Here is a 138,404-nt window from a genome sequence, read left to right as displayed (position 1 = left end):
GTTGAGCTCCGCGTTTTAGCCGAAGAAGCTGACCGGTTCTTGATGTTACTGTTTTACCTTTACCAAACTATTAGACTCACTGTCTTCGCTTTCATTCATTTCTATTTGTTGCCAGTCTACCTCAAACACGCAACCAGACACATTCACTAAGTTGCAGCCACACCTAGCATAATGCTAATGGTTGCATTAACAGTTTATACACCTGCTAGGGGAATACTGCATCTTGATTGCCAAAGGGACGACCCAGCTTAAACTGTGACTTTAGCCTTTAATTCAATATGTGTTTTTAAAATTAAAATTAAAAAAATATATATATATTTCAAAATGATTATTTATAATAACGTGACATTTTTCAGGGGCGGACTGGCCACCTGTCGAATTTTCCCGCAGCGAGCTTCCCCCCGTTGAATTTCCACTAGCACAAGAGTTGTTATTCAGGCTTTATTTAATCCTGCCTATTTTCCATTTTGTATTGTTTCATAACTTTTATTTACAAATTGATTTGACAATGTTAAACAGATAATATTATTGCATATACATGAGGTATTAACAAACAATCAAGGTTGTGCATGTTCAGATAGATCAATACGACCATGAATTGTTCTGCAGACAGATAATCTCATGTTACAATGATTAGTTTGTTTACTGCGATACTCACCTGTAGGCCTCAGGTGAACTTTTAGGATCACCTCATATTACGTCTCTGACCTGTTTTTGTAATGACTGAAGACAGTTGTGTGTCACAGAATTCTGAACATGTGAACGATGTTGTCAGTTACCTTCATTACGCAGTACCTCCTCCTCACAGTTGAGAATAGTAGTTACTTTGAAAAACGATATATTACATGTAAAGCATAATATTAGTGTTTAAAATAAGATGCATTATTAGAGGAGAACTTCCCAATAGTATAAAACATTAAAATGTTACATACATAACAATGCATCAGTAATAATAATCCAACTATACACCCGAATGGCTCTGTGCACTTAATTTATTTGGATCGTTCACAACATTTAGCTGCTCATACAAGGATTTAAGGATAATTTATTATTATTGTGGATCACAGGTTTGCAAAATGAAATGAGGTTGTAGTTTGTTCATGACTCGAGAACAACATAAACAGTAATGCATTCCTGTTGTGCATTCTTTTAATTTACATTAGGAGGAATGTAAACCGCACAAATAGAAAAAAACTGTGAATTATCAGTAAAGAATCCGCATCTTAACATTGTGACAACAGGGAAATATTGTCCATCAACTATGATGTTTGAATGTTTAAGCACCAAGCATCAGTGATTGCTTTTATTAATAGAATGTATCCCTAAACTTCCACCACTGCTACTCAGCAAGGTATATAATGTAAAATGTTTTGTTGAGAGTTAGTCTTCATTTATGCTGCCACTGTACATCCTGCAAGGGTGCAGAACCTGTTTGAGGCGTGATTTGGTTTGCAGATACAAGACAAGGGATCCATTGTGACACACATTTTAAAACAACACAGACAGCAGGCAAATCTTTAAGAAGTCCCCTGAGCTCCATCATTAAATACATTTAAAAAACGGCTATACAAACATGAACATCCGGCCTGAAATGTTGACTTAGTTTCATCCCTGCTCCGACTCTCAGAGGGAGAAACACTGTCAGGTGATTTCCAGGCTGAGCCCAAACCTCACCTGTGATGGAATGATCCAACTGTCACATTTAACAACATGTGACCTGCGTGCAGCACTGACACACCCACAATCTTTATTTCATACGAAGCCTTATAAATGCCATCTGAACACACACATTACGCACAAATATTTTTTATTTCCACACCAGGTATGCATGGGAATAGCAGCATTGTTGCTTATTTGTAATAACTGCTGGGAAGCTTTATAATTTTCCAAATGTTTTGTTTCCCCAGGAAAAAACTTTCTGCTCCATTGCATTTACTGCAAAGACAAAATGTGTGATCGTAAGTCTCTTTAAGTAATTGGTAAATTTTTTATTCATTTGTAAGAATGCTTTGGAGTTGTTTTGTAATTAATAACATGTTTTTAACAAAAACATTTATTTGTTTTTTGTCTTTCCATCACAGGCGACAACAAGGTGAGTTTATTTTTCTTACAGTGCAATAGGCCTGTTACTAACGGCATGAAAACATTTGTACTTATGAAGTGTTTCCCTCATCTAGACCGAGAAGGAAGAGGGAAAAGAGGAAGGATGCAAAGGAGGTGAAAAGGTAAGACATTTTAGACTTAATGTGTGCTTTAAACTGGGCTGCCCCTCTTGCTGATTCAGTCATTTTAAAGTGCTTGTATCGACTTCCCATTAACCAGGGAGAAAAGGGACATGGAAGAGGAGGAGAACATGGAAGAGGAGGAGAACATGGAAGAGGAGGAGAACATGGAAAAGGAGGAGAACATGGAAGAGGAGGAGAAGAAAAAGGGAAAGGATGTTGTGGAAAAGGAGAAGAACAGAGAAAATGATGTGGAAAAAGCTATGAACATGGAAAAGGACATAAGAAATAAGAGCAGAATTCCTAAAACTTCCATTCTGCAATAATGCTTGTAAAGAATGAAATACATATTCAATAAATCAATTCAGAAAAAATATTTTTGCTGTTATTTACATAAGTGAAATGTTGGGGGAAGACTTCAATACTTTATATTCATGAGAAACATATGAAATTATCTCTGTCATTTGATAGTGGTAAACACACACATGGACAGGGTGGAGTTTCCCTGAGGAATATTATGATGTGGGTTTGTATTGGATGTTTGAGCTATGACAACATTATGAGAACCTCTGCGTAGAATAAGCACATTGAGAAGGCATTAAAATAATACAAGTCAGGATGACTACATAGAAACCAATCCATTTTAATACCGATATTAAATTGAAACATTATGATATGTACATAGACACAACAGAAAACACACTGTTATGTTTAAGTTAAATTAACCCTAATACTCATAGACAGAAATATAAGTTACTCTAGTAATAATTTTAAATCATTATGATGTCAGGTTGAAGCAAAAAGGCAGACAAATCCGTTTTACTGTTGGCGCCCTGGATTTGGTGAAAATTAATTTATGTTTAATTATATTATAACATGTCATTATACCTTTTTGGGAAATGTGAGTGTGCTCAGTAAATGTCCTTACGAAATGCCTTATTAGATTTTGTAAACATTTCAGAGTCTAAGTAAATACAGGTAATTTTGTATATAATATCAAAGGCCATGATAAAGAACAATTTCAACAAACACTGTAAGGGCATAAAGGATGTTTCTGCTTTATTTTCAAATGGTGAGCTCTTTTCTAAAGAGGGGACTTATGTAAGTTATAAGGGTAATTAATAATAAAACATCGTCAGTGCACATAGGTCTACAATGGGATCTGGAGTGCCTGCCAACCCACATAACATAACTTAATCGGTTTTTTGTGGGCTGCCTTGGTCAGAAAGCATGGAGTTAGACAACGGCTCCCCTTCCTCCTGTATGTCACATGCAGACTTTATACGATAGCCATACTGGTGTCCATTCATTTATCTCCAACCACGGCATCAGAACTATATGCACAATTATTTTCCTAAAACTACTCAGAGCAGACTGGGTCCAAAGAAACAGGCACTCTAACAGGGCGTTTCAGACAGTGTTAATACAGGTATATCCTGACAGACAGTACCACAGGAACGAGGGGTTTTGAACATTAAAGCATTTCAAGTATAAATATGAATAAAACTATGAACCTACATTATATATCCTCTTTAATGGAATAGTTTGCTATTTTGGGACATTTGCTTATCAGTTTATTGTAAAGAGTTATATAACCTACCATTCTCATATGTAGACTGTTTGCTAAAAATAAAGCTGCTACCAGCAGCCAGTTAACCTAGCCTAGCATTAGGACAGCTTGGTTTGTTAACAGGTAAAAAAATCAATCATTGTCATTACAACTTACTATTAATCATTAATGAGAACGTTTTATCTTGTGTGTTTTATTCCATACGAAATAGTTGGAAGTTATGCTATTTGAAAGTTGTAGCTTCAAATTTGCCCTAGAGAGTTATCAATATTCTTATCTTAATCATGGCAAAAACAAAAAATACCCCTTTTGTCAATGTTGTGCATATTCCAGAATGACTGTTTTCAATGAAATGATGCACTGAGGCACAGTTGCAAGCTATTCCAGCACAGAAAACATAAGAGGAAATGGAGAGAAAATAGGAAAAAGTGGGAGGAAATGAGAATGTCTCCAGATGATTTTGATTGGGCAAGCTTCAGCACTCTGTTCACTCCCCTGCTCTCAGGTGTACGTGCAGATCCTTCATTGAATGTTTTAAAGGGTGGATCTTTCAGTCACTCTCAGAAAGAAAAACACCGTTGTTTTCCAGGGTGAACCCAATTCTGTATATCATGCAGTTACATTTTAGAACATGAGACCTGCTGCTGTCCCAACACACCCACATTCATCTCATACAACATCTTGTAAATACAGACTGAACACACCCATCAGATGTAGATACATATTATGTCTGCTCCAGGTATGTAGTAAAATAGCAATATTGTTTTTATTTGTACTGACGGATGGGAAACTTGAAAATGTTCCTCTCTTTTTATTCTTCCCAAGGAATAGACTTTCTTCTGCACTTAAAAAGAACACAATGAATACATGTAAGTCTCTTTGATTAAATGTTATATATGTGTTGCTCTGAAATAGTTTTCGGTGCAGGAAAAATGTTTTTGACATTTTGGTTCATGTGTCATTTCTCTTTTAACTGCAACTTTTTCCCCTGTTTTTTTGTTTTGTTTTCCCCATCACAGCCAAAAAGGTGAGTTTGTTTCCTGACAGTGCTGATGGCCTGTGACTAATAGCATAAAACAATGTGTACTTATGAAACAATTCATCTGGTCGAGAAAGTGGAAATTGGGCAGGAGGAGCAATGCCCAGCCTATGACTTTGACGGAGTAAGAATTTGTTCAGCCTCACGATGTGTCCTATGCCCCACTGGCTGATTTAGTGAGTTTGTAGCTCCCATATTCATTTTCCATATTTTTTTTACAGGAAGGACAAAGGAAATGTGAAAAGGTATGAGTTTTTACACCCTTTTTGAGTTAAAACTAAGCAGCCATTCACCTCTCTCTGTTTAAAGAAAATGCATCGTTGGTTTGTTTTGAATGAATGTGGACAAGGAAAAGGATGTGGACAAGGGTTTGGAAAAGAAAAGAAACAAGGTGGTGGCCGTGCTGTTGGTCAGGTTGGTCCTGGTGACTGTGGTGCTCCCGATCCTCCTCCTGGTTGTAATAATACTTGAACGATCATTCTTTGAAAATGCTTGTAAAGAATGAAATACATATCTCATAAACATATCCAGAAAAGGCTTGACTGTATTCACATAAATGTTGTAGTAAATGTATCATTAAGTCTCATTTAAGTATATAAACTTCCTTCTCTGGCTTTATTTTACGGCAGTTTGAATGTATCAGTCCTAATGTCAACTAGGGCTCATTCCCAGGCTTTATCATACCTTTAATACAAAACACTGGCAGCCTTCTGTTCTCTTACACTCGACAGACAGGAGGGTGCCACTGGACCATTGTCAGGCAAATGATCATACGGATGTTACCTGTCTAATATCCCTTTTGTTATCTGCTCTCATCTGTATAAATGACATTGCTTTTCTGTGTGACGGGCTCAGATCCTGCTATCTACTAGTGCCGGACCTCTGGCCTTTCCAGCTGGAAATAAGATTGATTCTGTTAAATGCTATAACTCTTTATTAAATAAAAGTTATTTGGTTAAAGCTTGTATATTTGTTCTTTTCTTACCAGAAGGTGATTAAGTGTGGAATTTCCACCACAACAAATAAACACATATAACCATGTCTCTTCTGCAATTTGATGCCAGTAAACACACACACAGTTGGCTGATGCAGGGCAGAGTTTTGCAAAGCAGTATGATGATGTGGGTTTGTTATGAATATTTCAGTCATGACAACAAATGGAAAACACTTACTACACCTAAATTATGTTGAAACAATATAATACAAAAATCAGGATTAAATCACTGGTATATGGCTGTAAAAGCAAATGTCTAACCTTAACTCAGTATGACCACCCAAGGGCTTGAAGTTTCACTTGGTATGAATGCAAGTTCGCACACACATTTCTTACACATTGATCCTCCAGTGGGCGACAGCTCACACCAAAGCCTTTCCTCTACTGCCATCTTCGTGAAGAACTGTTCACTTTTTTTATCATCAACATACTAATCCATAATAATCTGCCCAGCCGTAGGGATCCAGGTGGGCAGAGGAACCTAACGTAACAGTTCATATATAATCTGTTTTTGTTCAAGTTAAAATCTTCCGGCAACATCACCATTTTCTGCAGCAGCATTATGGTGAATTATGAGTCACTGTTGAATGCAATTTAGAGTCTGATCTTGTCCCTCACCTCAGGATGCTCTGACGCATTTTCTATTGAGATGACATGGGGTGCTTTGTTGCTTGTGTAAATTGTCTATTGCTTACATGTGAAAGTGTTTTCAACTCTTCCCTGTACTCATTATTAGCCTTGCTAACACCATAGCTGTCACATATACACCCACAGTCAGCACAGTGGTGTTTTACCTATGTGCTTTCATCTGCATGTTCATTAGCCAGGACTATTATCTCATCTGCCATATACGCCTCAGTTTCTCCAAAATGCTGGAAGAAAGGAGAAGTCTTTCTGGGTTTCTGCCTCCAAAAGGCTTTGAGCCCTAGAGACTTTGAATGGCGTTTGGAATAAAAAACGTGTTGATGAAGGAGTTGCTTGGCTTCGCTATCTTCCACAGATGACTTATGTTCTGCATTGCTGAATTTATCTATTTCTGAGGCTGATAATCCACCAGCAGTGTTTAGGTCCACAGAGTCTCTGGTGTGCCTATTGAGGATTGTAACGGTGTGATGTGCATCATGGCTGCTTCCCTCACCAGGTTTTATGGTAGAGTTGAAGCAGTTGAGTGATGTCGAAAAAAGTTTCTTTAATGCATTCAGCTTCCGTGTAAACTGATTTTGGTCCAATCGTGGAGCTTCAGCACGAGAGTGCCTCTGGTGCTCTGTAAGAGATGCCGTTTCAAGTTTTTCACAGATTTTCTCTTCACAGCTCTGCACAAACATGTTCATCATGAAACATGTGCAGTATGAGTCATTGCACTCATCACACCTCCTGCTTCCAGAATCTATCCTTGTTGATCCCGGGGAAAGATATTTAGAAGAAGTGCGTTTTCTCCTGAGCATTATTAATGGACTATGCCGAGTACCCGTAGTCCCTGACGTAGTTATATTTCAGACTATCCATCGTCCTCCTGCTGGTGGAAAATAATGTGTTTAATAATAGTTCAAACATACTTTTTACTTCTTCTTGCAGTTTGCCATCCTGGTACAGCATCTGTTATCATTTCACAGCAGATCACTGCAACACTGAATCATTTTTCCATGGTCAAAATGCTGATTAGAGCTTTCTGAACTTTGCAGTCTGATTCATCCATTGATACATGTATGGTAGTACATACAATATGTTACCATCAGTACCGTATGTTTTTTATATTTTTAAACAAACTGTCCTTTATAGCCTAAAAACGTTTCTACCAATCAACATATTTCAGCTGAAAATAATATATTGCAAAAATAAGTGCTCCTTACCTATGAATAATATCTGTTGATTCCTCTTGTTCCACTCCAGTGCACTTTATGTGTCACACCTTTGAATGCGCCTGAGACGCTTAACAGAGCACCTAGACATATTGGTTTCCATGGCGATGCTACACTGACATGGTACACGACACAACAAATTGCCACCAACTCTTTGTCAGCAATCAGCCAGTGTAAGAAATTAGGATAGTGGACCAAATGGAAGCATATGATACTTGGGAAGTGCACTTATATGCATTTGTTCTGGGAAGTCTCAATGCCTTATTTGACATCAGTGCTGTGTGAGAGAATGCGTTCTCAGCATGTGATCATACCACATCCTCATTATTTCTATCAAATGGGAACATAAGCCACTGTCTTCGAACATGGCGGACCATTACCAATCAATATGCACTCTGAACAGTTTGTAATCCAGACAGTCTGAAAAAATAATCAAACAATGATTGATTGTCGAGAAAAACACGAGGTGAAATAGAAAACATTGTTTTATGAACAGTGTTGATAAATAAGGTAAAACCCTTTACATGTGGGCTTTTTTCAACCAAGGACACTTTATTAGAGTGAAAAGTGCAAACCACAAATTTCCCAAATTATGATTCATACAGCAGTGTTAGAAATATTCAATTAGAATACGAGACAAAATAGGACATTTCACAAGCAAGAGTAACAAGATTGTTCAAAAAGAAAACAATTAAAAATGTATCCCAAAGGCACTCACAATTGTAAAATACATAATTAATTCATATAAGGCTCCAATTTAGACACTCAAGAGTCTACGCCGATTATTGTCAGTGTTTTGAGATTACAAATACAAAAAAGGGACTTGTTTTTGTTCAGCATCCATGTAACTGAAAGAATTGTCAATAGGACTGTTATAATGACGTTTCTTGATTTCTGCAGCCTTGTGGGCAAGACAAATTAGATTATTTACACATTTAATGGTTTGAGTGAAAAATATCAACAAACAAACAGCTCCAGCAGACAAGCTGAAGGCGCTTCCAGTTAGTAGTCCATCCCATTTCATCAATGCTCACTGGATCTCTACAGAAGGGGGATAAAGCAGAAACAAACAAGGCAATATTTAAAACCATGTGCCTGTCAACTGTAGCATGAGATAGGTATCTGTAGATCTTAACCAGCTTCTTACCATCTGCCTCAGAAGAGCCCGTTGACCTGCTCAGTCTCAGGGTCAAGATCAATGTCGTAGAAACAAGGCCTGGTGGGCAGACCGGGGATCGTGGGCATCTAGGAGGAGCAGTGAGAGAAAGACGTTTTTAGTAAAACAGTCAATAAATCCATCAATCAAATCAATAAATTAAAAAGTACACATGATCAAAGAGACATTTGAAACAAGTTAAACAAAGGCTGAATGTATTCAAGGTGCTGACAGTGAATATATTTGAAAATGCATGGATGTATTGGAAAGTTTGTGGTTTTTCCTTGATAATATACTGTGATTCACTTTAAAACTAAATTATTTGTGTTACAAAACTATTTTCTTATGTATTATAGATGACATAGTTTAATTGGTTGATTAATTGTAGCAAAGTATTTGTTAGTAGTCCCCGGGTTAAGATGTCTGGCTTTCTTATTCACAGAGATTAACCTTTAGCAAACAGTTGGTGACACCGTTTGTTTTACATTTCCAGGGTGTCTGCAGTCATGAATGGATTCAGCTATTCACTTTTTACTTGAAGGCCCTTTGTGCAAACTGTTTGCACAGCCTGATCACAGCAGTGTTTGTCAACACGTCTGTTATTACAATGACAAGACAGTTAACTGCTACATTAATAATATGCTAATTATAAGACTGACAGATGCCTGGAGCAAACACAATGTGATGTTATTTGATGGAGCGTCACACCCTAATACCTGAACATAAATCTGCTGCTAAACTGTGGGAAGGAAAATGCATTGTTTGTAAGCTCACCGTGCCGACGAGTGGAAACAGAAAGCCGGAGCCCACACTGGCTCGGATGTCTCTGATTGGCAGGATGAAGCCTGAGGGCACGCCCTTCTTGTCCGCCTCGTGAGAGAGCGACAGGTGAGTCTTCGCCATGCAGATTGGCAGATTACTGAAACCCTGAGGGTAGAGGAGTGAACAAAAACATGCATTAGGTTGTTAACAAAAGGACTCATTCAGCATTGTAAATCCAGATTTAATAACAGCAGCTGCCAACATGCAGGCCTGACAGAGGAGGAAAACCAACATGTTTCTGACCTGCTTGGTGTAGAGCTCCACCTTGTGTTGAGCCTCTGGGAGAAGCTCAATATCGTCCGCTCCGTAGATCTTCTGGGCGATTATTCGAATCTTATCAGCAATAGGGAGCTAAAGAGGAATTGTAGTATTCAAATTAGAAACAATTCCAATGTTGACTAACTCGCGCTAAACATTGTTTTGTTTACTAAACCAAAAGTATGAATGTGTCCACAGTTTTTAAGTACAGGTAAGAGGGAATTTCTTCGTTGTTGAGAGCTACACATTTGCATTCCCCTTTACAGACAAAACGAATATAATAACATGCACATTTCCTGGCAATTTCAAACACTTGCCCTTAACCATCTTGGAAAAAATAGAAAATGTGATGGCCCATACCTCCAAATCATAGAGGAACTTGAACTTGCTGGGGGCCTCGGAGGCCCTCTGGACAGCCTTCCCCAGGGCCACAGCACCGGCTCCACCTTCGGCCCAGTGGGAGCAGCGCACGGCGTCGAAGGCTCCGGCTGCTTTGGCCATGCTGCAGACCAGATCCAGCTCCAGCTCAGTGTCTGCCCTGCAGGATCAAACCATCACAGATACATGCGGGACATAAAGAGGCTTTAAATAATGCACCTCTCAACTACATGTTAAATTACACGTCTATGTATCACCTAACTCGCTCTGCTGATTAAATACCTATCCACCTCAAGTGAAGGCCATATATTTTCCTTTGAAGTACTGAGGCATTTTTCTTTGCCAGTCAACAAAAATGTGAGAAGAAAAATTGAACCGAAAACAGATGTATAATCTATTGACCCATCTTTAATCTGATTTAATCAATTTTATTTGGCAACAATAAGCTGCACACAAAACATTGATGGATGCAAGTCTTATATTCACTTTCAGTTAAGTTTTTGGTCCCTGCAAGCTCCTCACATTAATATCTAGCTCTCCAGCCGCTAGATGGTGCTCTATCTTCCCCAGCTACTTTGTCTCTGTTGTTTTTGGCTGGGCAGGTACATACAGAAGGTCTATCAGTTATTTTGGTCTGTTGACTGCGATGGGACACAGGGTTGATAAGAGTGGTGAGATTGAAGAAAAATCAGTAACGTAGCTTGCTGTCAAATGTAAAATAATGTGCTGAAAGTTGCCAAGAGGCTGCAGAGGATCATTCTCTGTAGGAAGCCTTTAACATTACTTGCAGTCATTGGGTATATTTGTATATGAACATATGGATGGTTGAAGCAGCTTTAGGTGTTACTGATAATCTGAGTCCATTCCTACCGTGGTCATCCACCACTTACTTGAAAGCATTGACGGCCACCACCACCGGCACGCCGAAGTGCTGTGCATTCTCGATCTGCTTCCTCATGTTGCTGCAGCCCTTCTCCAGCAGCTCCAGGTTCTACATGAGGGTACAGACATGCACACATTTTAAAATAAGATTATTAAAAGTTATTTAAGAGCAGCAACTGTATTGACAGTATTGCTTTAGGCTCTCCATACAAAACATTTAAATACAAAATGTTGATTAATCTCGTGTTATTCATTACCTCCTCAATGTATTCCTTAGGCAGTGGCATCCCAGCAGTGACCTGATAAAATCAGACAAATGTTTAATCAATGAAAGTAATCCAACAATGAAATCACCAAATCCTATACAGCTGAGGCTATTACAATTGTTTGCGTTATTCTAAAATTGTTTGGATTAAATGAGAGTATGAGTTATTGCTCATCAGGAAATGTAATTACACTCCCAGCAGCGAGTTGTCCTTTCCAAAGGGAAGGGAAACCTTGTTTTGTACAGAGGAAATATTCATTGTGTAGATGCTGATGTGGCGTTCAGTACTCAGTGGAGAATGGCAAACATCATGTCGAATTACAAAGACTCTATGAGAGATTGTTGGAGGGAAAGTGCCTCACCAAGTGAAGATGTGTGTACCAGTTATATATCTATTTATCTTTATACTATATTTATTTAAGAACCGTAGTGCTACTCACCGTTGGTCCTCCCCCGTGCATTTTCAGGGCTCTGACGGTTGCCACCAGCACCACCACGTGGGGTCTCAGACCCGAGTAGCGACACTTGATGTTGAAGAACTTCTCCATGCCGATGTCAGCTCCAAAGCCAGCCTCCGTCACTGTTTGCACAATTGACAAGGATTGTGAGACAGAGGAGAATAGTAACAGAATCCCAACTGTGAGTTACAACCTTCAATTATATGACATCGGACACTAAATCATTTGTACTTTCAACACAGCAAACAATCTACTGTAGCACTGCAGAACAAAGAAGACAAAGCTAATATTAAAAATAACATTTTCTCAGATCCACTTACCCACAAAGCCCTCGGGTCCAACCAGCTTCAAAGCTATTTTATCAGCTAGGATGGAAGAGTTGCCGTGGGCGATGTTGGCAAACGGGCCGGCATGGACAAACACAGGCGTTCCCTGTGGATTCAGACGAATCACATATGATACAAAGCCCATAACTTGAGGCAACTTCTTTGGCTTGAAAAAACTATTTGAATGGAAGTGCAAAGGTCAGGATGTGTGTCGTACTCACCTCCAGGGTCTGCATCAGGTTGGGCTTGATGGCATCTTTCATTAGCACAGTCAGCGCGCCGCTCACACCCTGTAGAGAAATACAGCAGGGTATTATGTCTGCACAATACTTAATTAGAAGGTCCCGTCAGGAGGGAGCGTGTGGCACTGACCAGGTCCTCTGTGGTGACGGGCGCTCCTCCACGGCTGGTGGCCACGACCATCTTGGCCAGACGCTGACGCATGTCCTTCATACTGCTGGTGAGGGCGAGCACCGCCATGATCTCACTGGCCACTGTGATGTCAAACTGAGCCTGGAAAACAGAGCGGACATTAATATTCTCTCATCATCAACGTAATGTGGTAAAATAAGACGTTACACTCAGTATACAAGAAGAAAAGATGAAAGCACACACATTTATTGTTCTATAATATACATTGCTGTGTATTACACACAGTTTAAACATGGCTGTTGTTCATATTGTCATATATATATATATATATATATATATATATATACACACAGTATATCTCTTTACCTCCCTTGTGAATCCCTTTTCAGTCGGTGACTGGCCGATCGTGATCTTCCTCAGGAACCGATCATTGGTATCCAACACTAAAATGACACGCAATTATTAATACAGTCACAATATATTGTTCGAAAACCACATCATTTGCGGGGTTCGAAAAAAATATTCTAAATATGTTGAGTGCATAACTCAGCATATAAAACATTTTAAAACCGCTATTATCTTGTATCCATCATATATTGGATATATCACTCTAATGATTCCAAGCCCTGACTTACATACAGTGGATTTAATGAGACAGATAATGTTGTGTCATGAGGGTCAAGAGACTTCATACCTCTATGCCAGGTGATAGAGCTCGGTTCTATGTCCAGGCGGGCGAAGCGGGTGATCTCTTCTTCAGTCAGAGTGGAGGGATCAGTCTTTTCTATGCCCAGTTTCTAAACAAATACAGAAACACTTAAATGTAAGCCGTATGCCACACTCTGGGGTGTGAGTCAAAACCTACAAATCTTTGATCTATAACTAACTCTCAGTCTGTTGATCTGGATCGGGCAGAACTTCCTCTGTCCTCCAATGAGCGGGACCAGGCGGTTATACAGAGCCTGAGGATGAACAGGAAGAGACATATTATAGTCCGAGTACACACATTACAAAGAGTGTGTTTCACAGTCCGAACGGAGTACCCACCTTGTCAGTCTGCGTAGACTCGTGGAACATGCGAGCATCAATGGCAGCAGATACCAGGTTGTTGGAAGCCGTGATAGCGTGAATGTCCCCGGTGAGATGGAGGTTAAACTAAAAATGAACAGACCTAATTGTTAATTTGACTTTTTAAACAAGCAGTTCAATACTAACTTCAAAGAGCAGTGTAGTACCTCTTCCATTGGAATGACTTGAGAATATCCACCTCCGGCAGCACCACCTGCAGAAAGAAGACAGAGTTAAACAAACCATGACTCCAACTTTCAATTTGAACAGCTTGCAAACCTGTGCCACTCTCGCTGAGCGCACGTTATTCCACAGCTCACCTTTGATGCCGAACGTGGGCCCCTGAGAAGGCTGTCGGACACAAGCAAACACATTGAGCTTCATTTCGGCTCCCAGGGCCTGGACCAGACCGATGGTGGTGGTGCTCTTCCCTTCGCCAAGGGGGGTGGGTGTAATGCTGTAGACAGAAAAATATAATGGAACATTAAAACTAACAAGTAATAATTTAAATGAAGCTGGGTTATAAAAAAAAAAAAAAGGAATCGGATCTTGCTTTAGTTTGAAACATTAAAACAAATCTACAGCCTGCAGGCCAGGGAAAAACAAACAGTTCAGTTGAGTCAGCAGATAAAGGTGCAGACAGCTTACCCAGTGACCACCACATATTTGCCATCTGGCTGAGCCTGCAGGCGCTTGATGATACTCAGCTGGACCTTGGCCTTAGTCTTGCCGTAGAGCTCCACCTCGTCAGAGAGCAGGCCCACCTCTCTCGCCAGACCGTCGATAGGCTTGGGCACGCAGGAGCGAGAAATCACAATGTCGCTGTTTGGAGTTATTAAAACAAGACACACAATCACTTTTTGATCTCAACATAAAGAGGAAACAGCAAGGATTGACAGACAAAAAAAGCACTCAAGCAAACAAGTGGTTTACCAAATGTAATCGATCCTTCTGTGACAAGTTAACAGAGCATGTGAATGACAGAATGAGGAAGATTATGGAACAAACCTTGGCACAGGCTTCTGAAGGTTGAGTTTGGTGTAAGTAATGTTCCACTTCCCTGGTTGGTGGCTGTCCAAGAAGCGCTTCGCACTCAACACGGTGTTCTAGAAACAAAGAAACAGTCATTCTTTTAAAATCCAGGTTACATGTGACTACAGAACTAAATAAATAATACATTGAAATGTCCTTTACTTGCTTTGTTGAAACTAAATAAGTCATGATAGAAATGATCACAACAAAATGTCCTTTAATGCCACCATGAGATGGAGCTTACCGCCATCAGCATGGCCACAGTCATGGGTCCCACCCCCCCCGGCACAGGGGTGATGAAGCCGGCCTGCTCCTTGGCTGAGGCGTAGTGGACATCACCCACCACCCGCTTACCGCTGGCTTTAGTCTCATCTGAAAACACAGAGGGAAACGTTATAAGTAAATGCAATCACTTGATTCAGGGATTAAACTCCAGAGTCCAATGCTTTAAAGCAGAATGAAACTTGGAGTGGAACCTGGGACATGGTTGATGCCACAGTCGATGACCACTGCTCCCTTCTTGATCCACTCTCCTTTCACCATCTCTGCTTTCCCGATGCCCACAACCAAGATGTCTGCTCTGCCCACCTGGACAAAGAAAACAGAGATTTACATAAGAGAGTCTTCAATAAATAAAAGAGTGGCATTGATACAGATCAAACTAAGCCTGGTGGGAATTACATTTATGAGAGTTTATAGAAATAAAACAATTGAAGACTAGCAAAACATGCAGTATTGTTTTACACCACACGATGGCTGCATAGGTTGGTTACTCCCAGCATGTCATGACGAATGTATTGTTTATGAAGTTTCAACAACAACAATGATCAGTTGCATTATATGCTCTATTGCTAATGACTTTATTCCTGTGTTGGATGGAGGCGTGTCTACCTCTCCAGGGAGATCAGTGGTTTTAGAATGGCAGGTGGTGACGGTGGCGTGGTTCCACAGCAGCAGGTCGTGCATCGGTGCGCCCACAATCTTGCTGCGACCAACCACTACGGCTTTCTTCCCTGCCACAGACACACCTGTAGAGAGGAGATGGATAAATTACTTCAGGATTTATTCGATTATTCGTCGTATATTTTCACGGCCAGCATTATTTGTATTGTTTAAAAAGGGGTGCATAAAGTTGTGTTTACCGGTTTGTCTGATCAACTCCATGCAGCCGTTTGGTGTGCAGGGGATGAAGCAGTCGCCCAAGTCCCCGCGTGAAAGCTTCCCCGCATTGATGCTGGTCAGCCTGAGAATGGATCCGAAGACATTGAACATTGCAAATTAAAGCTCTCTGATTTTCATTCTTTCAACTAAAATCAATGGAAGCAAATAAGCACCAATAAGCAAACCCTAAAATAAAAGCCTGATCTTTAGTTAAGTATGTGCCTACCCGTCTACGTCCTTCTCTGGGGCCACGGCGTTGGTGACCTTCTCCGTGTCCATCTTGTGGATTGAGTCTAAGGGCAGCTGCACGATGAGGCCGTGGATCGACGAGTTCTCGTTCACCTCTGTGATGCTGTGAAGAACCTACAGACAGACAGACAGACAGCCTTTACAATCCCATGTCCTTCTCCTGTCATTTAACAATTAACCTTACTATCCATATTTTGTTATGGCACCAAAAGCCTCCTTAAATGTTAAACTTTGCACCAATGTCACTGCACTGAAAATCATGTCTACTATCTCATGTTTTACATCCTTGAATACAGTCAAGTGTCTTACTGTGAGTGTGACCGTGTTTGGAAGTCAACTTTTGAACTGTAAAACGTAGTTACCCTTTTAAAACATGTATATATTTTGGTATTACCCAGTTACCATAGCCGATTACAATTACATTGATTTTGTTATTTCATAATGTGACTCCAACACAGTTACTAGTTGCATATTAACACTGTGTATACAGTCAAATCAAAACCTGGGATACAATAATACTTCAAATCCACTCTCACCTCCTCCTCCGTTGCAGTCTTGGGCAGTCTCATGTGTGTAGCGTTTATTCCAATCTGTGTTCACAGAAGCAGAGATTAGACCCGAAGTTGGGACTGATTGCAAACAGTTTGTAGAAAATGTGTGGTGTAGATAAATGTTGTACCTCTGCTGCAGCCTTTAACTTCATGCTGATGTACAAATTTGAATCATCGCGGTCTCCAACCTGCAAACGAAACCCATATAACTTGCAAAACGTACAAAAGTAGTATATAAAATAATACAGGTTCCTGTTTCAAATGTACACTTACCTGTAAAACCACCAGACCGGGTTTGAAGTTTGGGTCCTGAAGCTTCATCTGCTCCACATCCTTTTTCAGACCTTCCCTCACCTTCCTGAGAAAGAAAGACAACAAAATAAAAGCTTGTTAATCTCTTATTTAGTGACATCATTGTTCAATATGCCTTCAATCTCCACTGCACATGCAAAGCCAGGTCATCAGTTGAGGAGAATGAGAATCTTATCTTTGGTATTTGTCTTTATTTTGTCCACTCAACTTGTACAGTAGATGAACTCAAGTCAACTAAAACAATCAAAGACAGCAGTGACACAAAGATACTGGTCTTTAACTTTACATTACAATCCATTATAAGATCTAGCGTGTCAGTATAAAGCTTAAAACTGACAGCATTTTTTGTTCATATGCTAATCAAAAAACAAATTAGCTTTATTGACTTCATCCACGGTGTTGCTCAAGAGGCTCCGGAGATAGACAGACGATCACATTTTAAACTCTTACCAAAGAAACAGACTCAGATTAAACAGTGTCTTTGTGCATCACATGAACTTCATTGGCAGTCATGGTAAAATACACCATGTGATTACCATTGATGAAGGATGCATGACAAAGTGGAGTGACACCACTTTGAACTACATTTGAAGTTACCTTTGACTGTTTTTGCCCCTATGACCGTACAAAGTGTGTGGTTTGTGATTGTAATCTTCATCCAAAGGGCCCAAATAACCTGATGATTTTAATGTCTTCCAGCCCAATTCAAAACATCAGGCACTTTAAAGCAGATGGCACTTTGGACAAAATACACATTTTAAATCGACATGTGCAAGCCATACAGTATATATCAAATACCTACTTTTGAAAGTTTGTTCTTTAAGGACAATATTTCACATATAACCTTCATTTATTCACAAAAAGGAGGTTGGCGTAATTAAGGACTAAACATTTAAATGTCTAATTCTAGGACTTCACATATAGCAATAGTATAAATGATTGCATCACAACAACAGTCCTTATCTTAGCTACAACAGTAGATATCTTTATCACAGGTCACTGTTCAACTAGGGCCATATTCCTGTAACACTCATACAATACACAGTACTGTTGGGCTTTGATTGTGGCCCGTGCCAACCAATTGTACTTCCTTAAAGACCTCACGAAAGCATAGTAGAGAATTACATTTCCTGAAAGGCAGAGACACTTGTGAATCAAACCAAAGTCCATAAAGGTCTAGAGAACAATCAATGGTCAGCTTTTGTAAAGCTTCAAAAATAATGAATGTAAAGCCTCCAACTGAACGCATGTCAGATCTGTGAATTTAATTAAACTAATGAGTACTGTGAGGGGATTTTAACAGGGTGCAGGCTGTTACGTCTTGTGACAAGCACATGCAACTCAATTAAATGTTTATTCCTCTTTGCCAAAAACCCTATCCTAAACTGTGCATGGTAAGCAATAATTGGATTCATTCAAACTGAAAACTAATAATAATATAAGAAAATATTCTGAAAATTACACTTAAATAATAAAACAGGTTTTCATGAAGGGTGTTTGTCATCACCTGAGGTCACTGTACCTACAGGGCAAAGATCATATCACACAGCTTCTTACATAATGCTGCAGGATTTGCAACCATTGAAGTTTTCAATTATCTGACTTTATTTAATACCACCAAATTACACAAGTGACAGTCACATGTCAGTACATTTAGTATTAACACAATGAGACTTATCTAACTTTCAGTAAATAAATATAGCATTCAACTTGAGAAAGAGTCCACTGTGTTTTAGAAGCTGGATGACTTAACTGTATAGTAACTGTTGGGGCACACTTCATTCACGTGGACAGCATAATGTGCAACCAATACAACTAAGTTAAGAAAGAATGATGTGCTGCAAACACTGACAAGAAAATACAATATACATATAAAACATATGTATGTTAAACATGGATAAGGCTCCTACAGAGTCGTTTTTTTATGACTGAAGTGACTTTAACTTTACCTTTTAACACCGTTAACTTAACTAGTTAGCAGCCTAGTTAGCCAGCACACACACACGTTTCGTCACGCTGTTTACATCTATTTGGCTCTATATGCAGCAATAAAGGAGCAGGATAAAGTCTGTTACTTACGCTGAAACCTCTTTCCCGCTTATGATTTGAGCTGACATCTTTTTGGTCCAGAATATCCTTGTTGTAATATGCTGGTGTCTCGTGCACGCACTCGCAGGCTGACCAGAAGAGAGGAGCACGGGGAGGACTCCCACAAATTTAAGTTTACTCAAAAAGTGTTGTGAGTCAAAGGGGATGGCGTAGGCCCCATGCACAACTCAAGCACTACAAATGAAAACCATCGTATTCTTCTCTTCTTCTTCTTCTCTTTTTTTTAATGGCGGGTCGCAAACAGCTTTTGGTTGCATACCGCCACCTACTGTACACGAGTGTGTATCATCATGTCAGTCCTCTAATAAACCAGCATATCAAAAATAAAACCATAAAATAAAATAAAATAAAATAAATAAAACAAAACAAAAAAAAAAACAAATCATCCATGGTCTACTGTTAAATTCTTTTCCCTATCCCAGTTTCCCTCAAAAAGGTGAACAGTGCTTTTCTGATAGCTCTTACTCCTTCTCCTTCTGTTCCCAGAATACCCGCTACATTCCACTCCCTCTTTGCCTCTAAAACTGTATCCCTTAATTTCCCTCTTTCAACTCTATAGGTGACACAATGTAATAAAATATGTTCCACATTTTCCCTAACTCCACAGTTCCCACACTTGTCACTGTCACTTTTCCCCATGACATACAGCGTACCATTTAATGCAGTGTGATTTAGTCTGAGCCTAGCTATCATTACTTCCTCCCTTCTGTTTCTTTCTTTATAAATATTAATTGTAATTGTCTTTTGCACTTGATGGTATTCTTTGCCTTTCTGGTCTTTCTCCCACCTTTTCTGCCAGATCTCCATCCCTTTCTTCTTAATAACTGCTTTTCCTTCTCCTTTTCCAAGTTGAACTGGTAATGTGATTTCCTTTTGTAGTGCACTTTTTGCTAATCTATCAGCACACTCGTTCCCTTTCACCCCCTCATGCGCAGGCACCCAGCAGAACTGCAGATCTATGCCGCTTCTGTGAAGTCTTAACAGGCTGTGATTGATTTCTATGAGTATGTCTTCTCTGGCAGTTGTTGTTGACTGTATGCTTTGTAAACTGGATAATGAATCTGTGCATATCACCACCCTGTCTGGTCTGACCTCTTCCACCCACTGTAATCCTATTACTACTGCCAGCATTTCTGCTGTATACACTGAAAGATGGTCTGATGCTCTTTTTGATATTGACACTTTAAATTCTGGGATATATATACCAATTCCAACACACTCTTCTTTGTTTTTAGAACCATCTGTATATATTTTGAGGTAATTGTGATAATTATTCCTGAGGTACAAACTTGTTTTGAGTCCTACTTCATTTATTTGCCACTCTCTTTTCTTTTCTACTATACTCACATCTATATTTACTATTGGAAAGAGCCATGGGGGTACACTACTGAATGGATTTGATGGTGAAAACTCTAACTCATGCATGCCGTATGTCCTTATTTTTTCTTTATTTGTCCATCCAAACCCACGCCCCTGAAATTTAGAATATTCCCAGCACTCCTGTAGTATTTTGTTTGTGATATTTCCTTCCCCACTTCCTTTTAACCTGACCCAATAAGCAAGAGCAATTTTCTCTCTTCTTAGCTCCAATGGAGTCTCTCCTGCTTCAACTAATATTGCATTAGTAGGGGTTGACTTAATTGCACCTATACACAACCGTAACGCTTTATATTGTAATCTATCAATTTTTAGTAATGACGTTTTTGCTGCTGCTGCATATATTAAACACCCATAATCCAGTGTTGTCCTCATAATTGCCCGATAGATGTCGATTAATGCCTGTTTGTCTGCCCCCCAGTCACATCCAGCCACTGCTCTTAATAGGTTCAACACTTTTTTGGATTTTGTTTCCAAATGTTTAATATGAGTTTTCCATGTATATTTACTATCTAACCATAGCCCCAGATATTTAAATTCATTGACCTCACTCATCGGCTTTCCATATAATGTAAGCTTCTCAGTCTCCATCTTGCGTTTATTCGTAAATTTCATAAAGCAAGATTTGCTTGCTGACAGCTTGAAACCCCAGTTGTATGACCACTTCTCCACTTTCTTTATAGCTTTCCCTATTTTTTCAAACACATATGGAACATTTCTTCCCCGTATCCATATGGCCCCGTCATCTGCATATAGTGCAGATTTTATGCATCCATCCAAATTACTAAAAATGTCATTTATCATAACATTAAATAATATCGGGCTGATTGAACTCCCTTGAGGAATACCATTTTCTATACTGCACTCTTTTGAAACCTCTGCCCCTACTTTAACTCTGAATGTTCTGTCTGATAAAAAAGCCATGATCCAGTTATACATTCTCCCTCCAACACCCATTCTACTCAATTTGATGAGCAACCCATCCCTCCACATAGAATCATAAGCCTTTTCAATATCAAAATATACAATTGCCATAACCTCTTTCATTTTCACTGTCTTTTCCACCTCATTGCTTACTCTAATCAAAGCATCTATTGTGGATCTTCCTTTACGAAAACCACTCTGAAAATGACTTATTAACCCTCTCTGTTCTAAGACGTGTGATAGTCTATGCACTATCATCTTCTCCATCCATTTACATAAGTGTGATGTTAATGCTATGGGTCTGTAATTATTGGGATTAGCAGGATCCTTCCCTGGCTTATTAAATGGCAATATAACTGCCGTTTTCCAACTCATTGGTAAGACTCCGTTTCTCCAGATTTGATTAAATAGTCTCAGGACTAATTTGAATGTTTCCTCTGGTAGCTGCCGGAACATGGCATAGCATAGCTGGTCTTGTCCTGGTGCTGAGTATCCTGTACCTTGCAAAGCTATTTTAAGTTCTGCTATTGAGAAGTCTACATCAAGAGCTGAATTATCATCCCGTCTCTTTTCCCTCACATTTTCATTTTCTCTTAATACACACTCTTTTTGCTGTCTATGTTTGTCATCAAGGTGTTCCCCACTATGCACCGCAGCAAATGCCCTACCTAAACATTCTGCCTTCTCTTCATTTGACACTGCCACTTTCTCCCCATCAATCAAAGCGGGAATTTTAACCGACTTCCTTTTCCCATTCATCCGTTTAAACATCGACCATACATCCCCTAACTTTACTCCTCTTCCAATGGTGGAACAATACTCTCTCCATGACGTCTTTTTTGTATATTTTACTGTTTTACGGGCTACTGCCCTTTTCCTTTGATAATCTGAAATATTGTCTTGTGACAAGTTTTTCTTTAAAGACCTAAATGCCTTGTTTCGTTCTTTAATAGCTCTGCTACATTCCTCATTCCACCACGGAACCACTTTCTTCCTACCCTCTGTTGTTCTTTTAGGTATAGTTTTATTTGCTGCTTCTTTAATGTGCATTGTGACTTGATTTGAGCACTCCTCTATACTTCCTTCTAATGTTAACAATTGCGCTGACTCCTTACAGTAAAGCCTAAATGTTTCCCAGTCAGCTTTACCAAAGCACCACCTGGTAAATACACTCCCTTCCTGTCTACATACCTTTGTATTGATGATTGTGAAAACTGGGTAATGATCACTTCCTATGGTAGAATCACTTTTAACATACCATTCACATGATTTAACTAACCTATCCGTCACCAGTGTGAGGTCCAAACATGATTGTGTCCCCCTATTCACGTCTATTCTTGTTTTTTGTCCATCATTAAGGCAAAACAGTGATCTTTCCTCTAGCATTTCTTCTACGACATCCCCATTACTGTCTGTTTGACTGCTTCCCCAAAGGCTGTTGTGAGCATTAAAGTCACCACACCATACTTCCCTTCTATGAGCCGTCCCTGCTATTGTCTGTAAGGTTTCAATGTCCAGATTTTTACACGGGTTATAGAAATTGATAAGCTTTATGTTCCCTTCTTTCCTTGGGCTGCATATTTCTATTATGACACATTCCTTGTCGTCAGGGGATGGGACTACCCTATAGGCCAGCCCATCCTTTATGAAAGTAACACACCCTCCACCATTTTGATTGCTAACTCTATCATATCTGATAGAGCTGAACCCTGGAATCATAAAGTCTAGATGAGGTTTTAACCAAGACTCTTGCACACAAATTACATCTGGCAATGTTTGTAACTCATAGACATATTTTTTAAACTCCTGTCCATTAGCTATGAGGCTTCTAGCATTCCACTGGAGTATGTGAATTACCATTAACAACGTGCTAACCCTCATCCTGGTTGTCCGTTTCTCCCACATCTTTTGTTGCTAGTAATTCATGTATCTGGTCTGCTTTTATATCTCTAATGTTAAGGAATTTCTCCGCTGCCTGCACGATGGTTTTGATTCTGTCACTTTTCTTCTTCATCTGTGCTGCAACATTAATGGTATGACAGATGAATGTCATAAAGTTGACTTTCTTTACCACGAGAATGCTATCATCTTCTTTAATTTCCACAGGTACTTGGCTTTGATTTGTAACCTGCCTTTCTGAAATGTTGCTACCACTCTGTACTAAGTTTCTTTGAACCCTTCCACTAGAAGCCTGATTGTTTGCTTCCGTTTCCCTAACCTTCTTTAGGGCTTCTGCATATGAGACTTTACTGAGTACTTTGACCCTCTGAGCTTCTCTGGCTTCTCTCTGCACTACACATCCACCAAACGCCGCACTGTGCTCTCCTCCACAATTACAGCATTTCATCTTTGCCTCTTTTTCACATTTCCCATACTCATGTTGGCCTCCACATCTCGCACACCTTAGTTTTCCTTTACACTGCATTGCTGTGTGTCCCATTCTTTGGCATGCATAGCATCTAAGTGGTTTTGGGATGAATTCCCTCACACTGTAGTTCATGTATCCTATTTGCACAGATTTCGGTATATTTTTCTCAAACTGAATAACTACTGAAAGTGTTTCCTTCAATGTGCCATCTCTTTTGCTCATAAGTCTGTTTGCCTCAATAACTTTTCCTCCTTTAATCTCCTTTTTAACATCATCCATAGTCATATTAAGTGGAACTCCAGATATGACTCCTCTCAACATTGCCATTGCTCCTGGGATATGAGCCTTTATTTTTTCCCCACTGAGTGTCGTCATTTTAAGTATTTTTCCCTGCTGTTGCTTGCTGGTTGCTTGTATCAAAACTCGTTTGTTGTTCATAAACTTGGCAAATTTGATTTTACCCATTTCTTTCTCAATTGATTTTGTCAGTTGAATCGGGTGGTAATGCCCACCATCCCGGTTGAATTCTATTATAACTTTCCACTCCTGCTCTAGTTCTGTATTCGAAATAGCTTTTTTTCCATTTTGACTGCCTTTTGGTTTTTTGTTTAAGCCTGCTCCACTCGACCAATCCGACCAACTTTGTGTTCTTGGTCTGCTAACTTTTTCCCTCAAAGCCCTTTTCTTCCTCACAGCTTTGGTTTCCTCCCATTCCATATCAGGTCTTTGGGTCCCATCTGAGCTGGTTGACATGATGATACAGTCAATGTACAGTTTATGCTAACCAGTCCAATGCTACCGTTTCTGTATGTTTCGATGATTTCCGACTCTCTCTGAACTTTCTGCAGCGTGTCTCCAACTTCACTTTCTTCTTCCGGCTTCCTCCGTCCGTTTCCGCTCGCTCCGAACTCTCCACTCAATCCTCAAAAACCATCGTATTAACTTTCAGGAATAGCGTTAAGGCTGCAGAGAAGGGCGCGGCCATTGACAATCTGTCAACTCTCACAGCCAATTGCATGCAGAACCTAACAACCAATGGGATTTCCAGTTTTTAAGAGCGTGTGGTGATGGGCGGGACTACACAGAATTTGATAACGCTGAGAGAACCAGCAGAGGGCAGCACTGTATTAACACATCGCTCTGATATCCGTTAAAAACACAGCAGTGTTTGTATTTGCCCAACTTGACGTTTCATCGGGATTGTTTTGATCCTTGCCAGGGCGTCGTCACTCGGATAACCACCAGAAAGTGCTAGAACAAACTATACTCAGATAGCTTGCTTCAGTCCGATTTAAGACATGAAGAAATACCGAGAGCTATGGAGAGTAGATACTGTGTTTTGAGCGATACCGAAGACTTCCAAACGCTAATAACAAACACTGAGAACAATCTCCACTTCGAAAGGTAAATAGATAGCAGCTGCTAATGTTTTAAGCTAGCATGCTTTTGGGGTTCTGTCTATTACTTGACATTGCGTTGCTTGTTTTGTCAATTCCAGCTGACTTACGTATGTTTACATAGAGTTACTTGGTAGTATTGCCGTCGTATTTTAACATTATCCAATCCAAACCCATATGTGCAACAAACTAAACACCTATAATCCTCTGCTATGCATTTGTCTCTTTAGGTCTAAGACACTGTTTGAGGAAATCCGTGCCTCCATCAACAACAATGAGGAAGAGGATCGCTCCTTCTGGAGGCCTGTGCTGCCTTGGGGGGGCGTCTTTACTATTAAAGCAGGGCGAAAGGCTATATCCTGCACCCCTCTGTACGTCAAAATCAACCTCAAAAACACCTGCACCATCGATGGCTTCCTCGTGATCCTGTATGTGATCCTGCGGGACAACGAGGGCTTTCCCAGGGAGCTGGCTGTGTTCCTGGGCAAGCAGTTTGTGGAGTACTTCCTCAACCTGATGGACTCCTGTGACTACACCACAGTGAAGGTGCTGTGGATCTTAGACAGGATGTCTAAAAGACAGTACCGCTCTCAGGTGCACCAGGCAGCACTGGAGATTGACCTTTTTGGGAATGAGCACGAAAACTTCACAGAGAACCTGGAGAACCTCATGTCCACCATGCAGGAGAGCCTGTGCACCAACTGGAGCTGCCCCAGCCGCTTCCAGGAGTTCATCAAGGTGACCATCAACACCAGGTACACTGCACACAGGGGTCATATTATCTGGAGGTTACACAGGGAACTGGATGCTACTTCTTAGAGAATCATGGATCAGAAATGTAATGTAGTTCAGTAAAATCCAAGCAACTTTTACTTTACTGGAGTGTTTGCATTTTCCGCCCTATAAACTCCACTACATGTAAGTGACACATATTGTACGTTTCACTCAAAGGCATGTGAAATGTTCCATCCCCTTCCTGTGCAGTGAAAACAGTGTATCTCCAGATGTGTGGATGTTCACTCTTCTGATAAACTGAAGGATAAAGTTTTGCTTAATGTGTTGAGAAATGATCTTACTTGATAAGATACTACTTGATCTTAATAAACTATTTTAATAGGATCAGCTGCGAAATGCATTGTTAGAAAGCATAATTGTTTTCCTCAATAACTCATGAAAACATGTGTTTTTACTTTTTAGACATGTATGGCTCTTGACAGGAGGACAGTGATGCTACAAACATTTGATGATCTTATAGAATACAATGCATTAATGTAGATTAAAATACACAACAGTACGAAAAGGAGTTAAAATGAACAAAACCATAAACAGAAAAGTCAATCAAATGCAACACTTTTATGCAGCAGTACTATTAATTCAGATATCCAACATTTTAAAACAGCTGTCTTTATCTAGTCATACTCTAGCAAATGCTTAACATGTCAAATGTCTCTGGACTTTGTCCCTGTAGAGATCCTTGTCAACACTTCAAATAGTACTAATAGCTTAGGTCAACTGCAGCAGAGATTCATACTTAAATAGATGAATGTTCACCCCCTGACATACTAAACTAAATTCCACCTGTTTAATTGTATGTTAATCCATATATTCATGCAATTAATCTGAATTGTCTTGGTATGAGAGTATTTTAAGTTGGTCAATGGTGTGTTATTGACAGGAACTCTATTTGTGATATGTTTCCTCCAGCCCTCCTCATGAGCTTCCTCACAGAGACCCCATCCAGTCGGCCGTGGACGAGTTCTTCTGCCCCAAACTCCTGCTCTGCTCAGAACTGGGGTGAGACACGGAGGGTTTTTATCATCTTCTAATTCACTCAACTATTACCTCCCTTCCTTAACAAATGTCTCCTTTTTTATTTAGGTGTGATGGACTGAGGGAGTTCTCTCAGAGGGTTTTCTGCCATGGACCCCCACCCTTTGTCATTCTCAACATGCAGCAGTGGAAGTCAGAGGAGCTGTCCTATGTTCCATACCATCTAGCTCTCTGCCAGCACAGGTAAGGAGCTGCATGGGATGGGTACTAAAGAAGAAGGATTATTACAACAAATATTTCCGAATTGTCAGAATAAAAAGACTGGCAAATTTAAAGCTCAACCGATAATTAGCAAGTTTAAAAAATGTTTTAATTGACTTGGTATACAGTGCTGTACCAAAGCATTCTCCACATTGGATCATGAGATGATAGCACATTTATTAAAGGTCACCTATAATGCAAAATCCACTCTTTCATGTAGTCATTCACTTTTTCATCCTCTGTGTAAAGAGATTCTGGAAGTTTCAGGAAAAAAGATTTGCACACTTTTTGTCCTGATCCATTTCTATAAAACCTGTCTGAAAATGAGCTGATCAGATTTTGGCCACTTTATGATGTCACAACATTGTTTTGGCCTGTGTAACAATTAGCCAATCACCAACCATGGTAGCCCCCCCCCCCCCCCCACCTTATCACCTGAATCTCCTCTAGAGCAGGGGTTCCCAAACTTTGCCATGCCAAGGACCCCCATATAGCATTATCCTCTGGCGGGGACCCCCCTGTTGCAATTTTTTTTTTAAATGATGTGTACAAGTGCCTCCCGATGGAACATGCAGTGCGTTGCCACTACATTTGGGGCCTTCTGCCTGATCAAAGCTGTCACTCCGCTTTCTTTGCCTGTCATAGCCCCACTACCCCATCTGCACACACACCCACACAACGAGACCAGTCAAGTCCGTTTGAGATGATGTACTCATCTAAATGTCTCTTCATGTGGTCATACCTTCCAGCGCTTTGTAAAATAATATTTCCTCAACAAAGTTGTCTTCTGAAATAAATCTGATTTATGCAAGCAATTCTGCGACATTTGCTACATCCGTGCTCTCATCCAGCTGCAGAGCGAAACATTCACTAGCTCTCACTTGCTCCAAAAGCTGAGCAGATTTTCACTCGCAGTAGCGGCAGCTCGATTTTGATTGGCTTGAAGGGCGGTCGTGTGATTCAAAAACAAAAAATATGAAAAGACTGGCATCAAAGGACACATAAATTGATAGATATGCAGTTATTAATAACATTAACTCAAACTTTGAGTGAACCCCCCTGGCGGCCCCCCGGGGGGTCGGGGCCCCCACTTTGAAAAACACTGCTCTAGAGCACCATTGTGTTCTTTTTAACCAAATATCTCTCAGAGGGGCGTGGGGAGGGGCTCCTTATTTTCATCTAAAGTAACAGACAGAGAATCAGCACTTTTGAAACAGGGCTGAAACAGAGGGGATTATGGGATGCTACAATGATCTGTTTGGTGTTTCCAGCCAAACACTTCAGAGACATGTTTTGTATCTGAGACCTATAATATATTGATGAAAAACAGTATAATAGGGGAACTTTAAGAAATAATTCTGAATTTAAAGACACAAGATTTGTTTTGCAAAATAAAGTATCTAGTTCTTCTTCTACAACTTTTTTTCCTCCAGTATATTTTCCTCAGAAATAGTATGCTCTTTCTTTGCCTATCCTGAACATCATAAAGACATTTTTTTAAATTGAAGAACAATTTTTTTTCTCCACAGGTACTTACTAGAGGGCGCCACACTCTTCAACAAGGAGGAGCATCACTACTCCGCAGCCTTCCAGATAGACGGCTGCTGGATGCACTACGACGGTCTGAGGAGCGACAACCTCATCCTGCTGCACCGGCCCCCTGAGCTCCTGCTGCTCTCCTCTCTGGTCTACATCCGCTCCTCCGACAAGTGAACTTATCACACAAACTTCCTACAAATATGTTTTATACGATTATTTTCTACTTATCATATCATTAGTTCTTTTTTGAGTCATTCCTGTCAGCTTCCTCTGCTGAATGACGGATGCTTCCTTTGAGCTGACTGCTTGCAGAAATCTTAATTTGCTAAATTTCTTTTGGGCATGCTTGGTATCCAAGAATATAATGGACTATAATAGTTCTGGGTTAATACGCCTAAATAACAGTAGCAGTGAGTAATGCGTATTCAGATACCCGACAAACGAAGGAGATTGATGTGTTAAAAACGCCATGGTTAATGGATTACACTCTGAGGGTGCAGTTGCTATTGTATAGCAATAGGGGAAGACAATGACTGTATATCTCATTTCTTTCAAAATTGCAAGTTTACAATTTTGCTGGTGTCTTTTTCTATTTACACCATGGTCTGAGGATAAAAACCAACCAAATAAGGCTGTTGTCCCTGTCAAGGTTTACTCTTTTTGTGTGAAGATGTCTTAAATTGGAGGCAGGCATTCCATGCAATGAGTGAGTGTTAAAATACAAATATCTTCATTTATGTATGAAGCATGAGGGCAGTCTGAAGTATCTTTTTTCTGTCACTACAACAAAGGAAACATGCATATTTACACATTTAACCTTAAAGGAGCCCTATTATCCTCATTTTCAGCTTATTAAATAATATTGTATTTGTATTTTGTGCCTCTATTGTGGCATCTGTACATTCTTTAATGTACAAAAAGGTCTTTTATTGTTCTCATACTGCAGCACCTCTTTTCAGCCTCTGTTTGAAACCAGAGCCCAGCCTGCTCTGATTTGTCAGATGGCCGGCTCTGTTGTGATTGGTCCACTGCTTAGAGATGTACTGCCTCTAGCCTATTATGTACAATGTGTTGTAGTGCGAGCCTATAGAAGCGGAAGTGTTACATAGTGATGTCATTATCTTACAAGGTAAACAAAGGATAACACACTACATGAAAGAAGCATAATAGGGCCTCTTTAAGGAATACTTGGCATTACACAGTGCCTCTGCCAAAGAAAGTTCTGGAAGTGATGCATCAGTCATTGAGCAGCCAATTTTCTTTCTATGCAGAATAAAAATATTTTGGAGTACACTTGTATTGGATTATTTTTGTTGGATGTGTAATGTGTATAACAAGAAGAGCCACATAAAAGCAGACGGTACCTTTTAAGGCAGGCATTTATTTTTAAACTGGGTACAACTGCACCACACAAACTGACTAAAATGTTTGTAAAATGTCTTCAATCAAAACATGATCAAATGTGAAAAGCTACGGTTTCTACGCCTAAGGTTATCTTGTACTTCCAGTATTAATCCACAGGATATAAAATTCAAGATCATCACCTTACTCCAGACACACAATGGGGGGGGTGGAAATGTAAAAGAAGCAGAGTGGTCTTTTGGCTAACATTGACATCAGTTTCAAAGGGTTTTTCTTTCAGACACAAACAGAGTGGCAGTCCATTGCAGACCAGAGGTGTTAGTCATCCATCTGCTTTCTTTGAACAAGCACTTTGGTGAGAGTGGTGGCAAAAACATGACATTGGTTAGGCCGTAATGAAAATGCAAACTCAATTTCAACATCCCTTCTTTTTGCAGATTCACGTTTGCAGATATTTTCATCATCGTCCCTCCGAAATAAGTAGTTAATATACACCTCAAATCATGACACTGTACATAACATTGGTGCTGGATGAGTCATGGCTGCAGCACATAATTACGCCTGCGTGATTTGTGCTTTGGCTGTTAAGCAACTAACAAAATCTCGCACAATACACAGAATTAGAAAACAAAAATCAGATTACAGAACATACAAAAATTATAATAAATACAAAAGAAGTCATTCACATCTTTCTTAATTAACATTTTGCAGAATATCCTTAGGTTGCTTATTCATTACTCTTTCAAAATAAAGCAGAAATCGTGAAGACAGTACTCTACACTCAACAAGATGACAATATTGCAAGACACATGTCATTAGAAGATCTTATCTGTAGTAATGCTTTCCCTAGTCATTTCACAAACATCAACTTTAGAGTACAAATAGAAGAGCACATGTCCCTTCTAACATTTACAAGACGTTTGTGATGAGAACAGCTGATTTAAAAAAGAAAAATACAATTTAAATTAGGCCATTCATTACAATTAATGACACAATCAATCTGAATCTGCCTCGATAAACATATGCCTTGTACAAATGATCCAGCATGCACTACAAAATGACAAAACAGGGTGTGTGGTGGGATGAGGCAAAGGTACCGTTTGAAGTTCCATCAGACGTCCACAGTGAATCAACAGACATGCCATGTGGGGTTCTGTTACAGCAATATGAGATGCCTTGGCTTTTTAAAGAGACACAAACAAAAACGCTATTCATCCACAGAGAGAACAGAAGTCTTATTGCATTATCTAAATGCCGTTATCCTAAATTAAACATATATACACAAATTACAATATGTATCAAATAGTTTGGTAAGTGCAATGCAGAGCTCCATTACAGTTTCACCTGTGTGCAGACATCAGCGCACACACAGAGACTCAAACTACACGTCTTGAACATTAAGTGACTCAACATAACACACACCTCACCTAGCATTTTCTAGCCTAGCGCTCCCTCTATTGCTGTGCGTTGCTTGACCTCTCTGTTTAGCCTAGCCACCCCCTCAAAGGCTGCACAATAGTGACACCCTCAGCCAGTCTGGAAGTCCCACACCCAGGGGAGCACTCCCAACACCCAGGACTGGGGACAGAGGGAAAATGGCCTGAGTTGGCTGGCACAGCCCTTGGTGCATTACTAATACATTAGCAATAAGGACGAGAATAGAATGTTCCAAATTGTGGCACACGAAGGAAGCCGTTTCTAGCACTGGGGGTGGGAAAGAGCAAAAAAAAAGTAATTTTTTGGCACTTCACATGAAGCTGTGAATGGATTATCTCAAACCTGAGCAAGATGGGGATCACATTTCACGCAGTTTGTAAGTGAAAAGAGCAAGTGTTGGAGCCAATCAGGGGATCGAGACAATGGCAAAGCATGCTCATATCCAGAAACAGGGAGGATGTGGGGAAGGGATAAATAAAATAACAGAATCCATCCAAAAAAAGTGCTAGATTTCCAACCTTTTAGATATTTATGAGGACAGAAGTTTGCAGTTTTCCAACCGCAGGCTTCCTTCCAGTAGGGCTTTATTTTTATTGCATGGTTGAGGGCCATTCAATTATTAAATGCAAACAAATCAAATGAGTAACATCTTCTAGTAATGTAGCAGAGGCTGAACAGAGGTTGACCTAATTGTGTGAGGCAACACAGACAAACAGCTGAATCCTGAATCCTAAATATAGCACCAGTTGGTATTGTGTACAGACCAAAGGGTGAAAGGAGGGCTAAGGTCGATTTCAACAATTGTGAAGAGGAGCAAGTGCATGACCTGACCTTAGGAAGATGTAACAGAAGATAGAACATGGGGGATTCAAATGGCTCCGAGGATGAAGCAGAAACTGGCGACAAACTCTCTCAGGAGAATCTGTCACTCACCTCTACACTGACCCTGGGAATCAAACTACACACACATCCGCACATACACACACACTAGTGACCCAGTGCAGAAAAACATTTACAGGCAATGCACTAAAGGATATATTCATATATTTTATTTAGACTATTTACAAGAGAGTAAGGCAGCCCTTTTTGAAAATATAAAGATTCCAACTTTTCTCTTTTTTGTGAAGCACTGATTTTGATGCAGAACTCCTGGGTTGCTGAGCCCGAGCCACACACACACACACACACACACACACACACACACACACACACACACACACACACACACACACACACACACACACACACACACACACACACACACACACACACACACACACACACACACAAAACTGCAGTGTTCTACAAAATCTGAACCCGTGGTTCCAGTTGCAGCGGGTATTAAACACAATTGATGGCATGAAGGAGAACAAATAAATGTCTGCTAACATAACAGAAAACAACTAAAAGTGACAAGTTTTCTCCCACAATCCCCTGGGAAATGGCTCGGAGTCCTCATTGTGGTCCAGCAGCAGTAGAGCGGTCGTCTCCTTGTGCCCGTGACAACAGGCGTCCAATCATCTTCCTCTCTGTTCCGCAGCTCTTCTCCATCTCTGCAGCCACGTCTGTGGTCTCCATCTAGCCAGCCAGCTAGCCCCGGCACATCCATCCACCCACCCAGCAGGATCTCTCTCTCTCTCTCTCTCTCTCTCTCTCTCCTCCGGTGTTCTTGGTGGTGTGCAGCGCTCCTCTGCACCTGGAGGATGAATGTGGGGGAGGAGGAGGAGACAACAAAAAAGAAACGTCTTTGTGTCTAAGTTCTCTTATGGGGTCCTAGCTGGCTGGCTGGGCCATGGGTCAAAGGGCAGTCAGACCAAAGTTGCAGCGGCAATACATCATGCCGCTCGAGTCCAACCAGCTGTCCGAGATGGGGTCGTAGCGCTGGACAGTATTCAGGTAAGAAGACCCGGAGTGACCGCCCACCACATAGAGGTAGTTGTCCACAATGGCGGAGCCCACACCTGCAAGACAATGTCAGCCATATGAAGTTAATTACAGGAATGTCCCACCATTTTCTGGATGCAGTTATCTTGGTTAAAATTATAGTCTGCATGTACTGATGAGATCCAATTTACTATAAATAAAAAAAGTAAGAGTTCATCCAAATATCAGCCATCTCTCCAAAATAATGGAAGTGGATGACACCCCAAAAAATTATTTGAAAAACTCTACGGCAATGTCTTTTTCCAAAAGTCATCACCTCAATGTTATTTAAGATAATCCACATAACTAGTTGTGAGCATTTTCATGTAGGAACTTGTTTTTTCTACCAAATAATACGGGAATATCCTATCAATGTAAAGACGGAAGCTTGCACGAGTGAATTATCATAAGCGCCAGGTCATGATATCTACAAAAAGACAACGCTGTAAAGTTATTGTTTTTAAAAACACATTTAATAGCAATTTGGGGCTACACCACAGACTGACAATTCTAGTATCTCCAACAGCTGCCAACTCACACCAAAAAAAGTTGCACTAGAGGTTAGAGGAAAAGGAAATATTTAAAATGTTAGCGTAAACATTCCCTTTATGTCTTTGCAAGCAGTCTCTTAAGATATTGCCAATAGGAGTCAACAAAACCAAATTGGCAAAATCACACAAACGGGGGGGGTTCAGTTATACCATTATAATGTAAACTCACCAGTGCGTGGTTCATTCATTGGCCGACAGGCTGTCCACTGGTTCTGATGCGGATCAAACCTCTCAATGCTAGACAGGTGTGACACTCCGTTGTGTCCGCCCACCACAAATATGAAGCCCAGCATGACGCCCACTCCGAAGTTGATCCTCTTGTCTGCCATGGGGGCTACCATTTCCCAGGCATCCTTGCTGGTGTCGTACCGCTCCACGCTGTGTGAACAAGAGGCAGCAGAGTCACTCAATGGTTTGAAAAGTCCAAACTGATGTCATCTTCCATCAATATGCAATCCCCGACAGAGCCCCAGACATTTTTGACATCATAAAAAAGACACAAGTGGAACAATAGTTAATAAATAAAATGAGGAGTTATTTGGAAAATTGGCAATACTTAGTTATTGTTAAGTATATGATATAGTATATAGTTCATTTGTCTATACAATTGTAAAATGAATTGGACCAATAGGTAGTCATATTTGATTGTTAATTGCACATTTATAAGAGAACAGTATAAGTCTGATCTGTGATCCCACACATGATGCGACTATCAAGAGGGCAACTAATGGTAGTGGTAAGTCATCAACTTGGACAAAAAAATTCCCTGACAGTACCTGGAACGCTAGCAATCAGGGATTGTTTTGCAGTATGTAAAGACATTAGCCATTGTGGAAAGAAAAAAGAATTGTCTCCAAAGATTTTCCATCCAAACACATTCTCCTGAGGGGTTTCAGGAGTCAAGGAAACGAGCAACAGAGGCGCTGCTCTCGAGAGATCCACGGCAACAACAGAGGTCTAACCAGCAGCACACAGTCGGCACCATCTCCATGAAACTTCAGCAACCACTTCTGTTCACTCATTAACAAGATCCTGGACATTTTCTCAGCAACACTTGACATCCTTCACTTGATTACCAGTTCTATGTAATAACTAACAAGACTTTGAGGGAGAGAGCTGGTCGGGAGGTCTGAAAAGGGCTACAAGGTTTTCACTGAGATTAAAGACTATTTAAAAAGATAGATAGGATGTGGTAGAGCACCACAAACTTAGATTGATAATCACAAATGTCGTCTGTAGGAGCAAAGCAAGATTCGGTGCATATTTTGACCCTTTGTGGCTTTCTGCAGTGTTTTTATCATACAGAAACTTCAATGAAAGAAGTTACATTTGAAAGGGGTGAGAAACAGATGTGCTAAATATCATATAAATGACTGAGCGATGGCATTAATTAGGCCTTTTCTACATTAGGTCATCTAAAGATAATTATTCATCTTAATAAACATGCCCATTTAACCCGCTGGTGTCCAATTACAGGGATCAAATATTTCGCTTTTCACAATTAACACCGACTTAAATCAAGTAGTTCTCATACAAGTTCACAGGTCAGCTAGAGTAATTAGGTTACAAACTATTCCTTGTGTTTGACATCTCATAACATAGAGTACACATCCACAGGTACATAGAGCTCTATCAATTCTCAGTGGTTTTACCTATTCATATGGGCCGGGCCATAGCCTCCGATAGCGTACACCATGCCATCCAGCACTGCTGTGGCAAAGCAGCTTCGGGACTTGGTCATGGGTGCCACAGGCTGCCACTCCTTCAACTTGGGGACGTATTTCTCCACCGACTGGAGGTAGTACTGGCCGTCGTAGCCTCCGAGGGCATACAGCTCGCCCGCCAGCACCACCACCCCCAGTGTGCTGCGGCACTCAGCCATGCGCTCCACCGAGGACCAGGTGTTGCTCTCGGGGTCCCAGCTCTCCACTGTGCTCTCGTGCCTCCGATAGCTAATGCCCTGTCTCATGTGTGTGGCGATTCCTCCCACCACGTACACCTTGTGGTCCAGCACTGCCACTCCAAATTCATATCGGGGTCCACTGAGAGGGGCCAGTCCTATCCAGGAATCTGTCCGAGGGAAATACATTTCTATGCTGCAAGAGATAGATTCATGTTGTCTGGTTAGTTTATTTTTAAATACACAAAACAAAAAAGCAAGAAATCATTCAGAATTTGGAAAGTTGTCAATAGATCATAACATGATTATTATTACCTTTCTAATGTTGCAAACAATCCCGCCTTGCCTCCTACAGCAAGCAGAACCTTGGGGGCACACCGGGGCCGCGCCGACAACACAGTCTGATAGGAAAGCCGGTGTTCGGGCATAAAATGATATTTAAGGGCCTCGTTGAGCAGGTGCTTGCATGCGTGGTCATCTCGTATAAGGTGGTTGGCTTCATATAGGCGAGTGAGAAATTTGACGCTGAGGAGTGGAAGGCGAACACAGTGCAGGAGCTGGGATAGATGCTGCTGTCTCTCAGTTACATCATATTTGATCCACGACTCCAGGGCGTAAAACACAGTCTCCTCTGTGACCACCTTAAGGCAGTCATTGGACACGATTTCATCTAACTCGGCCCTCGTCAGTTCGAAAAACTCCTCTGTCAAACAAACTTCCTCAAAGTTCTCACAGATGAACTTAGTTGCAGCCAGGCACAGGTCATGACAGCCATACGTCTCTGCAAAGCGGGAGATGCCTATACAGTTTCCAGCATCCAGCTGGCTCTCTAAGAAGGAGCAGCACTCCTTAAGTACTAGCTTAACCTGGAGTAAGTCGGCAGCCGGTAGCAGAGATTCCACCGTTTCCTGGGAGATAAACACGGTGCCAGTGTAGGCATACTCGACAATGGCCTAGAAAATAAAGAGTAAAGGTGTCACATAAAAAATAAAAGCAGTACAGCAGTGAATCAGTGCAGTTTATATGGTGTGTGTGTGCTGTGTCCAAGCATACCTGCAAGGCAGTCTCATCGATGCACTGAAAATCCACCTCAGAGGTCTCCTTTTCTGACAGGTTACCTGTGAACATGGCCTTGAAGTATGGGCTGATGCTGGCCAGCACTACTTTGTGGGCATGGATCTTGGCATCACCCACACGCAGGACAATGTCACATAGTTCGTGATCCTGCCGCAAGAGCTGGAGGCCTTGCAGCAGCTGCTCGGAGTGAGGCCGTTTCAGACTGGCAAACATATAGGACTGGTCCTGCTGGTCCATCTGAGAGCAGGAATCCACATATCAGTGCATTGTTGACATTGTGTGAAGGCTAGTGATGCAGTGGAATATTCTGATTAACTGACATGTGACCACCAGCCAATGGACATACTGTAAATTATCATGTAAATTAACCATTATCTTGTCCCTGCAACTACAAGCCTGAAAAGTCCTGTTCAACATGACGTAATTACAGCAAGCGTTGAGGAAAAGCAGAATGATGCATTTGTTTTACTTATACAGTATGTATAACAACATGCACGCATAGCATTGCACTGTGAGGCAAGCTAAAGAAGCATGATCTTCTTAATCCAGTGCTAACGCTACTTAAAGTGAACTGACCGTACTGGTTAATAAGCAATAAGCATATCGTTTGTGGTTAACCTCAAGCCAACCGCATTAATGCTGCTGTGCATTTAAGCTTTATGTTGTTCAGACACTGTAACAGTACTGTTATGTTTTGTTGACTGGGGCCTTGGCTTGATTTCTGAACGGAGGACATAAAAACTCGCTAGCTAACGTTACCTCTTAGCTTTACAATAGAAGACAGCTAGTGCGCTAGCTTACACTCTGTAAAAAAAATAACCAAAAGAAACAAAAATAAATTCACCCGCATATTTTCCCTACATTAACATAAACCTCCATGTCACCATCGTATCGTCAACAATGTTCGCCTCCAGCAAAAACACAGCGCCTATATATGTGCCATTGCACTGCAGTCGGCGCAGGTTAGCTGCTAAAAATAAACACGGTTACTGTGGTTAGCTGAATCATTTGATAGATATACAGTAACATGGCTGACAGATACAGAACGTGACGTTATAGCCAGGTAGCTGTCAGATTAAATGTGTATAATGTCAAAGCAAGCAAAACAAACCTGTAACCTATAGTCCGTCTGTGTGCCGCTGTAATGACCGATTTTGCAGTGGCGGAGTTCAGCAGCGACGAGTGGGAAGCCCAGGCGGCTATAAAGAAAACAACCTACTGCCAACCTAGCTACCGAGCTACAGATGAGCTCTTATAATAACGAGCTGTCGGAGCAGCACTCCCACTTCCGGTGTTTTCAAAATAAAACGAAAGTTATTTCTAAGGAAAAGCTACAAGCCAATGTGTTATAACTATGGTTATAACGATAGTAAAGTTTATAACTTTTTATAAAGAAATATTAACATTATTCTAGACCGTTATTTTAACGAAAAAACACACGTACACACATGAAATTCATGAATGTTCTTATACCACCATACAGTATTGCTAAAGCTCTGTGGTAATATCTATACACAAATACATATTTGAAACAAACTGCTACATGTCAGTCAGCTCAGACAAAAATAATAATAAAGCATTTTTGCTTTCCCAATATACATGAGTAGCAAAAAAAAAAGTATTTTAGTTTGAGTGAGTATACATGGGTACAGTTAAGAACTAAACAGAAGCAGCATTTACATAGACACATTTACAAATACAACCATATATACACACAATTCATGTACAACAATGTTTCATAAAACAGCACACTAACAAGAGTGGCGGGTAATATTAATATAATAGTTATATAGATATATGTGGAGTTCAAAACTAGTTAAAATGACATAGTTTGTCCTGTTACATCTGAGTGTTTCCACTCTGTTTGCCTGTGGAGCCCACGCCGCTGCTCTGTGCAGATGAACCGCCTGGAGGAGCTTGGAACTCGCGTCACCATGGAAGCGCTCAGTTTGCGACATGTATTCGCCATTTTGCCTCCTCGGTGTGTGTGTTGTGTGTGTTGTGTGTGTGTGTGGGCTCCTCTCTGTGTGAATACCTCCGTAGCTTTCAAACATTCAACACTCCAGACATACCATCTGAAACATCCACGGAAAATGTCTGCACTAAGGAGAACCGTAGCCGCCGCAGCCTGACATGGACATTTGGACGACGTAACATTAGATAGACTCGTCGAGCGTCACGGAAGAGGATCAGGAGAAATGCGAGGTCTGTTTTCCTGCTGTTTTCATAACTTTGCTAGCTCAGTCAGTCAGCACTAACCACCCACCACACTAGCGTAGTTAGCTTAGCACCGTTTGAGTGTTGCAGTTATCGTTAGCCAAGGTTCTTGGTAACGTTAGCTAACTCATGTAGGCTGCTTAACGGTAACGGTGTAATTTAGTCAGGGATTGATTATAAGACCATTGGACGCATTAGTATTGTATAACTGGCTTAGACCCCCATTGACACGCATTTTATTAACTCATGTTGGAATAACAGGGAGTAATGTAGCAGTTAATGTTATCTAACCATTCTGCTGATGACTACCGTGCATGAGAGCCACAAGTGGTTGTTGTGTCCATTCTCTCTATTCTAACGTAACGGTAGTCCATGATCATAATGTAGAGGAAACACTGTCAATTAAAATCTGTACATTTATGTTGTTGTGTAACATGTTCAATAACATTAATAGCCATGTTTTCCCTCATAACACTCTTGAGTAAATGGAAATTGAATCGATCATGCGTTTTTGTATGTTTTACATTCACAGCTTGTTAACCAGGAGGGTGGTTTCCATCACCAAAGACACCTCAGGATGAAATCCCGAATTAAAGAGGAGGGATATTATTGTCCTCTCGGGCTTGTGTTTGCTTCTTTGGATTCTCAATTGTGACAGAAACCATAAGACCATCAATAATGATACCTGGATTGATCTCCCAGGAGTTACATGAGCTGCTTCTGGACCTGAAGAATTACCAAAATCGCACAAATGGGGTGGAAGAGCTTAAACAGATCCTGTCCGAAGTGGACATAAAATCAGTCCCATCCGGCAGTATTTTGGAGTTCATTAATTTCCTCCCTCGGCTTCTGGATGACAGTAATTTTAAAGTGTTGTATGGCACATTACAAGTTTTAAACTTACTTATTCAGAAGCTGGATACAGGTGTAGACAGATATTTCAAGCAGATAGTCTTAGTGGCTCTGAACACGCTAGGGGACACTCGCACCATCACAAGAAGTGAATACATGAATGTTTTCCGACAGCTGATTAGAACTGTTGCACCACAACAAGTATTAGATCTTGTGATTTGCAACTTGAAACAAAATAATTCAAGGGTACGGGAAGATGTCCTTAACATCATCATGGCAGCTATGCTCACTCATCCTAGAAAAGATTTCAACATCCCCAAGCTTTGTTTTGAGGTTGCACCATACCTGGCAGACAACAAGAGGAAGGTCCGCCACGCCGCCCTTGAGCTGTTTGCCATTTTTGACTATTGCCTTGACACAGGGAAAAAACAGCCTCTAATGAAAGCTGTGGACATGGTGGAACTCAATGAGGATGCAGAGGGTCTTATGACAGCTGTACAGGCAAGACGAGCAAGGCACGTCCTTCCTAAACTCTCCTCAGAGGGGATAGTTGAATATGGCTTGGTGGTCCCCAAACCAGGACACCGGTGCACCCTGCAGCATGGTTCTGGGGCCGATCTGGACTGGGTGATGAACGGAAGGCGGATAAGCAGTGCCAGGAGCCACAGAACTGAACCAGACTGTGAGCGATTGTATGGCTATGGTAGCTTAGGATCCCTTACTGATGACCTTCCTCTTCAAAGAAGGATTGTCAGCGCGGGAAAAGGGAAAAACAAATTACCCTGGGAGATGTCGGGCTTCTCATCAAGTCAGACGGGCCAGCATTTAAATGGAAAGTGCTCTGAAAAGGTGGGTTCCATCGTTACTGTGTAGACAATATTCTCACTTATTATCTCTTGTGATAATCAAACCACCTGGAAACAGTACCAGATTTAGCATATGATTGCACTGACTCTGATTTCTGTTAAATGAAAACCGTTTTAATTGATATTCTGATATATTGAAGGTTAATTTACCCAGAAAACCGATCGAAATGGTGTTCTTTTGGTTACCATTGATTGACATTAATGAAGCACCTATTGACATAACAAGCTGAGTTCAGCCTCTCATTCCACTCTTTGAAATCCAAAGCAAGTAGGGCTTAATCAGTCATTTGGTAACTACCAAAGTACCAAAGTGCTTTTCACATTAACTTTGAAAATACAGAGAATTTCAGCGACCAGGCAGTTATGTTTGTTTTATCCCAATCAGTCAACAAGTACAGCCATCACAAAGAGCATGGGAGGAGTGGATATTTTGTGTGCATGCTTTTTGTTTTTTGCTCAGTTTACAGAGGAACGATGAAGCTAATCCACGGTAAAAATAAATCTCCAGAAGACGGGGCTTTTGAGCCATTGTTTACTGTCAGAATTGCACACTTGTTTTTTGAACAAGCTGCGTCACATCCATAAACCACAATCCAAAAATAAACCTTAGAGGTGCCAATCTTCTCACAGACAGTTTGGGGAAAAAAACCTGAATTTAGTTAATACCCTCATGATGCAGTATGGATTGGGTGCAGCAGACATATATCTATATATTTCTACAATGAGCTCTGCAGCTTTCACTCCAATCAACCTCTGCTTGTTTCCATGATTGCATATTCTCTTACGGCTTATTATTCTCGATCAGAGGTTTTTCGGTTTTAAATGATTATTAATAAGTCTGTATCTGTTGGCAGTGTAACAATAGGTTATATGGTATTTTTTAATATATGGCTCTCAAATCATTATGAACCGAGGGAGGTACAATCTCACTGAGACTATTCTTGGAAGTGATACAATGGGTGACTCATTTTCCTGCAATGTGACACTGCTGCTGCCAAGAGGATGATCGAACATCTTGAGAAAAAGTCGAGGTTATTCTACCACTTTAATGTTAAATATGTATTATTTGTATTGGCTAACAAACTAGAATGATTTTTGAAACACACTCCATTATTCTAATACCGTCTATTGGTTTAGTTGAGTGGCTTTGTTGCATTAATTGACCATATTTTGTTCTGGAAACGATTATCCAGCTCAGAGCCTCTATCTGAAAAACCTTATGTTTACAGGAGTGTCTGTTTCCCAGCAACCCCATCACCACACAACACACTTACTGAAGGGGGTTTGAAACATAATCGGTAATATCACAGGGTTATGCTTGTAGAACATGGCTTGTTTGCTGCTCTAGTGTTGATTGCAATCACACTAAGTGCTGCACAATGCTGATCAGGTTTTAGGCAGTGGGAATAACCACACTCTGTGTCTGAGGCTGATGTAAAATCTGTCATCCTTCTATCTCTACTTGATTTGTTCATCTCTGACTGATTTCAAGGGTCGGCAGATAGAGTTTCACGAGAGGCTTCATGTATATTTAGTTAAGTCTGTTTACAGTAGCCTGGGCTCCAACTAAATGCCAGTGTCTCTTGTCTGAGCTGGACAGTATATGCTGCATCCCTTTGTTCAGGCAAGTGGATGGAATTACGCTTAGACTCCTGTTTGTTTAAGAATAGCTTTCCTTTAGTTATTTGAACTTCATCCTCTATTGTTGGATAATGCTGTTCTGTCTACTGTCTAGGTGGCCAGTGAGGATTTCCTTCCCCTGTCTAGAAAGCTGAGTCCAGAGACCTACGTTCCCAGTTTCAGTAAGTACAAATACACCTACCATTACTCACATGCATTCCTCATGAGTTGAAAAGTCATGGTCAACTGCAGCTGAACTTTAAATCGGTCTTTAAATTGGATTAGAGTGCTGAGTCAGGGAGTCACTGGGCCACTTGTTACCACATGCCTTGAGATGAGCACGGTTGCTAGGCCAGAAAAGTCCAATATATTCACCAAGTGTATAGTCTTTTTAGCCTGATACACAAGGTATCCTAACTGGAAAAAAAATGATAATTTTCCTGTAAAATGTTCACGGTCAGATGCACTGAATGCTCTCAATGTAATAACAGTTTTAGACCGTGTTGCAGTATTGCTTAAGTAAGAATCACCCACTAAATATCACTCATGTTGTAAAAGTAGGCCTACTCTGTGGGATTTATACTCTGGGTGAATTTCAGAGCCAAGAAGCTTTTGCAATTAGCCGATTGCAATAGAAAGTCCAGCCTAGAAAATCTGTGGTGTTACAGCTGCGCTCACTATAGAAAGGTTGTAGATTTATAGCAGGCTGTTCTTGACGTCAAGTTCAAAATGACCTGGCGGCAGCTGCTGAAGCACCAAAAAAAAATGCACCAAAATATTTACTAATATCTGCACTTGAGAACTTTTGAAGAAAAGTTCTGGAACATATTTTTTACTTATTCGATTTAAAAATGTGTTCAGTTATAGTCACGCAGGGCCATTAAATCATTAAATTGTGTCTCAAATAAGATGCGGAAATGTGAAATTCTTCCCCATGGTACCACCAGAATATGAATTCCTCTACTCATTGCAAAGTAAATTACTGAGGCAAAAATGAAACTATTGGAGTATAATAACACTTTGCCTTATAGTATAACCTTATGTAGTCAAGTGATTTCCCAAAACATATATAATTTACTTTAATGTATCATACAACTTTGAAGCAGACTATACATGAGCAGTGTAACCTTTAGAAGTGAAGTTAGTGTTGTTAACAGTATTTGCGTATGTGCGACCCTGTCAGGTTTTTAGCATGAAAGACAAAATCTACTTTCCATTTAGGTCCTGCACAGCCTCCAAAGCCGCAATCCCCCAGGAGGAAAGAGTCCCCTGCACGCCTCAGAAGAAGTGGAAGCCTCAACTTGGATACTGACATCTATAAAAACAGCAACTTCTCTGACCAGGATGTTGGTAAGGACTCGTTACCTTAGACTGATCTGCTTGGGTTAAAAGATGTCCAACCCTTTAAAATTCCCTTTTAATGCATTGTGTTAAACATCCCACCAGTATTGAATCATTTTGTACCTTGTATCTGTTCCTGATGTGTGAATCCTCCTCTGTCTCACAGTGGCACCAAAGGGGCGCATGCTCTCGAGGAACCCCAGTGTTGAGCGCACGTTCTCCCTCCCCGCGAACCCCACCACATCTGGATCCTTTCTCCTGCCCTCCTACCCGCTGGCGACACTCCCCGGAGGCATGCTTACTCCGTCACTATCCCGCCGCCACGCAGACTCCTCCCTCTCTATGTCCAACACATGGCCCAATAAGAGAGAGAACTCCCCTCAGCAGCGAGACGGCAGCCCCTGGAGAGACACAGCCAGCACAGCGAAGGGTAATTAATCCTTATTTTTTTTAACTAAGTTGACGTGAGATGTGTCAGCTGAATGTTAAAATGTTGTTACCTCTTTGTATCATCTGTTTTTTCTCCTCCCTGCCCCTCTAGGAGAACCTCTCTCTAGCAGATGCTCTCCCCGGCCTCTGCGTGCCTCCCTCATGAGTTCTTCTTCCACTTCGTCGTTTCGCCGGGCTCTAAGCAGCACCAGGGCAACCCTTTCTATCTCTCCTGTTGTACCAACAGCAGAGCAGGTACACTCCAATAATGGCCAGAGGCACAATGCTACAGGAAGCCCTCAGAATCAGCAGCTAGAAAAGTACCTTCATGTTGACCCTGATGCTCAAGAGGATGACCCTCTGGACATGCAGGAGGTCGGTGAACACACAATACACACTTAAAGAGACACACAGTGTTCTAGTGCAGGAGTTAATGAAATTCCTCAGTGCTCATATCTGCCAATTTGTGTGTTTTGATCACAGATGCTGAACTCCCTGCGCTCTTTGCGCAACAGCGCAGCAAAGAAGAGGGCCAAAGTGAGCCTGAGCAGTTCAGATCCAGACAGCCCTGACTCCGCTGTGAGGCTGGACCTGGGCCTGGACTCGCCATCACACACATCTCCAATGCTAACCAGCTCAACCAGTGAGAGTGGACTTTCCAGTCTGAGCTCAGTCGCCAACTCCAGCTTCAATGGCAGCAAAGCCAGGTAAAGAAATAGCGCAGAAATATTAGCAGGCATTTCTCAGAAACAGTTACACGTTATAATGTAGCAGTGATAACCTGATACCCATTTGGGGTTGTTTATCAATCAAATCAAAGTTTATTTATAAAGCAAATTTAAAAGCGATTTTTGGTCGGGGCAAAGTGCTGTACATGTAATAAATACTACAATCACATAAAAACACATTACTACAATCACAATAAAAGACAATAAATTACAACAGATATATAAAAAACACAGGGAAAAGTCAGGAGTCGTGCTCCGCTCTGACTAAAAGGCCAGGGAGAAGAAGTGTAGATTTAAAAACCCCTAGAATTTGGGCCAACCTCACATGGAGGGGCAGAGTGTTCCAGAGCCTAGGGCCAGCTGCTGCGAAGGCTCGGTGCCCTCAGGTTTTGAGCCTGGTCTTGGGCACTATCAGCAGCAGCTGGTCAGCCGGCCTTAAAGCTCTGGCTGGGGTGTAGCGATGGAGGAGTTCAGCTATATAAGCCGGAGCCAGCCCATTTAGTGCTTTAAAAACAAAGAAAAGGAGTTTAAAATCAATTGGAACCGAATTGGAAGCCAGTGCAGTGAGGCCAGAATTGGGGTGATGTGGTCACGCTTTTTGTGGCCAGTGAAAAGACGCGCAGCTGCGTTCTGCACTAGCTGCAGGTGTTTAATTGACGCCTGTTCCTTACCCACGTACAGAGCGTTGCAGTAGTCCAACCTCGAGGTAACAAAGGCGTTAATAACCCTTTCCAGGTCTTAAATGTATTGCACATTGCTAAGGAGCTTTCGAGCATAATTTCTCCCTTGTCATATCTGTCAACAGTTCAGGAAACTCTGCCTCTTCAGGAATGAAGCCTCGCATTGCAAGAGTGCCTTCTGCGAAACTGAGGTCTTCTGTTTCCATGGACTTCAGCAGCCTTGAAGGTATACATGGAAAAACATGGCTTTGCTCAATAACATTTTTTGTTTCGTTAACCTTTTTTAAGTCTCTGTATCTTTTTGTTTTGTTCTTATGAAGGATTATCTCAGACAAACGAACTGTCCTCCGAGGTGGGTGTTGTTGGGCAGAGAGTCTCTTACTCCAACGGATCAATCAAAACTGAGGAAGACTCAACAGGACCCGCCCCTCCTTTGGTCAAACAGGACTCCCGGCAATCAGTCAGAGCTCTGAAGCCTGCCAAAGGTCAGACAGCTGTGATATCAAAAAGAACAGAGGGTTGTTTTTGCAAGATTCACCTGGTAAATATGTTATATGTGCCTTATAATAAAAACATCAATGAGTATTCCTCTTCTTTGAATCTTAGGATCTCAGAGCAACATCAGCAGGAACTCACTAGCTACGGATCTGCCTGAAGGAGTCATTGGAAGAGGTCAGTCTGTGAGGATCCTGATTTGTGCCCATATGTCATCAATCCGTTTTCCAATATTATGTTGCTGAAAGGTTTCTAGCTGAGTTTTAACATATTGAGATTTAAGTAATTTGTTCCCCAAAGCCATGCCTCAGTTATGTAGGAGCATAACCAACGTATTTTAAGTGGGCATTGGGCTTCATTCATTGGCAGTACAATAACCTGTAGATAGGACTCAACAGGCACACGCTTTCAATTTACGAGGAGAATTAGATTCTCATTATTAAGTATTACATGGATCAGACTTTTCTTCTGGCCTTTCTCAAAACCAATTTAAGAAAAGACAAAAAAACTATTGGTGAATGGGCCCCTTTGTTTTCCCTTAATCAGACCACTTTTGCACAAATTCTGATTACATCTTATTACGGGTTCTTCAAGCAGTTGAGAAGGTCTCAATAACACATTTAAGTTCCCTGCAAACATCTTCATCATTCTTTGTCTCAGGCGTGTTCGGCACTGCAGTGTCCTCGGGCCGTCCAGGAGTCCCCTCGTCACTGGAGCAGGGTGATTTTGTAGCAAAACCCCCCCCTGACCTCTCAGCTGGCCTCTACAGCCAGGCTCTTTCTGGCAGCCGCCTGGACTGTGTTGACAGCCCCCGTCCAGATGAGGCTAAGGTTAGTCACACCTTTTCCAGTGCTAAAATAGTAGTACATCCTACCAAGTTTCCAGTTACCACCTGCTTTGTTTTGTTTCCAAGCAGAGGGTGAAGAACGCGAGGTTCCACCGGGATAAGATGCGGCGGCAGGGTCTGGATCAGCAGGAGGGGCAGTGCAGTCAAGCGGACGTCTCTCGAGACACCATCCGCCACCGAGTCAGGCAGATGCTGTCGGACTCGCCCACAGAGGAGAATAGAGAGTTAATCATCAAAGGCAAGAGAAGAAATATTTGGAAACCTTAACCAAGTGCTTTTATCTTTGCTTTAATTTAGCCTCTTTATAATTCGAATTTTAGTCAGAATTTAGAATCTCACTTGGAGCAATTATAAATATTTAACACAGCCCATTATAAGGTATACCTTTTTTGTTGGATAAGGTTTACGCAGATGCTGAAAACCTTGAGAATACTTGTATTATAATGTAGGGATTTAAAGGTTTTAGAGAAAGTGCTTAAACATTTTAATTGTATATTGAGAGGGTCAGTACAACACCACAACTAAATATAACCTCAATGGTAGACATATAATAGAATTAGCACTTAGATTATAGTGTCAAAACACAGGTGTCATTATTATAAAAGCTAACTTTGTGTAAAAACATTTGTATTGGAATTAATATATATCTAAATGCTTCTTTTAAAATACTGGAGAAGTGAGTGAATCTTTGGAAAGGAGGTAGGAACCCGGCATATTGAGCTTCCTAAGTAGATCTTGCTTTAATGTATTTGTATTGTATCCTCATGTACTTAAGATCAATCATCCACCTATGAAGCTCATTAGGTTTTTGTTTTTGTTGTAGATCTGCATCTGAACGGCAGCACACTGGCATCCACCAAAGCTGAGCATCTCTCCGATGAGTCCCCTATCAGCCCCACCAGCCCACTGGGACCCCAAAGCCCCAGCAAGTGCTTGACTCCTCCGCACCAGCCAAGCCCCCCCACAGTGCCCCCCAACTCCAAAAATCAGTCCCGTCTAAGGAGGGCCCCTAGCCTCAGCAGAACCCGACCATCACTTTCCCACAGCTCCGGTAAGTGCTTCTCTGTTTTTTAAATAACAAAAAATGTCACTGCACCTTTTTATCATGTTGCGATCCCTCACTCGGTCTGAAACTGGCCTGCTTTCAGCATCATTCCACCCCATTACAAATAGATGAACCAGTGCTTCAAAAGGCCTTTGTTTATGGAAATTATATGCTAGCACATTAATTAGACTGTCAGAGTGCTGGTGAATAAGATGTTTGCTTTGGGTAATGTTCCACAATGCTCTGTTTTGACAACCTACTGTTAATGCACCGCCACCCACACACGCGCTGCTTGTTTTCACACTGATAGAGATGTAACATGAGAATAAATCTATGTGTTGTGTGCTGCCTGACGGTTCATTTAGACGAGCTCTCCCCTGGTACTCCGGGACACAAGAAAACCCTCTCTGAGCTTCCTGAGCTGTGTCCTTTCTCCAAGCCTGACCTGGCACTGACGCAGAGCTTTAACCTGCTGAGCTCCGAGGACTGGTGAGAAACACTCACATGCTACAGAGTCTCAGCTGCACTGCTCTGGGAATAGAAGTTACAATCCTTTATGCTGATAACTCTAATCCAGGATAAAGGTTTATAAGATATAGAATAGGATGAGCCTTTGATTTTGCATGTATTGATTAGATAAATAATTGATTTAATAGAAAAATATGAAATGTCATGTCAGTAAAATAACTTTTTAATTAAAGAGAGACCGCTAGTCAACATATATTTTACGGGAACGACATTTAAAAACTTTTCTCCCAAAAAAATGGTCTTCTAAATGATCCTTTTTCTTTTTCTTCAGGGAGAAGAAGATCGAGGGTCTGACGTTCCTGCGCAGTCTGGCTCACTACCACTCAGACACACTCCAGGGCAGGCTTCATGACGTCTGCCTGGTTCTCATTCAAGAGGTAGATTAACTTGTTGTATAGCGCTCCCACATCAATTTTTCATTTTGCCTTCTGAACTTGAAATGCCTCACCCCTGATTCATATCGATATCCCATTTTGATATCTGTGTCTTAGTAGTGTCTTGATATCCTGGCTGACTGCCTGGAATGACTCAGTTTCCTGTTAGGTATTTATAATGACAATCTCATTTAGGTAAAGAACCTGCGGTCAAGCGTCTCCAAGGTCGCAGTGTGTACGCTGTGCGACATGTACAGCCACCTGCAGAAGGCCATGGACCAGGAGCTGGATGGCACAGTCAAGGCTTTGCTGCTGAAGGCCGGGGAGAGTAACGCCTTCATCAGGCAGGATGTGGATGCAGCACTGGACTGCATGGTTCAGCACTGCACACCAACTCGAGGAATTAATGCTTTGCTCTCTGGGGGTCTCAGGTCAGTAGTTATCTCTACATAAATAGAGTTGAGAAAGTCTGTGGTACCGTTGCACTATTTTTAACACCCAATAAAACATTTCTATCTTTGATTGCTGAATGGTTTTCTCCTCTTCTGACAGTAATCTCAACCCAGTGGTGAGAAAATGCACGGCCCAGCACCTGGCTAATCTGATGGAGAAGGTCGGTGCCGCCCGCCTCCTGTCCGGAGGTAAAGATCTCACTGATAGAATCTTACCTGCCGTCACCAAACTCGCACAAGACTCCTCACAGGAACCCAGGTACGCCAATTTGTTGCTTTAGAGTTAGGTTTTTGCAAATGGGACTACTGGGCCTCATTCATGTACATATGACAGAGACTTTTGATATTCAATGATATTGGTTTAACAAACAGGTATTTTGGGCGTCGAATGCTGCTGTCACTGTCTTCCCACCCTGACTTTGACAAGATCCTGGAGAAATATATCCCCACCAAAGACCTGCCGGCAGTCCGAGAGACCGTCTTCACTCTCAAGACAAAGGTACTACTTTTTGTTGTGTTTTTATTAACCTTTATTGCTAAGGTAGGGGTAGGTAATTCACTTCAGAAACACTTTTTGTTATATTCCATGGAATGCTCTTAACATCCCGATAGCAATGAATACATGAAATGCTTTGACAATAAATACATAAAAAAATTTCATCTGTGGAAGCTGTGGTGCTGTAAAAAGCACGACCAATCATCAACTTATCTCGTGCCCTCATTGGTCATAGCACGTTCGTGTGTGTTGGAGGATGGGCTCTGTAAGGAAGTCTGAAGGAAGGGGCAGATTTTTTCGGCTGCGTACTTTCAAATTCTAGCGCACTCGAGCTGGTTTCTCCATTCTTACCTACCCTACCTTTTTAAGGTTACACCGCAATCTTACCTGGAGATTGTTTTTGTTTTTCTTAGGGTCTTGGTGAGATTCCTCAAGACTCCCAGTCAGCGAGGGGTAGACGCTCCCTCCCAGGCAGCGGGACAGTCAGGGCCTCGTCTCTCACCAGAGAGCCGCTCCAGCAGACCAACAGGTGGGTGGAAAATCAAACAGGACAACAGCACTGTACAGCCCAAATTCAGCAGAAGTTTAGACTTTACAACGCATATAGGAAGTACTTTATTCAAGCTTAACTCGTAGGTTTATTCAAGTGATCCATTTGATGTATTTTGAATTATCCACAGGGAGGCGAACACCCATAACAGCTGCAGATCTCAGACTCAGAGTATTGCAGACAAGACAGAATACATCAAGCAGATCTCAGGTCTGCTCGGTTCAAAGGACTTCAGAGAGAGGATCAAGGGAATCGACCAGTTAGCGGCTGACTGCCAGCACAACCCCAACATGGTCATCAAAAGTATATACCCGGTCAGTGCTTTTCCAAATCCTATAAATATTTCCTCATCATGGTTCTCAGTTACCATCAGGCTGTTTTTATATTGAAAAATCCCTAAAAAATTCTCTTCTTAACTTCTTCTTTCAGTTGTTTGATGCTTTCAAGGCCCGGCTGCAGGAGTCCAACAGCAAGGTCAACCTGTACGCCCTGGAGTCCCTACAGAAAATCTCCCACTTGATGAAGGACAACCTGTCCCAAGTGGTCAACATCCTGGTCCCAGCAATCGTGGACAATCACCTCAACTCCAAGAACAACGCCATTTACTCTGCTGCTATTGGAGCTATCAATGCACTTATCCTAAATCTCGGTACTCATTTTGAGCATTCAAATATTTCTGGTAGAAGTCAAATCAGAGGCTCAGTCTTTTTGGAGAACATGTCTTTATTTGACTTTCTTTTGTTTCCATGACAGATAAAAGTCTTCTTCTTCAGCCCTTTTGCACAAAAGCCCAGTTTCTAAACGGCAAAGCGAAGGTGGATATGATTGAAAAAGTTGCAGGTAGGTTTGATGGGAAAAGTCTGAACACTGTTATTAGTTTCACCTTTGGCTTCTAAATCGGTTTGTTTTTCTCACCACCTATTGTTCCTTCTCACTTTTTATTTCCAGAACTTGTGACGGAGCTCTATCCTCGCAAGCCCCAGATGGTGGAGCAGAAGGTGGTCCCTCTGCTGTGGCACCTCCTGGGCACCTCCACCCACAGTGGCACCATTCATGGCCGGGGCGGCAGCGTGAGGGGTGCGACCGCAAACCTGTGCCAAGCCCTTCACGCCCACATGGGGTCCAGCCTGACGGAGTGTGCTGCCTCCCAGCCTGCCAATGTCCATAAAGGTTTGAACGAGATCCTGAGGAACGTATCCTAAAGGTAAAACAGAACCCAAGCACGCCCTAATGTTGGAAGAGAAGAACATTAACACTGACCTTACTTGAAGACAGAGATGTTCTACATTTCTTAATAGTGCCTGCACTTTTATATCAATAAAGAGAAAGTCCTTTTAAAAGAAGGAGCTCTTAATGTTGTCTCAGTGAGATTTCCTCTGGTACGGAAGCATGGTAACATACAGACTTCAGGTCTTACACATACTCAACCTGCTCTCTTTGCACTTTGAAAAGGTAGCTCATTATCATGATGGACTTCATGAGTTTTACATTTAAATTATATGATTGTCATTGCTTTTTTCTTTTCATAATCTAAACATGTACTGTAGACAAATCAGAGACACTATTACAGAATTTAAGATTGAAATGCACAAAGACAGGGACCTGAAAGATGTATATATTTTGCTGTTTCCTCAAATGTCATATTTTGAAAATGTCTTATGTAGTGGTTGTATTGTTTGTGAATTGAGATTAACAAGAATAGTACAAAATACTTTTGTACAGTTCAAATGTGTATTTGCACAGTATTAGCTTAATCTGTAATCGTATGCTGTTTAATGGTACAGTTTATCATTTATCTATAGTGTAATGGTTTCAAAAGTCTTGTTAATGATGCTCTGAGTTGGTACCGTCTGTCCTTTTTTTTTGCATGACCAAAATGTACTGGCAAGATCAAAATGTTTTATTTTTGTTAAGGAAATATACATATATCATGTATGTATGTATATATGAACACTGATGCCTAGATCGAAATGGAACCAATTCTCCTGGACGGGGTGAGAGGAAGAGGAGCTGAGTTTTGCTCCTGCGTTTGCCTGAGAAACAGTGAAGGCTCAGATCTGATTCTGTCTCAGTATAGTGCCAGTCTTCAAGTAGCCTTTTAACTCTTCAAATTGTTAAATTATATTGAACTTGTTTGTGAACAAGAGCAAAGACAGATTGATATATAAATAAAGTGTTTTATTTCTGTAAAACCAACTTCCAGGTGTCTCATTCGTGTCTTAATGTGATCGGGAAATGGGTTCTTTGACCACATCTGTAAAGCAATAACATTTTGCATTACATTTCATCCAAGAAACCAGAGTGTTTTTTAAGTTAAATGCCTTTTTATTAATGGGAAGTTATTGAATACAAAGGAGATTCTTCAGAAGTCTTGTTGTTTTGCCAAATTCACATGTAGAGCTAATAGTGATGCGTCCCTCTTGATGTAAAGAAATGTAGTCTGTAGAGGTCATCCACGCATTAGAACAAATGAGGGCCTAGAAAGCAGTATAGGCACTTTTTCTATAACCAAATCACCACTGCTTTGAGATGCTCTGTGGTTTAAGATTGATCACTTTAATTAGCTTGTCAGGGTTTAAATATTATGGACCAAGTACATCGCTGCCAAATGTTTGAATTAAATAAGCTGCAAATCTAAACCGTGAACTATAAAAGTAGCTGCCATTTAATTGGACTGTACAGAGATGTATGCCCTTCAGTAGCAGTCGACTAGCTCATTCAGAAAAACAAAGCCAGAAGGCAACCCTGATAAATCCTCCAGCTCACTTCTTCTTACCAATCAGTGTCAACATGTACAGTAGCTAGTCATTATGCAAAACATATCAACCATTTCACATGAAAGTTTATCAAACATACATTTTGTATCCTCTCACAAAGTCCCTTTTTAAAATGTGATGTATCAAAGTCACACCTCCAATTGGTCCAGTATTAAAAGCAAAGCCCTACAAATGAGGGAGTATATTCAGAATAACAGCAAACTCCCTTTTTAAAGTTCTAAGCTAACCACAGTGGTGTTGTCGACATGTGACTAAATATGTGTGCTACTCAAGTATGGCTTCGCTAACAGAGATGCATACTTATACAATTATGCGAAAAACAAGGCATACGATGACATCAGCACAACTTCCTAAACTATCATGAAGTGTGCTTTTTATGAACTTTTCTTTGATTTGTTCCCAAATGATGTACCTGGAGCCAAGTTAGCTGATGCCAAGAACACGCTGAAAACATTTGTTATCTAACACAACTGTTCAGTAAAAACATTCGGCCATTTATTGTGCCATGAATGAGGGTTTATGGTTTTGGTTGAGTGTTTGAATAATGCTCTGCTGCTTTGAGTCCTTATATCATTCCCTCTGCTTCACCGACCAAATACAAAATAATATCGCCTCCTCCTCTTGTTGATCTTTCCGTTCCGTTACTAAGGCAGCTGGATCAATGCCATGGCAACATGGGCTAGCTAGATGTTGGGAGAAGATGAGTGTGTGTGGTCGCCATCCTCCACACCTCACTTTGTCAGGGACCAGATGTCTTGGGCAGATCCTGGTTCTCAGCCAGGTGGAGCTTTTGTCTGAACGCGGTCACATTAAGGATTCACACATTTGATTTACAAACACATTTAAATCTAGTGTCTAGAGCCATGGGTAATTCCTTAAAATAATATCAGATTATGAAAGGATACATTGAGGTGCTGAGCTCCTCCAGCTGCAGGAACAGATAAACAAATGGGTAGAAAAAAGTAGAACATGATGTTATACACTAATCAATAACTGTGTGTGAGTCAGGTCAATATTTGATTCAAGCTCCCAGCATCCGACTACAATGTTTACAAAAGCAACTAGTCAACATCCCTTGGTGTCCACACAAATGGAAAGCTGCTTCACAGCCCATCTGCTCTGAGACACAATCATCCCCCTGGCAGCAGTGTCTGTAATGAGCTGAAGGTTCTCTCTCATCTCCCTCACACATATCACTGCAGTTCCCCTCAGAGAGCCCCAGGCGCCTGTAACTAGGAGCCACACAACAAGCTAACAATAGAAACTCTCAAAGTATTCTTGGGCTACACATCCCTGTTTGTGCTGGGTAGTATTCAACATTTAAAACGTGCTAGAAACTCAGCGGAGCGAACAACAATCCTAACACTGCTGTATGACTCGTCTCAGACAGCACATCTGTTTTATTGGAAGGTTCACAGCTAAAAGGAAAATAGGTTATGTGCATACAGTATACTCTTATCTCACATGCTTGACATATTAACACTGCAGATGTAAGTGCTGTACTATTCTGACCCTTGAGGCTTTTAAAGGGGCCTTATTATGCTCATGTTCAGGTTCATATTTGTATTGTGTACCTCTACTGTGACATTCACATTAGGGGTTTCACCGACTAGTCGACTACCTTTACCACTAGTCGGCGCTGTAGGCCCTAGTCAACTAGTCGTTAAAAGAATTGAGGTAAACGAGGTGCTGCAAAATGCTCCAAAACACGTCCGACATTCTTATGTATGGCAGTACTTCAACGAAGATGTAACCAACTCTACAGTGAAGTGTCAGTTGTGTACAGCTGTACTGAAGTACAATACAAATGCATCTGCTATGCGCAACCATCTGAAGATGAGACACCCGCTGCCGACAGCTAGCACTAGCAGTAATGCTAGCACCAGTGAGCAACGGACCGGCGTCAGCACTGAACAGAGGCAAACGAACAGCAAGAAAACACGGGTCAACAGTGATGCGGATGATGAGCTACGGGATTACTGCCAGAGGACACCGCATATCCCCACAATGGATAATCCACTGGAGTGGTGGGCAGAAAACGTGCAACGCTTCCCCCGCTTTCGAGGAGCTACCTGGCTATTCCAGCCACAAGCACCCCGAGTGAGAGGGTTTTTTCCCTGGCAGGCAACACTGTCACCCGAAAGCGGCCAAGCCTCCTTCCCTCACATGTCGATGCATTGGTGTTCAAACCAAACCAACAATATGGAAAGGTGGACGTTATCGTGGACAGCGAATAAAGTGTTGCGCACTGGATTTACGTGGCATTTATGTAAACAAGAGTTTTTTGCTGTCGATTTTGGTGAGTCCAGTTACTGTTTGTTATTTACTCAGCCATGTAACACAAATTAAAATGCAGTGTTTAATGTTACTGTATGAGTTCCAATATAAAATACAGTTGTACACCTCTCTTTGTGTGTCTTTATTATGAGGTAACGACTAGTCGACTACTATTTTGAAAAACGTGTCGACTAGTAAATATTGGTAGTTGTGAAACCCCTAATTCACATGGTTCAATGTTCAAAAAGGTCTTTATTTATGTCATTCACCCTCTGTCTGAAACCAGAGTCCAGTCTGCTCTGATTGGTTAGCTGGCCTGCCCTGTTGTGATTGATCAACCTCTTACAGATGTCCCGCCCCTTAGCCTATTATATACAATGCGTTGGAGCTTTAGCCAATAGAAGCGCGACCACCATGTGTTACTCAGTGATGTCACTATATCTTATAACTTTGGGATTTTAGCCCTTGCTGACCATTTACATGCACTAAAACCTATAAAACACACTACAGGACAGGGAACACACCACAAAGCATAATAGGGCCCCTTAGAAATAGAAATAAGACCTTTGGTAGAACTATAATGGAGGTTTACGGAATAGCATAGTTACTAAATCAACCTAATGGAGGGTTTTATTCTCATTATAAGTGTCTCACAGGTGAAATAATTGTTGTTGCGTTATGTGAAGGTATTTACCTCCAGAGCCTCAGGCTTAAAAAGAAGAGTGAAACCAACTAAACTAGACTTTCAGTGGAGAGGTAAAGAGCCATTTGACTGTTTCATCGGCTGACCACAATAGCAGAAACAATAATACAATGAAAAGGTATTTCTTGCAATTTAATAGGCAGTTTTTGCACAAAAGAACAATTTTAAGAGAAAGAATACTCTAAAATTCATATAGGGTTTAGGACCAGGTGAAAGTGAGATTATGTGTCTCCTTATCATGACCTTTGTGCTGCTGTGGGTTGTGCTTACGTTACACAGCAGGTGCTCCAGGTTTTGGTCGGAGGCACACTTCCTCTGGTCCTCTGAAAGCTCCTCCACGTGGCTGTCCAGGCTGAAGTGAAGGCGGGCCAGCTTCTCCTGCATCTCACGCACATGCTCCAGCTGCTCAAAAGAGCACACCTTGCCTAGCAAACCAAACAAGTACAACTTGTAAAACAAAGCCACTTTTCAACTGGTTTTATTTCAGCCTGTAACCGGATATTCCCATGGTGGCCTCTACTATCGAGGTTATCTTACCGAAAGCCTGTAGTTTGCCTGAGTGGAAGTCATTGAGGAGATTGAGGAGGCCTCCCTCCATCTCTCTCACATCTGAGACATCTGTGAGAAAGGAGTGCTGCAGGGGGGAGGACTGGACTACTTTACTGGGCCCTGCAGGCTGGGGTGCCCTTGGCTTCTCCTTGTGGGGCCTGAAGAAAACAAATGTGTTGTTACAAAATAGTATTCAAAATACAATCCAGCCTTCAATCGTCTAATCGTGCACATACAGTACGAAGTATAAGTACTCATATTTCCTTTTATATACACTTTTATTATTATGCTCAGATGTAGCTGTGGTGAAAATCGTGCACACTGTATGTGATCTGACATTATCTAACTAACCAGTTATCTGTTTTAAAATTAAAGAGTTGGTCGGACGTAAAAGTAAAGGAACATTAACAGCAATTGTTTATAAATCATAGTGTTTTCTGTAGAATTGTTCTGATATTCTAAGAGACAAACCTGGTGATCTTTGGTGGGGCTACGACGATAGTGAACACCTCCTTGGGCTGTCCTGACGCTCCTATGGATCTCTTGTACTTGCCTCTGTTCTTGGGGGAGGGGGGCTGCGGCAGGCCGAGGGAGAAGGTTGCACTTTTGCTTGCAGGCAGGACGGGGAGTTTGCGAGGGTTGATGGGGGGAGGAGGCGGCTGGGGAAGAGACACCTTTGGGCTCCGCTTCTTGCGCTTGTCTTCCATTATTGTTTATCTTTTAAGTTTCCTGCTGCAGTATGAGGAGGGGGGTGCACTGCCTGGCTGCTGTGCAGGACGTGCTAAAGCAACAAAGGTAGGAAGTTCAAAACCCAGCAGCCTTCCCTCCCTGCCTCTGGAAGATTCTGCCTGTGCCAAAATTAGTGCTGTAGTTCAGGATTCTCCACTCTGCAAAGAAAAGGCGTTTAGTGATGCTTTAACAGCGCAGCATCCCTAGTTTATCACAACTATATATCTGCCAGAAACACATTAAATCCTCAGAGGAACCGTATTAATCCTCCTGCCTTAATGGGATTGCTTTTATATGAAAGTTTTAAAGGAAAGCATTTCTTGCTCTCTATAATGTTTCCCTAGAGTAAAAGAGAGAGAAACAGTAACCTAATAAGATATGTTTAGAGCACCCTCAAAGTGAAAAGACATTAGAGAATGTGTGAACTCAAGGACACACTCTGCGTTGCTGTTTTGAGGACATTTCCGAACCAAATGAACCAATTATGTGACAACCAAAATGATCACAAATCCAAACCCTGCAGAAGCCTTCTTCCTCACTATAGAGAGAATAAAGCACAGACAGGTAACATGATTCCTGAGGGGAGTGTACTATACAAATGGAAATAATGCCTCAGCTTTTAGACAAATGGCTGAAGGAGAAAATCAATATACTGGATTGTTATTGAGACCCCATTTACACGCAAACCCATACGAAACGCAAATGAACCGAATACGATATCAAAAAAGTCTTCCGTTCACACGAGACCGCTCGGGAGCGCTGGAGACGCTGTAGTACATATGCCGGGCCTGTAAGTGGCGCTTTACTTTCGCCACAAAATACACCAAAAGCAGCTAAGAAGACCCCCGAGCATGGTTGCCCTTCTGTGTATGCCCCGCGGTGGATTTAGCAACATGTAGTTCATGTAATTCTCCATGTCCACTTGTTGCTGATGGTTGTGGTAGAGGAGCTCTAGATTTTGCACTAACATCTGTAGCATGGTCAGTAGCATGGTCAGTAGCTACTGACCATGCTACTGACCATGCTACAGCAGTGAGCAGCAGAGGTGGGGAGAGGTGGGGCTATGGCTTCATCGTTATCAGGAAATGATCGTATAGGGCGTACACGCAGAGCCGTTTGGCCCCCCAGAGCGTTCCGTTTGCAGATCTATCCACCTTGGGACCCGTTATCGTTTGCGGGGTCCGTTTCCGCGTTTCCGTTACGGCCTTGTGTGAACGAACGGGCTATACGAAAAAGAAAAGTAGCGGATACAACCGTTTGCGTTCTCGTGTAAAAAGCACCTCAGGTGAGACTTTTCTATGGAAGGATAGTGGAGTTTAAAAAGTATGGCTCATATCCATTTCCACTTACTGAATGACCATTAAAAAAACATATTGCAATGCAATCCATAGAGTAGTAGAGATATGTTAATATAACAAAGAAAATGCCATGAGAGCACACTTACTCCTGTCTCATTCTCACACACAATCACTCACACACATACAAGGTATAAGGAGGTTTAATATGTATGAGTGTGTATGAGTTTGGGAATGAGGGAGTGAGAGAAAGAAAGATATGAGGCGAAAACTGCGACTTGCTGTAAACTAAATCTACTGTATATTGTTGCCTCTCTACACACACACTGTACATCCAGACACACACACACACACACACACACACACACACACACACACACACACACACACACACACACACACACACACACACACACACAAACACACACATTTCTCAGCTGATACCACTCTTCCACATCCATACCAACACACCTACATCATATGAGTTGCATACGTGTATTCCAATGGCTGGCAGGGCCCCATTATACAACAGGCAAAGAAACCAAGAAATTACAAGCATGTAATTCAATGGTAAAATGTCACATCTGTTGATATACAGTAAAAAGGACAAATTGAACTATTTTCCTCCAAAATAAAACCCTGACATTACAAAATGCATGATTATATACCGGTATCGCAGAGATATCAAAATATGTGGTTATAATGGGAGTGAATGGGACATTTTTGTCCGCGAGTGGCTAATGTTGAGTTTTTTGTTTAATCTGATTCTGTGCAAAAACTAATAATCCACCAAAAATAAATGTTGTTGCTAATCTTTGACATATCCAAGACTGTGGTAAAAAATAAATAAAAGCCGACTCCCCCCCCCCCCCAACATTTATTATATGTAAAATGACTGCCTTTTTGTGCATGTTTTTCATAGCAAACGCGAATTCATGTTTTCAAACTGGCAGTTAAAGTGTTAAAATCCTGAAAATAATTGGATATGTTTGATTAAGGACTGTTGATGGAAAGATTTAACCCCAAAAAGTTTTTTAAAATATTAATCTGTTATTATCATTTTATAGCAGTTTTTTGAAGTGGACATTTCTGTTGCTAATCTTTGACATATCCAAGACTGTTATAAAAAGAAAAGAGCCAGTCCCCAGATATGTATTATATGGAAAATAACTAATTTTCTCTGTTTTTAATCATGAAAAACAACAGCAATTTCATGTATTCAAAATGGCATTTAAAGGGTTAAAATCCTGAAAATGATTAAATATTTAGTATTTTTGATTAGGGCGGAAGTTGCTTTAAAGATTGAACCCCAAAAAGTTGTGAAAAAAACCCTTTTAATATAATGTAAGTATTTTGCAGTGGACATTTTTGTCCCGTTTGACTAATTTGCGTAGTCCAATCGAATGATACCAGAGGGTTAAACAACATTTCCTGCCTTTACATTTGCATTGATTCCTTATTAATAGCTTTTATCTCCTCACACTACGTCAGCCTCTGTTCAAAGTAGAATCCAAAGATGGCCACTACAGTAATACACAAAGGCAACTTTATATAATGAAATAATTCGTTACTTGGGTTGTGTCAACCCCGAGGAAAAGCTGCTTGAATAAAAACTTGAAAACAGCTGATTTTTGTACAATTTGGTTGAATTCAGTGTGAGGGAAGACGGGTAAACAGATGTATCGTCTACGAAAATGACACACATACGACTTACCGAATCAATTACGCACCAGAGAGCAGACCTACCGAGCACGGAGTCACAGTTCTCGTCCCGCCATTTAAAGCTGTTTAAATATATTACATATGAATTAACATTTATCAAGCACAGTGTTGTTGAGCTTCTCCAGCAGGCAGCTCCGGTGTGTGTCAGGCTAGATGTGAACGCGGCATCGATGCTGTCGTCTCGTGCAGGGTTGTTGTCTCTTTATCCGTCTTAAAGGGCCAGTGCCCCGCAGCCTGCAGCTTAGTGTGTTTACTACACAGGTGCAGCGAACAGCATGATGGGTACTGCTCCTCAGTTTTTGATGAAAACCTGCTTCTATTATATCCTGGATGGTTTGCAATTGCATTTGAATTGCAGGCACCTGAGAATACTACAAACAGGCCACATGGTGACGCAATTGTTCCACTACATATATATATATATAGTATATATTTTTTCTACTTTACTACTTCTTGTTATGGATATATTTTTACTACATTCTTGTTTACATTCAGTTGATCAATTTGCAAGACTGTCTTCTACACATGTACAGTATATGAATGTATAATATTGTTATAACTGTATATATTAGCCCTTTATCTTGAACTTATATATTTAAATGTTATGTCTTAGATTTAAATTCCTGGGTGGAGCTAAAAACTATTTCATACATTGCTTGGTAGATTAATTCATAATAATGTGTATTCTTTGGTTGAGATCAATGTAGCTTAGTGAGGCTGTATATTGTATTGAGTACTCAATTTATTCATTATATTGTGTATTATTTAGATAATCTAGGGATATGTATTTTTTATTTGGGAGGGATGAAACCCTCTTTAATGGTCACACATGCAGAGCACACAGCACACACACAGTGAAATGTGTTCTCTGCTTTTAACCCATCCTAGTACCGGAACAATTTTGTCATTTTCCACCAATTATATGGGCTCAGAACAGTCTCATAATACACACATGCACACAGAAGGATTCACACTTGTATTTCATGATCCACAAAAGGATTCACACTTGTATTTCCGGATCCACACTTGTGTTTTTCAATGCACACACAAATGAAGAGGGAAGATATGTAATTGTCTCAGGTTTGCTACAGAATGAAATGGTGACATTAGTGAATGTGTATGCTCCAAATAGTTTACAATCTAAATTCTTTACCTCGCTATGCCCAAAGGTATTGCAGTCCATAGAGGGTCCTCTTATTATAGGTGGCGATTTCAACTCTGTCTGTGACCCTATAGTGGATCGATCCAGCCACCCTCTCCCTTCAGATAAAAACATTTCCGCCGCCTTGAGGGACTTCCAATCCGAGCTCGGTATTACAGATGTGTGGCGCCTAGTGCACCCAGATGCCCGAGAGTACTCTTTCTATTCCGGTGCGCATAACTCCTACTCAAGGATAGATTACATAATGATGTCTTCAAATTTGATCCAGAATGTTATTGAGATCAAAATGCATAGTATATTATTAAGTGATCATGCTGCGGTATCTGTCACATTTTTCCCTCCAACCAACCCTTGCAAATCCAAACAGTGGCGACTTAATACATCTCTACTCAAAAATGAAAAATGCACACTGCTCATTAAAAAACAAATTTTAGATTTCTTTGAGATCAATCTAAATTCTGTACCAAGCGTCACTACTGTCTGGGAGGCTTTTAAAGCAACATGCAGGGGCTAGTTAATTAGTTTCTCCTCGGCAGAGAATAAAAAGCGCAGAGAGGTGAAATCCCAATTAAACTTTAAACTCAAGACTCTAGAAGAGTAGCATATGCTAGACCCATCCAATTTAGATCTAAGGAACTCACTTCTCACCGCTAGGACTAATTTGCAGAAACTTGTACATGAGGAGACAGCTTTTGCCCTTTTTCGTTTACGAATAACATACTTTGAATCCGGAGACAAAGCAGGGAAAATGTTAGCTCATAGATTGAAACTAATAGAAAACAGACAGATTATTCCAGCGATCAGAGATGAGCATGAAAGCTACAGTGTGATGCAGCCAAAATCAATGAATCTTTCAAGAATTATTATTCTAAATTATATAGCACAAAAAATAACTTGAATGAAGAAGCCTTAGATAGCTTTTTCGGAGATTTTAACCTCCCGAGCGTCAGCTTGGCTGACAGATCTGCTATGGAGGCACCTGTTTCCCAAAATGAAATAGAAAACGCAATCATGAAGATGGCATCAGGGAAAACTCCAGGGGACGACGGTTTTGGAACAGAGTTCTATAAATGTTTTAAAGAACAGCTTTCACCATATTTACTGTTGTTATTCAATGAAATATTATAATCGGAAGCCATGCCTCCCTCCATGAGCAGGGCCATTATCTCAGTTGCCTAAACCGGGCAAAGATCCTTCTCTGATGGGTAACCACCGCCCTTTAAGCCTTCTAAACTGTGACTACAAGATTCTAGCCAAGATACTGGCACTCCGTTTGGAGAAGGTGGTTCCATCTATAGTGCATCTAGACCAAGTAGGTTTCATTCCAGGCCGCCAGTCCTCAAATAACATGAGGAGGGTTTTTCAGATTATCCTAGAAGCAAGCTCCAGCAATTTGCCAATGATTGCAGCATCACTAGATGCTGAGAAAGCTTTTGACCAAATAGAATGGAAATATCTGTTTTACACGCTCAAAAAATTTGGCTTTGGGCCCAAGTTGATTAGCTGGGTAAAGGCTTTGTATAGCGCTCCCTTCTCTTCTGTTAGAACTAATAGGTTAATCTCAAAACCTTTCCCCTTACACCGTGGTGTGAGGCAAGGGTGTCCTGTTAGTCCCCTACTTTTTATTATGGCTCTAGAACCATTAGCCTGTGCAATTCGCGCTAATGGTGACATATATGGTGTGAACATTCATGGACACGATTTCAAATTAAATATGTACGCTGACGATATACTTCTTACTTTGAGCAAGCCAGCACTCTCTATACCCGCAGTTCTTGATATGATACATTTATTTGGCAGCTTCTCTGGATATAAGATAAATTGGAACAAGAGTGAAGCAATCCCACTTAACTCATATACATATAAACACAACCTAATGAGCACTCCCTTTATTTGGAAAACAAATGGAATGAGGTATTTGGGAATTAACATCGTCTCTCCTATCTCTAAAATATTTAGCCTTAACGGCCCTGCTATTTTCCAGTCCATTAAGGAGGACATCAACAGGTGGATGGCCATACCACTCTCTCTATGGGGCAGAGCAGAAACCTTGAAAATGAATGTTCTCCCAAGGCTTTTTCATATTATCTCCTCTATCCCTCTTGAATTCCCACTAAAATGGTTTAAAGATATCAAATCCCTATTCACACAGTTCCTTTGGAATAATAAGAAACCCAGAATCGCACATAATAAGTTGATCATTCCAAGATCAATGGGAGGTTTGGGAGTCCCAGATGTATTCCAGTATTATCTGTCCTTCAATGCAAAGTATCCATTATCGTGGGCGTACAAAAGTGCCTCTTCGGTAGGCAGTTGGCAATGGCTGGAGTAATCCATCATGTCTGTAAACCAAAACATATCTCTGGCATCAATGTGGTACTGCCCAAAACCACCACCCTCAATGGATAATACCATCATTCGCTTTTCATGCTCTATTGTAAAGCAACTGCACAGGAGACTCAACATAGAGGGGCTCTCTTTACCATCTTGCCCCATTTGGAGTAATCCCTGTATTTCTGCAGGAGGAGGCACTTTAAGTAATAATATCTGGCAGAAGGCTGGTATTACTACAATTGGACAGATATATATTGTCATACTGATATTCTGTACAAACTGTGAAGTCCACTGAGACAAATGTAACATTTGTGATATTGGGCTATATAAATAAACATTGATTGATTGATTGATTGATATATAGAGACCAAACCCTTCCATTTCAACAACTCAAAAATCAGTATGGTCTCTCAGGCTCATCTTTTCTATCATATGCACAACTAGCATCTTTATTAGTACAAAATGTAAGGAGGGAGCCATGCCTGCTTCATGTATGGAAGAAAACCAGCGCCTCAAGAAAGCAATCATATCATCAGGTGTGGTCTCTAACATTTATAAATTATTATCTAGGGCTGCCCCAAATACCTATTCTCCTGTCCAACTGTCCTGGGAGCATACCTTGAATATCTCTCTGTCTGCTTTGCAATGGAACTCCATTTGGCAGTCAGCTATGTTCTCTTCTAAATGTGTAAGATTCAGGATCATAAAGTTCAAAATTCTAAATAGAGCTTACATCACCCCTGTTACAAAATCCAAGATGGACAATAAACACAGAGATTTATGCTGGCATGAATGTGGCAAGTGAGGTACATTGTTGCACCTACTCTGGGAATGCCCAGCGGTAAAAAAAACTTTGGTCAGAAGTAATATCCTTATTGTCTGAATCTTTAAAAGTTAATTTCCCTACATGTCCCATTGCATGTCTACTGGGTCTCAAGCCAGATGGCAATCCTGCAAGGACTACCGATCGGCTCTGGACATTGGGCTGTTTAGCCACAAAAAGACTCATCCTATTAAACTGGAAGGAACGCAAACCAGCCTGCTTTACTAGGGACTCATGGCTGAGGGAGTATCTGGACCTACTGAACATGGAGCGTGCAGCTTCTCTGCTGGGGGATTTTGAGGGGAGACAGGAGGATTGCGGTTCACTGTCCGCAGCTCTCCTATCTAACCCTGTCAATATGGTATCTCCTGTGTAATGTATAATGTATTGTGTATGTAATGTCCTGTGTATGTCACAATCAGCTGTCTTAGGAAGTCATCCTTGCATCCACCCCCCCCCCCCCCCCCCCCCCTCCCCCGTTACGTTTTGTTTAGTTGTTTGTTGTTACATGTTTTGATGTACGGTTTGTTATCTGGAGCAATGTCTGTTAAAAAAAAGTGTTTCAATGCACACACAAATGTGTTCCGTTTCATAAACATGTATATAAAATCCAAACACAGAAAAAAGTTTAACATATGTATTTTTGATCCACACATATTTGTTTTCCGTTTAAAACCTCTGAACCTGCAAACACAAACCGCTTTCTATGCAAGGATCGCTGTGCATTCGTGTGGGTTTTTTGCGACTCCCCTGACGGTCAGCCGATTCGTACTTGTAATTTTTTCTATCTAGCCAATCAGATGTCTCCTCAATTCTAAGCCAATCACATGAGCGCGCCCCCACGAGGGTAGATTTCTAGTGGATCGCCGGAGCTGTTAGACTAACATTAACATGCTTATTGTAGTTGTAAGTGCCTTGCGGCCTGTAGCACCATCCTTGATGGAGCATATGTGTGGGCTCGAAAGGAGCAGGAGTGAGCAGAGTGTAGAGTAGTTGTCGATTCTGTTTTCTGTGACTATCTGCCTCACCCTCTCAGACTTTCAGTTGCGCGCGCTACTACAGAGACGTGTTACCATGGAAACCAAACAATGGTGAAGCTGTATTAAGGTCCGAGTGGAAACAGTCCTGAGTAAATCTGATTTTGTCAGAAATCGGGAGAAATGCGGGAGAAATATGACCCTGGGAGGAAACCGGGAGAGGGCAATCAAATCGGGAGGGTTGACAAGTATGGTCCTCCACGGTCCTCCACGGCTCCTTCGTGGATGCATTTCCGGGAACAGAGATGTTTCAAGTCGTGACGCACGGCCGGACTTATCTCAGCCAATGACAGCTCTGCATGCATCCCCTGGATATTATTTTATTCTGCTTTCATCGCGACGCGATGTTTACAGTGAGAACAGCTGTGAGGTCTGTGCAGAAAGCAGAGCAGTGTGTATAATATATATCACTCAGTATAACAGGCCTACTCCCTGTATTTGCTTTAGTTTAGCAGATATCTACAAACAAAGAGTCGATATTTTTCTAAAACCATTTAGTGCTTCACATAATAAAAATACACAACGGCTGTAGCCTGTTTTAGGACCTGTAGGTGCGTGTTTGTGGTGTAGGTGTGTGTGGTACAGTGTGTGCGTATGCAGCGGACAGACAGGTCTCAGTTGGTTTGGTGTCCTCTGCTTACTTTTAATAGCCTACTTGTAAATACAACTTTTGGCCCGTAATTTATTTTCCTCATTGTAGCGACCAGAGAGGGGAGAGGGGGGGGGGGGATATATCCAGTCTCTGATAGTGTTACGTTATTATGAGAGTGCTCTATTTGATTCTGAAATTGTATATATTTATATAAATATATACGTGTGTGTGTGTGTGTGTGTCCGCATCTGTAGCCTGTTATTGTTTCATTATACCGCACTGTGAATGAATTAGTACATATATACGTCGTCATGAACACATCTGTCCATCAGACAGAGGGCTGCTGTGCCTCCTGTCATCATTAATGGACGTCTCTATAAAATGACCGCTCAGAGGAGAGGAGTTCTCATTTCTCTAACCGCCTGCTGCTTCCCCTCCTCTCTCCTCGGTTCCCCTCCTCGGCTCCTCCGCTCGCATCTCGTGTGGGCGGGACTAAGTGTCGAGGAGGGGGGTCGAGGAGGGGAGTTAGAGAAATGAGAAAGGGCCTCAGTCTGTATGAAGTTGTTGTGAGTGTGGACTGGAGGGAGTAGCTACAGGTTAGCGTAGCCTAATCGATCAGTGCATTACGAAGCTAGTGCTAGACAGTGAGCGAACTGTCAACGGGGGGGAGCCCCGCCGGTCATTATCGGCCGATATTCAATCTAAATAGTTTGATCGGTGCTCTCTATAAAGGCTGATCAGGAGAGCTGGATCTGATCGATATGGACATAAACGCGAGTGAAGTATAACCGGACGCGAGAGAGAGATCAGATCAGCTGCTGGGTCTGACGGAGACACGCAGCTCTGCATGATCACCTGATGCTCCGCCCTCTGTTTAGCGAGCTGACCGGACAGCGCAAAATGCGTATATGAAGTGTCATGAACGCAATAAATCATACACTCGTGGGGGCGCACTCATGTGATTGGCTATAGATGAGAGAAATTACAAGTACGAATCGGGTGACCGTCAGGGGAGTCTCAAAAAACCCTCTCACGAATGCACAGCGATCCGTGCACAGAAAGCGGTTTGTGTTTGTAGGTTCAGCGGTTTTAAACGGAAAACAAATATGTGTGGATCAAAAATACATAAGTACAACTTTTTTCTGTGTTCGGTGGATTTTATTTACATGTATATGAAACGGAACACATTTGTGTGTGCATTGAAAAACACAAGTGTGGATCCGGAAATACAAGTGTGAATCCTTTTGCGGATCATGAAATACAAGTGTTAATCCTTCTGTGTGCATGTGTGTATTATGAGACTGTTCTGAGTCCATACAATTACCCTACATTAAGAATTCGCCTCAAAGAGTGTTGCAATCTGAACAGTATAGCCTCTATCCATACAGTCTTTGCTCAGATAAGGGTAATACAAGTGAGATCCCTACTGAATACTCAAGGCATTTAAAACATCTCACTGTATTCATATTGTGAAGAAAAAGCTATTTGAACATTTCAGAGGTTGATTTACATGTTTGTACTTTCAAATAATGACTAATTTTGTCCTTTTATTTACATTTCGACATGAAGTATCAGTGGTGACTAATTTGGATTGAGTGATAACATTTTCTTCCATATTATACATTATTGTCAAAGTGACCAGGTTCTCAGCAATGAACTCAATAAGTGCACATTAACTGAAATGCACACTTGTTCTTTGAGGAATTGTTCAAATTGTGTGTTTCATTCTTGAATCCGAGAGGCCTCTTGTGGACAGAGTGGACATTTTAGAAGCAAATGAATACCAAAGCAAACCTTTTAAGTAATACAAAAATATTTATTTTTATTATGGCAGATCAGAACAAAAAAGTGACACAAAATGCAGTTTGTAGAAAAAATACAGAGCTCTTAGGCATGTTTGTGTTGTTCCAAAGTGAATGTGGTGATTAATAACTCAGAGCCTAACTGACTTTCTGGTCTGACGGGCTGTTTGAGAACGAGTATGCCTTTCCTAGGACTATTCTGTCTCTGAGAAGCTTAAAGAAGGCGTAATAGTTGCTGAAGAGAATCAGAGCCAGTGATATCGTCTGATGCCACTTTTCTGAACATATCAGCGAGTAGAGCTGGTAGAATATCATGGCACCTTCCAAGATGATGAGTATGTTCAATATTCGTAAAGGCTTGTTGAAGAAGAACTATGGGAGGGAAAGGGAGATGCAGTCAGTCATCAGATTAGAAAATAATAATTTGACATGTTCATTTTAGGAATACTCACATAAAAGCGATAATGAGACACGTCTGATGGAACTGCAACATTGTAGTGACCCATGGCCTTATAGACATTCTTATTATGTTTTACCAGGACTCCCTGTGGCCACATGTACTCTTCTGTCCATCTGTGCAAAAAGAGACAACAAAATGACAATTAGGGTTTTCAATCAAATGAGTCCAAAGCCCAGTAATAAACCACGAGCGGTACATACATGTGCTGAAGGACATTGGAGCAGAGCGAGGGGTCTACTTTCTGCCAGCAGCCCAGGTGCGCTGCAGCTTTGTGAAGCAGGTCACAGTATCGAGGTGGCAACAAGTGCCTCATGAGGATTACTGACGTGCTGACTGACACCAGGATGAACAGTTCGCAGGACCAGCGCTTATCCACATACTGTGTACTCTGAGGGGAAATACACAGGCGTTATTAAAGCGGATTGAATTTATGACATTAACGTTTAAAATCAAATGTACCTAACCTAGCTTTAAAAGGTATACTTAACTAACAAAATTATAATTTCTATATTAATTAATGAACCAGTTATCTTACATTTGTGAAGAAAATTAATTTAAAACTATATTATCGCATGCGTCCATGATAAGAAGAGAATCCAAAAATGGAGAAAATGATTGATGAAGTAATTGAGTAGAAATACACTTAAACCTAATTTTACATTCAGATTCATTTAAATATTTGCTAACTTCTTTCCAACAGTTTATCTATATTTTCTTCTGTTTTTGGATTCTTTGTTCACTCTGGCGACATGCGAGAATAATTTTGTTCATGAATACAAGGAAAGAAGTGAATTATTGATACAGAAATTATCGTTTGGATGGTATTCCTTTAAGACAGTTTCTTACCTTGACAAACCAGACGGGTACAAAGGCTACGTAGTAGGCACTGAGCATCGAGCTGACCAGCACCTCCTTCATCCTCCAGTTGAAGTCCATCTTCAGGTACTCCACCTCCTTGCGGATGAGATCCGGGGAGAGGCAGCAGGCGTGAGTGGGCATAGCCTGGACGCCGTACAGCTGGCTGGTGTGCTGCTTCCACGTCTCCTTCAGCACGGTCAAATAGTCCCTGCCCCGGCCTACGCTGCCCACCTCCTTGGAACCGATGCTGGCGATGGGGGAGAGCGGACCCGGGCGTCGGAAGTCACAGCTCAGCCGGAAGAAGGGAATATACATCCCAAATCTGCAGAAAACAACAGCTATTGTTTACTTTTTACAATACTTAAAGCACTGGGTGAACACTGCGAGTATTCTCACACGGAAGGGCTCTGATATTAAAAACCATAGTTAATATGGTTCCAAGTATGTTTGTTCCATCAGTTAAAAAAAGTCTATAATTGAATAAGGGGCTGCTCATGATAGTTCTTTTTGCAAAAACAGACACTATGGATATCAGGATCCAGCCATTGTGTAATTAACAGTCAATGAACCAAATAACCTCCACTACGCAGTATTTTAATGAAAGCTTTTGAATAATTGCTCAAGAGACAACAACACCAGATCAAGTTCATCATTCATATCTCCGATCAGACTACTTTAAGGTTGTAGTGGCCAAAATGATAGAGAAGTAAAACAGAAAATGAACTCAAAAGTAAAACTGCCGCTGATGCACCAAATAGCGAATCGTACGCATCCAAGTCCAGACAAGATCGTCGTTCCTGTGCATTTATTCCATGATCCAATATCACCAGAATAAATGTAACCATCTTTCTATATCTTTCCCTTTGCCTTTCCTTGTGCTTTCCCTGGTAAAAAACAAAAACAAATGCCATCCTGGTGCGCTAATCCAACCACCACCTGTCTCCCATTATATATAATTATACCAGGTGCCCAAATCACCCAGTGCCCAAAGATGCCTTCTAAATAAAAGCATCAAAATTACTTATTAATAATAACTTACTTATAATAATAATAATACATGTACTATAAACAAAAAACAGCAATAAAATACAAGCTAACTATGTATAAAGCTTGTCAAACACATTTGATATTAATCTGTATTAAATCTAACTCGTGTTAGATGGAGAACACAAACGAACCAGCGGAACCAACTTAAGCTGGGGAACCAAACAATGAAATAAAAGCATTGGAAATGTAATTACCTGGCATCATTATGTTAGTGGACTCTCACTTGACTGAGTCTACTGAATTCCAGCTATTACATTCTTCCTGTAGATACTCACGGGTAGCAGAGGAAGAGCAGGCTGAGCACAGAGTAGCTTCTGAAGAGATAAATGAGCGAGCGACACAGGCTCCAGCCGGTCAGCGTGAGCACAGCAAACCGAGCCATCACCAGAAAAATTGAATGAGGGAAGGATAGTTTCCCACTCTGTGAGGCCTGGGGGGGGGGGACAGAGGACACAATGGTCAAATGCTTTCATACAACAACAGCAGTAGAGTAGCTTATACACACTGTGCAGGAAGCAGTGTCTGAAGTGCAACATCTGAAGTAGAATACATTCTTTATGTCTGGTTTTTCAACAGCTTATTGCCACACTAAGTGAAATGTAAGACCAAGTTTACAAGAACTAAAGAAACATGGATATGGATTATTCAGGATTAGGGAGACGTTTTCCCAAATGTTAATTTTAATTTAAAACAATATCAATGTTTTCACAATCTAGCAGATAGCCTCTGTATACAAAATATGAGTGTTGTCGGTTCCACTAGCCTAAACTGTGGGACATTCATGTGAGAGGCATTCGTGACATTTATAAAAAGAAAGAGATATTCTAATTATCTTGAAATTAAATTATCAGTTAAGAAAAGCTATTACATTTATGCTTTAAGACTTGAAAGATGTTAAAGACAAAGGGATAAAGACAAATTCTGAAAAGGAAGAAGCCAAAATAAAATGCTTACCTCCTTAACAATTGCCGCTATTAACCTCCGTGCCAGTATGATGATTGTGAACACCAGCATGTTATAATCAATAAGGTGAAAGTTCTGTAAACAATAACATTGATTCAGGATTAATAATTACACTTGCAGTATCATCAACATATACAGTGGGGCAGACAAGTATTTAGTCAGCCACCAATTGTGCAAGTTCTCCCACTTAAAAAGATGAGAGGCCTGTAATCTTCATCCTCGGTATACCTCAACTATGAGAGAAAAAAAAATCCAGAAAATCACATTGTCTGATTTTTAAATAATTTATTTGCAAATTATGGTGGAAAATAAGTATTTGGTCACCTACAAACAAACAAGATTTCTGGCTCTCACAGACCTGTAACTTCTTCTTTAAGAGCCTCCTCTGTCCTCCACTTGTTAACTGTATTAATGGCACCCGTTTGAACTCATTATCAGTATAAAAGACACCTGTACACAACCTCAAACAGTCACACTCCAAACTCCACTTTGGCCAAGACCAAAGAGCCGTCAAAGGACACCAGAAACAAAATTGTAGACCTGCACCAGGCTGGGAAGACTGCATCTGCAATAGGTAAGCAGCTTGGTGTGAAGAAATCAACTGTGGGAGCAATTATTAGGAAATGGAAGACATACAAGACCACTGATAATCTCCCTCGATCTGGGGCTCCACGCAAGATCTCACCCCGTGGGGTCAAAATGATCACAAGAACGTTGAGCAAAAATCCCAGAACCACACGGGGGGACCTAGTCAATGACCTGCAGAGAGCTGGGACCAAAGTAACAAAGGCTACCATCAGTAACACACTACGTCGCCAGGGACTCAAATCCTGCAGTGCCAGACGTGTCCCCCTGCTTAAGCCAGTACATGTCCAGGCCCGTCTGAAGTTTGCTAGAGAGCATTTAGATGATCCAGAAGAGGATTGGGAGAATGTCATATGGTCAGATGAAACCAAAATATAACTTTTTGGTAAAAACTCAACTAGACGTGTTTGGAGGAGAAAGAATGCTGAGTTGCATCCAAAGAACACCATACCTACTGTGAAACATGGGGGTGGAAACATCATGCTTTGGGGCTGTTTTTCTGCTAAGGGACCAGGACGACTGATCCGTGTAAAGGAAAGAATGAATGGGGCCATGTATCGTGAGATTTTGAGTGACAACCTCCTTCCATCAGCAAGGGCATTGAAGATGAAACGTGGCTGGGTCTTTCAGCATGACAATGATCCCAAACATACCGCCCGGGCAACGAAGGAGTGGCTTCGTAAGAAGCATTTCAAGGTCCTGGAGTGGCCTAGCCAGTCTCCAGATCTCAACCCCATAGAAAATCTTTGGAGGGAGTTGAAAGTCCGTGTTTCCCAGCGACAGCCCCAAAACATCACTGCTCTAGAGGAGATCTGCATGGAGGAATGGGCCAAAATACCAGCAACAGTGTGTGAAAACCTTGTGAAGACTGACAGAGAACGTTTGACCTCTGTCATTGCCAACAAAGGGTATATAACAAAGTATTGAGATGAACTTTTGTTATTGACCAAATACTTATTTTCCACCATCATTTGCAAATAAATTCTTTAAAAATCAGACAATGTGATTTTCTGGATTTTTTTTTCTCCATTTTGTCTCTCATAGTTTAGGTATACCTAGGAGGAAAATTACAGGCCTCTCTCATCTTTTTAAGTGGGAGAACTTGCACAATTGGTTGCTGACTAAATACTTTTTTGCCCGACTGTATAGGTACAATACCATGTCAGGGATATGCACATTTCAAAACAATAGGGATACAGAGAAGGTTGACAGAAGGTTGACCTACGGACGATAATACCTGATAATAAACATGATCATAAGTCAGAGGTTGACTCACCAGTGATGTGTGTGAGGGAGGGTGTGAGGGGGGGTACCACCACACCGTCTTGTAGATGTTGACGTAATGGACAAAGAGTGCGATGAGGTGACAGAAGAAAAGGTGGAGCTCGAACAGCACATTGCGGTCCACAGATAACTCGGGGATCTTACAGTGCTTCAGAGGGACCACCGTCTGCGCAGCCAGCGGGGGGCTCGACATGCACGTCCCCGAACCATTCCTGCAGACAAAACAAAGCCTCTCTTATTATGATGTATATTGTTCTGTTATAATGGGGGTGTAACCAAATCCTGCCAATGTTAACTTTCTCAGCTGTGGCTGAGGAGGTAGAGTTGCCGTCCACCAACTGGAAGCTCTGTGGTTCGATTGGCAGGAAACCAAACCATAAATAGCTCTTGATGGCACGGCCAACAGCGTGTGATTGTGTGTGAATGTCAGGCTCCCTTGAGCAGGTGGCCCCTAGTGTGAATGAATGTACAAATGTGTGTGAATGCTGATTTGTATATTTAAAAAGCACTTTGAGGGGTAGACTGGAAAAGCCAATATAAATGCAGTCGCTTTACCGCTATTAACTCTCAAACATCTGCGGTATATCAGAGCATACCTTGTACGGGATCGCACCCCTGTGACCGGGGAGCTGGTCGAGTGGTTGCCATTGCTGACCGAGCCTGGTTCGTTGCTGAGCGGAGGTCTGCAGTACGTGGAACGGTTCGCCCCTCTCCTTCCACCAGCCATCCCCGACACACCCACGACTTCTCCCAGCTATGCGTCTGGTTTTATGGTTTCTCTGCTTGTTCCTGTGCCTGTATACACCAAGGGAGCAGAACACTGTCAATAAGAAGGCTGATCCAGAACACATGTTATAACAGTTATTGACTAATTGGTGTAATATGATTTGGATCAAGCCTGTGATATGTATAACATAGGATATAATTCACTTGCAGGTCAACAATCAGTTACATACGTTTTATTTTGGTCAATGATTGGCTTAGTCACAGCACTTCAAATGACAGCAGTGGTGCAGTCATAACAAACAACAAAAACTTGCAGGATTAAGATTTCATGGCCAATCCCAAATTGTGCAAAGCAAAATAGATCTGCTTCAAATAATCCATCATAAACATGCACCACCAAGCGCTAGCGTTACATTTGCACTAGCTGCATAGCATCTTTAATATAGTGCAAGTTTTTTGCGGAAGCTGACATTACAAGCTAGCCAAGTAGCACCACAATTTGTTCCCTTCCTGGGTCACATTTGTCACGGGAGCCGTTAGAGTGGGAGACACGAGGCGGGCAGTGGACACAACGTGGACCTGTACAATGAGCCACGGACTCGGATGTGTCCGCCAACTCCATGCTTGATTAAATACAAAGATCGAGGCCTAGGCTAACAGTATCTCTGACTAGCTAGCTAGCTATCAAACCAAGCCACCAAACGGGATAGACCACAAGAGCTTACCAGTGCAGTCCGCTGTGTGTTAGCCGCTGCTCTGTTGCATTGATAACAAGCTACACGCTGTACATTTTCACAGTGTTTATTGGAGAAGTGGTGTATATTCCAAAGGAATCAGCGGAGACAGTCATTGTTGATGTGAAACTGGCCGCTGATAGATGCGAGGGGGGGCGGATATGTGAGCAACCTGTGGGAGGAGAGACATTTAAAGGGACATTCCGCCAAAAATCAGACGCACCAAGGGAAGGAGAGCAATGTATTTTTGGATAGGTCAGCAGGCTTGGGTCAGATTTTATGTTAGACATGGAGGCAGAACATAGGGATTTAATTTAGCACATTTTCTGGAATAAATAGGGTATTTTGCTTATAAAACAATAGGCTCATCAAATTGGATTACATTCAACAGTTGCAGCTACTTTTTCTTTAAAAAAATAATGTAATCTTCAACTATAGTTACTTAATCTTTCATTAAGTATGTACCTTATTTTATAATCCTCATTCAATGCATCAGCAACTACCCAACCCATGAGGTAATTAACTGCATGTCATTTAAGTCTGTAAATTATGTTTGTAATAATTACCTTATTATCTTTTGCATTTTTAAGGAAATGTTTATTTTACCTATGGATGTATAGTGAGCAGAGGCTTGTAAAATGGAAGATTTCAATGCAGTTGTGTAACTTCCTGAAAAGGGGCAGTGGTCTATCAGCATGGTGTTTGTGTTCAATACATCTGACTTATAGCATGTGAGAAAAGACACAAGTCCCAACAGACAACATAGTGAAATGGGGATCCATAATTCGAGATTAGATTAAACATAAATCGCATTACATTTACGTGTTAAATAGACATCCCGGCATCAAATGCAAGTTTAACTCTTTTGGTTATACGATCACTAAGACAGAACAATACAAGTCAGATACAAAAAAACTTTATTTTTCAGTTGATTTTTAAAAAAGCTCTTAAAATGTCAGGGGTAAAAAATATTATAAAACTGTACAGTCAATAAAACAATCCATATGATTGCAGCACATCTCTTTAAAAAAAAATCATCGTTACAGTAAAAATGACAGGAGAGCAGAGCATGTTCTCAGTGATGGAGAAAGCTCCCTCCCCACTTTTTTTAAACCATACAAAAAAGCACTCGGTCTCAGAAACACTGCAAGGCCTCTGCTCTTTCCAGGGACTTTCAATGGACCTGTTAGAGAAAGAAGTTTTTTGTTTTAATCAACAGCAAAATTCAATGCTTAAAGAAATATCTGAGGATTTGTTTCGACTGACCATAAAGCCTGGTAAACTGGAGTTGAATGTGTAAAATGCACAAACAGTTTTCTGACAACCTAAGAAGAGAAACAGAAATGAGAACATGGACACATCCGTGCCTACACGCACAGTGGATAATAACAGACATGCAAAACTAACAGTACGCTACAAAAGATCCATGCAACTCAAGCTGAAGGTTTTTGTCCAACAATGGGATATTTTTAACGTTTTGAGTGCAACTACTAATTTTCATTAATCTACATTCTAGAGACATTAACAAGATGGAAATGGCTAAGTATTGAGTGAAATGAGTGGACCATTATGGGTTTATTTGAGCAAGAGTTGCATCACAACCATTTCTGGTTGTTTTCTACGGCTAATTTTGCTCGGAAATAACTACAGATAGCATAATTTTGTACGTCAAATGTTTTTGATGACTTTCATTACTTGATGTTTTGCACAGAAAAAACAAAAATCTAAAAAATGAGTGTTGGGGTTAGTTTTACCTTCTTGTGGCGATCTTTAGGCTTTTAGAATCCTCTCCTCTGCGATTTTTTTCTTTTATTATAACCAGCCAGCGTGACTTTGCATCAAAGTCAAGTAAGATCCCTGCAAGCTTGATTTGAAATACTGTTGAAATTCAGTTATTTCAAGCGGGCTGAAGATACATTGCTCTTGAGAGCTTGAGTAGATAGACTAACTAAAGGCTAATGACAATACATGTTCAAGCACTATATCATTCTCAATAAAACATGTATTTGGCAGCACATTATCTCAAGATAAGAGCTTTATTTGTATTTTTTTGAAGGTGACATTACAAGTGTCATTTAGATAATTTTTGAAAACAGACGAAGAGGATAAAGCTCATTGTCAAAACACTGCTTTTGTTTTTTGTCAGGCTGACGTGTATACATACAGCTTTTTCTGCGTTGTTGAGAAACCACTGAGGACCACTTTCACAAACTGAAGGCATTCCTTTGGTACAACAAAGGCAAAATACCATGTTTAGATTGATTAAGAAGAAACTAGAAACTTTATTGAAACACGCACTGCAGAAAAACATTTTGGGATATATTTAGTATCCTATTTAGCCAAAGGTACACAAGCATTATGCATTTTGGAGACGGCACGGCTTAAAGCATACACATTTGTCCTAAGGTTATGTACAAAATATTGAGTTGGCAGCAGCCTTCCTCTCACAGCAAGGATTGTTAACCCTACAAGCTTTACAAGAAGTAGACGATCAGCATTGATTTTGCAAGTAATATTTCATACAACAATTGTAAATGGTGGCAAAAATAGAAACATTTTTCAATAGTATTTTAGGAGCCATTAACTTCACACAAGACTAGATTTGTATTATAGTATAAACAAATATATGACTTCTGTTTATTATCACAACGGCTCGGTTTTTGAGTTTGTAACGAAATATAGTTATAGTAAAGTAACATTGAGGCATTATGATCATTTTTGTCCAGTCCTTAAGGACTTTTTAAAGGCAGCCTAATTGTAAATAATTTATCGCCACAATCATATTTTGTTCAGGAACAATTAACTGAAAGGATAACCATCAAATATCACTAAAATGTTACTCTTTTTGCTTTGTTAGGGTTATGTCACTAAGACCTGCCAACTACGCAACTGAAAACATTAATGGAAACAGATAAACAATGAAAAAGTTTGTCTCCATGTTTCTCCTCTGGCACGCTATCATACATCCAACAAAATGTCTATCGAGTTAAAAAATAAAATAAACAATATTTTAAAAAAAGGGAACAAACGAGAGGGAAATTACTTTAGAAAAGTTCAGGGAGTTACAATCGGAGACAGTTGCCATAACAACTCTCTACCAGTTCAGTATCTGCCATAGGGGTGCTCTCTGAAGGATCCCTTCGTCTGCCGGGCCGCAGTGGATTTGCCTCCAGCCCCGGAGTTGTTCCAAGAGTTTTCCCACCCTTCATCTTGAGCTGCAAAGACAGAAATAAGAAACAAAACCAAACATCAGTGAGGCACACAGAAGGTCTGATCAGTGCTCCACACATATCCTTAGTGAGTGTGTGCTACAAGGACAGACAAAATGGAAGCCAATTTTATAATCTTACCATATGGCTCATACGGGGTATCCTGTGCCTCTCCGTGTCCGTAATCATAATATTCAGTATCCCTATAGGCAGTAAAGAAGAGTCAATACAGTAATCCTATAATTGACCATTTTAATGTGCAGATAAAGTCAACTAACTTAAGGACTTACGCAGGTGCAGACTGCTGATTATAATAATTATCATATCCCTCGTAGGCAGCTTCTGCGAAGGTCTCATCATATGAAGGCTAAAAGAAAAGAAGAAAAAAACATTGACAAGTGAGTTACAACAGTATTGACAAAAACCACACTAAAACCAGGGAGATCTGTACCAGCTATTAAAAAAGGCACGCCATGTGAAAAGGACTCAAACTACTTACATAGTCCTCATAGCCTTCAGCTTTGGGCTGTGATGAAGCAGGGCCCTGCTGGTGGGACATGGCTGAAGAGGGGAGCATCCTCTGAGCGCCTCCTGTTGGGGGCCTAGAGCGGGGAGCTGAGCCTCCTCTGTTTGGCACAGCAGGAGGGCCACCCCTGCCAGACGGTGCACCTCTATGGCCGTTGCCCCTTCCCATTCCTCCTCCCCGTGGTCCGCCACCACGCATTGCTCCTCGAGGTCCCCCACGTGGCATTCCTCGCCCCCTGTGGAAAGCCATGTTTCAAAAAAATGAGATCAACCATAGAAAACCAAAAGTAACTAGCGAAACAGAGAAATAGCAGCATAGTCTCGCCTGTCAGATAAAATGTCCCATAGGTATTATGATTAAGGCCCCTACCTTGGTCCTCCAGCACCAGGTGGTCCGCCTCTGCCTCTTCCTAGGTGACCACCACGCCCCCTGCCACCATCCTGTGATCCGTTCAGGAAGTGAGGATCCATGAAGGGGTCATGCTCACCGGGTTCCTAAAGGCAAGACAAAAACAATGAACTATCTATGTCATTCCTCTAGGGGAGCATCACAAAGAATTGCTTTGACATCTACAATGCAAAAGTTTAGGAAGAAAAATGATATCCGAATTGAGATTATCACATACCGGAATGAGGAATTTTTTGACCTCCTCCATGGCATGAGCCATGCGCATGTAGGCCTCTGGGATAGGGGCCATCACCTCTATGAACACATGCAGCTCCATGGACAGGTGAGCATATTTGGCCTCGCCACCCTTCCTCAGCTCTTCCTCCTTATTCTTGTCCCTCATGGAACCTTTACCCAGAACTGAAATCTTTGCTCCAGTCTCTTCCTGGAGTCTCTTGATTGTGCTGCCCTGGGGGCCCAAGAGCTTACCAACAAAGTTGACCTGTAAGGAATATAAATAGTAACATTTAGCAATGCACTATGGTTTGTTACAGTTTAATATGGTATGAGGGTTTAGCCATTAAAGTCAGCATTAAAAAACCACAACCCCCTCTTCACAAGTCTATACCAATGCAAAATTAATCATGCAGAAAAAAGTAGGGCACTGGCCGCATGACTTGACTAATTCTAGGTTAGAAAAGCCAGAGGGAGACAGGGTTCCACAATCGGATACTGAAGTCAGACATTCACCCAAAGGTTTGCCAATCGCCAAATGCCTGCCTCTATTCTACGTATTGGACCAAATAAAACTAAATATGTTGCTTCGATTTTTTTAGTCCCACCCTTCCCCACTCAATAAAAACAGTCCGTTAATAAACAAGAAAGAAATAAGAAAGAAATCGGACACTTACCCTAGGGTACTGCTTGGTAGGAATGAGTACCCGCTCTTTCAGTTTGAGATTCTTGTTGGCGAACAGATCCTGGTAGATTTCCTTCTCCGACTCTTTCTTGGTTTCTCCTTTATTAATCCTATCAATCTCTGCAGGAGAGAAACACATTAAGATGTTAATCGTGGGGGTTTCACAGATGCAATGGCCGACTAGTGATACAACGAGAAATGTATTGTTCAAAAATCATCTCCGTTGATTTCAAACTGCAAAACCGTTCAAATCTTGTTTATTTATGTACCAATAGTTTAACTGAAATAGAGGAGGCGAGCAATCGGCCAGCATCATTAATTTGCAATGTAACAACCACAACTTGAAGCAGTTTAATATATGAGACATTTAAAATGTTAGTGCCTTGGATGTGTATACAATGGGTCGATGAGACGAGTTGAAGCTTAATATGGTGTTAACGTGATCAACGAGGACGAGCCCGCTACTTTCAACCTAAAACATATATTTATCATTTGGATTACGTAAAAGTCACATTCATTAATCAGAAATCCGATATATATCCAACCAAATGGTGTTGACCCACATCCCTTACAACCACGTGCGTATTACACCATTGTTCGGGCCTGTGTCGTCTGTTCATCAGAAAGAAGGCTAGGCCTCAAGCCATGCTACCGTTAGCCGGTCTGGGTTTGTTTCGGTAAATAGAAAATACCTTACCTGCAGAAATAAGTTTCATGGCGTGCGTGAAAGAGGAATCCAGGCTGTCTTTCTCGGCCAGGAGCTCCGGCAGGTATTTGCTGTCTTCCATTTTGATTTTCTTCTGAGGGCTCGACTCGATGGCGGGCTCAGAACTGCTCATAATAGACTAAGACCGCCAAATATAAACGAACAAAGCCTGGCTATGTTCGTTAGCTTCGCTTGCAACGAAACTGCAGCTAATAGATAACGCTGTTTGAGTGCAACAAAAATAAATGGTGAAGTTGTTGCAGAGCCGCCGGTATCTTTCCGTGGCAAGTAGCTTCTCTTCAATGGACAAAGGAGTAATGGCGCAGCTGCATTTCACTGAAGAGGAGGAAGAAACCGGGAGGAGACAGTGACGTCACGACCAGATCGCACCGGGGTGGGGGGGGGGGGTTGACTAAATCCGGGGGAGCATTTTGACCCTCAGCGTTTTTTCACCCTCTTTTTGTTGAGGTTTATAGCAATTGTAGAAGCTACTATCGACAGTCCAATCCTATTAAATCAATTCAACCGAAGCAAATGTATGTTTGCCCAATATAACACCGGTAGGCTATCCTATTGGAATATATACAGCTGAGCTCTGGGGGAAAAAAGAGATCACTCCAAATTTTTCTCAATCTCTACATGTATGGTAGCCATTACATTCCAGTGTCCTTGAATTCCAACGCAGAGAAATGTTTTCAGTAGTATACAATAAAATACATAATGGAAATGTTTCTCAAACACATACCTAGGTAAAACCAGAGAAACTGATACCTGGTCAGTGGTGTCTTAATTTGTTAAGAACTTTGTTTCCCCACTCTCTTTCTTAAACATGTGCAGCATACTGTATGTGCTTCATGCATCAGCCATACATGCCCAGCTAGGGTGAATGATCCTTGATTGGTTTCAATGGCTGGTCTTTGTGATAATGTCTTTAGGCCCCTGATACCTTTCCCTGTAAATGCTTGGCCCCACACAAATGGCCTTAACAGTTTTAATATCAGCTTTATTATTAGCTTATTTTTTAAATTTTTGATTATAGGCGCAAGCCAGGACATGAAACATAATAATATAATCTAGTGCACACAAGTGTTATGTTTGACTTATAACTGCACATAATTGACTGTGATAATCACGATTATCAGATGTATTCTTCTCTTCCGACTGCCTTTGAGGTAAAAAAGAATATGTCCAGCTGAGATACAAGAGTAGTATAGATAAAGTATGCTATAATTCATTAATTTCCAAAAAGAAATAAGTTGGTTGCACTTTGGTCTTAAGTCAATACACACCTAAAGGAAATCCCTTATGCATCCATGTTGACTTATTGAAGGCCTTTAGAATAATGAGTACACCCACAAAATATTCAAAAGCAAGATTTAACTTTTTTTTTTTAATACCAGTTACCATTTAATCAATCCCACAGCAGAAAAATATAAAAAATCTGTTGATTTATTTACAATGCATAAAAAGGCATCAATAAAATTAATTTAAATGGTATGACAGGATTTGCACAATCATTTTAAGCAAAAATTGGTTTACAAATGTCTTTAAAAATGAATAAATCTTTCTTAATCAAGTTCACTCTTCAGTTGACTAAGTGTAAAGAGTTCTATTATTTTCATGGTTTGTTAAATAATGTAAATTATAAAATGATTAGTGTCATATCACTCATCTTAAATCTAGAGAGTGGTATGCATTGAACCTGTATCAAAAGAAATGTTGAAATGCTTCTCTTAGTAAATATGTCCTTTCAAGTAGAAACCAAGTCAACAATCAGTGCATCAACAAAAAGGTCGCTTAAATTGGCCAAGTAGATATTTCAGTTATTTAGTACCAGGAGCGTGGTCTGCATTTGGAGATATCGTCAGATATCAATGATGGCAAATATATCTGCTTTTTCCTTATCATGGATCTGCATTGCGGAGTATGTGATTGCTTTCACCTCTGTTCCCTGGATTAAAAAAACAGACATCACACTTAGAATACTGGAAATGCACTGCAATTTTGGCTTTTATTATTTAAGTTTCATAAATATTGTATTGATGTCGTTAATATGAATAAGAATGAAAATATAAGGTAAAGCCATCTGTCCTTTTAATATATACGTTCAATGTTCAGATTTTTAGATCTTCCCATTCTTACCTGTGGGTGTTTTTCCAGAGAAAATTCTTCACCCCATCTTTAATAAACAAAAGAAAAAATATCATATTAGAAAGAGCATCTGAATAGAAGATAGATGAAAAAGATGAAAAAGATGAGATAGTGAAACATATTACAAATAAGCTCAGGGGGATGGGAGGGGTCTTGTGAACTAATACTGAAAACTGAGAGATTTCTGGTTCATAACATTATACATATTCTTGTTAGGCTGTAACCCTTCGTGTAAATGTGAAGAGGTAAACTAACTTACCCAATGGATCGGATCTTGAAGTTTATTCTGTCAATGTGCAGAACTTTGACCTCCTAGATGTAACACATAATCAAGAGAAAAGGGGATAATAGGAAAAAACGAAATGAATGAACAAGATATGGTCTGTCAATCAAAATACATATTAGTAATAGCATTCATTGCAAAAAATGTCCATCACCCATAAATAACATACTCACCCTGGGAATGAAGAAGAGATCTGCACAAAACTTATATAACCAGTCATCTAGGAAGTGGAAAAGAAGGGACTCGATGTCGTGACCTTTTGAGAAGGGATTCAAGTATGGAAAGAGTTTAGTTTTGGTGATCTGGAATCTGACTGATCAGTGAACAGTAAGGGCGATTGTCCGTCTGTGTGCCCTCACCCTCTGATTCCACATCAACAGTATCCAGCGGTTCCACTGTCTCTGTATCCGTCATGTAGCCGAACATGCCCATGGCGCACTGCTCAAACGCTTCCTCTAGAGAGTTCCCCCAGGAGTGAATTCTTGGGAGAGAGAGAGCAGCAAATATAAAAGTATGCCTACTAAATAACAGAGAGACCAACAAAGATCTGACAAACACTTGACAAAGATATCAAAACACACTCACTGTACATCTGCTGTATGATCTAGGTCTGTAACAACAAAAACACATGGTGACATGATTAGTGGTCGGATGAAACCAAGTACATCTATATGCACTTTTTTCCATTTTAAGCGACTTTATACTTCTACTCCATTAAATCTCAGAGGCATATATTCTAATTTGTACTCATCTTGATTAATGCTTTTAAGATTACAATTCTAGGTAACTGCCTACTACAGAGACACTGGTTTGTTTTGGCAATGCTTGTCGGTGTGTCGTCATGCTAGTTTTTTTGAGTACCAACATTTTTCATTTCTATGTGCTATCTCTGTCAGATTTTCATATTCTGTAACCTGACAATGTCAGTCTTACAGTGGCCTATTATTTTGAAGAAGCACCTGCGTTTATCAAAAAGGAGGAACACCAGCAGCATACTACTCCAGGGAACTGCGTATAGCTGAAACCAAGTAATACCATCTGCAACTTTGTGATCTCGGACTTATGGTCCTGGAAAAGCACTTCTAAAATAACTGGACATATTTATAGTTTATGTCACCTAATTGAGATAAATACATAACATCTATTAGAGTAAGCTCATGTTGGAGACTGTTTATGAAGAGTTTCTATCACTGAAGTAAGGTTCACGAGCTAAGCTAGTTACATAATGTATCATAACTTCATACTTACATTCATACTTTTTGTTGATTGGCGGGTATTTTGACTTGGTAGCTTTCTGTGCTGCTGTCAGGTCTAGCTCTCGGTCGTCCATTGTAGCTGTAAATGTATTCAACTATTTGTAAAATAACCAAAACAAGTGACAGTATCTTGCATGTGACTACAGACAGTAAAACATATATCGGAAGAGGGCTTTCCGGATGTCGTCATACGTTGCGGGTAAGACTTCCGGTCGGTGTTTGGTGGATGCTGATTGGCCAGTCGTGTTCTACGGAGTTGGCGCCATTGCAAGCCTCCGTGCTGTCTACAGAGCGCTCTTTCACATCTTTTCTATTTCCTATTTTCTTGCCAGTATTTGTGGTTAAACAACGACACAATGGCTGATAAAGAGGGTAAGGCTGTTCACTTTTCGGAATTAACTGACTAAATATGTGCATGTGTGTGTGTTGAATGATAGAAACTAGCAGTCAGGATGCACCGGTGGTTGTTGGCGCGCCAGCCTGCATCACCTTTCATTGTTAAAAACGAATCAGCCTGCTAGCTGTTTGCTAACGTTAGCTGCTAACAGGCTGGCCATGTACGGGCTTTAATTTATGAGTGCAGGTTAAGGTACTGATGCACATGAAGAAACATGTTGCTCAGACTCTATTTATCTAACTATAAGGATTTTTAGATTTGCATTTCTATAAAAAAAAAAAAGTGTGCCAAGTGGCCAACGCCATCTTATCAGCAAAACAAGTCTTAGTGCTGTACGTTTAAAAAGGATAAGACTTTGCAGAGCCGGGTATAACTTTTATGTCACCAAGGTATCCTATATTATGTCCAAGATAATTAAATGCTGTATGTCTGACATCATTATAACATGACTTTCTGATGCTGAAAGATATTGCATTTGCAGGTGCATTTGATGATGCCGTGGAGGAGAGGGTGATCAATGAGGAGTACAAGATATGGAAGAAGAACACGCCTTTCCTCTACGACCTGGTCATGACACACGCCCTGGAGTGGCCCAGCCTCACCGCCCAGTGGCTGCCTGATGTCACCAGGTGAGAGGAGATCTGCTGCACCTGTATATCCACCAAAATTGTGACTTGTTTAAATGAATGAATATATGATTGAATGAATTCCTCTTCACAGGCCAGAGGGGAAAGACTACAGCGTACACAGGCTGGTTTTGGGAACACACACGTCTGATGAGCAGAATCACCTTGTCATTGCTAGTGTTCAGCTTCCTAATGATGACGCACAGTTTGATGCCTCACACTATGACAGCGAGAAAGGAGGTGAGCGATAATGTGTGCATGGAAAGCTGTGTTGTGTTAAACACCAGACTATATTATACAGAGTGCCCAGCTGTTCAATGAATACAAAGAATGGATTGATGGGTTAACTATGTAAAATGGTAATGAAATGTACAATTATGTCCACTGGTTATTTAAACTTCCAAATTACATAGATGAAACTAATTTACTTTCTCCTAAACCATTGCATTACTTTAATATTAACATTGTAATTCTATATCATGAAATAGTTTCCAATTTACATCTTGTGGAAATTTTAATTGCTTCTGATATTTTTGTTTGAAATAACATTTTAGTTGATAAAATGCTTAAGACATAATTTTCATGGAGCATACTCGGTAGAAAATAATTGTACACAACCTGTTCATTTACAACAATCATAACTGTTGTCCCTCTATTTCAGAGTTTGGAGGTTTTGGATCTGTCAGTGGGAAGATAGAGATTGAGATCAAGATAAACCATGAGGGGGAGGTGAACAGAGCCCGCTACATGCCTCAGAACCCTTGCATCATCGCCACTAAGACCCCCACCAGCGACGTGCTGGTCTTTGACTATACAAAGCACCCCTCTAAACCTGGTAGGAGCACAGCCAAAACACATTTTTGACATTAAGCGTTCTTTTTGCACACATTTTGTAACATTGGCTTTTATTTATGAATACTGTAGACCCTTCTGGAGAGTGCACCCCAGATCTGCGGTTGCGAGGCCACCAGAAGGAGGGCTATGGTCTCTCCTGGAACCCAAACCTTAGTGGCTGCCTCCTCAGTGCCTCTGATGATCATGTAAGTAACCTTTCATAAAATGGCTGAAATGCTTCTGTCTAGTTGTGATTTTTTCTTTTGAGCTAAAATCGCTTGTTTTTTAGAAGCTCAATTAACATTTTTAATCATCATTTAGTATGTGTACATGCTAAATAATGTTTCACCATTAATCCGAATTTGATACTGGTCATGGAAACGGCATATTCCCTTTGGTTATTCCAAAATAGGCCTTTTTTGATGAAGACATGTGGGAAATGCCAATATGATAACATTCTTTGGACACATACAATTGTTCCAATTTTCCATGATTTAATTTTTCTGATTTTGCTTGGTTTCATGTAAACGGCATAATTTAGGAAATACTTTCAATTACCACGTTGAAAGCGTAGTAGGCAATACGTCATTTTCAGAAAAAATAGTTAAAAACTGATTATTTCGTGCATGTAAATTGTATGTCCTTATTAACATAATTATGAATTATTAACCTGTTACTGTTTCACCTAACTGGTCTTTCTGTTGTGTCAGCCCACATACTGTCCTTCTCTCAAAATCATTTTGTCAATCATATTTGCTCTCTCTTACAGACAATCTGCCTTTGGGACATCAGCACAGTGCCCAAAGAGGGAAAGGTAGTGGATGCCAAGACCATCTTCACAGGCCACACGGCCGTGGTCGAGGATGTTTCCTGGCACCTGCTGCACGAGTCTCTCTTTGGATCTGTGGCCGATGACATGAAACTCATGATGTGAGCAGCCCTTAGTTGGTAACAAAATCCATTAACTACTGTGATGGCTTGGGGAAAAAAAGGTTACTATATATTTGTTTCTGTTTTTGCACAGCTGGGACACACGGTCCAACAACACCTCCAAGCCCAGCCATGCAGTAGATGCCCACACTGCTGAGGTCAACTGCTTATCCTTCAACCCGTACAGCGAGTTCATCCTGGCCTCTGGCTCTGCAGATAAGGTGGGTCCACATCTTTCTCTGTAGAGCTGTTTCATAGTATGTTTCTGTTCAGTGAAGAAGGATCTGTCCTCATTTAGTATGAGTTAAATCGTTTCAAACTCAGTTCTTGTGTTTTTAGACCGTGGCGCTGTGGGACCTGAGGAACTTGAAGCTGAAGCTGCACTCGTTTGAGTCTCACAAGGACGAGATCTTCCAGGTAAGAAGTGAACATGCGTTTATGTAAATTCATCTGAAATAGTTTGTTGTACATTCTGAGTTATGTTTCAATCTAAAAAAAAATGTGTGGTACATTCACTATAAGAAAGACGTGGCTGTAGAGATGTCTGTCATCCCTTGAATATTATAAAGCTAGAATGCGTCTTTGTGGTGCTCAAAGCACATAAATAAGCCAAATGCCTACCTAGTTCCATTATATTTGAGAGAGGGCAGATATCTCTACAATCATTAACCATTTTGGACTGTGGCTACAATATCTGGCTTTCCGTCCCACTTCTGCATCTGACCATATGACATCCAACAAGCTATAGCTGTTTTCCATCTGATTTGAGTCAGAGAAGCCATTATAACAGGAATACTGTTTGACCAGTTTAAGGTCAATCTTTAGATTTGTAAGAATCTTGGGTCAAGGTTAAGCATTGACCTTGGAGGGTTACATTGTGGACACAAATCAGTTTAAACCTTGTTGATTGGGGCTTTTTCTTAGTGTTCGTTTTTTTGTATCAGAAATGTAACACGTGTCCCATCTCTACCCAACAGGTTCAGTGGTCTCCTCATAACGAAACCATCCTGGCCTCCAGCGGCACCGACAGGAGGCTCAATGTGTGGGACCTCAGTAAGATCGGAGAGGAGCAGTCACCAGAGGACGCTGAGGACGGCCCCCCTGAACTGCTGGTCAGTACTGACAAAAACAACTACTGCATGTGTTTTTAAGAGGATAAGAATGCTGTATTGACCCATGCTGCTCTGTTTCTCTTTAGTTCATCCACGGCGGACACACGGCGAAGATCTCAGACTTTTCTTGGAACCCCAACGAGCCGTGGGTCATCTGCTCTGTATCAGAGGACAACATCATGCAAGTCTGGCAAATGGTAAGAGCTTGGGCGAAGTAAATCAACAGATGTGGGTTAATAAAGACCAGTAAATATCAGAAACAGCATGGATATTATTCTGAAGGGAATTTATTAACATTGAATACCAGTTACAGTGAATACACTTTCTTCGACAGGCTGAAAATATCTACAACGATGAGGACCCAGAAGGCGCCGCAGAATCAGAAGTCCAGGCGTGATTCTCTCCACACCTCTTCATTTCACCTGCGTTTTGCATCTATTTTCCAGTGCTGGGTGCATATGCATTTTTCTCAAAATCCTTTTTCTTGGGAGCTGTGTTTTTGAAAAGTGTTTAAAGTGCATTGTCATCTCTTCTTGAGGTATGTAAAGTAAGTCTGTATTTGTCAGATATTTTTGGTTTTTTAATATCCCGGTGCTTCACTTTTGGCTCGCGATGACACCATCACACCTGTGTTCAACATTCAGGCTTGCTTTTCGATGGTTTCCTTTCTTTCATCCGGATTCGTTGTGCTGAAAAAAGATTCTACGAAGATCCATTGTTAATTACAATTGTACATACTATAGGTTTTAGCTTGGTATACATAGAATACATTTTTTAGATTGTGTGTGTGTAACTTGTTTGTTATTTCTTTGTTTTTCTGTGTTGCATCTGATCTCTTGTGTACTTAAGTATATTCATAATAAAAATATTTACATTAAATCAGTTTGCTTTGTTTCTTGGTACACTATGCCAGATGGTGGGTAGGTAATTCTAAGTCTGTAGAAACAAATATAGGCTTCCAAGGTGGAATTATGCTGCATAATTTGGGTCTAGAAAAGCGCTATATAAATCCCATTTATTATAATAGTTATTTATATATATTTCATATTAAATAAAATGCTATATTGTAGTGTGGAATGGTGTACACAATCATTTTAAGAATATCTCCTGGAAAAAGGAATTTAGGGAGCCTCCTTTGCAGTAATTTCATTGGGTTCATCACACCCTCTGTAAAACAAAGCATTTGTCAGTCGTTTTAAAAATTCAACGTAAATAAATCAGTGAAAAGCTTATAGTAAACATACCTCAGGAATATCAGTTCTTTTGAAAGGCCATCATTATGATCCTCCACATTTTTCTTAGATTTTCTTTGAACCTCAACCTCCATTTGTAGTTCTCTCAGAGTCTCTTGTAGTTTCTCCACAGTCTCCTGCAACATGGAGAATCCTCTGTTTGTTTACTTCTACCAAGCATCCTTCATACATTTAAATCCCACCTTACTTGAGTACCTTGTGTTGTGTGACACTCTCCTCCCTATCCTGCTCCATCAGAGTGACCCTCTGCATCAGACTGGCTCTCTGCATCTCCAGTCTCTGTATGTCGTCTCTCAGGGGCCCCAGGCTGGCCCTCAGATCCGTAGCCTGCTCCCTGCTCCTTCTCAAGGCTTCCTCCCCAAACTGCCTTCTCTTGAGCAGGGCTGTGAGCCGCGGCTCGTACCAGCTCTCCAGCGTCTTCATGCTGCCGCTGAGCCGCCGCTGCAGCCGGACAGAAGCCTGCCGGCACTGGCTGGCGTCGCTCATGGCCCTGGGCCTGCGGGGCCTGGAGGCCTGGTCCCTCAGGGTGTTCAGCTGGTTCTGCTGGGCCTCCTGCAGCTGGGACAACTCCTGGGTCAGACTCTGGATGTGGGCCTTGAGCTCGTCCTATGGATGAATTGGAGTCATAGTTGTTGCACATAGTAACTTAGTGGTGGTTTTAGTGTTAATCAGCCACTTGTCCACAATTCATCAAGTGGATAACATATTTAAAATAGAACACCTCTTGACTATATTTGGGACTGAAAGTAGTTTTTATAGTGATTCTACTTCAACCCCCACAAACATTAAAACGTATTTCAAACACTGAGAGTAGATGCTAGAAAAGTACAAGGATATGACTGAGGCCAGAGAGAATTGGTATTATTTTATTTATAAAATCTTTGTTATGGAAAGATGAAGCTTTAGGATTTAATTGAGGACATTTGGGATTGGTGTAAAATGTGTATTTCACTGAAATGCCTTTTGTTTATTTGTAATCTAAAATAAAAGACACCTCATGTTTGTGTTCCATTAAAAGCTAAAACAAATAAAAAGGATCACTCACATAATCTAAAGAAAACTGTTTAATGATCTAAAATAAAAAAGCAGACCTCAAGTATCTGCAATAACCTGCATCCTCCCTTTGTTCCTACCTGTGTTACAGCAGACTGAGCCACCTGGTACTGTTGTTCAGCCAGCGTCACCTGGCTCTGGATGCAGTCTCTGGCTGTGACAAAAAGGTTCCTCTTCACCTCCGTCACCTCCTCATAAACAGCCACATAATCCAGCTGAGCCAGGGTGAGCATCCTCTGCGTCTCCACCAGCTTCTCTCTCAAATGCCCCACCACTCGCAGCATGGGCTCCTGCAGCCGGAGCAGCTCCTGTATCAGCTCGTTCCGCTGCACCTCCATGTGGGACACTTGCTGGATGCAGTGGTCGAAAAGATGCCCCAAGTCCTCCATGACCGTCTCCGTTTCAGAGTCAGCATGGCTGCAAATCTCATCCCTTACAAGCCCTGTGTGTGAGTCCTCGTAGGATGACATGTTTTCCACATTTTCTGTTGATGTTTGCTGGTCCATGGCCATCCAAGAGATAAGCTGAAGAAAGGAGAAGGACTGAATGACCATTAATCAAATAACCCACCACACTAATTGATTAGATTTTTGTTTTGAAATCCCCTCTAATTCCTTTGAGGCTATTTTGAATAATTACATGTTAATTTAATCATGATCGAACAATCAAGGGAGCCTTACATTAAATACCTTCATTGTCTTAACCTATACCTTCTACCGTTCGGCAATAATTCATATTAATTTATATTTCTACTTACTTTATTTGGAGATTACAGTCCGGACAGCTTTGAAAACACTTTTCTTTTAGTGCAGCTCTTCACTGTGTCTGTCTCTTGCAAAACAGAGGCACACTTTATGTGTATTAATAACACTGGAGGCACAGGGGAAACTCTATCTAAGACTCTGTCATACCCCCACAGGGGATCACAAACTGTGTCAGCGCTGAGGCGGCCCGGCCTACATGCTCTGGATTCATCAGCTAACACATGCCCGGAACAGCCTGGGAGCCGGAGAGAGTTATATTTATACAGCTGTTTTTATGTGTCTCTAAGATGGTGGTGACATGACGACTGAAAAGTGTTTGAGCAACAACTTTCCACAAATGTATTGTCGCATTCCATACAAGTCTGTGATATTAGACAATGAATGAATAAGTGAAAGGAACAACACTCTATTTACATCATTGGTTGACAGATTATTATTGTTGATTACTTCCATATTAAGCTTTTCTTAAAGAGAAAGCATCCCGCATTGCATTTGAAGAATGTAGCTTTGTAATCAAATCTATCCCCAAAAGTATATTAAATGTTTAAAGATATATGAACGAAACATGAGGTTCCAAGATATTATGCAATATGTACATACATTTTACTGTTAATAAGCAACAGAATTACCAACAGCCACATTCAAATGTCTAAATACTACAGGACACCATGTGGGAAATATTTGGGTAAGTCTCATTTGGGGCAAAGCAATGGGTGTTCCTTTTAGATTCTGAATTACAAATACAATTGGAGAAACTTCTGAAAGTATATCACACAACATATATCCAACAAACATTTATATTTCATATACTTCAGTTGTTGATGAATGTCTTTTTGATTCAGACTACTGCACTGGCAAAAGTGACAACATTAGCTGGCCTAATCTTTTAATAGCTTCCTTCAGTATCGAGCTCAGCTGCTCATACATTTTGCATGATTTATATACAGTATTTGTTTTTTTGTGCTTTGCATGCTGTCTGACAAGTTCCTCATATGTAAAATAAAGAAACATAGACAATCCTGTAAAAAGAGTATCTTAACAGGATTGTTAGAAATAATATATGTCTAATTAGATGAATGCCCATGGCAACAGCATTGTCACCCATTTCAATAAATACCAATAAGAGCATGCATCTCCAAAAGTGGTGATTATTATTATTTTTAAATATACATGTTGATTTATGGTGGACATATTTCTAATACCTTCTCATTGTGTGAAAGGTGCAGTTTCACAAAGCTAAAACAGACTTCTCTTATTAAATATGTGTCATAATTTAGCAACGTTTGGTATGTATTTTATGTGGTTTTACGCTGATTTGTTGTTTTGCATCAATGAAAACAAACGAAAATAATGTATAAAAAAAAGTAAAAACCGTAGTAAAATAATGTGATATGTTATATTTATCATTTAACGGTCTCAATAACATGTGCAAAATGCAACTCATTCATATGTGCTTACTCATTGAAAAACAGAGTTGGAAAGTATCCAAGTACATTTACTCACTGTACTTAAGTACAGTTTGGAGATACTTGTACTTGAGTATTTCAATGTTATGCTACTTTGTACTTTTCCTCCACTAAATTCATTTAATACCTTTAGTTACTTTACAGATTTTGATTAATGGTGATTAATGGTGTGAAATATAATCAACACTTAAATCATACTTAAGTTACACCTCGAGTAAATTCACAAGCTACCCTGCAGTATATATATATAAGTCATTAAAACTTGCTGCACCTTTACCAGCTTTGATAACACATTAATGCATCAATAAATATAATCAAAACATAATATATTATTCTGACACACAATTTGCATAGGCCTAATGAGTAATTTAAAAAAAAAATGTTTTTACATTTTGGTACCTAAGTATATTTACATGCCAATACTTTTGTACTTTTACTTGAGTAACCTTTTGAATGTAGGACTTTTACTTGTAACAGAGTATTCCTACACTCTGGGGTAATTCTCTGCTGAAAACATGTCTTTTTTTTCTAATTTATAAAAGTTGGAACTCTAAACTCAGTGTGTAACAACCATAGGGTAACAACCCTCTCCTCCCCCTTGCTCTGGGACCTGTTTTTCCTCTGTCTCGCCACTAGATGTCCTCGCGGCTCTGACCGCAGCCCCTCGCGCTCACCTGGCCGCCCAGCCTCCTTCAGGTGGGAGCTGCAGGTCCTGGAACCTTCTCTCCACTTCCCTCTCTGCGGTTCACCGGAGCGTCCTCACACGGCACTGACAGCGGGAGAAGTCACTTAAGCCTGACACCCAGCAACACACGGACCTGTAGCTGCCAGCATAAACACTTCCAGACTCCAGTCGCTTCCTGAAGTGCGTTTTCACGGAAATGGTTCACCTGAAGTTTCCCTTCGGACGGTGAAAGTTTAGAGTTGGAGACAGCAGGGAGACGCTTCCAATGGAGAGAGGGTGAATAAATCCTTCTGGACCATACAAGTACATCAAGGTAGGAACAGTTTTTTACTTTGTTGCTGTTTAAATAAAAAGTGGAGTCATTCGTAGCACTTATGTATTTTCCTTCCTTCTTATAAAGCATCCCAAACTATGCGTGACGTGGTAAATATATAAGAAATAGAGTTTAATGCTTTAAAAATAAGTACAAAAATCGCATTGAATTAACACCAGGCTCGAGTGAATCAACTTTGAAGATGTTTTTTTAAATGAAGCTGTTGCATCATGTTGTCCAGTGAGTTGTTTTGCAAACAACAAAAATAAACCTTAACCCTTGTAAAACATTTAAGAAGAGGCTTTTAAATAAAGAAAATAGCCCCAACATGTGAAAACAAAAGTTCTACAGTTTAATCAAAGTGAGGTACAAATGGATGGCAAGAGATCCAGGTTTTGTATAGGCATGCATGAAAAACTAGGTGTGGGAGATTTGCTTAACTTGGCCTTAAGGGATCCTCAGTGAGAGGTAATTTAAGACCTGTATGCTTCTCTCAGCTTATGACAATGCACACTATTGTGTTATTTTCCTTCACTGACCCAGCAGCAAATGACTGTTTGACTGCAGCATGGAGCTCTGACGCTTTAATGTGTGACAGCAGTCAATGACAGTCTGTGCTCTTCCATTGATCCACTGCTTGTTGATTAACCTGACAGAGATAACATGTCCAAGTCTGTCATTAGGGGGTCTCCTCGTCTCTGTTTGTCCACCTCCTCCCCTGCACTTTGGACCAAGAGCTCCATATCCAAACTTTTCTAAAAACTCTGCAGCACTTCAAGCAAACAATGGTTGATTAACTTTGTTTTTTCTATCTCCATGGCTTCACTTTAACCTCTTGTACCCTCTGCTAGGTGAGGCTGAGACTTAGCCATTTGTTTAGAAAGGGTGTGTCTCGTACCGGTGCTCCTTCTCCGCCAGCCTGCCATGCCAGGGCTTGTACCCATGGAGATTACAGGTGTGTTATGTAAGCATTGGAGGTACAGCAGAGCCCGGGAGATACCTGAGAGTCAGAGAAAAGTTTGAGGTAGAGAAGGGGATGAAAGATGAGGGAGGGAAAAGGAAGTCACCAGAAAGTGCTTTCTTTAAACGGTACATAGTGCCAAGTAGGCTTCTGTACTGTGTTCACCCAGTGGCAGCTCAGTGGTTGAAAGGGCAGAGTTTTTGTTTTGTCCGTGACCAGTGTCCAGCTGTGTTTGCCTTCGCTGCGGGCTGGTCAGCGCTGCTTAACACTTTCTCTTTTTTCACCCCTGACTGACAGATCAGGGGTCTGAAGCTCCACACAGGCTGCAGTCCAGACTCAGACCCCTGGCAACCCCTGGAAGCAAAACAAACAAAACACTAAATAGCTCTGCCACTGTCTCTTATAGCGCCAGAGAGAAGTTATATTGCTTTATTGTTCTGTACAAACTGAGCACATTTTACTTTACATTCCTACAAGATTGTATTATATATATATATATATATATATATATATATATATTTATTTATATAATTTACTAAAAGCAACAGTAAAATGTGTTTGTAAATCTGTATTAATTACCAGGGAGGTGTACTTCTTATGCATTGTAGAAATCCACAGTTTATCAGCAGCAGCTCAAATATTGGCACTGAATTGATTTGTCGATCTATTGATTACTTCAAAGGAAATGAATCAGCAGTTGTTTTCATATGTGAATTTGTATAGATAAATGCAAAAAAACAAACAAATCTCAGTTTTTGGACTAAATGACACATAGAACACACATGGGGGAATTATAACGGACACTCTTTCAATATTTTATGACATCAACAAAGTCATTAATCAATAAAGATATTATCAGATTGATTATTTAATGATTGTTAGTTGTAATCCTAAATTGATACATTTTGGAAAAATAACCAAAACTATCAGGAAACTGTGTCTTAAGGTTTATTTTATACTTTGATGCACACATTTTCTCTGCAATCTGTGTATTAGTCACTCCCCTCTATAAGGAAATACACAGTAAACGATTATCTTGGCCAGTGCACACAGCCCCATGTTATAATCTTATCTCGAAATGACTTTCATGCGCCAGCAATTACCCTTTTTTCTTTCATGGCTCAGTCTCCCAGGTCACTGTACTGCAAGAGGGATGTGTGGCAGGGAGGGAAGGGGGGGGTGAAAGGGAGACGGGAGAACAAGGGAGGAAGAGGAGGTAGAGCAGGGGGGTGAAAGCAGATTTGGAGTGAAGAGTTCCTCAGTCGGCAATTATCAATCTCTCAGGAATGCATCTGCTGCTCTTACCAGACAAGCTGCTGCATGGCTACAGCGGCCCTGCAGAGCGGCAACTTGCGTTAACAGACACACATGAACTCACACACACAGTGTCCATAAGCTCAGTGAGTTCAGTTACATAGAGTTTTTGGTTTATTTTCTGTCATTATTGTCTTACTGCGTTGTTTATCTGCGTTATTTATTTGTATCACTGTCATTACCAACATGGTCTTTTTATGAAACTGTATCCATTCTGCAGCAAACGAAGGGACCATATAATGTCAGTAAGGGCTTGTGTTCCTTTCCAAATCCTTCACCACCAATACGTGTTTATGCTGATACGCTGGTATGGAACCAAACTGTAGGAAACTTGAGGCTACGCTTAAACCCCGCAGTTATAATGACATTTTCATGAGGTATTAGGGCTCATTAGTTTTAATTCTTGTAATCCTCTCTATTTCCCTTTTTAAGATGGGAATTGTTCCATGTTGCATGATCACTCCCCCAATGTTCTTCAAAATGTCCAAACTCCTTTAAGATAGTGAGTTGAGTATTTCCAGTTTGTTTCCCATCCATCACAGTGTATTTCAGTGTGCAGAGCTGTAGCCCAGACACGGTTGCTCAAGTCTGCTCTTCTTTGTGTAATAATGCCTACAGAGCATAGCCAACGCCCTCATTGATGCCTGCAGGTGCCGCACACTAACACTAGTTTATACACTGCCCAACACTTACAATTGAGTTTCAAGGCCATTTTAATTCTTGTTTGAAAACTATTATTTTCCAAACTGGCTGTTACTGTTGAGTCTTTACTTGTTATTTTCAGCAGGAAATCTGGAACAGATCCAAAACATCCTTCAAAAGGAGAATCTGAACCTTGGTGATCTGTTATTTCCACCTTTGGGAGACTAACCACATTCAGCCCGACCTTAACCTCACTCTCTGACTTCTGGATCATACCATGTGAAACCCTGCAGCTCGAGTGTAGATGTGAATGGCCTCCTGGTTAAACTGAGCGGGTCCTAATTCAAACAAAGGTGGCTGCTTGTATCACAGCCACTCCCTCTTGGCTTGGCTTATCCCCATGAGGCATTGAAGTCTGCTCCGTCAGTTTCCCTGTGTGACTCACTGCAGACAAGAGTTACAGTTCCTGGAGACCCTGCCCCGCCACTGCCCGTGAAATTCTCATTGTTCATATTTGCTAGAGTCACTGTGTTTTCTTTTTTTGCAGTCTGACTTAAATCTGTATCTTAATATTATTCTTTACCCCATGGGTTCGGCTTGTCACATTGAACAACGCAGTGGGTGTCAGAAAAATGTTCACAATCATAGTCAATAGGTCTGTCTTTGCACAAAAAGTCTTAGTTGACTACAAATCATATGAAAAGAACATGCAAAAGCACCACTTTAAATCTTGTGTTTACCAAAGATGTTCTCTATATTTTTGGAGAAAGTCATCCTGCATTTAAAAAAAAAAGTCTAAACCACTAATGAAGTCCTGTTTGACTAAGACCAAAGGAACCATTAGTCAACTAACTTTATATGTGCACAACAAATCTAAACAACGTACTTTTGAGATCTGTCGAGGGTGTGTTCATGCTTAAGTCACCTAAAGTAGATTTTAAACATCTTACAAGAACTGGCTTTCCCTCATTCTTTTTCAACAAGTGTTTGTCAAAGGAAGGAACAGTAGAGCCATGTGATCTTTGGCATATCTATGGATTTGAGACTGGATCTGCACAGTAATCCTTGCCACTGTTCTTTGCTTCAGGCAAGACAGGTGTCACTGCTTTGCTTCGCTTTAAGTCTATTGACCCTCCTGTGTATACATTTAAAGATGACCCACTCAGGAATTCGTGTCCTCGAGCTCTTCTCCAAGACAAGTACAGAATCAATACCTCCAGATTTCGCAGTCTATTTCATGATGACTGCGTATCAACTATTATCAGCTCCAGTCTGCTAAATGCTGATGTGTACACACTGCTGTCAATGTCAGATAATCAGTCAGTGCTGCAGGTATTGACACACTGCGTTGAGGTTTGCTGTGTTTGAGCGGTATCTCCTGTCCAATGTGAAGCCTGGTGTCTTTTGTAAAGAATAAGTAAACAGCATGTTGGAACACATGCCTGTTCCGGCAGGACTGAGGCTGGGCTGGGAAACCACAACCGCAGGTTTAGTGTGTGAGAGAGAAGAGAGACCGAGAGACATGGAGAGAAAGAGAGCACATACAACCTTTTTGTTTGTCAATCAGCTTAAGGCATATGACTTGATCATGATCTCTCCGGTAATATGATACACTCTTACGTGGTGCAGTGTGGTTATTGATGTTGGAGGTTTTTACCATGTTTTTGCTACAAATCCTCGAATAACAAATCCTTTTTTCTGCGTTTAGTTTGCGTATCAGCTTTTATGAATTGGGGTTTGTGGCTAGATAACTGCTTGGAAAATGAAACAACTCGGTAATACGGATGTCAGCGTTTGAGCATTACCGTGAAGAAAGATTTTGAATCTAACAGAGAGGATTGTGACTGCTACCTTTTACCTAGATAAACCCAAGGGATTTTCCTTTAGTAAAAGAGTATTAGTTAAAAATAAAAGTTACCAAATGTAAAAGACGTCATCAAACAAACAGTGCTGATTTGGAAGTACAGCGTATACATCACCTCATTACATTTGTTTGTTAGGCTGAAATTGCAGGTTTTTATGTGTAACCACAGCAATGGAGGCATGAGTCAGCTCCTTGTGACCGGACTGCGCAGACAGTCTGCTGGGTGGTCCTTCTCCGCCATGTCCCAGAGTTCTTAGCACTTCTCTGGTCCCTCTGTGATTGAAGTAATACGAGGAGTTGTTGCACTCGGAGCAGCCTGTAGGCTATAAATGAATGAAGCGGCCCCTCTCCTCCCCAGAGGCGCGTCTGATTATTGGCAACTGTAGCCAATACAGATGCACAGATCTTAGTCATGCCCAAATGACTGTAATTTGGAGCAGGAGAAACACGGGGCTTAGTGCAGGGAGAGGCCTGGTACTTTGCTTCGGAGAAGATGGATGCTTTCTTGTTATTGGCCTTTCTCTAGAACTTACTCCTCCTCGCTGCTCCGCACCCACTGCAGACTCTATCAGATGTGCAGCAGTGGATAACAAGTTCAGCTGGGCAACATTAAGATAACGAATGACTTAAAAAACACCCACATATGTATAGAGTTTAGAGAAACATTCTAGTGCTTCAAGTCCCCATGTTAAGCCTCCCATATGAGGCTGCCTACCTCTTCCTCTAGACAAAGTAGAACCAGATATAACTTTACTTTGCCAATTTTCAATTTTTCTAGATTGATTTATGATTTGTTTGGCGACAATATGTCAGAGAAAAAAAGTCCATCCCAGTTTCTTAAGGTAATGTCATGTTTTCCAGAATTTTTACATAAAAGTTTTCTTAAACGATTAACTGATTATCCAATCAGTTGCGGATGAGTTTTCTGTCAGCGTCTAATCAATAGTCAAATCATCTTTGTAACTCTTAACTCTTCCTCTAACACAAAATCTCAAATTGTAGTTTGTCTAATAATTCGGATTACTGATCCAATTCCAAATACCTTTCAGCTTTTTATATATTACTATTTGGCAAATGTTAGCATGCTAACGTCCAAAATTACACATTATAACAGGACAGTAAAAAATGAGAGTACATTGTCTGTATCTTTGAGACGTGGAGTTTAACACTACTGCTTAACTATCTACTGCTTGAATATCTTATGTATCAGATCAAAGTTAAATATCTATACAGCATCTTTGATAATACCTGCTAAACATTAGCATATTAGCATTGGAATGTATTGTAAAATGCTAGCATGCTGACATTAGCATTTAGCATCACTTTGCCTTAGTCCAGTCTTAAAGAACAGCTCATAAGGCTTTAGATTCTTTTCCATTATAAGCACACAGTAAGGACCAATATGGAAACGTTACTCAGTTGCCAGTTTATCAGGTAGCTACAGCTTACCAAACTAAAGGAGTACAACACAACAGTCCTGCAATCAAAATTGCCTTCATAAACACAGATTTGACTGATAAGAAGTTTAATTTATTACCAATGTTGAGTATGTAAGACACTTTTAAAAATAATGCATCCAAACCAGAGCCCCTTAACCCCTCATCACGTCTAACCCCTCGGCATTACAGCGGTCTTTGATGATGAGAAGCAGTTTGGAAAAGTGACATTTGTAAACCTCAGAGAACATGACATAGGTTTCTGTGGTTTAGCTTCATGTCTTGTTAGGAGCATTTAAGTACATCAAATAAAAGATGTTTGGTTGTGTTTCTCAGCTCAAAAAGTTTCATGAACTTTCTTGACATCAAATCAAACAGGGATTCACGATTCTCTCACTCTGAGTCCTCTCCTACTTTCCTCCAGTCTTTGTGTGCTTATTTACAAGCTGTGACTCCTGTCATCTTAAGAGCTTGCTCCTGCTTTTAGTCTGTGATTTTAGAGATAAGTATCCAATAAAGCAAGCAGCTGGAAGAAGCCCAGAGTAAGCTGCCTCCAAGTAGAATAGTTCAGCGAGGTGAAGGGGTGGAGGAGGCGATGAGCTCATGCTACGCAGAAAAATAGATTATGGAACACAATGAAACATAACAAGTAACATGGGCACTGCTCGCTAAAAACAACTCGATGCACATTGGTGAATGTTTATTTTTCTATTCGCTGGCTCTTCCTAGTTTGCTGTTGTGCCTGTGTGTAAAAGTGCAGGAGCCTCACGGGTGCGGCTTTGTGAATTATGACTCCATGTTATGGAATGAAGGGAGCGGTGCCAGAGCTTTCTTTGCAGATCTGTGAAGTTTGGTTTAGAGACAGTGGAGGGGTGGGGGTGTGGGGGGGGGGGGGGGGGGTCTGTATAGGCTCAGTATATGAGTTGAATGAGAAGTGCCCACGGACACAAACAGATGGATACATACTCAAACAGACATACAACTTCAAAACTATGGAAGCTGTATTTATTTATGACTGGATTAATCAGATTTGGACAATGACGAGCATTTTCCAAAGCATATTTTAACTTGATTTAAAAAAATTACTTTTCTTCAAGATGAAAAGACTTGACCTGAAACCTGTTTGGCTGAGGTGCTCTATCATCCATCATTTTGAACATTGGTACTGTTGTTTAGAGGAAGCACCAACATACTGCTACATCATTTGCGGGAATGCTTGTGTATAATCAACTTTTTTGATATGCAATCATACCTGGCAGACAGTAATAATCAGATACCGTAATTGTTGTAAAAGCACTGAATTTGTTGCTTCTTGAGTTAAAATAGGTTTCTTTGCAGCAGCTAAATAAAAAATATCAGTTGTTTTGATTTTCTTGAACAGAACAACAAGGTTGGTTTTCATAACCTGCTATCAACTGATCTGGTAACTTTGACAAGTAACTCAAGATTTAGTTTCATTTTTAGTTTTGCCACACACGTTACAAATCAATCAAGACATCCAGTGTGATACTTTTTTATTATTTTCTCCCCCTGTGCAAGAAAACGTAGGGTTTTGATGATGATGATGATAATGACCTTTCTCCCTTTTTCTCTTTTTTCAGGGCTTAGCTCCAGTGTGAGGAGGTATGTCAAACCGTGACTCGCTGGGGTTCGGGGAACTCCTTCCCCAGGATGTGGTTGATATTTTTGCCCAAGAGAAGCACAGCAAAAGGGGTCGGAAGAAGCGCAGTCACTCCCTGGGCCGAGCTCTGGTCTGGCTGAAGGGTAAGAAGAATAAGGATCCCGGTTTTAAGGGGCATAGCTTGGGTCTGGGTCCTGCACTTGACTTGGCTTTGGACGGGCACCCTACTGCTGGGCATCAGGGTGGACACAAGGGAGGACATAAGTCAGGAAGACAGGCTCATCATCAAGGTAACAATCATGGTAAGAGCCACTTCCAATATGTAATGATGTTGCCATTAATTACATATTGATAGATTACTGTCCTCCACTTATTTTATTTTCACAAGATTGGAATTGTTTAGATATGGTTGGCGCCACGGGCATCCTTGAATGCATCACAATAGAGTCTCTGGCACCTTGACACATACACAAACAAAAAACAAAACAAGCTACAATTATTAAACTGTGTTGAATTCCCTCTCTCACAGCTGATTAACATTTTTGCACTGACATGAGATAAACCAATAGGTGCCTGCAAGGAAGGAAATGTCCCAAAAAACGTTTGCCAATCTTATCTAAAGAATACTTGCTTGTAACAACACATTATTACTTAGTCATTTGTTGCTATTTGGCTAACGGGGAGCTCTTAATAAGACTTTTAAACACATTTCTATATAGAGCAGTTTGGCCAGTTGAATATGCTGCTCCTTGGCTCCCAGGCATGTGTGTTGATCCACTTGCCTTCTGACCTGCAGCTCGCTTTGTCTGTCCTGTTCTGTGATACCATCACTTAACTTACCTGGTCTTCAGGTTATGTGAAGGGTTAAGTGTTGCACTCTGGCAGCCCCACCGGATATACTTGGAGGTGGACGGTTTATTTAGTTTGAACTTTTTTGCCGCCACACACGTTCACCTACACAGTGAACAACCCAAGTAAAACCCGACAAACACACAAAGCGAACACAAACGAAAAGCTATAATTCACACGCTCCCATGGATATTGCAGCAACACACTTTTCACAGAGCTTTGGGTTCTTGTTGGAGCTTGCACAATTGCACTCGTATGTCAGCATAATAAACTAAACCAGTCCTGTTTTCTCTTCTGTGAAAACAGTCTCCCCCCCCCCCCACTGTAAGTACTTTCTTTAGTTTTACACTCTTAGTCAAACCTTGATGCTGTCAGACGTGACACAACAACATCATCCAGCAGCACCATGTCCTACTGAGTAGAATTATGAAATAACAGAAAAAGGGCACACATTGTTCAGGTTGTTTTTGTGCAGTCTTTGCTAATTGCTTTACAGACCGAGGAGGCCCTGCCTGATTTTTTTTTTGTTGCCTCTTCTCCATCCTTGTAGTTATGCTGGAAAGATGAATATGTATAAACACGTTTTTAGTCACAGCTGTGGTTGTGGTGAATGCATAGACAACAGCGTCAGCATTGACTGAAGCATGAGTATGTAGACTGCGTTTCGCAATCTTTGGACTTAATTGTGCTACTTTTGGCAAGTTAAACAAGCAGTGTGAGGCTCAGAGTTCTGTCGGAGAAAGTCAACTGAAGACAGATAAGGTATTTCTCCTCTGCCAAGGTCAGCTTAGAGGCTACCTCCCTCAACAGGTAGAGGCTATACAATTATTCTCCTTCACTTTGCCACATATTCCCTTTATAAGAATTACTGAAACAAGTAGATTTCTGAAGCTTTTAATCATTGTTGTGAGTGCAGCTGCAATGAATATTCTTTAAATCTATTGACTTAAGGTAAAAGCCTTAAGGTTGCAGAAATACATCAATACAAAGCCGAAAACGTCAACTGTTTAACGTGACTTAGGTGTCAGGTATTAACATATGTTGCTGTTGGGCCCTCATCAATCAATGTGTCTTGAGTGGCATGCAGATCATTGGTGCTGCCTTCAAACCCCTCACCAGACCCTTCCTCCGGTTAAAGAAGGAACTCAGCGACTCCCATAATGCATCCAGAGGAGGTTTATTGCAGGAGCAGGACACGCTGCAAATGCAACACGCTTGCCAAGAAAATTGAATACCTCCAGCTGAGCCCCTGATGATGATCTGTATTGATGCCAGTGGGGCCTCCTGCCCACTAAATGCCTGGTATGGCAGGCCCAGTGCCAGTTAATTAAAATCCATGCCAGGACCGTTTACAGTGAGCAAGGAAGGTTCTGTTTCTCCTGACCCGTCCTCTCCCTCTGTTGCTCCTCGTTCAGAGGCACTGGTACCATGGGTCACATGGAGGTGTGCAAATGAGACTAGTATGATCGCCTTTTTATCAAACTCATATCAAACGAGCAAGCTTTTCTATTTCATTAACAAAACAAATGAAACAAGCCATGTTATGTTAATTTAGAAATTATTTAATTTAGAAAATACAGTATCTGCAGATTCATTGAAATGAACAAACTTCTCTAAATGTTTTTTTAACACATCAATACAAAGCAAGGAATGCTGATGTTTATCAACCTCATTTATTTTTTACCAGAATGCAACTTACTCAGATAATTTCAATCTCTCAATGCTTACGTGTAACCCAAACTACTGTGGAAGTTAATGTTGAAGTCGCATTTACGCATCTCTCTTTTAACTAAAGGTAATTTAACTGTTTAACGGATCGATCTCTCAAAATGGGAATCTTTTGGGATAGTATGTTTTTGGGAAGTTGACCAACTTTAATTAGTTATGATATGAGAAATCCCTGACAAAGTAAGCTGCTGCTAACACATCGGACAACTTAACCTCTCATTGTGTTTGCTTTAGCTTCCCTGAGGGTGAGCATCCAAAACTTGTATGGGGTTACTTTACCTTTGCTCTTGTGGGAATCGTTCTTGTAAACATGGAGTTTGACCTAAGAGGGAAATGCTCAGTAGCAGGTTTTGAAGCGATAAACTCCGGCCTCTGGGACCTTTCAGTGTGGTAAACCCATTAGCTGTGCATTGTCTTCTCTGATTACCTTGACAAGGTTTCATCCTGAGCCAAAGCTCTGAGATGATCTGTCCTCGCAAGATCATTTGCTTCCATTTGTCGGCTTACCTGTGTGACATTGATTCATGTCCCCGTTGGCTTTCAGTTTCTCGATCCTGTGTCAAAGTAAACGACCGGCTTCTCTGAGGCAACTCTGGCCGGTCAACTCCTGTCTTTGCTTTAGAGTTGGTTTGAAGAGGAATGCCACTGGTTTGGGTAAATGGAAATAAGGTGATGGAAAGACTGATGAGGTCATACAGTCCTGCCACGGTACATGCAGAAGGTCACCTGTTTACTCCGAACACTCCTTTAGAGATTCCTCACATTCCTGAGATTTATTTTAGGAGGTTAGAACAAGGAGTGCTTAGTGTTTGTGGTTGGTGACAGATCATATGAGCCAGTTCATTCGTCTTTGTTTGTTCATTATTTTGTTACAGACACTAACTTAAGAACATTAAGCCTTACATGTATCTGTTGCTTTACTTTATTTTCTGACTGTTTCTAATGCATTGTAAAGCCATGATAGTTAAAACGGTGCAGCATAGGTACACATCAGTAGAGCTAGAGTTTTCAGCTTTGGCATGGCAGGAAGTAGAAGAAGTAAAAGACTGACGGAAAAATGGCTTTAAATTGTCCATTTAGGGAAGTAAGTGCAAACAAGGAAGTGACGGGGAAGTGCCATTTGTGGGAATATTGTTGTAATCCTGCTCCAACTGGATTACCATCGGCTCCCGCAAACATGTTGTAAATAAATCTGTCAATAAAATGTGGTCAATATCATATACTGATATTTGTGTTTTAACGACAAGTGAATCGGAAACAAATCCCCACAAAATGATGTAAATGTTGACACAACAGTAACTGTAGAAAGCAAAACTAGCTGAAATAATGTAATGCTTTCAAGAGTGGAACCTTTTGATATTGTTTACAACGCTAGATGCATGTCATTGTAGTTATTGAAGCTGTGTTATGATGATGACACAATAACAGGAAGGGCTGGAGAGCAGGTTGAGGGAAGCTGGCGTGTGACCGAGAAAACAGCAAGTAGGGAGGTGTATGCCTTTGAGACATATTATTTGGACTTTATATGAAAAGCACTAGTTATCCTGCCATGAGCTTTGTTAAATAAAAACGTCACACTAGAGCGAGGATAAGAATTAACTTATGTTGTACTTTAAGTTCCCTTTGTATATAAAATATCTGAGACTAAGCTGACACAACAAGGGCATCCATCTGCTCAGGTGTTACGAGAGAATGTAGCCAATGCTGACGTTGTGGGAATTTGTCTACATGAGGACTTGACTATCTGTATAGTAAACAGCTGCAGTAATGCTTGTTTTCAATCACAGGGTTCTTTGGGGATTTAAGGGGATTTTATTGCAATAGGTGAAAAGTCACCACACCCAAATGTCAGAGGAGATCATATTTAGGTCACTCAAATGGTAAGAGAAGTTTACAAAGTGGCAGTTTGCCCTCTGGTCACAACTCAATAATGCGCTCCAGTTTCATTTCATCAAGTTGCTTTTATTCTTTGTCAATCCTGTGTTTGGTGTCAGTATTACCAAAGGAAACGGCACTGCCAAAAGCATCAGTTATTATTTATGAAGGCATAACATTGTTTCATTGTCAAGATGTGCAGATATGTTACTATGGCTCTGCACCGACTGCTAGGCTATTGTAACGAAAGAAAACATTGTTGGCCAACCAACTGTATCAAGTTGACAGAGAGACTGACAAATATGCGCTTGGAAACTTTTGTGAGTCATCAGTCATAGCTTTGGTAGTCAAATAAGGCAGTGTTCAAGCAATGGGGCACATGTGAAGGGTAGAAATTCATTGTTGGGGCAGATAACTTTGGTGGTGTAACAGTGTTGGTCATACATGTTTTCCTTTTCAAGAACACACTGTTCTCACTGGAGATATTCGCTGACTGGAGCTGTGATAAGCTTGCTCATATGTAAAAGAGGGACTTTCACGGTTTATATCAGCACAACCTGCCCTTTAGCCATGCATGCAGCTCTGTAATGCTGTATGTATTTTCAATGTTTTTTATACATTAAAAACTGCTGCAAAGTTAGCATTCTCACATGCCTTGTCTGATATCAACTTGCTAAGCCAGCTAGTGTTTTAGGAAAATCAGGGGTTGCCCAAAGTCACAAGGATTTATCCTCTGGGGAATATAAATGTCAGTTTCCATATTTCGTAGCATTTTGTTCAATAGATGTTGAGATATTAATGTCTGGACCAAAGTGGTGGATCAAGCAATAGGCTAACAAAAATAGCTGATATAGTTTGAAAATAGTTTATTGCTTGTGATACACTAAAGTAGCTAATACATTTTTTCTTTAATCGTTACTAACTAACACTTATCAATTACCTCAATATGTGACCTTAAATACACCCAGTAATTTGTGTCTCACAGTTGTTCTACTAATAAACCTGTTTTATTCTCTGGTATCAACGCAACGCTATGCCTACATTAAACAGGCACAAGCAGGCCTGAATATTTTACATTCTCCTGCACTGTTTTTAATGGGATTTTGATGTGTTGCTTATGGCCTTTTGAGCGAAACTTTAGCACTATGAAGCTAGCACTGGTTATTTGTTCTCCTTTGACCTTTTAAATGGCAATATAATGGGAGAAATCTGTTGGATTCCAAGGAGGATGACTGTAGTAAAAAAAAGTGGCCACCTGCTAAATATTTGCCATCAAATGCATCTGTGTGCACCCTGGGTTTATTATTGGAGGTACACCTGATGCATGCTGGTCTGCTGGCTAACAGATTGTGTAGTCTGATGGTGAAATAGAGTGTAACCCTGCGTGCCTGAGGATGCAGGTGTATCTGTTACATGGATTGTTGTCGTTCCTTGTCACACCATGCTTCGGCCTTCCTTTCTTTCAACTGAGGTGTTGATATTTAATTCATTGAAAACCAAGAGCGTGAAAATAGTCAGTAGTGCACACACTTTGATCAGGATGTGTCCGGTCGGTGTAGCAAGACTGTTGCTTTTAGAGGAAGAGTGAGCCTCCAGCCCTTCCCTACTGTCATCACAGTGCGTTCAGTTGGGTTGGTGCTGATTAGGGAGGCTTAAGCACCTGGCAGACAGCACCCTCAGAGCCGGAGAGAACGTCTCTGCAACATGGCTGTCTGCCTCGCGGGGCGAAACAAGAGCGAGGGGCAAGTTAGGACAGGGACGTAAGGTGTGTGTGGGGTATTTGCATATATTTGATTCCCATGAAGCCGGAGTCCCATCACGTCAGCGTCTGTGTTAATGTGTGGTGCTAAATCTAAAGCTAGGGTTTCCAACTGTTGCTCTTTATATTTTGACTACATTCTGAAGCGGTGCAACGTGTCTTTCCTTCTACTCCCCCTTCTTTCTTTCATTATGGCCGTTTAGCACATGGCGCTACCGGAGATCATCACAAAAAGTGATATGTTGTCCATTGCTTTTGTAGTGAATTGAAATATCTAACAGCAAGCTGTAGCCACTGAGGACAGTGACCACACACACAGTGTGTTTTTTCTGGGAATTTAAGTAACCCGGGGCTGGATTTTAAAACAAGGCTGATATCAGAATCTGTAACTCGAATAAAGTTACATTTGACCTAAGGATTCAGTATATTCAGCGTAAACGTAATCAAGAACTTTATCTAATAAATACACTTTGAAACAGACTAAGACTTGTCCTGATCTTTTTACAACAGGCTGTTGGCCATAGATAAACTGTTGATCGTAGGCTAGGCGCTAAAAAGGTTTAGTAAATGTTAAATGTTGTAATTTTGAAGCCTTGCTTTTTTAAATAAACAGAAAAAAAGGTTAATAAACCCTTACTATTCATGGTCTTACTTTCTCAATCTTTATCAACTCAAAGATCAGTGCTCATTATTTTGAAATTGCTATTCATAGCTAAATTGTACAATATATTACCATGGTTGCGTATCATAAACACACTTCATTGCTGTCTGTGTCGCTGGTTGTAATTTGTTAGTAAGTGACGCAACATGTCTCCTGAAGCCCTTCTGTCTCTGTTTACTCCCAAAACAGTACATCTTTTTACATTTGCCAACAGATCTTTGCTCTACTTTGATCCCACCATTAGTTACATTTCAGAAATGTAATGATAATTCATTACGATTCCCAAAAAGACAATTTCTTCAACACGTTTTTTTTCACGAGGGGCTGAAACAGATAACTTAGATCTGATCACGCAGTATCAAATCCATAGGATTAATCTGTTTATCCAAATCCACGCTGTAAACATCAGTTTGCTGTTCTTAAATAATCACAACCAGCCCGTCAATATCGCCGGCTTCAGTGACAGATGGTATCTTTAATATGTTAGTGATTAATTTGTACACAATAACAATGTGACCACAGAATCAGTGATAACATGACCCCTCGTTAACGTGTGGCCGGCCCCACCCGTCACTCTAGCGGAGTGTGTGCTGTCATGGTAACCAGATAAGTGTTGTCCCACACTGACTTCACCCCACACATGCATATCAACTTTCTGTTTACATCCAGAGGTGGTGAAATGGTGATCTTTTTTTTCCACTCGTTGCTATGGGCTGCTTACACACATATGGTTCATTTCTTTTCTTTTGTAAACTGCTTTTGTCTTGAGTCACTAGGTAGCATCACGACCATGGGAATGTTTTCCATTTGTTCAGATGGTATACATTCCTCGTCATGTCTGCTCCGCACACCAGGAAGTGACAAAACCCCCTTAGCCGCAGTTTGAAGTGCTCTAAACAGAACACAAAAAGAAAAAAGCTGAAGAAATAGTCAACACAAGTTTGCCCTAAAAACCGGTTAAAAAGGTGTTAAATGCTCAGATCTTTAAATCCATCTTTATACAGCAGCTCTAGATTAACTGAGTTATTTAGGTATTTCATTATCAAATCTGAGGCAATGCTGCAGTGAACAATAGGGGACTGCAGCCCTCTTTCCAAACATGTTTTTAATCTTGTTTAAAGGAATAGAATCTTTTAATTCGCTTACTCCCCCTTGTGGCAGAAAAAACAATACAATTATATGTCCCATAATAAATTGTGAGGAAGTATACACATTTGGGGTGTTAACGTAGTACTTCAGTGAAAATGTTGTATAATCTAACAAAGGAGTGTTGTGTTGTTTATTTCCAAAGCTGGGGCTCAAGTGACGCTCTATACCTCCAAAATCCCTGACAACAGCTTTCCCTTCCCTTCAATGTTTACATGTATGATCTCATTTTGATCTGGGCCCTGACTGACCAATCCGGGGCGAGCGTGCCCACGGATGGGGGGCAACAGTGGGATGCTGGGCAGCGAGTGGGGGAGACCTAATAGAGAGAGCTGGCAGGAATTAGGCTGCTGAGGATTAGTCTGAGCTCTGATTGTCTATTGGCTGTAGAGACCTTCAACGCTCTGCATAGACCTAAAAGGAAAACAACAACTTGATCAAAAACAAGAAAGACTCACATCCTGCCGTGATCAGGAGTGATTTTACCACGATGTTTTTCAAACTGACGGATTTGATCTAGATCATATTTTTCTTCCTCTTTCTTTAACCCAACATTGGCCTAGTTTCAGAGTACTTTTGGGGCACTTTATTTGCGACTATGGTACTGCTTCTGACTAATAACTCTAGTACGAATTACTACTGCTTACCAACTCTCTTCAGGAGGAAAGGTGAGTCCGAACACCACACTTGTTGGAAATGACCAGATAACATTAGATTTGTTTATGACTTTAGCCAATTGCTTCGTCCTGATTGTTGAAACTGCTTTTCAAGTATGACCCAGACTGGCTGGATCCACTTGCTCCCATAGACGCAGTAAAGTAATATAATTGTGGTCATTTACTATAACTGTGGACCATAAAAACTACTGTCAGTTTGTTATCTCTTTTTATCTGATATGCTGTGATTTCTAGTCTCACTCTTGCAACTAAGACTTGCTTTAAAATAGAATAAGGTAACTAGAATTTTGCATATTTATAGATAATTGCTTATTGGGAGCAACTCTAATGCTGTTACCAAACAGACAGTGGTAAAACGATCAGTGAGCACATGGCTAGCTAATTGCAGCATGGTCTTACACGACAGAGCGGACAGTAGAGTACAGTGGGTGGCAAAGTGTGGAGCAGCTGAGACCATTACATAAAAGTGTCTTAGCAGGTTGTTAGGCGAATGATCCCAGACTGAGTCCTGGGAGCGTGCGAGCACCACATAAATCCTAGAGTTCAAAGGCAATCCTGTTGGTCAGCAAATCTTAAGCTACTGTAACGTCAAGTTTTTATTTTTATCTTGGTTTCTCTCAAGTGTCTGACTTTGAAGTCCTTTTATAATGCAACATGACCGTGATCTACACAGAATTCTTCACAAGCCACAATAGTGCTCATGGTACATACATGCTGAATTTCAGGTGTCTTATAATTGGTTAACAAAAGGTTGAACTGGTACATTTAGCATGAACAAGATTTGACTGTTTATTTAGTTTAATTTACATTATGTAATTTAGTGATACTTTGGCTCCAAGAAGATTTGCAATACTGAGCATATTAGCTGACGGTGGATTTTTGTAACGTGAAAATCGTCGTAGACAACATACCAAAGACAAGGATTATTAAACAAACAAACAGTTCTTAAGATACTTTATACATATTACCATTTTCTTGCAATAAAGTCACCAATATAAAACACAATATAACACTCTACAGTGGACACCTGCACTTTAGGAATAACAGCTAATAACATTCGTTTTAGAGCAATATCCCTAAAATGATGTAACCATTGTTTTATCAATTAAGGCTCAGGTACTGTATTACAGTCTTCTCGAGAGCAGTTAAACCTGCGAATATGATTTTCCTACCTGTGCCGGATATATTTTTAATATGATAATCCTTTCCTAAAAGTCACTGTACTGCGCTGGAGTTTAATCCTGCGTGAGGATGAGGAAGTTCAGCCTTATTAATCGCACATTCTCGTGTAATTAACCGTAAAACAATCTACTGTACTTAAATGTTTCTGGCAGACACCTGAAGGACCTCACCCTGGCCATATGGCCCCCTTTATCTACTATAACAGTAACACACAGCTTTTGAGTTGATCCAGGCTGATCCCCTCTCTCCTCTCTCTCTCTTCAAGCTGTCCAAAAGCGAGATGACAATGACAAGACCCCGGCCCCCCCGCTGTTACAGGAGAATGTGTTCATCGAGGCCAGCAGGCCTGAGTACTTGGAGAACCTCCACACTGAGGCCCTGGAGGGACTGAAAATGATGCAGCAGGAAGGTACAAAGCGCTCTAGTGACTTACAGTCATACACATGTGCAGTCAATTAGAGGTGTGCCAACTGTTTGCATATTGCTCAAGACGAGAGGGTGTGCACCACAGGATATAAACACTGCTTAGAATATTTTAATTGCTAATATAATATTTCTCTCTTGTGCAGAAACCAATAATGGAATGGAGTTCCAGGACAACATGAGCACAGATGTAAGTGACACATCTTATCTAGAATTGCCTGTTTTTACTCACAATTACCCAAAACACAAAGTTCCATGTACAGATTTTTTTTAACAAAAGAATATCTCTCCTTTTTGCCAGTCGAACATGACGGTCCAAACGGACGGGGAAGGGTTTATGACAGACAGCACTATTGCTGACTCTTCTTCTGTCGTCTCTGTGCAATCATCTGTGTCCACGAGGTCCTCCCGCTCTGGTCTCACCAGGCAAGGTAACTTAACCACAACCGTAAAATGCTATTTCTACCTACTTGAAAGTACATATTTTATACAACATATGTGATGCACACATATACATTCACAGATAAAACATGTAATTGGTGAGATGTGCAGGTTGTTTCATCATGATGTTTTTCTAATGTTTCTCTCTTGCCTCTGTCTGCCCAGGGTCAACATTCAGGCCCTTGAATCATGGGAAAAAGTCAGAAAAGACCAAGACGAGGAGAAAACACAGGAAGACTGTCGGGGGAATCCCACAGCATGTTCAGAGAGAACTGGGTATGCAGCTAATCATAACTTACAAAATACATGCATCTATACATTTATTTTTCAATTGTATGTGTTGCAATTAAAATGATATCAAAAGGTGGTTATGTTACTGCAGGGTTATACATTTATATTGTTTAGACGGCCACTTTTTCAGAGAGCTGAGCTATTATTCTGAGGTGGTTAATTGACCCACCTCACCTCTTTCTGTCCTTTTTAACCAACACCTTGTTTCTTTTTCCTAGTTTGTGTTTATAGTGCATTTCTGTTATAGATATGTTCCATACACATATTATCTTCAAAACATAAGATGAGAAGAGTTATGCTCCTCACAAATAGTCTGTGTTTTAATTTAAAAATGGGGGAGAAAACTTTGGCTGGACGCAAACAAAGTGAATTTTCTCAGATGTATTTCTTCTTTAGCTTTGAAATTGTATTCATGTATACAGCCAATTGAATAAGCCTGTGTTACGGTCTTCTATCTAGAACAAATTGATGATAGATTGTTTATTTGTGCGTTCATTTCCTAAATAATAACTATGAACTTGTCTTCTCTCATCAGGTCTGGACAGAGTGGGTTGGTCACTGACTCAGAGGTTAGATGAGGAGCATCTTTATAATGGTGAATCTGACGACAGCCCGACAGCCTATAGGCCTAAGTCACAAAGCAGAGCTGGTGCCAGCCTTCAGGACATGAGCCTCATCCATCCCCTCCACAAACACCATCTCGAGCAGCTTGGTGCCCCCAATGCTGGTCATAGGGATGACCTGGCCCTGCTGAATCACCTGGGCCCCGAGCTGTCAGATGGGCAGAGGCCTCACTCCATGGCCGTTCCCGGTATGACCACTTCTAACAGCCTCCAGCCAGAGCTGCCCAGCCCCGTCATGTCCATGTCCCCCCAGGCACCCTACATGTCCAAAATCATTCCAAATGCTGTGTTGCCACCATCCATCGATGTGGTGGAAATCAGCCGTGGACGGAGTCGCAACAGCGTGCGCACCGTCAGCAAGAGCAGCCTGGTGATGCCCAGCCCGGCCTCCTCCAGGGCTTCCTCCAGAGCCTCTTCCTCCAGAACCTCTTCCTCCAGAGCCTCCAACATCACCTCTGCCTCCCGCAACTATCCTAACAATATGTCCGACAGCTCTTGTTGGAGCAACTCTGAGTCCTCAGACACCTTGGTATCGGACTCCTCCACCATCTCCAGCAGCAGCACCCCTAGACAGAAGAGGTCCCAGGATGGAGATGCTAAAGAGGACAAAATCAGTGTTCACTCATCCATCAGCAGGGCTTCAAAATGCAACTCCAATGGCAAGCTCATTGTTAAAGGAGACGAGGTTAAGAAGGAGGCGCCGTTTTCACGTAGCCTCTCCGTCATGAAGCCCAAGAGGGCTCCTCCTCCTCCGAGCCGCACCTTTTCCCTCCACAATAAGATGAAGCGGCGGTCCAGGGATCTGGCAGAAGTTAGGGTCAACTCAAGGGAATCCTCTCTAAATAACACCTCAGCTTCAGGTGAGGAAGATGAACAAAATAAATTGGGATCTTCACCATCCAGCCCTGGATATACCGCTGACACCAGTTCACTGGAGGACTCTACAGGCTCTGTGTCATTTAGCCCCATCAGATCCCAGGTGCAGGCCCGAAAATCAGAGGAAGCCGAAAGAGCGAAAGACTCTTCAGAAGAGAAGAAGGATCCGGAGAATAAGCTTAGCAGAATAGTCTCTCCATCCAGTGGCTACTCCAGCCAAGAAGGCACATCTACACAGGTTTCCAAAGAGTCCCACAGCCCATCTCCGAGGCACAAGAGAGGCATCTTCGCAAAGTTTCAACGGTTATTTCCTGGGTCTGGTTCAACGCCACCTCCTGTCCGTGAGGAACTCAAACCTGTCACCACAGTTGAAACTGTCGGCCCTTCTGTAAGGGCCTTGAGGGAACTCTTCAACATCCCTCCGCCACCTAAAATCCACGCACCTCCACCGCCTCCTCCAGAGGTGTGGGCTCACAGCAAGCGTTCATTTGAGCTGCTGCTGGGACCCCCGGTGCCTGATAACCTTTACGCCATCATAAAGAGAAATCCAAAGGACAGGAGACCCCAGAGGCAGTCTCCTTCTGCATCTGCAAAGAATCTGAATGTAACAGCTGAGTCCATAAGCGGAGCCCTCCGTGTTCTGGAGACAAAGAAAGGTCAAGAAAGTGGGATTTTGAGTGCAGAGGTTCACAAAGAGACCCTCGACAGACTGGCTGAGCAGAACGTTGATTTGAAAGGAAATGGGAAAGTGACAGAAAAAGAGGAGAAAGTGAGAGCAAGTGACATAGTAAACAGCATGTTAGTGAAGGCCGTAGAGAAGCGTGAAGGAAGGCTATCCATGGTGAGAGAAGAAGAGGTCAAACCGGCATCCACACAAGACCCAGATGTAAAGACTCACATGGATACGTTAACCACCATTTCATTAACACGCATTACTCCATCTCCCTCTCCTCCTCCAGCGCACCACCCTCCCCAACCGCCAACCCCATCAGCCGTTGTGTCCCCCGAGTCCTCCTGGCCCCCACCGCCTCCACCAATGGCAAAAGTGGGCCTCAATGGGCCTGATGATGTTGACTTCCCTCTTCCGCCTCCCCCCATGTTCGGTGAGGTGGGGTTCGTGTTACCTGTTCAGTTGCCACAGGAGAACTCCTCTTCTGGTGGTGGCTCCACGTGTACAACTACGTCCGTTATATCAGTGGTGATCACAGACCAGGGACCTCCACCCCTGAATATCCCACCTCCCCCACCATACACAGCTCCCCCTCCACCAGCTAATGTAGTGTCCCCTCCTACAATCAAAAAGGTCTCTTCTCCACTGCTACCTAAACAAGTCACTCCACCACCACCTAAAGTAACTTCCCCTCCGCGCAAATCTAAGGATATTCCTCCTCCGCCACCACCCAAAGAAACTTCCCCTCCAACACCACCTAAGCATGTTTCTCCTCCGCCACCACCTAAAGAGGTTTCTTCTCCACCACCACCACCTAAAGAAACTTCCCCTCCGACACAAGCTAAGCAGGTTGTTCCTCCACCACCACCTAAAGAAGTCTCTCCACCACCACCTAAGAAGGTTTCTCCTCCACCATCACCTAAAAAGACATCCCCTCCAACACCGCCTAAACAAATGTCTCCCCAACCATCGCCTAAGGGTATTTCTCCTCCATCACCACCTAAAGAAACTTCCCCTCCGTCACCACCTAAGGAGGTCTCTTCTACACCACATAAAGAAATGACTCCTCCGCCCCTTATTAAGGTTACTCCTTTGGAACCAAAGGAGACCCCCCCTGCTCACGTCAATGAGGTCTCCAGCACACTGGTGACGGTGGTATCTCCTCCACCAGTTATCGAGGTCACCGCTCCACCAGGTACTGAAGACATATTCTGTCTGTCCTCTGAAGAAGTGTCTCCTCCATCAGCTCAAGAGAAGGCCTGTCAATCTTCTGAGGAGGCCACACCTGTTAAGAGCTTTACTCCACCACTAAGTATTCCTCCTCCACCTTCCCTACCATCACAGCCAAATCCACCAGCGAAAGAACTTGATCTGTCCGGAGAGAGCTCCGTGGTTTCATCACACAGTACTCTCACTCCCCCTCAGAGTATTCCCCCTCCACCTCCTATACAGCTTCTCCTCCACTCTCAGGTTTTACCCCTGAACACCCATGGTCCAGCGACCCAGGAGCCCTCCCCTTCCCCAGAAGTCTCTATCCCACCAGAAAAGGCTGAAGAACCTGCTCCTTCTCCACCTGTAAACATTCCTTTAGCTCCACCTTTACCTTTGCAGGGCCTTGCCAGCATTAAGGAGCAGCCTAGTCCTGTAAGCACAGAGAACCAAACCCCGGAGCCGACCTCTGTCCCCGCTGCACAGGAGGGACCCTCCCTCATTGTCAGCCCCTCCCTTCTGGAGATGGTCAAGCTGCGGTCAGTCAGCAGCAGCAGCCCTGAGCCTCCTAAAGCTCAGGAGCCAACAGCGGTGGAGGTTACCATGAGGAAGCAGCAGCCCAGCAACCCTGCCCCCCCCTCATCTGCCAGTGGTGAGGCTCCTCAGAAGCCCATCAGAAGGTCTCTGATAATCCTCTCACCACCAACCACATATTCACCACCAACCGCATCTTCACCACCCGCCTCCCCCCCTGCCACAGACACTGAACAACTAGCTCTGCCAGAGACCCATTCTGTTTTGGTACTGCCTGCCTCCCCAACCCCAGCAAAAAGGTCTCCACCTGCCATGACGGCCTCTCCTTCCATGAACCTGCAGGAGGCCATCCGCCTGAGGACAGCGGCCAGATCAAAAACCGGCCCTGCATCCCGCCTCAGTTTGAACTCCCCAACGTCGCCAAAAGACCCCCAAAAGTCCCCCTGCAGCACAGCAAGCTTTATCTTCTCCAAGAGCAACAAGAGGGTGGTGATCGAGACCAAGCCGGCACCGGAGGACATGGCCACCGTACAGAAGGTGGCAGGCGAAGCGAAGTGGGTCAAGAAGGAAGTTAAGGTGCCACCACCTGTTGCAAGGAAACCAAAAACGAAGGGGAAAGAGATTGAGGACAGTGAAGGGACAGAGCAAACTGCAGGACAGGAAGCACTGCAAGACGGTGTCAAGGGTAAGAGAGATTATTCAATTTAAATAAAAAAATATTGGAGTTGGACTGGAATTGATAAACAAGTCTCAAAGTCTATACAGTCTCTGAAACGCTTTACTTCTGAACAGCAATCTAATGAGATAGATGCTAACGTCAGCATGCTAAAATGCTATAAACCCTGCTTCCCACATTCATATCATTTCGACCTTAATACTCTCCAAATGTATTCCAGGTCAGCGATCATCTTAATAAATTCAACTAATTCAAGAACATAGTTTGTTTTTACCTGGTTTCACTTTTGTAATAAATGCCTCGATACGTAACAGCTAAAGCAGCTCATATGGGTTTATGATAATGTTTAAATCCGTTTTTTATATTATGATGTAACTTTTCTGATTTCATTAAACTTACTATTTTTCTTGTCCAACCTCAGATGCTACGGAGAAAACAAATGGGACAGCAGGTACTGTTGAAGGAGGAGAGACGCCATCCACATGATTGTAAAGACTGAAGGAGACCTGGGAAGGACTTAACAATAACACTGAATCTGCTGCAAGGTCTTTGTGTGAGAAGCAAGACACTGGATTTGGATGGATGAGATGCTTATCTCAAGGATTGCATTTGTAAAAGTTCTGGATTTTAAAGGAAATTCTCCGACTTTAACGTTAATGGTGTGGGTCTTCATTTTCTCAAGTTTGCATTTTACCAAAAATGAATACAGCATATTTTCTTTTGCCAGAGGTGCTTCTGAGCTTTCCGTTGCACGAGATGGGAATATACCGCCCTCTAGTGTCACACATCGACGTATGTCCTGCTGAATCAGTTTTAGATGTAACAATGGGACTTTTGGGCGCTCATCTGTAAATATAGCATGATTTTGTACATCCAGCATTGATGGATCTATTCTACAGAGTTCTGTTCTATATTTTCTCCAAAACGGTTTCCACAGCAATTATGTTTTTTAAAAAGTATTAATTATATTAAGTTATTTGTTTCCTGTTTTCACATTCAGAGGAGTCTCCACAGACAGAATGTGTGTTAAATCTGTGTATCATCATTTAAAATCAAGTTTGTTTGTATCGCCTAATCATGTCCAAATATGTGTTTTCCAAAATCCCACTTGTCCTTTTTTATGATTAAAAGCTCTTTGGGTGACAATGAGAAGTCACAGAACCAATGAGCAGACCTGCAAAGCAATATCTTTTCTGCTGCTTTTAGTTACTGATAATGGAGGCTTTGCCCTTTCTCAGTTGATGCTCAAACAGTGGGATATTTCTATATTGAACTATAATATATTTCAAACTGGTTTCAGACACTGTATTGTAATAAATCATTTATAATGGAAAGAATAAAGATTTATGGACTGATGAGCATCTTTTTTTTTTCTGATATTGATTGTTGCAATTTTTAGTTTCAGCTTCTTTGTTAAGCCTCAGGTATATGCAAGTAAAACTATGGCATTTCAGAGTTGACATTATTCTTAATTGTCATGGCTCGTTTGAATCAATGTTGAAGATCAATACAAATCTTCCAATGAAATTTAAACATTGAGAACTTAAGTTCCTGATTAGCATGTTTTTAATTATTGACAAATCCATCAGCTGCATGTTCATGTTTTTTTATTGAAATAAATCGGAATATCCTCCTATCATGGGGGTTACAGTATTTGAGCAGAACACTGATAGATCCATTGACCCAATGCTACATCCATGGGAAATACCAGGTCCTCCTTCCATCATCTACTAAATCTTCTAGACTGTCGTCATCCTCCAACTCCTCCATCATCATCATCCTCCTCCTCCTCTCATGCTCTTCACCTCCACCTGTATGCTTCCTCTCCTCCATCATCATCATCCTCTCATGCTCTTCACCTCCACCTGTATGCTTCCTCTCCTCCATCATTTTCTCATGCTCTTCACCTCCACCTGTATGCTTCCTCTCCTCCATCATCTTCTCATGCTCTTCACCTCCACCTGTATGCTTCCTCTCCTCCATCATCTTCTCATGCTCTTCACCTCCACCTGTATGCTTCCTCTCCATCATTTTCTCATGCTCTTCACCTCCACCTGTATGCTTCCTCTCCTCCATCATCTTCTCATGCTCTTCACCTCCACCTGTATGCTTCCTCTCCTCCATCATTTTCTCATGCTCTTCACCTCCACCTGTATGCTTCCTCTCCTCCATCATTTTCTCATGCTCTTCACCTCCACCTGTATGCTTCCTCTCCTCCATCATCTTCTCATGCTCTTCACCTCCACCTGTATGCTTCCTCTCCTCCATCATCTTCTCATGCTCTTCACCTCCACCTGTATGCTTCCTCTCCTCCATCATCTTCTCATGCTCTTCACCTCCACCTGTATGCTTCCTCTCCTCCATCATCTTCTCATGCTCTTCACCTCCACCTGTATGCTTCCTCTCCTCCATCATCTTCTCATGCTCTTCACCTCCACCTGTATGCTTCCTCTCCTCCATCATCTTCTCATGCTCTTCACCTCCACCTGTATGCTTCCTCTCCTCCATCATCTTCTCATGCTCTTCACCTCCACCTGTATGCTTCCTCTCCTCCATCATCCTCTCATGCTCTTCACCTCCACCTGTATGCTTCCTCTCCTCCATCATCTTCTCATGCTCTTCACCTCCACCTGTATGCTTCCTCTCCTCCATCATCTTCTCAAGCTCTTCACCTCCACGCTTCCTCTCTTCTTCCTCACTTTCAGAGGCCGGCCGCAGTGACTCGCTCTGTGGGACGACTTGTGATGTGAAGATTTCATCCAACTGCTCCCAATGACGTAAGACTTCAGCCTCCTCCTGATTCCAATGGGTCTCATCTTCTCCTCCTTCAAATTCCTCTTCCTCTTCACTCTCTTCTCGCCCTACAAACCCTGACTCATCCTCTTTTAACTGATGTGAATCCTTCACCTTAGACTCAACTGAAACCCTGTCCCTAAATACTAACTCCTCTGAATCAGGTTCCGGCATCACTCGAAGGATAAACCCACTTTCATCCTCTTCAAACCCCTCTTCGTCGTAATCATCATCGTCGTAAGTCACTACATCCTCACTTTCCAGCGGGGTCTCTTGACTGTGCAGCTTATCGGTGTCATGTATCGTGACATGGCCGACTCCGCTAATGCCGACTGGTAGAAGGTCATCTTCTGTCGTGTACGGCTGATCAGAGACCAGCAAAGACCCACTGCTGGAAAAACCTGAAATATAAAGTTAAAAGTAGAAATGTGTTATCACTTTCATTTATATAACTTAAAGCAAGACATTAAAAAAATCGTTTTCGCATAACCTGGTCAATTTTGAGAGATTGGGATGTGTTGCTTCCATAACAGGCCTTTCTCTAAAAACGAGTTGAAATAAAAACATCCAAAAATACACATTTAGGTGCATGTTTATTTTATTTTTTAAAATGGTTTACTTTAACATGGAATAGGAAAATAAGGTCTGCATATGAAACATGTTGTGCCTATCTAAAACAAATCAAATAGGCTTACTAGCTTCTACATGCTAAAGCAACTAAAATCTCTCACCAGCAAAATACCTCGACAGTTAAATGCCATTTTACATTTCATTACTATACAGTATCTATTATAGTATTACTATTTCAGCGATTAGATAAAATATAAACTATATTTGATTCAACTTTAGTTACATTTCCATGACTTTTCCAAAACTTTGGGAAAAATATTGTATTCCATAACTTTTCCATGGCCTGGAATTAGAATTTTGACTTTTCCAGGTTTGTAATGACCATAAGAACCCTGATTGTACAGAGGGGGTATCGCTATCCTGATTTATATATTTCATTTTATTCCTAAAAACATGTCAAATATTAGATTTAGATTCGTAGAGTGTTACAAAGAGATATCGAAAATTCCCTCTGTAAAAAAACATGTTTTTATCCAAATGGTCATAATGTGCACTTTCTTATAATGCCTCATTGGCTGTCAAACAAAGATATTGTCTTAATGCACGTAAACATCTGTAGGGTGTCCATTCTCCCATTCCACTTTTGGTGGGTCATAAAATAATTGTAAGTGATACAAACATGTTGTTTAGTGCCACTTAAAGTTACCACAACAATCCAATACATCCGAGTAGGAATGGGTGCATACTATACATGTCTTAAAACAACAAAGAAGACAAACCTTCCGTCATGGCCCTCTGGAGTTTAGAGGGCACACACTGTGAATCACAGCAGTCACATATGGACTCGTCACCAGAGAGGGCCTTCCACCTGTCATGGCAAATGCAACACAAATATTCTCAATCCATGTGGAAACAGGTGAAAGACTACAGTCCTGTAATGGAAATGTAGTTGAAAGTGCCAAATCTCACCTGTTCTTTTTGTAGGTGCAGGATTTGTGAGCAGGACCCGGGTCTTCAGATGAGACTAATAACTTGCACTGAATATTAACCTAAAAAAGAAACTGGGTTAAGCCACAGCTAAAGAATAACTAGGAGAATCCAGAGAATGATAAACCACACTCACCTCGGAGTCAGGGTCTGCAGTGAACTGGAAGGCCTGGATGGAGAATCTCAGGGTCTTGTCTGTCCGAGAGACGAACCGAGACGCCCCCCGGTCGCTCTTACTGTCCAGCATACAGCTGTGGACAACAACAATATGACACTAAAGAACCCAAACCAAAAGATTTTTCTAAAAATGCACTACCGTCCACTTTTCTCACCCAAAATTGCCAATGATGATGTATCGGAGGGATGATTTAGAGTCACTGGATGGTGAAGCATAGCAGCTATTGATGTACAGTTTTGAACCAGTTGAGAGATGAGGTGCAGAGATCTGGAAATGAACCGTCTTTCCAAGCTGGTACATCCGTGACTGGGCAGGTGTGCTCCACAAATCTAAAACATACATATATCAAATAAAATGGGGCCAGAAGCTCTTTATTCCTGCAATCTACTGTTCTTTAAACATACCATCCATCAACTCCATCTGGAAGTCATTTGCATTTCCCTTCAGTTTTTTACGCATAACAGGAGACTCCCAGGTGGGCTGCACTGTCAGCTTGTGCACATGGTGGTTCCTGGACATGGAGATAGTGAAAATCGAGCTTCCCCACACACAAACACAAGATGATGAAAAAAAGCTGAGACAAACCTTTGATAACGGCATTCAATGTCCACATCGATCCGCTGCGCTCTGGTTGGGAAACGTTTTGGCGAAGGCTCATAATGGAGTGTGAATTTGTAGAGCAGATAACCGGGGGGCGACTGTCAAAGTCCAAGAGGGGGTCAGACACTGATATTTTAAGAGTATGCAGGGACAGAGACTGGAAACAAGCAACACAAATCTTACCTCCCGCACGGCTCCACACGCCGTCAGAGGGTACGTGAAGAGCAGGTCACCGTAGGGTCTGAGAACCCCATTGCTTTTGCAGCCGCTGCCTAGTCTCAGCTCCTCTGCATTGGCACCCTGGCCGTAGAAAACTGGGTTGACCCGCAAGACAAAGTCAGTCGTGGAGCAGGTGACAGAAACGTCTTGCAGGTAAGCAAAGTCCGACTGGAGCTTTTCCTCAGGACGATTAAACGCGAGAGTGAGTACAGACAATGGGGAAGGAATGGCAGGTAACCGGTGGGTTGGTGTTCTGTCGTCTGTCGTGAAATGTTTGACTGATTTGGATTGTTGCTGTTTAAAATGCGTTTTCCTTCGGGTGAATGGAGATTCATAAGTGTCCTGTGCGTAGCTGAGGATGCCAAGTGATAAAACACTCCACATTATATAGATACACTTTGTTTTCATCGCAACAGACTGCTGTGCTGTCCTTCTACCTTTCCTTTTCAATCTGCACGAGACGCTCGCGGCCACGGCTGGAGGTACTTAGGCGCGAGGATAAATCAGCAGCCTATGGGCAGCACGCGGCGATGTTCAGCTTCATTTGGGTGTTTCAGTCTTTAAAAGCAACTAGTGGAAGTTTCAATGTTTATTCGTGACTTAAAAACGTGTCTAACGACTGTAGTAGAGTGAGTTTTATTTGAGAAAGATGATAAATTAAAGAGAAATAGGGGAAATGTATTTAACGTTTGTTGTGCAGTGAAAACGGAAGAGGATGGGGGCCACACTAGATTTTTTTTGGAAATCTGAACAAAAGTGAAAACAAATGTTAGTTCTGAGATTAAAGTCATAATTCTGAGAAATAAATCATATTTTTATATATATTAAAAACTTCTGGTCAGATCCATACATTCACGTGGCCCTAATCCTCTTCCGGAGTGAACACAGACCGGTTTTTCTTTTTTTAAACGTTTTATTTCTTTGAATTCCATGCAAAAAATGTTTTTAAATCTGTATGTAGTCTATGGTTTAAATGTACCAAATAATGGTTCGTATCATTGAGCAGCTTTTGTTAATTTCATTTTCAAAAAATACTTACTGTAAATATGTTGTATGTCCTATTTATTGGCAGTTACATTGACATACTACATAATATTAACATTATTGTCAAGGGTTCAAAACTAGGAAACGTTATCAATGGGCCAATCAGTTTCCTTTTTAAATATATGCGAACAATTTAGTTAAATATTCTAGATTTTGATATTTCAAACCCATAGAAAGTTTTCTGTTTTTACAAACTTTATTTACAGACTTAAATTAAAAATGTACACCACATTTTTCATCTTTTCATTGATTTATATATTGGTCAAACTTAGAGAAATGTATTTACATATTATACACACATCTGCAAATAACAATTCAGACGTAATGTGCTTCATTCACCTCTCAGAGCAATTTAGAATGAAAATTATAGATACAGAAATATATTAAGTTTCAAAGAGGTGTCTATGAAATCTTAATAATACCATTAACACTGTGAAGGCAGTATGTTTATCAAATTACAGCAACTTTTTCCACTTTCCCACCATTTTGATGTTTGATTTCAAGTTTTCTCCACAGGACATGAAAATCACTAACCACTCAAGGTTCATAAATTATTATCAACATGTGCCTTTATAAGAAACAAAAAAAGAATCCCTTAAATATTTCATTCAAATAAATAGTTTAAAAAAATCATGGTTCCCTTCCCTTTGGGAGGGGAGAACATGCTGTATGACTTCAAACTGGAGTGGACTACGATGTGAAAGCACATTCAGAAAGATCTAATAAACCAGAAGAGAAGAGATTGGCTGAAATGTGAAAGCACAGAAAAGGTTGAATGGGAAAAACTATTCTGTGAAGCCAAAACTAAAAAACCTGAGCAAGAATTTCAACAGAAATCTCATTGCAACTAATAATTTAAGGTGAAAATGTAAGGCAGTGATTCACACATAGTATCATACCCCAAGGTGCCTTTTCCCCTTCAGGAGATCCAAGTTTTTAACTTGAACTAACTGGGATAGTGCTGGTATACCCTTCATAACTAAGGGCTGAACGTGTGTGTTTCCTTCAGAGCACGCTGTCTGAATGGAAAGGCAAACACAAGTGACCCAAGACGTTGTAAACATTAACGGTAACATCACACTCCAGTCTGCACGAGTGAAGGTTAGAACATGTAAACCGGCAAATAAATACTTCATAAACTACCATAGATCACAAGCTGTGTCCCAATTCTGACCAAGTATTTCAGTATGTAGTGCACTGCATTCAGAGCAGAGTGTAGTAACGGTGTTGATGAAAAACAAAAAGGCTGTCTACAACTTGTGGAGGTAAAAAAACATTGTATAAAGGAACATCTCAGTACACAAAGTCACACTTCTTTGGAAACTCTGTTTGATTTCAGTCTGTTGAGTAAAACTCCACCATAGAAGGATTACAACTCCAATGAGTCACACTTATAAAAGCTGTAGTTATTGAATACAAAACTAAAAAAGGGTTTCTTATAATAAATGATAATGATTTCACTGTGCAGTTCTTTAAAAGATGGACTGTGCTGTGTGTCAGTTAAACAATGTAAGAAACCCTTTAAATAGAACAAATTGTAACTTTAAGTTTTGGCATATTTAATTGGGACACAGCTGGAGATAAAGGACAACACAGGAGATGCCCCGGACCGGCCACTAGAGGGCGATGTAAACCTGTGTGGTCCGCTGCAGGGAGCTTTAATGGTGAGGATGTTTGTGCAGCAGCAGCTGTGGTCTGTGGTCTCTCTGTTAGTCCAGATAGTTGGTGGTCGTGTCCCTCGACAGTTTTGTGCAAATAGGTTAAAGCAGCTGTGGTGTCTGGCCCTTCCGCTGTTGCTACACCTCACTCCCCAGCACTGAAGTTTCAGACTCAGAGTCCCTGTTAAAGGATGCAAAAACACACAAGTTACTCACAAAGGACTTGGCTAGCTTGAATAAACAGCAGAGCTAAACAGTTTTTTTAAAAAGGTTTCATTTAAATGTAGCTCAGGTTTACAGAGTGGAACTCAATTTAGCGTCCATGAAGTTTGTTTACAGCGTGCAAAAACGTCTTCTTCTGTGTTTTGAGCGCTTCCGTGTGCATTTCACTTACAGCATTTCCTGCAGTAGCTTCTGGTTGCCCTGCCTCCTTTCTTCATCAATAGGATAGGTCCTCAATATCAAAAGTCCCACAGCTATAAGGGCCACAGGCACAGGAGAGACCAGCACCTTCAGGGTTAAACTGACCGCCTCAGGTTGTACACAGCTCCCGGTCACATAGCCCGCAAATCTGCGAACAAATGTAGATAAAGAGAGAAATGTTGAGCTGATGTGAAAACAGTTGTGAAACACTGTTAGGGAAAGGATTATGGGATTGGCGACCACATGATCACCAGACTGATGAGCCCCAACATGGAGCTAATCTCTTTTAGTGTTGGAGACAGACTAGCTTTCAGGGGTGACAGTGAGGATTCAAATGTATGTGAGAATCATCCTACAGGTGTTGAACTCACTTTAAACTGAGCGTAGAGACACCCAGAGACATTCCCGAAGCAAATTTAATGAAGAACACGTAGAAGGAGTAGAAGAGGGCTTCGTGGCCGTGGATGTCTGGGTTTCTGACCTTGAAGTCGTCCACGACATCAGGAAGCATTGACCTGGAAAACACAACGTTTAGAGGGAAACTCGAGACAACAACAACATATCCATATCTGCGTGTGGATGGTGTGGGTTTTGTAGTATAACTTGTGCTTACCAAGGCAGGAGGAAAGCTGCCGCCACGCTCACACCTGCCGCCACGGAGACCAAGTAAGAAATGATCAGGTGGCTCTTGATGCAGACGATGAGGAGCATGAAGGGTACGGCCCACTATAGAAAAAGACAGGAGGATGTCAGCAAATCCATACACTCGCATCCTTTTTGAATGAATGTCTTTGTTGTGCCTAAAATAAGATGTTTCTTTACTCACAGAGATGCCAAAGTAAACCGCCTTCTTCTTTCCAAAGCGGGTCAGAAACCACTGCCACCACGGGATGGTTAGAGTCCCTGATAGCTGGGGAAACAAAATATGACACAGAATGATGAGTTTGGCTGTTTTATTAAATCTCATTACGAATGCTTGCAAAAATATTAAATTATGTACAACGTTGATTTTTAACAATAAAAACAACTAATATCTGGAATTGTTCAGCCAGATGAAGCTGTTTATCGTTGTAGGATTAGCGTTATCAGGAAGAAAGATAAGAGGCATTTAAATCTCGAGGCCATACAGATTAGGTTGTTGTTCTTTATCTGGATTCAACAAAAAATATATAGTTGGCTTTTCTCTGACATTGTTGCACATAATATAAACATGTTGTATGTTGCAGGAACACTTTAACCTTGGAGTCACAGTAATGATTGCCAATGTTTCACTCACTTGGTTATTGTTATAATTGAGATAAGACGTGCCACTGAGGACACTGAGCTCATATATTTTGTATTGTGGTAGATGTTGAAGTTTTACTATGTTACCGTCAAGTGTGGGAATATGGCTTTTTGTAGTTGTAGTCATAAATACTATATTTAAACCAGAAATATACATATAATAATAATAATGTACCAACACTTGTCAATGTCTTTGTTTAAAAGGGGCCTAATTGTTTTGTTTGCATAAATGCATTTTCCTTTGTAATATAAACATACAAATTAACACCTTGAGAAATCTGTGTGTAAATCATGAAATAGTAAACATATTGGTGGATTTATCTACAAAAACAATTATTATCCAAAAAACAGAGCCGCATGTTGGACTTGCAGTGCTATAAGACTTTGATGTAACTAAACACCTAGCTGCAGTTCTGGGCACGATGGATTAATGCTAACATTAATTCAGCAATAAAATCAATCAAATGTTGAACCTGGCTTCATTAAAAGTATAGAAAATATGGGAACTGGAAAGAATAAAGTGACCATGGGAGGATTAGGACAAGGGTACAATATGCTTTGTGTGTTCTTGACTTAACCCTGCAGGAAAACCTTTGACCTCCAGGTTAAACTTGGTCAACCGCTGTTAAATGACCACACAAGAACAAGCTTAGCACTGGGAAACATGAACTGTGAGCGAATACAATGGAAAATATGTCCTTTCTCCCCCTAAACTCCCATCTCGCCGAATATGATACATGGTGCCCAAAAATGTTTCCACTCCTAATCAGAGGGAAAGCAGCAGAGCAGAAAGCAGCGAGAGAAGGTCGCAACCAATGGTGGCCGTTCCCATGGTGGGAGTGAGGGAGCGCCAGGGCAACAAAAGCCCCACTGTGGGCCTGTCTCTCTCTCCATGTCCTGCTAACGCCAGGCGAGTGTGTGACAGGGAGACAGGTTCCCAGGAGCCCAAACAACACCTCGGGGTAAACAGTCCTTCAGTAGAACTAGAAAACACTCACCATGATGACTAGGAGAATGTTTTGGAAGTGTTTCCTATGGCCCAGAGAGTAGGTGATGAAAAGAGCAAAGTTTCCCTCCAGGAGCTGAAAAAAACCAAAGGAAGTCATATTTATGAAATGTACAGTTCCATTAAACGAATGGTTTCACATTTTAGAAAGATTACTCTATATTGTTTTTGTTTAATGTTGACATGAGCACAAGGTGTTGTTGTTGTACCTTTCGACAGGTAGCTGCCCATTTCTTTATGCTAAGCTAAGCTACATGTACCCTCCCATGCATGAAAGTATACACATAGGGAAACTAAATATTACCATGAAGGCCAGAGAGGTGAAGAGGAAGCCGATGACCAGTTTGACGTACGGTCCGTGACTCATCACCAGACAGATGCCCTGACGGAAGGTGAGTAGTGTTTTCTTTCGCCCGTTATCTATAATTAGATATGAAGGAGAGGAGAACAAAATATAAAGACATCTAGAAAGATTTTCCATCAGGATTTTAATCACCATGCAGAGACATCGTGGTGTGATACACTTTTTCTTTAGAGAGTTAGTGTCTGACAGAATGTGGTCAACACATTCAAACTCAGACTCAAATCTTGGCTATGAGGGCCTGTTCTGAACCTTCACGAATGTCTTAATTAGTTCAATTAACAGAACTAACGTTTTAATGTTGAATTCATTCATTTCAAAAGACCTTTCAAAGCTAAATACTGTAATCATGTTGTTTTGGTTAGTTTTCCTCTGACCAATCGGTTGCTTTTTCAGAAACACTTAGCATGAAGATGATCTGTTGGTTTGCACTGACGGACCTTTCCTTCCTGCTTACGCAATGTGGTTTGCTTCTGTTGGATTCATTCAGAGTATATACATCTTCCAGAACAATAAACAGTTCATTAGCAGAAGACAACTTTCGTTCCAGGTCATAGGGCTCGTCATTAAAATGCAGACTTAGTTTTTATTTTATTTTATAAAAGATGTCATGTTGAGTCAAAAGTCCTCACAATCATGACTCAAGTCTGACAACCATCTTAGTTATGCGTCTCTTATCCACAGATCTGCTTTTAAAATATTACAAATATTCAGCTTTGGCATTGGGCAATGGAGAACTTGTGGTATTTCAGATTCATACCTTTTTTCTCCTTGACACCCAGAAACAAGACTGCTGCACAGCAGACGTAGATGATACAGATGACGCCTGAAGCAATAAGGTATGCTTGTTTCTGGAGATAAAAAACACAGCGTTAGTTTTTCCAAACTTCATTATCATTCATGATGTGACACAATGCAAAAGACATGAGAAACTCACCGTTTCCTCCAGTGAATAGCCGGTTGGGATGGTTGAGTTACTGCTGTCGAGCTCATCAGGGTCGGGACAATTTGAGGCGCCACCTACTATCTGTCCCTGGATGGCTGTGCCCAGCACGGTGCCCAGCACCTCCACCATCATACCTGAGAGCAACAGAGAGAAGGTCAGCGCCTGAACCACAACACACATCACCTGGACTTCTTAAAGGACATCCATAAACATTCGTCTGTTTGCATTTTGCTAATTCTTTATCTAATACATCATTCAATTGACTCCTCTTGCACTATTTATATTTCATTTGTATTTTACCCAAACATTCTCTTGCACTATTTGATCTGTTTTATTTGTTCTATGTCCTATATATATGTATATATGTTGCACTGTTGGAGGAGCCTGTGACTTAAGATTTTCATTGCCATATCTACACTGCAGATAATGTGCAAATGACAATAAAGCCTTGAATCTTGAAACGTGAGCGGACGTACGATAAGCAGTGGCAGAGTCCCGCTCTTTCTGGTCGGTGGTGATGAACATGGTGAGGGCTGAATATGGCACGTGGAAGCACTGCAAACACAAACGCAGCGAGGTTAGTGTATACACTGGTCCGCGGGGAACTAAGTGCAGGGGAGTGTCAACTACTAACCGTTTGCATGGACTGGAAGAGGCAGTAAAAGATCAGGTACCAGACGATCTTCCCCTCCTCAAATGGAGGCACGTACCAGATCAGGAAGTACGTCAGCACCGCAAACGGAGTAGAGCAAAGGATCCTGGGAAGAGAAGGGTGGAGGATTGTTAGGGGACAGTATGATAAAGGCACATTTAAAGAAAATAAACATTTTGTCTTTAATAAGCAAATGTGTGTTTTTGGAACAATATCTTGAAAAAGTGCACAACCTGCGATTTAAAGAATTCCCCCAACTGTTACTGTAGCTTTACTCTGCCTTTTCCGTGCTTGTAGCCACTTCTTTTCAACTCTGTCCCTGACGCTTTGTGAATAATCCCCCTAATCCTGCCTTGTTGCAGCTCGTGTTTGGAAAAAGGGCTCAGTGTGGGCTGCAGGAGGAGAGTGGGGTGAGCTGGGAGAACGCTCTCCCCCCACTCAGACTTTCCCTGAGCTCCAGCTGACCTCGGGCCGAGAAGCTGGTCCCACTTCAGAAACTGTTTTCAAAAACAGCAGTCCAGCATTAACTCCCTGTAAACATGAGGATATCATCGGTTTTTCTTTTGAAACAAGCCTACTTTTAGGGCTTTGCTGCCATACTTGAAAGAGAAACATTACCTTAACAGACTATACAAATATTTTGAAACAAATTTTTTATTCAAAACTATGAATACTCTCTGGTTCCAGCCTGTGTTATATTGAACACCTTTGGGTTCAGGACTGTGAGACAAAAAAAAAGGTCCCTCGGGCTCCTGGAATCCATAATTGTGACTTTTAATTGATTCTTTTGTCTGACATTGGATTGGCCAAACAATTAGCTGAAAAGAAAGCTGGAAGATTTGTCTATGACAAAACCAGCCTGACTTTCTTTGCATACATTTCACGTGGTCATATGAAACCCCCACCCCCCTTCTGGTGTGAACACACGTGGGAAATGGCAAAGGAAGCATCTCCTTATTGCCTCTAACGTCTGACTGAATCAGGCTAATTAGAGCTCATTTATCTGGAAATTGAGGCCAATTTGCGACTGTTTCGCCGACTGCCATGGCTGATTGAACAGATTCTTTCTGTGTCACATTTTGAGGTCAGTTAAGCACAGGAAATGACCTTGAGGTAAAATTCAGACTATACTTAGTGTCCTATTCTAGTGCCATGCCACAAGATCTTTATAAAACATGTTCAGCACATAGAGGAAGAACAGATGAGGATGTAAAACAAGACCTTTGTGTGTTCCTGTCTATGACTCGTTGTTCCTCTGCAAATTAAAAAGCTACACGAGCCAAAGAGGATCATGCACACGACCCTATTTTAACAATGACCTTCATTATTTCAACCCAGCATGCTTCTTGACCCAAGGTAACCTCTCTGCACTTCGCAACCCTCCTAGGAAATCAAGCACAAACACGACACACCCCTATTGCTTTGAGCTGATGGTGTGTTGAGGGTTTGACCAATCGCAGAAGCCGGTTAACTCCCCTCCCCCAACAATTCAAAACACATGCAACACGACTACATGCGCAGCCGGCATTTCTGTAGCCACGATGATGCTCAAGATATCTCTGAGATATCACGTGAGAGAGATGCCAGTAAAGTATTTAGATCAGCTACTGCTTCATAGAAATAGAAGAGGCGGCATTTTGGCTTTATTGTGACTGAATTATTGGATGTATTCCCCCAGATTCAAAGCAAACCTTTCCATCCAGCTATTTGATCTATATCATACTTTTGATTATGTAATCGTGGTTCAAATAGCAAATGTACATTTAATATAATTTAATAGCAGATTTTATACACACACAGGAAATGAAAAGGTACCCTGTACAGATTTGTGATGTTGTTACACACGTGACATCTACAGGCATGTGGGAGTACACATTGTGCCATCTCTGTATTTCTCTGAAGCACAAAGAAATGCAGCAATGCATCGAAAAAGGCAGTTAAGAAAAACACTTTTAGCAAGCGAACAAGTAGAGTGATTAAAGTTGTACATAATAAGCTACAAGCTCAAAAGCATATCCATTCAAAAGTGAAACCCAATCGTCCTGACTGACAGTAAAAACAGCTGCTGGATTCAAGCACACAGCTGGATCCAGAAAGACATGAAGATGAAGGAAATGCTGATGTTTGTGCATTAGGATGGTTACTCCTTAGCTTCAGGGTGCGTCACACGGATGTGATGCAGTGTTTCATACCGACTATATTCTCAAACTGCTTCAACTCATTACGAGCCAATTCAACCTTGTTGCCATGGTTACTGCCCACAGCTCATGAGCTGGCTTTTTCTGTGCATTTGCCACACAATTCAATATCTTGTGCACTCATTTTCAATATGTCCTTATTATCTCTTCATATCCTCTTCGCTATGTGAACTTGTCATAAATGCATTCAAATACCTACCAGGGCATCATGCGGCCGATGCTTGTCCATCTACTCCGGCTCACAAAGAAACCCACTGTGGGGTCTGTGACCGCGTCCCAGGCCCGGCCCACAAACAGGATTATAGAGGCATGGAAGGGATCCAACTACAGTGAGAAAGTGAGAAAAGAGTGAGTCATATAACCAAAACAGAGAGGAAATGCTACCTCATATGGCACGGAGTATGATTCTGATGAACTGTGTCATTTGTTTAAGTAAATTCGAAGCCACTGTAAGGTCTCATCTCTTCAGCTGAACAGCTTTAGTTTAGGTCCTACAGTGGAAAAGTATAATTTGCTAATTGAGTAACAAAGCAGTAGGGGCAAGGTTAATTCGCTTGAACGGCTACTTGAGGGAGGGAGACTGTTAAACTGATACAAAGCTGAGGAGAGCGAACACAAGCTTCCGCCTTGGAGTTAATCAGTAAGCAGACCTACGGAAAAAATGCATTCCTAACACTTGTTCCTCTTACACGAGTGTTTGCCTTTCCAAACTAATTCAAAGAGACTGTATATTTGCAAGAAAAACATTTGTTTTATAGCTCAGACAAGTGTGATTTCACTATTTGGTGTGGTTCGTGTCATCACCTGAGCCACATCCAGCAGGTAGAGCTGCAGGAAGAAGCCCAGAGCGCTGCCTGTGATCTGGTAGGGTGCCCCACCGATGGCATAGCAGAGTTTGTTCCACACAGACAGACGATTTCTCTGGTCCTTTGGCTGGAAGACAAAGAAAGGGAGGGACAGAGTCAGCGTAATGTACTTAACTTGGCTTTATAACAGCTTTTGCATCTGTAAACAATGAGGAGCTATAAATTCAGATTGGCAGTGGCGTGCTACGTGATCATTATCTCCAGCTCTCTTCTGTACTCTGGAGCTTAATACATCTCTTGTTTTCTGCTTCAGCTACTTTCATCCATCCTTTTGTCCAAAACTCTTCCCATAATTTATGCCGTGATAAACAGCTTGTAACCACAAGTGAGTGAGATTGGCTAACTTCCCTCAGCCCGCTGCTCAGAATGCCAGATTAGAGAAAATCCCAGAGGCGTGAACGTATGAGGTTACTGCAGTTCGCACAAACTCACACTACATTCCCGCGTGTCCATTGGCTCTAGCGATAGGATGTTGGAGGTAGTGTAACATTTCATGCTGAGTAGCCAACAGTCAGCAGACAGCTTAGAGTCTCATCCCATCGTTCGGCCACGGCCAATCACCTGCAGCGGTCTGATGATGTCAGCAAGGGGATCTCTACATCAGGACTCACATCCTCCACAGTAAAAGCAGCATCCCCTCATGATTTGAGGAAGTTGATACCACTGCATTAACAAATCAGGAAGGCTTGAATGTAACAAACCTATGCTGGCCCGTTTATTGTGTGAAAATAAAACCCAACTAAGAAATACTGTAGACAACCTTGGATGATCCCTCAACAACATTTAATATTTTCCATAGTTGTATCTATAGAGGTATCTAAGGCCAAATTACAAGTATTTCTTTAATTAAATTGTTTTGATCTAAAAAATGTCTGAACTCAGTTGAAATTAATTTTCTGTCATATATAAAGAAATATTTGAGACTTATTTATTCAATACCCTCAGACAAGGCATTCAAAAGTAGGCAACCTTAGATCATTCATGCTCATATCAATCTGATATTGCTGTTAAAAGAATAGTACATCTGCTGTGTAGTAGCACACAAAAACGTATTTAACATAAATCTCAATTTTTAAAACACCTATTTTGTGATTCTTAACCCAATTTAATCATACAGCTCTGGAGGATATGTAACACGTCACGCTGTGCGGCACATCTGTCCTTATTCATCACTGCTGACTCTATGCCTACGGTTAAAATCAAATGTCTAAAAGGGCAAGTTTAATGAAGACGTGGTCCCTTTAAAATCGGTATGTCGCACTGAAGAGCAGCTGTCCGCGGACAGATGGACAAACCGGGTGAAATTCAAACACCGAGGAGCCAGGGGAGATTTAGAAAAACGGAAAGGAAGTAATGGAAGGTAATAGACGTTACTTTCAAATTAGGCGCCCTTTGTAAAGGCTGTAGCGGCACCTTCTCAGTAAAACATGGCTACGCATCTTTTAAAAATAAACCATTAAATTAAGTATAAATGTTTTATCTTACCTTTGCTGTCTTGACCTCTGTATTTATAGGTTTGACTGATAGTAAACCCGCCGCGTACTGCTCAGCTCCCTCTCCTCTCGCCATTGCTTCTTCAAGAAGATCAACTAATTTATAGTATTTTTAAGATATCGTGATGTTAATCATTGTCAGAAGAAAGAAGCCGCTTCACAGCCTTGTGTAGTCTAGTGCAGTGTTCTGATGTATGAGTCAGTCAAGCAGCCAGGTCCCTCGTGCTTGGTTCTACTACGCTACGTCACCAAATGTCTGACGTGAACATCGCCTGTTCGGTTCAGCGGCGGTGATGCTTTTAGGTGACATTTGGTGATAAGAAAGTGATTACATATCCCTTTTTACTAAGCTATACGCAAACCTTGGTATACCTTTTGTCAAATAAATAATAGCCTTAGAATATATTTAATCTATCTGTAAGCTACTGTTTCAACAAAATAGAATTGTATTTATAGTGGTTGATGTTTTTTGTTTCAACCGGTAACTGGGAAAAAATAACCCTACGAAGCGCCTTGAATGCAGCAGCGAGCAGCAAATGACTATAAATCACACTTTTCTTTTTGATAAAACCAAAGCAATTTAGTTTAGTTTTCTTATTGGATTGCTTGAAGCAATTACAAATACATGTGTAAGTGCAGTGCAAAAAAAGGAGCAATTCAAACAATTTGAAGTGAGAGTTTAACTTCAGTGACTAAATAGATTCACAACAGTGATGACATCCCACTGACTCACATACTTGATTCACTTTATTTATATATAATCTCTCTTTACACACACACACACACACACACACACACACACACACACACACACACACACACACACACACACACACACACACACACACACACACACACACACACACACACACACACGCCTCCTTTGACCATTACACAGTCAGCATGATGCTTGGTCGATATAACCTCTCCTCTATAGGGTGTTACAGCTGTCTTTGCGCTTTTAAAGATCTTCAGTACGTTTTATTATCTCAATACCAGTGCCAAACGTGCAAAGACCATTGAATACAATTACGAGTTATATGTATTTTCTGTCTTCATGTTAACTTTTATACAACGCATGCTGAGTTTTACGCTGCATATTATCATTCATCAATTATCAAAAGTTAAATAAAACAGACTGGACTTTACTGTATTGTGACACAACCTTTCTTGCTGATTTTATTTCAGTATTTTGATATACGGGACAAACTATTTTAGTGGAGGGTGATATCTTATCTTGGCAGTAAGCGTGTTTCATATTGGGCCTTTACTGAAACCAGATGCCACCCCTTCCTTTCCCACCCCTGTGCTACTAAAATACGTTTGCAGGTCGCATTAGCTACTGCATATAAATATAAATTATATCAGCTTAAAAGGAAATGAGCCTTCCCTTCTTTCCTCTCATATTTAATCATCTGTCCCTTTTCTTTTTTTTAACTCTGTCCTTCATCACCACGACCAATTCAAAGCTCCAATGCAAAGCCACGTCTTGAGACACTTGACGCTTCAAATAAGACGCATTGACACACTGTTGTTTCCATTTAACCTTGAAAGGTCAACTGCATGAGGACTTTAAGCACTTAAGACATGAAGATGAAACACAAAGAATATGACTACACCAAATCCTTAAAAACAAATTAAAGGGCAAATCCAGAAAAAGTGTGTCTTATAACTCATATTAAAATAAAAGGAATTCCCTTTTTTTAGAGACTAAAAAACAATATGTTAACAGTAATCATTCATAACATACCTTTATTTATCTGGTTTATTGATTACATAATCTCTTTTTTAAGACTCTGATTAAGACAGCAGCAATTGAGCCTCAAAATACTCACAAACATTTTCAAACACGACTACAGTGTTTTTGCTTAGTAACATAGCAGTTTTTTCTCCCGCTGGTTTCCCCCTTGTTTTAGTTTGCAAACAGCCACAGGGAAACTAAGTCCCCAGGGTTGGTTTTATGGAGTTGTGGGGAATTTACTTAGTCTCATGACATCCAATAGCAGAAAACATCTTAATCCTGCAACAGTGGACGTACTGCCATCCTTTACAATTTGTATAAATTAGTTACTTTGAGCACTTAAGGTCCATACTTTTACTTTCACCTACTTCTTGAACAAAGCTTTCATTGTGATAAAAAAAAAAGGTAAACATTTCAGAAAAGTAAAGCATAGATTCTTGTTTAAGCTTCACATCACAAAAAACGTTATCAACTAAGAACATTGCTTTTTTGGGGATATTCACTGGCAAGATCAGACAAGAGGAACTGCAAAAATATGATGTGATACATTTCCACTTAAAACTTTATTGACTAGAGGTTTGCGACACATTTGATCTCTTACAGGACTAGCTGAGAAATAAAACACACCCTTGCTAAACTCAGTACACTAAGAGGTAACTTAGTCTGGTATATAAACACTACCTTAATGTTAGCACATTTTAGGTATCTTTGCTGTTGAGACATTACAAATGTGTGGATTTAAGGTTTTTTCAATGATTAAAATTAAATCTTAAGTTTGAAGATAAAAAGGTGGACTCTTCAAATACTCTAGTATGAGAAAAAGTCCTGTTCCCTGAATTAGAGTCACGGTAACTGAAGTTATCTAAGTATGAGCAGCAAATCGTAAAAACAAAAATAAATAATTAGGTTATATGATATATTGTATTGTTGAATTATCATCACGTATACATTCATGGAAAATCTGTGTTTTTGTGTTACATACGGTTTTGTTTCATCAACTTTACGTAATGTTGAGTTGTACCTGGATACAATATTTTATGTGGTTGTGCACTACTCTCCAGTCGGCCTCCTAATGTTAGTGACTGTTGTGCTGCTGGAGGCCTAGACAGGAGTTCAAAGACGGTTTTATCCAAAAAGGATGATCATTATTTTATTAGTCAGTGGCCACAGGGCAAATAGTGCAACGGATCCAGCACACAGATATTGTTTGGGCATCCCAGAGGTGATGTCATAATACATGGGACTTTCATAGCGCTTTTCATGAAGCTCAAAGACGCTTATGATTTATATGTCAACTTCTCATCTAGACAATGAACAATCATTTTAAGCTAACGGATAACTAAAGTAGAGTAAACAATCTGAAAAGTTGGCAAATGTACAGTCTCATAAATGGAAATACACAAGTCAAATGCCACCTGGAGCCCAAAGATATCAACTGTGGGGACCTCTTAGTAAACATACAGTTTAAAGCCTCAACCATGGCGCCATCTGTTGGTCATCAATATAACAACACAAAGAACTGGGCTGTATGCAAATATATGTAAGAAGTTGTATTCTTCTGTGTTATTCACATTCTTGAAAACACACATTCAAACATAATATATATATAAAATGGAAAGTTGTTACAGTGTACAATACTGATCTCATGTGACCATTAGAAACTGGTTGTGGAGCCAATTAGAACAATTATCTCAGTAATAGAAAGGAGAGAAGTATCTGTAACTATTTTGTCAATACTGAACAATTGCATTCAATGTTTAGCGGATCCTTTACAGTCTGATCTACGATTATCATGTGTTAATCTGATATTTATCTCTGTTTTGTTACAATGTCTGGAGTTTGGCCATGCATTGGCAGAATAAAAATACCGCACTTGGGTGTTATTCTAGGATATTTATTCTTTGAGTATTTACTTGAGTATTTCAATTTCATTTCACAGGTTAATATATTGAAGATTCAAAGGCTTTCTTGTCATATGCACAGTAGCTACAGTGTATAAATGGCAGACCAAAGCTCCTCCGATATTGCAACATAGTTATGTACACAAAACAATAAGAAAAATAAACAGTAGAATCAAATAGTGCAGCTTATGTTGTAAAACCAACGTAG

At 41.0% G+C, this 138,404-nt stretch overlaps 14 protein-coding genes and 1 long non-coding RNA gene across 30 annotated transcripts in view; 6 read left to right on the top strand and 9 right to left on the bottom strand.

Annotated features, from left to right (window-relative positions):
- LOC307013919 (uncharacterized protein) overlaps positions 1-2,625 on the top strand; it is an 8,655-nt gene extending 6,030 nt beyond the window's left edge. For 3 of the 4 annotated variants that reach the window (XR_013801106.1, XM_079641538.1, XM_079641537.1), the window contains exons 2-4: positions 1,908-2,092; positions 2,178-2,225; positions 2,323-2,625. Coding sequence is in view for 1 of the 4 variants with exons in the window: in XM_079641539.1 (XP_079497665.1) it covers positions 1,685-1,822; positions 1,908-1,958; positions 2,082-2,092; positions 2,178-2,225; positions 2,323-2,548 (474 nt within the window). In the remaining 3 variants the exon portion in view is untranslated. Of the gene's footprint in view, positions 1-1,669; positions 1,823-1,907; positions 2,093-2,177; positions 2,226-2,322 lie in introns of those variants that run through there. The other variant, XM_079641539.1, reaches the window with a different exon arrangement.
- A 1,138-nt stretch (positions 2,626-3,763) lies between these two features.
- LOC307046895 lies at positions 3,764-5,791 on the top strand. The gene is made up of 2 exons (XR_013810275.1): positions 3,764-4,531; positions 4,618-5,791. It is a non-coding gene; the product is annotated as an uncharacterized lncRNA (long non-coding RNA).
- A 2,360-nt stretch (positions 5,792-8,151) lies between these two features.
- On the bottom strand, positions 8,152-19,278 carry mthfd1b (methylenetetrahydrofolate dehydrogenase (NADP+ dependent) 1b). Its single transcript, XM_079640324.1, has 28 exons — positions 19,054-19,278; positions 16,936-17,020; positions 16,791-16,850; positions 16,648-16,701; positions 16,089-16,225; positions 15,844-15,944; positions 15,593-15,729; positions 15,178-15,289; positions 14,946-15,073; positions 14,678-14,775; positions 14,318-14,491; positions 13,990-14,126; positions 13,837-13,883; positions 13,649-13,756; positions 13,489-13,563; positions 13,296-13,398; positions 12,968-13,044; positions 12,602-12,742; positions 12,451-12,519; positions 12,224-12,335; positions 11,886-12,025; positions 11,438-11,479; positions 11,189-11,289; positions 10,281-10,458; positions 9,906-10,013; positions 9,615-9,767; positions 8,832-8,929; positions 8,152-8,725 (listed from the first exon to the last, which is right to left on the bottom strand). The coding sequence occupies exons 1-27, from the start codon at positions 19,089-19,091 to the stop codon at positions 8,840-8,842; spliced, it is 2,805 nt and encodes a 934-aa protein (XP_079496450.1). The 5' UTR covers positions 19,092-19,278; the 3' UTR covers positions 8,152-8,725; positions 8,832-8,839.
- A 5,524-nt stretch (positions 19,279-24,802) lies between these two features.
- dorip1 (dopamine receptor interacting protein 1) lies at positions 24,803-30,012 on the top strand. Its single transcript, XM_079640326.1, has 5 exons — positions 24,803-25,156; positions 25,380-25,904; positions 26,854-26,943; positions 27,028-27,162; positions 28,710-30,012. Exons 1-5 carry the CDS (start codon positions 25,071-25,073, stop codon positions 28,891-28,893), a joined length of 1,020 nt encoding a protein of 339 aa, XP_079496452.1. The 5' UTR covers positions 24,803-25,070; the 3' UTR covers positions 28,894-30,012.
- A 57-nt stretch (positions 30,013-30,069) lies between these two features.
- klhl28 (kelch like family member 28) lies at positions 30,070-38,228 on the bottom strand. Its single transcript, XM_079640325.1, has 6 exons — positions 38,081-38,228; positions 36,946-37,206; positions 36,208-36,845; positions 35,645-36,088; positions 34,162-34,370; positions 30,070-33,479 (listed from the first exon to the last, which is right to left on the bottom strand). Exons 2-6 carry the CDS (start codon positions 37,204-37,206, stop codon positions 33,316-33,318), a joined length of 1,716 nt encoding a protein of 571 aa, XP_079496451.1. The 5' UTR covers positions 38,081-38,228; the 3' UTR covers positions 30,070-33,315.
- A 638-nt stretch (positions 38,229-38,866) lies between these two features.
- togaram1 (TOG array regulator of axonemal microtubules 1) lies at positions 38,867-52,685 on the top strand. 2 transcript variants are annotated; one of them, XM_079694095.1, is made up of 23 exons: positions 38,867-39,174; positions 39,719-40,887; positions 42,640-42,706; positions 43,746-43,874; positions 44,032-44,295; positions 44,407-44,669; positions 44,778-45,001; positions 45,828-45,928; positions 46,023-46,187; positions 46,309-46,374; positions 46,858-47,027; positions 47,114-47,282; positions 47,868-48,095; positions 48,455-48,578; positions 48,889-48,994; positions 49,187-49,422; positions 49,544-49,702; positions 49,816-49,942; positions 50,353-50,468; positions 50,620-50,803; positions 50,919-51,138; positions 51,243-51,329; positions 51,438-52,685. In XM_079694095.1, exons 2-23 carry the CDS (start codon positions 39,865-39,867, stop codon positions 51,689-51,691), a joined length of 4,482 nt encoding a protein of 1,493 aa, XP_079550221.1. In that variant the 5' UTR covers positions 38,867-39,174; positions 39,719-39,864; the 3' UTR covers positions 51,692-52,685. The 2 variants fall into 2 exon arrangements, with proteins under 2 accessions (XP_079550221.1, XP_079550220.1); XM_079694094.1 differs by having other exon boundaries at positions 47,111-47,282.
- On the bottom strand, positions 52,308-60,789 carry ccdc28b (coiled-coil domain containing 28B). 3 transcript variants are annotated; one of them, XM_079694096.1, is made up of 6 exons: positions 60,534-60,789; positions 57,267-57,682; positions 56,784-56,953; positions 56,517-56,671; positions 54,172-54,194; positions 52,308-54,060 (listed from the first exon to the last, which is right to left on the bottom strand). In XM_079694096.1, the coding sequence occupies exons 2-6, from the start codon at positions 57,500-57,502 to the stop codon at positions 54,006-54,008; spliced, it is 639 nt and encodes a 212-aa protein (XP_079550222.1). In that variant the 5' UTR covers positions 57,503-57,682; positions 60,534-60,789; the 3' UTR covers positions 52,308-54,005. The 3 variants fall into 3 exon arrangements, with proteins under 3 accessions (XP_079550222.1, XP_079550223.1, XP_079550224.1); XM_079694097.1 differs by having other exon boundaries at positions 60,550-60,789; XM_079694098.1 differs by having other exon boundaries at positions 60,566-60,789.
- Positions 60,790-68,284: 7,495 nt separating this feature from the next.
- tmem39b (transmembrane protein 39B) lies at positions 68,285-75,709 on the bottom strand. Its single transcript, XM_079641523.1, has 9 exons — positions 74,940-75,709; positions 74,085-74,283; positions 73,481-73,700; positions 71,611-71,694; positions 70,932-71,086; positions 69,598-69,931; positions 68,952-69,139; positions 68,744-68,864; positions 68,285-68,663 (listed from the first exon to the last, which is right to left on the bottom strand). Exons 2-9 carry the CDS (start codon positions 74,213-74,215, stop codon positions 68,430-68,432), a joined length of 1,467 nt encoding a protein of 488 aa, XP_079497649.1. The 5' UTR covers positions 74,216-74,283; positions 74,940-75,709; the 3' UTR covers positions 68,285-68,429.
- Positions 75,710-75,848: 139 nt separating this feature from the next.
- khdrbs1a (KH domain containing, RNA binding, signal transduction associated 1a) lies at positions 75,849-81,042 on the bottom strand. 2 transcript variants are annotated; one of them, XM_079641526.1, is made up of 10 exons: positions 80,687-81,042; positions 79,982-80,109; positions 79,309-79,572; positions 79,053-79,177; positions 78,657-78,918; positions 78,448-78,524; positions 78,299-78,360; positions 77,992-78,163; positions 76,215-77,171; positions 75,849-76,131 (listed from the first exon to the last, which is right to left on the bottom strand). In XM_079641526.1, the coding sequence occupies exons 1-8, from the start codon at positions 80,826-80,828 to the stop codon at positions 78,051-78,053; spliced, it is 1,173 nt and encodes a 390-aa protein (XP_079497652.1). In that variant the 5' UTR covers positions 80,829-81,042; the 3' UTR covers positions 75,849-76,131; positions 76,215-77,171; positions 77,992-78,050. The 2 variants fall into 2 exon arrangements, with proteins under 2 accessions (XP_079497652.1, XP_079497653.1); XM_079641527.1 differs by having other exon boundaries at positions 76,215-76,273.
- A 1,028-nt stretch (positions 81,043-82,070) lies between these two features.
- On the bottom strand, positions 82,071-84,583 carry zbtb8os (zinc finger and BTB domain containing 8 opposite strand). Its single transcript, XM_079641533.1, has 7 exons — positions 84,378-84,583; positions 83,715-83,739; positions 83,489-83,610; positions 83,303-83,385; positions 83,106-83,158; positions 82,838-82,874; positions 82,071-82,646 (listed from the first exon to the last, which is right to left on the bottom strand). Exons 1-7 carry the CDS (start codon positions 84,457-84,459, stop codon positions 82,560-82,562), a joined length of 489 nt encoding a protein of 162 aa, XP_079497659.1. The 5' UTR covers positions 84,460-84,583; the 3' UTR covers positions 82,071-82,559.
- A 10-nt stretch (positions 84,584-84,593) lies between these two features.
- LOC307013913 (histone-binding protein RBBP4) lies at positions 84,594-89,163 on the top strand. Of its 2 annotated transcripts, none has more exons than XM_079641525.1 (11): positions 84,594-84,757; positions 85,264-85,411; positions 85,503-85,648; positions 86,070-86,243; positions 86,333-86,448; positions 87,012-87,172; positions 87,267-87,393; positions 87,512-87,589; positions 88,150-88,284; positions 88,371-88,481; positions 88,619-89,163. In XM_079641525.1, the coding sequence occupies exons 1-11, from the start codon at positions 84,742-84,744 to the stop codon at positions 88,679-88,681; spliced, it is 1,275 nt and encodes a 424-aa protein (XP_079497651.1). In that variant the 5' UTR covers positions 84,594-84,741; the 3' UTR covers positions 88,682-89,163. The 2 variants fall into 2 exon arrangements, with proteins under 2 accessions (XP_079497651.1, XP_079497650.1); XM_079641524.1 differs by having other exon boundaries at positions 85,249-85,411.
- Positions 88,763-91,964, bottom strand: LOC307013915 (syncoilin-like). 2 transcript variants are annotated; one of them, XM_079641529.1, is made up of 5 exons: positions 91,348-91,964; positions 90,671-91,132; positions 89,733-90,143; positions 89,529-89,653; positions 88,763-89,451 (listed from the first exon to the last, which is right to left on the bottom strand). In XM_079641529.1, exons 2-5 carry the CDS (start codon positions 91,100-91,102, stop codon positions 89,406-89,408), a joined length of 1,014 nt encoding a protein of 337 aa, XP_079497655.1. In that variant the 5' UTR covers positions 91,103-91,132; positions 91,348-91,964; the 3' UTR covers positions 88,763-89,405. The 2 variants fall into 2 exon arrangements, with proteins under 2 accessions (XP_079497655.1, XP_079497654.1); XM_079641528.1 differs by having other exon boundaries at positions 90,671-91,114; positions 91,348-91,962.
- A 1,528-nt stretch (positions 91,965-93,492) lies between these two features.
- LOC307013911 (uncharacterized protein) lies at positions 93,493-118,632 on the top strand. Of its 3 annotated transcripts, none has more exons than XM_079641522.1 (8): positions 93,493-93,818; positions 101,637-101,799; positions 111,799-111,942; positions 112,103-112,146; positions 112,258-112,387; positions 112,563-112,673; positions 113,224-117,285; positions 117,698-118,632. In XM_079641522.1, the coding sequence occupies exons 2-8, from the start codon at positions 101,661-101,663 to the stop codon at positions 117,760-117,762; spliced, it is 4,695 nt and encodes a 1,564-aa protein (XP_079497648.1). In that variant the 5' UTR covers positions 93,493-93,818; positions 101,637-101,660; the 3' UTR covers positions 117,763-118,632. The 3 variants fall into 3 exon arrangements, with proteins under 3 accessions (XP_079497648.1, XP_079497647.1, XP_079497646.1); XM_079641521.1 differs by having other exon boundaries at positions 101,637-101,946; XM_079641520.1 differs by having other exon boundaries at positions 101,637-101,958.
- A 217-nt stretch (positions 118,633-118,849) lies between these two features.
- On the bottom strand, positions 118,850-123,154 carry LOC307013678 (uncharacterized protein). 3 transcript variants are annotated; one of them, XM_079641161.1, is made up of 10 exons: positions 122,588-123,154; positions 122,390-122,502; positions 122,209-122,315; positions 121,959-122,133; positions 121,763-121,877; positions 121,609-121,688; positions 121,419-121,507; positions 119,331-120,470; positions 119,142-119,285; positions 118,850-119,087 (listed from the first exon to the last, which is right to left on the bottom strand). In XM_079641161.1, the coding sequence occupies exons 1-10, from the start codon at positions 123,029-123,031 to the stop codon at positions 118,966-118,968; spliced, it is 2,529 nt and encodes an 842-aa protein (XP_079497287.1). In that variant the 5' UTR covers positions 123,032-123,154; the 3' UTR covers positions 118,850-118,965. The 3 variants fall into 3 exon arrangements, with proteins under 3 accessions (XP_079497287.1, XP_079497286.1, XP_079497288.1); XM_079641160.1 differs by having other exon boundaries at positions 119,142-120,470; XM_079641162.1 differs by having other exon boundaries at positions 119,190-120,470.
- A 549-nt stretch (positions 123,155-123,703) lies between these two features.
- LOC307013293 (sodium-dependent lysophosphatidylcholine symporter 1-B-like) lies at positions 123,704-134,815 on the bottom strand. 3 transcript variants are annotated; one of them, XM_079640631.1, is made up of 14 exons: positions 133,000-133,128; positions 132,395-132,519; positions 131,820-131,893; positions 129,980-130,103; positions 129,822-129,900; positions 129,337-129,479; positions 129,160-129,250; positions 128,343-128,458; positions 128,031-128,114; positions 126,575-126,658; positions 126,362-126,474; positions 126,120-126,263; positions 125,720-125,896; positions 123,704-125,506 (listed from the first exon to the last, which is right to left on the bottom strand). In XM_079640631.1, the coding sequence occupies exons 2-14, from the start codon at positions 132,422-132,424 to the stop codon at positions 125,464-125,466; spliced, it is 1,302 nt and encodes a 433-aa protein (XP_079496757.1). In that variant the 5' UTR covers positions 132,425-132,519; positions 133,000-133,128; the 3' UTR covers positions 123,704-125,463. The 3 variants fall into 3 exon arrangements, with proteins under 3 accessions (XP_079496757.1, XP_079496758.1, XP_079496756.1); XM_079640630.1 differs by lacking the exon at positions 131,820-131,893 and adding an exon at positions 134,547-134,815 and having other exon boundaries at positions 123,707-125,506; XM_079640632.1 differs by lacking the exon at positions 133,000-133,128 and having other exon boundaries at positions 123,705-125,506; positions 131,813-131,893; positions 132,395-132,510.
- Positions 134,816-138,404: the final 3,589 nt, after the last annotated feature.

Source organism: Notothenia rossii (genome assembly GCF_949606895.1).
Source record: "Notothenia rossii genome assembly, chromosome: 7".
Lineage (NCBI taxonomy): Eukaryota > Metazoa > Chordata > Actinopteri > Perciformes > Nototheniidae > Notothenia > Notothenia rossii.
The sequence above is the reverse complement of the archived record's forward strand: the minus strand, read 5'-3'. Positions and strand labels throughout refer to the sequence as shown.

Coding starts and splice junctions, on each gene's coding strand:
- LOC307013293 (XM_079640630.1), bottom strand. CDS start 134,630: ATGGCGAGAGGAGAGGGAGCTGAGCAGTACGCGGCGGGTTTACTATCA. Junction 128,459..129,159: donor GGGTGTCAAGGAGAAAAAAG/GTATGAATCTGA, acceptor ATCTAATTATAG/ATAACGGGCGAAAGAAAACA. Junction 125,897..126,119: donor GTCTCTACGCTCAGTTTAAA/GTGAGTTCAACA, acceptor ATTTGTTCGCAG/ATTTGCGGGCTATGTGACCG.
- zbtb8os (XM_079641533.1), bottom strand. CDS start 84,459: ATGGACGACCGAGAGCTAGACCTGACAGCAGCACAGAAAGCTACCAAG. Junction 83,740..84,377: donor AATCAACAAAAAGTATGAAT/GTAAGTATGAAG, acceptor TTGTTGTTACAG/ACCTAGATCATACAGCAGAT. Junction 83,611..83,714: donor GATCATACAGCAGATGTACA/GTGAGTGTGTTT, acceptor CTCTCTCCCAAG/AATTCACTCCTGGGGGAACT.
- togaram1 (XM_079694094.1), top strand. CDS start 39,865: ATGATACCTGGATTGATCTCCCAGGAGTTACATGAGCTGCTTCTGGAC. Junction 44,296..44,406: donor CACAGCCAGCACAGCGAAGG/GTAATTAATCCT, acceptor CTGCCCCTCTAG/GAGAACCTCTCTCTAGCAGA. Junction 45,929..46,022: donor GGACTTCAGCAGCCTTGAAG/GTATACATGGAA, acceptor GTTCTTATGAAG/GATTATCTCAGACAAACGAA.
- khdrbs1a (XM_079641526.1), bottom strand. CDS start 80,828: ATGAGCAGTTCTGAGCCCGCCATCGAGTCGAGCCCTCAGAAGAAAATC. Junction 80,110..80,686: donor CATGAAACTTATTTCTGCAG/GTAAGGTATTTT, acceptor TCTCTCCTGCAG/AGATTGATAGGATTAATAAA. Junction 78,919..79,052: donor CCTGGTGCTGGAGGACCAAG/GTAGGGGCCTTA, acceptor GGCTTTCCACAG/GGGGCGAGGAATGCCACGTG.
- LOC307013913 (XM_079641524.1), top strand. Junction 86,244..86,332: donor AAAGCACCCCTCTAAACCTG/GTAGGAGCACAG, acceptor TGAATACTGTAG/ACCCTTCTGGAGAGTGCACC. Junction 87,394..87,511: donor CCTCTGGCTCTGCAGATAAG/GTGGGTCCACAT, acceptor TTGTGTTTTTAG/ACCGTGGCGCTGTGGGACCT.
- mthfd1b (XM_079640324.1), bottom strand. CDS start 19,091: ATGTCAGCTCAAATCATAAGCGGGAAAGAGGTTTCAGC. Junction 13,399..13,488: donor TCCAGATCAACAGACTGAGA/GTTAGTTATAGA, acceptor GTATTTGTTTAG/AAACTGGGCATAGAAAAGAC. Junction 11,290..11,437: donor CTAAGGAATACATTGAGGAG/GTAATGAATAAC, acceptor ACCCTCATGTAG/AACCTGGAGCTGCTGGAGAA.
- tmem39b (XM_079641523.1), bottom strand. CDS start 74,215: ATGGCTGGTGGAAGGAGAGGGGCGAACCGTTCCACGTACTGCAGACCT. Junction 73,701..74,084: donor GGGGTGCGATCCCGTACAAG/GTATGCTCTGAT, acceptor TTTTGTCTGCAG/GAATGGTTCGGGGACGTGCA. Junction 71,087..71,610: donor TAGCGGCAATTGTTAAGGAG/GTAAGCATTTTA, acceptor CCCCCCCCCCAG/GCCTCACAGAGTGGGAAACT.
- dorip1 (XM_079640326.1), top strand. CDS start 25,071: ATGGAGAGTAGATACTGTGTTTTGAGCGATACCGAAGACTTCCAAACG. Junction 26,944..27,027: donor CTGCTCTGCTCAGAACTGGG/GTGAGACACGGA, acceptor TTTTTTATTTAG/GTGTGATGGACTGAGGGAGT. Junction 27,163..28,709: donor CTAGCTCTCTGCCAGCACAG/GTAAGGAGCTGC, acceptor TTTTCTCCACAG/GTACTTACTAGAGGGCGCCA.
- ccdc28b (XM_079694096.1), bottom strand. CDS start 57,502: ATGGAAGACAAGCGCAAGAAGCGGAGCCCAAAGGTGTCTCTTCCCCAG. Junction 56,672..56,783: donor AGGCAAACTACAGGCTTTCG/GTAAGATAACCT, acceptor TTGGTTTGCTAG/GCAAGGTGTGCTCTTTTGAG. Junction 54,195..56,516: donor TGGAGCACCTGCTGTGTAAC/GTAAGCACAACC, acceptor CTGTTCCTGCAG/CTGGAGGAGCTCAGCACCTC.
- LOC307013678 (XM_079641160.1), bottom strand. CDS start 123,031: ATGAAAACAAAGTGTATCTATATAATGTGGAGTGTTTTATCACTTGGC. Junction 122,316..122,389: donor ATTGAATGCCGTTATCAAAG/GTTTGTCTCAGC, acceptor CTCCATGTCCAG/GAACCACCATGTGCACAAGC. Junction 120,471..121,418: donor CCAGAGGGCCATGACGGAAG/GTTTGTCTTCTT, acceptor TTTATATTTCAG/GTTTTTCCAGCAGTGGGTCT.
- klhl28 (XM_079640325.1), bottom strand. CDS start 37,206: ATGGACCAGCAGGACCAGTCCTATATGTTTGCCAGTCTGAAACGGCCT. Junction 36,846..36,945: donor TCGATGAGACTGCCTTGCAG/GTATGCTTGGAC, acceptor TTTATTTTCTAG/GCCATTGTCGAGTATGCCTA. Junction 34,371..35,644: donor GGCCCGGCCCATATGAATAG/GTAAAACCACTG, acceptor TTGTTCACACAG/CGTGGAGCGGTACGACACCA.
- LOC307013915 (XM_079641529.1), bottom strand. CDS start 91,102: ATGGCCATGGACCAGCAAACATCAACAGAAAATGTGGAAAACATGTCA. Junction 90,144..90,670: donor CTCAGTCTGCTGTAACACAG/GTAGGAACAAAG, acceptor ATTCATCCATAG/GACGAGCTCAAGGCCCACAT. Junction 89,452..89,528: donor AAAGAACTGATATTCCTGAG/GTATGTTTACTA, acceptor TTTGTTTTACAG/AGGGTGTGATGAACCCAATG.
- LOC307013911 (XM_079641520.1), top strand. CDS start 101,661: ATGTCAAACCGTGACTCGCTGGGGTTCGGGGAACTCCTTCCCCAGGAT. Junction 101,959..111,798: donor TCATCAAGGTAACAATCATG/GTAAGAGCCACT, acceptor TCTCTCTTCAAG/CTGTCCAAAAGCGAGATGAC. Junction 111,943..112,102: donor GAAAATGATGCAGCAGGAAG/GTACAAAGCGCT, acceptor TCTCTTGTGCAG/AAACCAATAATGGAATGGAG.